At 43.7% G+C, this 144,179-nt stretch overlaps 2 protein-coding genes and 1 long non-coding RNA gene across 6 annotated transcripts; all 3 read right to left on the bottom strand.

Annotated features, from left to right (window-relative positions):
- Positions 1-26,588: 26,588 nt before the first annotated feature.
- LOC122405363 (proteoglycan 4) lies at positions 26,589-94,205 on the bottom strand. Of its 3 annotated transcripts, none has more exons than XM_043410045.1 (15): positions 93,949-94,205; positions 78,741-78,834; positions 62,391-62,434; positions 43,123-43,331; positions 38,345-38,848; positions 37,371-38,277; positions 36,010-36,948; positions 35,181-35,411; positions 32,418-32,602; positions 31,392-31,640; positions 30,690-30,851; positions 29,876-30,161; positions 29,307-29,544; positions 29,085-29,235; positions 26,589-27,975 (listed from the first exon to the last, which is right to left on the bottom strand). In XM_043410045.1, the coding sequence occupies exons 4-15, from the start codon at positions 43,282-43,284 to the stop codon at positions 27,715-27,717; spliced, it is 4,275 nt and encodes a 1,424-aa protein (XP_043265980.1). In that variant the 5' UTR covers positions 43,285-43,331; positions 62,391-62,434; positions 78,741-78,834; positions 93,949-94,205; the 3' UTR covers positions 26,589-27,714. The 3 variants fall into 3 exon arrangements, with proteins under 3 accessions (XP_043265980.1, XP_043265981.1, XP_043265983.1); XM_043410046.1 differs by having other exon boundaries at positions 32,418-32,584; XM_043410048.1 differs by lacking the exon at positions 36,010-36,948.
- Positions 94,206-94,267: 62 nt separating this feature from the next.
- Positions 94,268-97,177, bottom strand: LOC122405362. Its single transcript, XR_006259759.1, has 3 exons — positions 96,970-97,177; positions 95,745-95,898; positions 94,268-94,406 (listed from the first exon to the last, which is right to left on the bottom strand). It is a non-coding gene; the product is annotated as an uncharacterized LOC122405362 (long non-coding RNA).
- A 376-nt stretch (positions 97,178-97,553) lies between these two features.
- On the bottom strand, positions 97,554-100,055 carry LOC122405279. 2 transcript variants are annotated; one of them, XM_043409903.1, is made up of 7 exons: positions 99,854-100,055; positions 99,418-99,727; positions 98,864-99,350; positions 98,644-98,824; positions 98,127-98,347; positions 97,849-98,003; positions 97,554-97,778 (listed from the first exon to the last, which is right to left on the bottom strand). In XM_043409903.1, the coding sequence occupies exons 1-7, from the start codon at positions 99,892-99,894 to the stop codon at positions 97,590-97,592; spliced, it is 1,584 nt and encodes a 527-aa protein (XP_043265838.1). In that variant the 5' UTR covers positions 99,895-100,055; the 3' UTR covers positions 97,554-97,589. The 2 variants fall into 2 exon arrangements, with proteins under 2 accessions (XP_043265838.1, XP_043265837.1); XM_043409902.1 differs by having other exon boundaries at positions 98,644-99,350.
- Between the last annotated feature and the right edge of the window lie 44,124 nt (positions 100,056-144,179).

Below are 144,179 nucleotides of genomic sequence, written 5' to 3'. Positions count from 1 at the left end.
AAGAAATTTATGCTCCGTTATGCATATTTTTATGGGCATTCCGGGACAATGGAGGCAGTATGAAAAAAAAAAAAAGAAATGGAAGCGCACTTTGTCAGCCGCATTCGTTCCAATGATACACGGTGTCCGAAACCACGGTGCGAAATTCGCGACGAGAAGTATCGCGGCCATGCGTTTCGCCTTGTTAATGAAAACCACGTTCCTGGCATTAATATAAACAGGACTTCCGATCGTAAAGCAGCTATCGGGCGGCGCGATTGTTTCCCGATTACACGATCGCCCCTGTCGTAACGCCGTGTCCGATTCAGAACTGAAATTTATTAAACACGTCACCGTGAACGACGTATATTAAGCGCGGTTGTTTTGTTTTTTCTTCCGGGAACGCGAATACGCGAGATAAATTTACCATCGAATCTGCATACGGCTCGAAAACTGAAATTCATTTCGCTCGTTGGCGTGCTCGTCCCGAGGTGTAATCTTCCCTCTAATACGCCGACCAATTAATAAGAGAATCATAATTTCACGAAGAAATAATTTAAATTCTCTGGATACAATTTAATCATTCTTTTTTTTTTTATCATTACTTTTGTTCAATATTTAATATTGGCCCCGTAATAAAATGCACAGCGAAACATGGATTTTACAATTCATGCACGCGGACGATTATTTCGATTTTATTTTTCGAATGTAAAATACGGCGCGGCTGCGATTAAATATTTTTCATATTCAAAATCACGTTTTGCGAAATGATACAGATGTTCCTCGAATCACGGGATTGAAATTTTACCAAATATTGTACCTTTTATTGAAAAAATAATTCGACCGATAGTAGGATTTTGTAATTTCGTAAAACTGAAAAGTCTGTTGATGAATAGACTTCTATGGAAGCTGTCTAGCATTTATTTTGAATATTTTACGCTACTGTTTCTATATCTTTTCTACCTGAAGATAAAATTAATCTGTTCGAGGTCGCGGAGGGTTGTAGTTGCAACAGTTGATTGAGCTTCCGCTGAATTTTCCCGGCGCTTTCTGATTCACCCGCGTCTCGGTGCCTTCGTCTACAGCCTAATAACGATTTATGCGTTCGCCCGCGAACTCGAATAAACCGCGCATATATCAGACTGTTCTGCATGGGTGCAAGGAATTGGTGACGCTCCCGCGTTCTCTTAAGTCCACTTATAAACATTTCTGCGTATCTCAGACCCGCCCGTTCTGCATAAATTTTCCTAATACCGTGACAAGCCCAACAAAGCATTGTCTTCGCCGACTCCATTCCGCAAAAATACCCGTGAACGATACACCACCCTTTTACCTCATTTTTCTCCATTAAATTTTATAGGACCTTCGTTATTCACATTTAAAATTCAAATTTTATGGAGCACATATATTATTTATCACCCTTAATTTAAGTCTTGCTTCTTCTGATCTTTCATTAATTTAGAGGAATATTGTCGAGCCATCGTTTATTAATTTTACTCGAAACGCAACCGATCGCTGTATTCTGTGCGCGCCCCAGATCACGATAAGGTTGTAAGCAGCGGGTTAATTTTAACGAACGTGTAATCGCATCTTATAACAGGCCATTCGGCTGCATGGAAGATACGACACGAGCAGCTTAATTAACGGAACTCGTCTTATCGCTATATCTTTAAACACAACAGACAGGTGTCGCGTGTAATACGACGAGATTAAACAGAAATTTAACCCTTTGACGACGGGCGTGGAAAATAAGCACCGCGCGCCAGGTCGTCCCTTAAATTCGAATTTTGTTCTGGAATTTGCAATTTCATGAATAATATCAAAATCATCAAAATTGTATATTCGTTGGTGCAAGGGTCAATTAAGATCCGACAAAGCTTCATCGGCGATCGTATCAATTTGGCCACGGTTTGTTGTTTGAACGATTCGTTTATCACTGCAGTCGATGGAAAATCTCCGATCGCTTTTAAATCACTCGTCCTGGCGAGACGTCGGTCCAGAAATTACGGAAAATTATTCGTTATCCCGTGAAAATTTCTGATATTTCGTTTAATTGTCGTGCGCCCGGATTTGTATGGACACGAAAGAGCAGAAAAGCAATCTCGTATGTACCGTCGCGGAATACGGAATGGATTCGTTCGATCGTCGATACGATTTCGCGAAAATTGTTCGTAAAACGGTCTGAAATTTTTCCTCGTCCACGAGTGTTCGTTCGATGGAAAACTTTGTCGCGTAAGAATTCAATGGTGAGCTAAATGAGAAAATCAATCGTTAGATCGTCTATTATTTATGCAAAATGACCAACGGAATGTATCAAGAGTACGAAAGTCCAAACCCTGTTAAAGTGAATCAAACTAATATTATGCAAGTAGTCGAGTCGAAAATAATGTTTTCCATGCGTCAGACGTTGATAAAAAGGCCAAGTTACAATGGCAAAATGCACGACATTATCAGCGTGTAGCCCTATATTTCTTCGCCTTGCAATCGACATTAATTGCCAGATTGTTAATCAAAAAGTAACGATCAGAATCCCAGACGTGACAAAGCACGCGTGCCCCCGAAACTGTCAATAATAATCCCCCCACGCGATAAATTAACTCAAGACTTAACGTAAGTACAGGACGTCGAGGGTCGATGGATGTTCACCTTAAGTCAAACGACGTCTCAAGAGAGGTTTTTCGCTGTCGTTGACAAGTAGAACTCATAGACGAAGTTCTGTGCATCCTGTATCGGATTATCGATTCGGCTAGAGCTAGTATACACGCGATGTTTCCGCGTCGTCATTAGCAGTATCGACGTTACTAGTCATCTCCGATAATGTACAATACCGGTGATACGTACAGTGACAACCGGAGCTTAGGATTATCTTCGTGTCACGATTAAACCTGTCCCTCATTCCGGGCTCATCCTTTGATAGCCGCGACAGCCTCGCGCGGACATCGCGATAGATTCAGGATTTATCGTTCGCGACGCCCGAACTAATTACCAGTTGATTACGAATTCTGACTGACTTCGTATATAAAGTGGACGCGGTACAATGTCCGACAACGCGGAGGTCGATGGAGCGTTAATATCGACAATCTTTCGTTTCCTATAGAATCGAAAACGTCTTTTGTTTGTAACATATGGCGAATTAAACTTTTTAACATGTTTGGGTGCTCTGGAGTTTTAATTGTCTAAGTGATCAAGCGTCCAAGCGATGGACTAGATAAGTATATACAGGTTCAAGTGTTCAGATGTCTGGATACTTCAGAGCCTAGATGCCCAAGTGTTTGGGCCTATACTCAGATGTCTATACAGCTAAGTGTTCAATTGTCAAAACTAATAAGTGTCTAGCTATCTAAATATCCAAGTGATCAAGTGTCCAGATGTCTTAATTCTTCAGAACCAAAGCGTCCAAGTGTTGGTGCCTCTATATACCCAGCTATCTACACACCTAAGTATCCAATTATCAAAACTGTTAAGTATCCAGGTGTCTAAGAATCCAACTGACCAAGTGTCCATGTGTCTAAGTGTCCAAAAATCTAGTAAGCTAAGAACCCAAGTGCCTAGGCACCCACATACTGAGATATCTATCTATATCATTATCTAGGCTAACAATAAATATTGAAATGTAATTGTCCAAGCGACTAGGTCTAACAATAAGTCTCTATGTGTCTCCATACACGGTTGCTCGAATGAACAAAGAGGAGGTCAACCGAGCACGAACGCCGTATCCGCGTACTCGAGCAAAGTGATCCATGAAGTGCGATCGCCCGTATCCCGAATCGAAACGCATTACGGAGTTACATTTATTGCGCTTTATTCTTAATTTTATTGCCTCCCTCGGCGTTCCCTCGCGTCTCGAAACGTTCGGGCGATCAGGGAATGGCTTCCACCGGTCGCGGCTCATGAATCCAGAAGCCATAACAGCAAACCGCCCAGCGGTGAGCCCGACACCGAAAGCTGTTGCGAGCCGCGGACTCGGGTTCGACGGAGGCAGTTGACCGAAAACCGGGACAAGCAAAGCGAACGGGACGCTCGAGACTTCGATTCCTAAATCTTCTTAAGTTGTACGTAAGCGTCGCGACGCATCTGCGGCCCGTGGAACTTTCTTAAGACCTGATGCTTACACGACAAAGTTTTTCCATAAAGCGGACCTATCCAGTCGTCGGTTGGCAAACCGCTACACACGACGAAACACATCGATGAAATCGTACATTTTGTTCGATCATCGTCCAGTCTTGGCTAATAACACTATTGTTGGAGTAACAAATAAAGTAAAAGGATATTCATTTGTTCATATCTGTATAATGAGTTTAAATAATAGTTTTCTTTCCAGTACTACTAGAGTCATCAACGCGGTTCGTCGTTCCTCCGCAAGAGGCGCTACTAGTAGAGCGTACAACTACTTCTTGGTCCATTTTAGTATCAATCTTTCTATTTTTATATATATTTAATTACAAACATCTTCTGGAAATATTAGTAGAAGGGAGAGATCTAACAAATCTACCAGAGGCTTGCAAAGGGTCAAAACTAGTATAAATAACGGATACAATTGGAGTCACTGATCTACTAAATTGATTCAATAACGATAGTTGCTGGAATTTTGGGTTTCTGAAGGTCATCGGAGTCTCGAAGTCCACGGATATTTTGTTTCCCGATGCAGTCGAATTTATCGGTCCGTTCGCGCGCCTCCGCTGACCTCCGGCTCAATAATTTATTACGAAAAACGTCGAGCCGCGGATTCAACGATGATCGAGATACAAGGATTACGCGGCGTAATCTCGCGAAGGAGATAAACACTATCCATTATTTATAACAGGTAGCGTACCGATCGAATAATCGATTTTACATAATAATAAAGCTTCGCGGACAGTCGACGTATATCACAGAAGTTGTGAACCTGCGAGGCTACGGTATCTCCATAGATCACGTGTTCATCCGCGAACATAAATTACACGGAGAAACAACGGCGTCGATCAAAGTGTCAATATCGATAACGCGTAACGTTAGGTATTCCGCGCGGAAAACGTTATACCCCCCTCGCCCCAGCGTGGATTACGCGCGTCTTGAGGGTGGATACTGATTTACAGCGATTTACGAAGCTTCCCAGAATTTTGTTAGGCCCCGCGACAATGGATCGCGAAATGTCACGACTTTCTCTGCCGAAAACAGGTTGGAGTATTTACTCAAACGTTACCTCGTATAAAGTCACTTTTCCCGAGTTATTTATAAAATGAAATAACGAGGAATTTGGAATGAGTGATTGTTTCGCTGCGACGAGTTCCAAGCTTGATATCGCTGGAATAAATTCGCGAAAAATCGTGAATATTTTGCTCCTTCGGGCAGATATATTCCCTTAACGCGATTGCAAGCTCGGTATCATGACGTTCAACCAGTGACTGGTGATTACTAGGAGCTTGCAGCGTGTTAATTGGCCAAACCGCCGCGGGCACTGTTGAACAACGCGCGATGCTAACCTCCGCATGGACGAACCCGTTAATTTTGATAGAGAACGTGTCATTATTCGTTAGAGATCGTATTTATGCTGCGTCCGCCTCGACGCGAATCGAAAATCGAAGTTCGAGCATCTTTTCACTCGTAAATAAAAATCTGCGTCCAAATTGAAAGATGCAAAATTAACATCCAGCACATTTTACTCATTAATTTTTAAAATAACACAATAATATTCCCAGTAACGATCCTTACTTTATGTTCTTTGAACTGCCAAAGACGGAACAAATTAATTTTTAATAAGGAATTCTCACGAGGAAACAATTGTTATTGAAATTTTCCGTTCCACTTTTTCGAAGCTTCTTAATTTATTACAGGCCACCGTGAGCTCAAAATTAATTAATGCCCTGTACGTTGTAGGGGTGGCAATATTAATAGTCGTTAATATTGCTACACCCTTGCTACGTAATCGGATTACTTGCTACATGTCAATACATACACGCGTTTCCAGCCTGTGTTACAGGTGCTACGCGTGTATTAGGTAATTTGATTACATCGACTGAGTGTAAAGAGATTAACGACTATTAATATCGCCGCACCTGCAACGTTTAAGGCGTTAATTTATTTTGAGCTCGATGCTGCGCTCCAAAATGTAACCAGCGATATCGAGGAAAGAAGAAACATTAACCAGATACGGGGAGATAAATCTTCGAACGACTATGGGAACGAGGATATGTTTGAGGGTGTTTCTTATTGAACTCCGTTCGGTTATTGCATTCTGCGATCCAGCTATCGCGGAGCTTATGAAAGAATAACACAATAATACGGGAGTCCTCCTACCCCTCTGACATATTTTCATTTTACTCGGTAAGGGAACATATTTTTATAGAGCCAGGCTCGATTCCGGGGAAATTCCTTATCCGTGGTAGCTTCGATCCGGAACTGCAACCTTTTGGATAATCTAATTGTCAAATTTTGCACGAGCGTCGAAACAATACGAATACACCTCAAACATTGAACAAACACTTTGGATATTAGTTTTCGAATATTATTATTCGAAGCTCTTATAATGACTCGAGGAATCAAAAACACAGTTTCAACTCTTTTATCGTACGATAATGGGATGAGAAATTTTCCAAAGGGTATTTTCGAATCACTGATTAAAAACATTCAATATTGACCAAGTGAGAAATATTACATTTTAATCTTTACTCATAATTTGATAATTATTACGGTGTACTAAATTTTCAATTCCCCAAGATGGTTTCGAACGGTAGGATCGATAGTTAAACGGGCCCCCTCGTTTGCCAAATTTATCTCCCTTATTATAATCTACCCTGCCAATTAATCGTAAAGAACGGGCTCAGTTTTCGGTCGGAAATTAATTTTGAGACCAGCCCCGTAAGCAGATGTTCCGAAACTGTAAATTCGGCTCGCAGATGGTCGAAAATAATTCGCTGTGGGGACGGTACGGGGAGGACTTTTTCGTTGGAATCCGATTAGCGGTCGACGAAAGAAAAGGTCCAAGGGCGAGAGAACCGACTCCGAAACAAAACGAATTTAAGTTCGTCGGGCGAGTTCCGTCCGATGGACACGCGATATCCCCTGGATCCAGGGAAAGGGAGTCACGCCACGCGACGATTCCGGAAACGAACATCGCGGTAATCGGGTTCCGTATAACATCGTGCAACACGCTCGATTCTCGTTCCCGGTTGTATCGCGCGTCCCCTTACTCTCCGATTTCCGACAGCTGCCTTTCATCGATCCCACCCCGCCGGGAGAAGATGAAGTTGGCTGTAAACAGAACTTGTCGCGTGACCAAAATATTCAATGGTTCTCCGCACCCACGCGAAACATCACGGGACAATATAGTCAACTTCCCCCTTCACGCACCATTTAATTACACGTTGTTTCTCCCACGTATACTATTCAATTTTGGTTGAATTTTGGGTTTGAATTGACTTGGAAATATACTGAGATAGTAATATGCAAAGAGCCATGTATGATTGTTTCCTTTCTCGTTTAAAGATACCATGGATGATTTTGGAATTTTCGAAACGATAATACTTGAGAGAGACGATGCATAAAATGGCTTACTACGGACGTAACCGTGGATTTGTCAATGTGACTATTAACCCTTTCGTTTCGAAGATACTAGCCTTAGAGTTTACGATTGATAATAAATTCGAATGATGCACTCTGATGATAGCCATTAGTTCAAGAAACGCGTTCACGTTACCGAGAGGGGAATATACCAAAGTGTCGATCGTCACTTCGGTATGTAAATTCGCAGCCATTAGCTCGGTGGTACCCACGAAGAATAACTTTTCTATCGTGGGTAACACCGATTACCAGGTCTCACCACGAGGAGGTTGCTGCGACTGGAGACCCGAAGGGAGATAGATGGAATCCAAGTTCGATCGATCTCCCTTTTAGCTAAGCTTAGCTAGATTACTAAACTAGAGAGATAGAAGAAAGCAATGTTCCTTCGATCTTCTAGTTTAGTCCTGCCAAATAATTACTTTGTTTGAGAAGAGGAATGAAGCTAAATTTTGGGAGACGCGACGCGACGCGATGCTGAACCGTGCAGCGGATCTTCGGATCGAATCAACACTGCCCTTGGTAGATTGATTCCTATTTCTAGCAATCGATCTATCATGGGCAGGAGACTAGATTTTTCGGACGAACTGGACGGCCGATCACATGTTTCAATCGATGAAACAGCGGTGATCGAAGCGAGAAACGAAAGAACGAGTGAACGAGAAGCTACGTGTTTTATAATTACTTGGCAATATTGGGAGACGCTTACGATAGATAGTTAAAATTAACGTCGTAGCTCAAGTCTAGTCGAGTTAAAACTAAAATTCGGACGATAGAAGGAAACAAAGTTCCTTGGATGTTCTGATTTAGTTGTACCAAGCAATTATTTGATTAAAAAGAGGGACGAAGTTAATTTGAGGGACACGCGACGCGACACGACGCGACGCGAAGCTAAACCGTGCAGCGGATCCGAGGATCGAACCTACTGCCCTTGCTAACTAGATCTCTATGGGATAACGGACGGCTGCGACTCCGAATCTAAGGTCTCCATTGCTCCAACGCAACCCGCCGGGAGCCCGAAGGACCCGACTCAAGTTGTCTGACAAAGAGAGAGTACCTCTGTTTCAGTGTCGACTTCCGCTGGAAGGTATGCGTTTCCGCAGGATACGGATACTCCACACCTTCCAGCAGAGTACCATTTTCCCTGGATCGAGCTACCAAGGGAAGGCGATTAGATCTGTCGGGCCAGATACACGGCCGATCACATGTTTCAATCGATGAAACAGCGGCGATCGAAGCTAGGAACGAGGGAACGAGCGAGAAAGAAGCTACTTGTTCAATAATTGCTTGGTAGGACGCGGAGATACAATAGGGACATACGTACTTAAGACTTCTTAAGCTTCGACGTTAATTTTAACATTCGCGACGAAGCTTATATCTAATTGACTTAAAATTAAAAGTCCCTCGTCGGATGCGGCGTCTTCTACGATGTCCTCTGTAAACCTATACCTAAACTAATAAATTATCCGAAACACTATTATACAAAATATCACATTACAAGTCTAGCACATGTTGAAAATAGTATAAGACAACACATCATACTAGAAATTTCTTCATATTGTACATATTAAAAATGACACAAGACAAACAGATAAAAATTCACATAATAATGTGACATTAAACGATAATAGCAAACGATTACGAAAATGATCTGTAACCGAGCTAAAGGACCCCACAAATTTCAGAGAAACGGACAGAATAAAATAAGAATCTTATTCTGATTACCATCAACAGAATTCGTGAGATGGTATAGAAACCAATATGATTCATAAATCGACACAATGGATCATCACTTTCAATGGAACAACCATACCAATTCAAAAAACAACACAAGAGTAGAAATGGAGAAACTAAACATCCATAAAAATCAAATAAAACCGGAGAGACAAAACCGAATCAACTCCAAGCAATAAAATAAATAAGTACATTTATACTAATAATATAAATAAGTACATTTGTGCTAATCATATATATAAGTACATTTGTAATAATCATATATATAAGTACATTTCTAATAATCATATAAATAAGTACATTTGTACTAATAATATAATTAAATGGAATGGACTTACTACTTGCTGTCAGGACACAGGGTATTTACCAATGGGTCATCTGTAACACACGAAAATATCCATATTGTAGCAACAGCAGTTAGACAGGCAAGGCAAAATCAGTTAATTGAAGCAAAATTGGCATTAAACGATAGAATAGAAGAGGGGAGAGAATTTTTAAACAGTTCTTACCATTGGTCATCACGGTCCGGCACTGGTCAGTAGTGGTCAGCAGTGGTCAGTAGTGGTCAGTAGTCGCCCCAGCACTGGTCAGTAGTGGTCAGTTCTGGTCAGTTCTGGTCAGTCCTGGTCAGCCCTGGTCACCAGTGGTCAGCTCGGTTCACTAATGGCCAGTGGTAGGCCCCCGTATCGCGAGACCCGATTCCCCTGGATGCCCCAGGGGTACTGAAGCATTTGTCAGCAGTGGCTATGCTTATACCTCTTAGAGAGATGGTGGAAGGGTGGGGAGACAGTGTCAGAGATAACAGCAAGGACTGTTTCGTCTACGAAAGACCTATTTCGATTGGTCGTACCTCTTTACCATTTCTAAATCTTCACTAAACCACTGTTACTTTGATGTCAATCTCACTGTTGGCTATCGATGACCGTAAGCTGACCATTCAGAAATGTCATGTGAAAGATTAATAGCAATACGTACTAACAAAGTCCTTAAATATATCTGAGAACGTATGATACTGTTATACGACTAACCAATCGATATAAACCAAATTGCGAATTTAATAATTAAATACATAATACATTTGCACCCCCCGCCCCCATAAAAATGATATAAATACTAAAATGTAGGATTCAACTTCTTCGTCTGCTAATTGTTCGAATATGCGTGAATAAAATTTCACTGCCGGGTGCATTTGACCCCCAGCGTCTAAATATTGAAGTTCCACGAACGGAAGTATGGGAGGAAGCGTATTAATTTGCTGTGGGTGGCATAATGTGTGCGCACGTTTAAGAGTAAACGTTGCACAAGTACGTTTGTTCCCCTTGCGAAAGGACTTTGCCACGGTCGAAACAGTCCCGAATCCCGAAACTTCGCCGCGGAAACTCGAATCCTCCTCGGCGGACGTGGCTAATTAAATTCGCGACAATTATGTGTAAACACGCGAAGCCCGGCCGCAATTGCGGTTTCGCAATTCCTGCGTCATTTAGCTCGCACGTCTCGCTGCGGTGCACTCGTTGTGTCTCTCTCGTCATTACGAGTGGGTCGTTAACTATTATTAAAAATTCGTGTATTGTTCGTAACGACGGTAACGATCCAACGACATGCTCATTGACCTTGCTATAGTGCTCCTACATACTACTCGTAGCCATAAAGGTAGCATCTCCATGATGTTCACAGCATTAGAGTAATAGTGAAATAACTTTGCTTTCGATTCTAATCACAGAATCTAATTTCTAACCACGAGGAGTCTTATAAGCTTGTCAGAATATAAATTTTTGTGTTTCATTAATTACCTCAATGATTGCATAATTGATTCAATGTATTCAAAGAACGGAGTCTATTATTGTTAGTATATTATTGCGTGGAGAGAAGTGGACTCGCCCTAATCGTACCAGAGATGCGACTTTAGGTCATACAACAAGTTTAAGTAACTGCAGGATGTCCAAGTGAATTTATATAGTAACCATATTTAGTGCAGTTTATAACTTAATAGCACATAAAATGTCATTAGTATATGAATTTAATTACGAGACCCTCCAGTTACTCAAACTTGCTATGTGACCCAAAATTACGTACCCCAAGGATTAGGGTTAATATACTTACATGCTAAACTTCAAAATTTTCGCTTCACGTTGGAAAATATTAATCATATTTAAAAAGCATATCACACTATTTTTATAGAAAATTTCCTTATATTTATTTTTGAAGAGAATAGTACAGGACTTTTCTTTCCTCGTTCCTGCACTACATTAGCTCAAACCCGCCTACTATATAAACCCAATCAAAAAATTTCCATTCTACGCATAGTTCTATAAAGAATGAATACCCTCGTGCGTAAAAATCGCATAGTTCCAACGCTCGGTTCTCGAGAGAATAGTCCAGGGCTTTTCTTTCGAGGTCCGTGCACTGCATTAGCCCGAACTCGCGTCCCGTTGTACGCGAACGGGCCAAACACCATAAAACGCGTCCGTCGAAATCACGTCGACCGAACAAGGAAACGAAACACGGGATCATCGATATACGTTCAGAGTATATTACAATGTCACGAATTTCGCGTGTATCAGCGGTTGTTTTTCCGCTCCGCCGCCGTAAAGGGTGTCCCGATGGAAATGTTCCGTATCATGATACGGTCAAGCCGACCGCTTAATTAACCTTTCTCTGCCGCGGCATTAAAAGTTCGCCCCTGTTCGCATAATTGAAATCTCGCGAGCGAAATTCGACGTTGCTCGCGGCAATGTGACGCAGCCTCCCCCTCTCCAACCCCCCTACCCTTCTATACCGCCTCCTTCTCTGAAAACCGAGCCTGAAAATTTCGGCCAGCTTTCATTATACGTTGCTGGGCACTTGTTATATTAATGGCGGCGGATGGGGGCTGCAGCGGGGACGTAGGGGGTAACGTTTAATTGCTTGATGTGTTTTGCGGCCGGCGCTTAATTAACCTTTCGTCCCGCGACCGTCGAAACGCGCCCGTAAATTCGCGGATTTCTCCCAGCGGGTTCGCGCAACGGCGTTCAAGTTTACCGAACCAGCCCCGATCGACCGTTCGAATTTTTCATACGGCCAACAACCAAACCGTTGTAGTCGTTTACCAGCAATTTTCAACCATTTAAACGTTCTCAACCTCGAGTTTGGATGTTTCACATGAACTCATCGAAGGAATACTAGCAGAAAATTTGGAGTCTTGCGTGGGGGGCGTGGGACCTCGTTAAAACGCATCGAGTGGGCCCGAATTCGTACGCTTTAACGAGGTATGTCTAGAACTTTGTTGGAGAAAGATATTTACAAGGACGGTCAGTGGTATATATAAATAGATAACTAAATAGATAGACAGATGGATTATTTATTTATTAAATGTTTCTATTATTTAAAAAACCATAGTAAAAAGTTCTTATCGATTTATATTTATTTATGAACAAATATTCCAAATGGGAGAATAAGCGTGATTGCAACGAGACAACGGTAATCGACAAGATAATTACAGAATGCCCGTATTCAAAGAAGCCAATAATTATTTGGTAATAATTATGTGTTTTGTTCGCCGACCGTCGAAACAAGTAACCGTAAATTCGCGCAATTCTCCGGCAGGTTTGTCGCCGCGGCGTTAAGTTTCCCAGTGGCCGATCGACCGTTGGAATTTTTTATCCGACGAATGATGAAGCTGTTCGAATCGCCGGTATAGCGAAATTATCCGACAAGAAGCCGTTCCCGGTGGTCAATTAATTTTAATGAGTTCCGTCGCGCGGATCGTTATGCCTCAGCATGTTTTATCGGACAAACGAACCGTACACCGATAAAACGATCCACTCGCGACGCTGTTATCGCTTATCGAGGATCCTTTTACTCTTTGTCCTGCGACTTTTCGACGCGAACGACTGGTCCGGCGCACACTACGCCCGAAACTCTCGGAATAACATAGAATTTTTCTCATTATCGATGACAATTTTATATTCCACAGATTTCACTTTTCTTCGATCGTCGTAATATCAATCGACTGTCAAATTGTAAGAAATAGTATTGGCATGTGTGTATAGGGAGGGTGTGAACGTCTGATGGGCGGGAGAAGCAAGAGTCGAACGGGGAGAAGGTGAAATAAAGGTATCAGTGGAAGTTTCGTTACATTAATTGATGTATTTGTAATTAGTAACCATCCTGTTCCCAAAATTACAAAATTTAGTATCCAAATTTTTAAAATTTGGTTTCAAAGGATTTGTGTTGCATCTATGGGGTTGCATCGATGTCAACAAATACAATAACGATCCCAATTTGAGCCTAGCCTGTATTAGTTTTAGAGTATCTCAGCTGAGAACCGCCCTAAACGGTGCCCTGGCGTCAGTCGTTCCAGTAAATTCACCAGCGCGGAACGATCGCGCTGCTCTACCACGGTTTCTCGGTTCTCGATGAAATTCCGTCATTTCGCAAGACAAACGACTTACGTGGCAGTCGGGCGTCTCGCCCCCGCGATCTCCGCGGGATTGCTCGCCGGTTACGTGCTGGTTGAACACGTACGGCCTCGCAGTGGGAGGCCAGTCGATATCCAATCTTCTCGCGAAGATGGAGAAACGATCGCGGAACACTTTCGGGACAAAGGGTTAGGAGTCGAAGAGAAGAGGGCGGATGGAAAGAATCGAAGGTGGCGGGCGTGAGTAACGCGGCTCGTGAACCACGCGGTGTCACCTGGCGCGGGGGGGAGGGGGAGGAACGGACCAATCTCACGATCGGAATTTAAAATGCTTTCATGAATAAAAGCTGGTCCAGCTGCGGATGGTCAGCGAACTGGCTCAATTCGCGGGAACGCGGACTTTGTCCATATAGCAAATTCGAAAGCTATAACGTTGGCTTACAAGCACGAAGCTGGTACGTTTTATCGGTCACAGGTACTGGGGTACATTGTCTGCAACGGTTTTGGGAATTCTAAAGCTCTCCGTGTTACTGTCACTGCAGAAATCTGGGAGCTGTATACGATTTATAGGGGTGGACTTCGAGTGAGTTTGGATAAAAGATAGCGTTGAAAGAGGGTGGTTTTGCCTCTGGAATGATGGAATATAGATCGATATATTATAGAATTTAATTCTGGTTTAGTGTAGTGGTAAAATTTTAATCATGTACTGTGCAAAGCTGGAAAGAAGGCTAGTACTCTTCAGCCAATCCCCACAGTTTGAAATTTCTCTAACCACCACTATATGGCTCCTGTGATCACTGCAGTCATTAATAAACGACGAAAGTTTGTGAATAGAAGTGTACGTTCCTTTCAGTTGCCATGTTTTGGCCTCTGCACAGTTCCTACCATATCAATAGTCTTTTAACGCGTTAACAATTAGGAGATAGTGAGACTTTGATAGAGGTGGGTGAAGGATAGTGTTAAAAAAGCGCCATTTTTGACTCTCAAATGATAAAACACAGCTATACGAAATATTATATAATTTAACTCTGATTTAGTACGTATTGTGCTCATCTGGAAAGAAGGCTAGTACTCTCCAGCCAATCCCCACAATTTGAAATTTCTCTAACCCATCTATGGAGCTCCTGTGATTTCCACAATCATTAATAAACAACGAAAGCACGTGCATAGAAGTTTCCAGTTGCCACCTTTCTAACACTGCACAGTACCCATAAAATCACTGCTCTTTTGACTCGTTAACTACCATACACAGTAAGATTATCAATTTTCCATCAATATCGAAACCAGTATTCTTCCACGGCGTATCGAGCACATTCGTTGACAGATCGTAATTAGTCCTTTCGCGCTCGTAACTCGCCTAAACGCAGTCATCGACAATACAGGACGGCGGACCGCGAGCTACGCTCGTAATTAAGCCCGCAATCTAGCATCGCGATATCTTTCGCGAAGTTTACCGCCATCCGGCGTGACGCGCGCAGCTAATTGGAGGCCGCGATTAGGATCGTTCGCGAAATTTATTCGACGTCGATGGGTAACCCGTTTTCAAAGTCGTCCAAATTCGAACCGTAGACGAAACTTCCTCCCTCGAACGGGAGTCGGAGAGGGTTTCGAGCCAGCGACGGGGGTTGCACGTTTCGTCGAAGTCAGCGATCGTTAGGTCCCATGTGTTGATTATTTATCGCGCCTTTTCGCGCCCAATTCACGAAATAACGCGCCAAATATGAAATAACGATTTCAGGTAAATACTGGGCGCAGTTCGACGCACCTGCGCCGTTGCATTCGAGGGGCGGCATTAATGTCGTTTGTCTTCGGGCTGGCGCTGGTTTCGTGAGAAAACGAGAAACCGATTGGCTGCAGCATCGAGGAACCGGTGAATTTCTCTGTAACGCGATCGACTTGGCGCAATAAAATCGAGATGGAACGTTTATGCGAAATTTCGCTCCGGGGTTTTGATTCACAGCCGCGAAATTATTCACCAAAATCCGCTGTGCCAGTCTGCAAATAATAATAGCAATTTGTTCGTAAGAAGAGTTTACAAAATGTACGAAATAAGAAATGAAAAATTCTTTGCTGATCTGTTGCATTTAATAACCTGTTATTATGGGTTTTTTGGATTTACAGAAAAAAGCAACGGCGATTAAACGTGGCACGGTTAAGGTTGAACCGCTGAACGTTTGGGCAAAGTTTCATCAAAATCGTCGTTTGACATTTCGCCGGTGTTCCCTAGCGAGTAATAACAACGTAAGCGCCCCGTGAATATTATACGTTTCAGTTTGAACTCCGCTCGTCTAGCTCCCGAAACTTCACAATGTCGCAATTGGGACTAGGCGTATACTTTATTCAATCCAAAATAGTGTTTGGTCGAATCAATTTTCCAACATCGTCCAAAGAGCAGAGAACATCGATTTAATTAATAGTTTTCGACAAATCTTCTTAATTAAGAAAAATTATAGCCTCAGAGGTCACGTTGCCCCTTGATGAGCCAAAGGAATCCTCTAATCAGTTTAAAGGAAATGACGAGCTAAAAGAAACTAAACTCCATTAACTGGGAAGAAATCGAAGACGAAAATAATTATGCACTGTGGAGTGTAGACTATAATTTTCGCGACGACGCTTTGTTCGGGAATGAAGAAGATACCGCGAGCGCGCCATTTTGGCTTCGAGACACTCGTCGTAACTCACGCGACGTCTTTATGGGAAATTTATCTCCGCCATTTTATGGCGTATTATTGTCGCGATACGTACCTGCATATTATACTGCTATCACGATAAAATTTGTCTCCGCCATTAAGACGGGCTATAAAAGTTGAATAAGCGTTCTCCAGCCATCTTTGGTCCACGCTAATTAGTATGTGAGAGAATCGCTCGTGAACGAATCGTGCTGTGCATCGTATTATTTTAATTATTCAATTCTAAAGTAATTTCGATAAATAATATCTCTCCATAGTTTCAGAAAAAAAACAGAGGGTTGGAAATCTGCCTTTACCATCTACCTTTTCTATTTAACAAATTTAGAATTTTATTCCCCGGTGAAATAAGAGAAGTACGTATAAATCTATTTACATATAGTTTTGAATATTTAAGAGAACCATTGTAAATAATATAACCCTGGAAGCTGATATTTTAGTCCCTTGCACGAATACACGAATTAAAATTCTTGACTATGTATATCGCGCGCGGTCGTCGGCGCTAATAATTCCGGATTCACTCTGTACATTAAAATAGAATCACGCATGCATCGCGGGAATGAAAATATCTCACCTGGCGAGACCAGACATTCGTCGTCTTCTCACCCATTTCCCAAACTCGCCTAATATACTTAGCACGCCGCAGTGCCTACAGAACGTTGAAAACCGCTCGCAGAGAACCGACGCCTAGCAACTCGTACGACTTCCAGCGTACCGCTCGAGCGTCGAAAATTGAACAATATTCCGGTTCCACCGTGAACGCATGCATTATGCACGCGCTCGCCGCTGCACATAACAAATTCTAGTTCGTCGAGAATTGTAGGCGTGCGTTGGGATTGAGAATCCGCCACTTCCCGCCTCGAAGAGGCTTTTAGCCGGCGCGAGCGAACGTGCATGCTAGTGCACGGAGAAAGAAAGATCAGTTCTGATGGAAATTTCGAATTCCATTGGGTCACACATTTTTCTCAGCCCTCGTGAGGCCCAGGAAATAAAAAAGTGGTTGAATAATACTTGGAGGAAGAAAGAACAGCTTTGATAGGAATATTGGGCCCAGTTTTTGTAAGGCCCAAGAATATATTGCTTTATCACTGTATACTTTGTAATAGTTTATGGTCTAGATGGGAGAAAACTGGCGCTGATAAGATTTTTGGGACATATTGCGCCGGATATTTTAGATCGTGAGGCCCAAAATTTAGCAAACGCTACTCGATACTGTCCACGTTCACGATAGATGGGAAACGGGAAGATCCTAGTAGAAATTTCGAGTCATATCGTGTCAGATGTTTTAGTTAGCCCTTATGAGGCCCAAAATCAAGCTCGTCACTGTCTACCTTCTACTTACTTATGACAGATGTATGGAAAATGAGATAATACTGGTAGGAATTTCGATTTGCACATTGTCAAACACTTCAGTCAGCTCTTGTAGGACCCAAAATGAATCAAACACAGAAATAAGAACTATATAGGTGGAAATTTCGATTTCCAGCCCTCGTGAGGCCCGAAAAAGAGGCAAAAACTATTCGATACAAGCTTCATTCCACTTACTGATGGTACTCCGTTCCCTCAGACCGCGACTGATCTTTCTTTTTCCACGGAATACACGAGCTCGTAAAACAACATCGCGGACAGCATGCCCGCAACATGTAATCAATGTAATTCGAAGGATTACCGCGCGAAATGTAGGTCGTACGTGTCGTCGCCAGTTACTTGGAAGTAATATCGTTGCATCGACGGATATCGGCACTTCTCCCGGGCGACATCGATTGTACACATCGCCGAAGAGAAAAGGAAACATTGTGCATGCTTAGTCCAATCGATGCCAGCCGATCTTCGCCACGGCGACGCTTCGCGGAGCGTCGCGTCGTTTGCTCGTTTAATTGTTGGCCCGGGAATGCAGTTTCGTATAATGGCGGAGGAAAGAATAGAAATTGGGTGATAATGCATTCGGGGGCTTCCCCTTTCGCGGACCACTTCCTTTTCCACGTCTTTTTTTAACGCTCGCGCCGGCAGTTTGCGCCAGACAATCGTCCAAGTATAAATTCGCTGGAATATTTTTGTTCGACGAAATTGTTTAACTTTTAATAGTCACTTCTACGTGGGATTTACACCAGACGCGTTTTTATTCGCGAATCGATGAACCTTTCCGTAAGTAGAATAGAGACTGTATCGAACAGTGTTTAATTAATTTTGGGCCTTACAAGACCTGACTAAAGTGACCATCTGCGAATCGAAATCCCTATCAGTATTATTTTTCAATTATCTATCATAAGTAAATAGAACGTAGACGGTGACGAGCTTGATTTTGGGCCTTATAAGGCCTGACTGACCCAATGCAACACTAGTTTCCTACCAGCGCCATTCTTTTTCCAACCATTATATCATGTGAACAGAATATAAACAGCATCGGACAGATTTTGCTTAATTTTGGACCTTACAAGGCCTGACTAAAGTAACTGACCCAACGTAGCTCTATTTTCTTATCAGCACTATTCTTTTTCCAACTGTCATACATCATGTCATGTGAGCAGAATATAAATATCGTCAGGCAGATTCTGTTTAATTTTGGGCCCCACGATGACTGACCCCTTCGATTGAAATTCTTAACAAATCCGATGTCTCTATCCCTTCACTACATCATGAGTAATTAAAATATAGATAATGTCGAGCTGTGATTACAAGGGTTAACTGAAACTAATAAATCGAAAAGCAACTTCTGCGTTGTTTTGTGCACCTCCCCGAACGGTTTCGTTTTTATTTACAGTGTCACCCAGGGGGGAGGGGGGAGATAATTCCCGTAGATATTCGAGAGATAGGAAAAGAGGGCGAACGTGTGCTTTCGGACGATAACAAACGGAAACGCCCTAATAGCGCGACACGATTCGCGGCGTGCCAATACCGTCGAGATAAACGTGCCGCGAGAGCTTTCGACAGCTTTCAACGCGGAGCTTATATAAATAACACGACGGCCATCAAGAACGTTGTTGCGGTTGCGAATTTCCAGGTCATATGCCAGGCGCATGCACCGCGAGTGTACGTTACTGCCTCTTATTTGTCAATGATATCGAGCCACACCGCGATACACAACAATGATACAAACTACCCTGAACAGTTTCCGTGTGAGGGATGTGTACGCGTGTGTGTGTGCGGGAGGGGTTGCGCCGTAAAGTTGAATGACGTTCCGTAGTTACGGGCACGAATTGAAAACTTACACACCTGCTCCTCCGACGGGTTCCCGGTTTCGACGGCGGGCGTTTGTTATTGTTTTACAAAGAGCTGTTCGCACTCTGTCGATCCCCGGCTCACACGCCCCTGCGCGCTGTCGTTGGAAAGTTTCGAGCACCCTTCGATCTTCGTGGAAACCATTTTTATGCGCGTGTACGTGTTTCATTGAAAAATTCACCCTCTCGCGGCGGACACCTTCGAACGCAATTTATTCCAGGGAACGCGTTACGATCATGGAATCGTAAAGTGGAATTACCGACAATGCAAATATACTTTTTATTGTTTCACCCGATAAAAAATATTTATCTGTATTAAAATTTTCCTCTGAATAAAGAATTCCATTATCGTTCAAAACGTTTACTCCTTGTCTTTCTTATTTAAGAGAGAACCTAATTAATAAATTATATTTATGGCGATTAATTCGCTCGAAACATCGAAGAGTGAAGAGTGAAGATCTACACTGTGTCGTATATACCCGGTACGCGAATAATACAGCGTTCGTTGCGTTTAAGAGTCGACGATCTCCGGAGGCGCGCGTTTTGCACGAAAATAAAAGGAAAGTGTAGCATCGAGGGAAAACAAACCGGTCGCGTAAAACGAAGGGGAATAATAGCTAATCAATTCCCACGACAGGCAGGCAATTTATTTTCCATTCCAGTCGACCCGGCCAATTACGTAATTTACTCGTTTACGTCTTTGATACCTTTGGCCTCGTTCGTCGGTGAAACCATCTCTGTTAACGACGAGTCAAATTAACGAGAAGGAGATGCAGCCGGCAGATCGCGCAGGGGAAATAATCAAGCTTACGACGTTTAAACTGTTTAACAGCGTTTGCACTCTCTTCGCGTGTTTGCTAGCCAGGGCTGCGGCAAACAATTTCGCGCGTTTTCTGGGGGGAGCGCCGGGAGTCGGTGAAACTGCTCGAAGGGGAACGAGGACGATTCACAAATTTTACGGGGGCTACCTGGAATCGTTTACGCGAACGCCCTGGGAGAAACGAAACCTGGCACTCGAGTTGCTACCATCGTAACTAATTTGGTGTTTTTTTTACATCTCACGGTACCCTTTTTTCCTTATCGCTGCTTGTTCAATCCCTCTATAGAAGTTTGCATAGCTCTACCAAGAGATAAAACTAATTGTTGATCATTTACGATTTTTTATTTTTCAACGTTGACCCTTACTAGCCTTCTTTCGTTATTTTTTAATGGTAATTCCTGCAAGACTCTTCTTTATTTTTTTATTTTTCCATGCTCATTTTTGCTCGACTTTACTTCAAACTTGCCGCCCGTAAGTTTGATTTCGATCCCACAGTGGCGCCACCGGTCGTACTAGACTTTGTAAGTAGAAAGAACGAGGAATGGTCAGACATGTACACCGTCAATTTTCAATATTAATTTTCTCCGTAACGAAGGGATGTATGAAAAATTTTTATTCCACATTTTTCACTCATTTTGATACGAGGAATCGTCCTATCTCAGTTTCGATCTCCTATATTCGCCCATTGTGTATATAATCAATCACGCTTGTAATACCGAATTTGGTTGCTTTGTATATTATGTCTGCAGTATATTTACTTGTAATTTTATCTGGTTTCCGAAGATGAGGTGGCCGAAGGTGAGAATCAAGAACTGGTTCCTGGACGTAAAACGTAACGCTAGAATGGCTCGACTATCCGTCTAATTAGTCGACCTACTTTGGGGCGCGTGCTTTAGGGGTGAGAGACGGTTGAAGCAAATTTTTAGTACGTCGTCGACGAGCTGGCCTTCCCGAGGGCCAGGGATACGTACGAGAAGCTGATATTACGCGAGAAGAAGGGCAACGTTAGAAGATGGGAACGCGTAATTACCCTCGGTCTTCGGACCATTAAGTTGCCTTCTTTCCCCAGCTTTTTTTCAATCACACAGACAAGAATTGCGCAAAACTATGATGCAAACAATTAAATGTTGAAAAAAGGAAAGTTACAGGAAACCTGATGAGCTACCTTGGTCTACAATAATGAATATTTAACTTAGTATTGAAACGTACATTTAAAAAAAGTAATATTCTATAGGCTTCCTTTTGGGACAAATTGTCATTTTGTCTCGCTTTATCCCTTTGACCAATTTACAGAAATTAACATACCTTGCCCCTTTGACCAATCAACAAGTCAAAGAGAGAAGACGAATAGAAGAATTAATTCAAATAAAAAATGAAAGGTCGAAAGGTTCATTGAATAAATTAGCTTCTAATGTAATAATAGTAGTAGAATACTTACATATTATGACAAAATTAATTTATTAATCCTTTCAGGGGGTTAGATGTGTCTCGATGCTTCTGCCGATTTTAGTTTCTTTTTTTATCTATGTAAAAATAAAATGTAATTAGTATGTGCTTCAGAGATCATTTGCAGCTGAAAATGCTATTATAAAACGTAAACCAGCGTATTTCACACACTATTTAGCAAAGTGTAATCGCATCAGTGATTGACGAGCATGATCATCGCGTGATCAAGGCAATGATTAATTATTATGATTACTCAGTAATCAATAATAATGATTAATGGATAACGTAAATAATCACTGGGAATGTAATCAACAGACATGTTCAATTCGTTAATCATTAAACACGATACTACGCTGCCGACTATTATTATTTTAGGCAATTACAGAAAAGCTAAGGAAAAGCTGATGAAATCTAGAATAATATCTAATTAACAAATATTATTTCCAAATGTCGGTACCCACGTCTACGATGGAAATTAGGTATCTATTTTCAAAATATATTTCCAAATACTGCCTTAGTTTTTAGTTTCCCATGTAACCCATTAATTCACCGTCCCCCCGAGGGACTTTAAATTATCCTGAAAGAACAGATTCGAGCGAGAGGTCAATTTCGCTGGTCCATCCGTCGGTTAATTGGCTACCGAAAACTGGCACCAGCCACGTCTCCGCAGAACCGCGTGCTGGCTGGCGGCCCACCAAAAAAAAAACGGGCACAAAAGTGGAAAGTGGAAAGTGTTTTCGCGAGTGCACGTTAGAAACCATTAAACTCGTGTTTATGGGGCTGTACAGGCCTATTCAAAACTATAGGACAAGTAAACACACCGTGGATTTATTTTTAAAGAGGTTAAAAGTCCACCATTTTGCAACACGAAGCTTCATTTTTTAAATGTACGCGGTAAAATTTATTGGTTCAACCTACGAACCTTGTTGTTCAAATATTAGACGCTAGAGTGCAGCACACGTGTGTTCTGAAGATGCGCAAGGATGGTGCGCAATGGATACAACTACTAATATAATTTAATTTATTCATTTCGTCTGTATTGTAATATTGTAATAGTTATGTCTATTCTGTGTTTCGTAATGTATTTGATCTATCTAAATCTATATCCCGCCTGCTCTAAAGTCTGACAAATCAGTCCAAGAAATTTTAACAAACTGCGCGAAGTTCCCTGCGATCCGTCCCCATAAATCTGAAAAAATTATGCAAATCCTATCTATCCGAATAAAATATTCAAACGCTCGTCTATCCTAACAGCCTCGAACGTTATTATATATTCTACCAGTGTTCCATCATATCAGACTCGGAAAATACTCCGAGTTCCAACTATTCTCACGGGTTGATGCGAAAATAGATGGAACTTGGAATATCCAAGAGACGCGACAATAGATGGAACTTGGAATATCTCAGGGAGGTGCCAGAATAGATGGAACTGAGAATTTTCAAAGTTTCATCTACCGTATCACTCTTACTAGAATATTCCAAGTCCCATCTATTCTCAGACTTTACCTAATATCGTAGATTCCGAAAGGTGGGATGATCGAACATAAGTTTCGAGCCACATATCTCGTATCGCAGGGATCATTTTACTCGACATAAAAACATTGTTCTAACTTTTCATCCAAATCACGAAAGACCAAACGATAGTTTCTCGTAATGAAAATTTGAATTATTTCCCCGTAGATTTAATAAAAATTTGTTTGGCGCGATTGGCTTAATATTTGATTCGCGAAAGTCTGGGAGCGGATCAATGGATGAAAATAGACAATGAAACGAAGGCCTCCACGCATTCGAACTTTCCGTTAATGGTGGTGGATGGAACTCGTCTTGAATGTAATTTCGGCGACGAGCACTTTGCTTCGTCCTGGCTTCCTTCGTGTCCGTCTCGCTGCTAAAAGCACGCTAAAGTATACGCCATTGTTTTCGCTATTTCGTCTGTTAATACTGTCTGCTAAACGTCTTGGAGTTTCTGTTGCGTCTGAAAGCTTCGTCGCGTGAGCTTTTCATCGCGACGGCTACGAAACCTGACAAAAGACGAAGGTGCTATACATTTTCTTTTATTAATTTATCAATCACCGTCTGCAACGATATTCCCAAGAACGTAGCCAAGAACACAGTCGGCGTAATTGGTGCTCGCAGCGAACATTCTACATGAACTAACCGAAAAGGTGCTTCGTTGATCGGTTTTCGCCCTTTCTGGCCATTTCGAAACCGTTTAATTGCTGGAGTCGAAAAGGGGATTTTTACAATGATCCTGTAAACGAACGGGCGACCGGTACACGGCAATGCAATCTCCGAAACGACAGAAAAAAATCCTTTATTCGGCGCTTTTCTACCGGCAAAACAATGTACCATAAAAACGTATGGAATTGCTGCAGGTCGCAATTAAAGACAAATGGGGGCAATTTTTTCCTTCGACATTTTGCTAATGCTAGGACCGTGTTCCCTTTTCGGCGATCGAATGGGCAAGTAAACTAAATGTATTGTAGGTAGAAAGAAAGATTGGACCTGAAAAATTATAACAGTCATATTTAGTCAGACCAATACAGCTCACCTTCTTCCTATGAAGAAAATAAAATTATATGTCAGATGTATTGTAGGTAGAAGGAAAGATTAGACCTGAAAGAAACTGCCAATTCTATTAAGTCGAATTAATATAACATTACTCGTTCCTTCGAATCTGTTCAACTTGAACTAACTATTGAAAATAAAATTGTATGTTAGATGTATTGTAGGCGGAATGAAAGATTAGACCTGAGACCAATCTTTCATTCTCCGTGCTATACATATATTCTATTCATAGAATTCGACTTATGTGGAAAGTTTCAAGGAGTATTATCCCCCATAAATCTCGAACTATATTCAAAATTCGAGATCAGGAATCGTTCTATAATCGTATTGTACTCCGTTTCTTTCGTACTGATGCGATTCGCGCGTGATTGGAAGAGGGGCGCAATACCCCAGCGAGATTCGAAAGCCATGAGAACCTGATGACGTCGATTCCGCTGAATATTCCAGACCAGATCGCGCGAATGCTTCCATTTTCAATCCCCGAGTTTGCTCCCGGCTGAGTGCTCGATCCACGTCGAATTTCTCAAAAATTATCCGTCGATTATCGGATCTCGCGGACTTCGATCGAGAATGGTGACGATTCTACGCGGAAGAAAGAACGAATTGAAGATTAACGATTCAATTTCTCCGCGAGGAGAAAATTCCATTCTGCGCGATCAGTTTCTTCATTTTCTCCAACGAAGGAGACTGAGTGGACTGAGACTTAGACCGAGTACAAAGTGGACTTAATTTTTAACATCGTTTAGGCAGTTTGGCGGAGGAACATGGTCTCTGGGTCAGTAGTTACAGAGAATCGAAGCGGTGGAGCTTCACTGTGCGACATCTGTGCCGTTCGAACCGAACAAGGCCATGTCCGGTCAATAATTGGTGCGTACCACTGTCGAGAAACTTACCTCGAAAGGATTCCAAGTTTGTTTCGGGTCTTTTCTTTCGTTTCTACCTTCCCAAGTATCACTAACAGAATAACTACTATAGTTCCTCAACAAAAGTTGAAGATCGTCGTCGTCTACTTACTGATACCACGTACTAAAACACACTTGTATTCAGAACTAAAAGAAGTCCTCTATTAAAATTATTAACGTCCAATGCAATCGTCCACAAAAAAAGTATTGCCCCCAGAAGAACTTAACGCGATAATTCGTATCTGATGAAAATTTTCGAGAGTATAATAAAAAATTGAAATTGAAATAATCCTCGCGGGAAACATGGAAAACGGTGGCTTGGACAGAAACAATTTGCGACGAAAATTCCTGCGGATAACGAGTATGTCTGACGAATTTCTCCCGGACGACCTAGGCGAACGACTGAAATTGATATAAATTTAATTTCCATGTAAATTGAATTCGCCTTATAATTTAATATTCAATTATAAAAGCGTGTAGTTCTAACGTTTCAATATTCATCAGACGCTATATTCAAAAATTTCAGACAAAATTCTACGTCAATGTTACGGAGTAACACTGCTGTTCGTTTTATTTAGAAGTTGTTCTTCGAGATCTTCGAGCCAACGCAACGTCCGGAGGAGAGCTGGCTCGCGAGAAGTAATTTACGAACGAGCCTGAAATCTTTGTTGTTCGCGAATAAAATTTGCCCGACTCTGGTCGGGAACGGAGCCAGATTTTTAATTTTCCCGTGTTAGGGGAGATCGAGCACGCCATGCGTCGCACATTACAACGACGCGCGTCCTTCGCCAAAAACTACTCGTCGCCCCGATATTGATTTACAGAGGCCTGGCGCTGCGTCGTCGTTGCATTAGCGATAATACTTGTTCGATTTTGTGCGTGGCTATTATGGAATTTGTTGTATCGGGTACTTGGCGCCGATTCAAACCCGTGAAATTGACAAATGGCCGCCGTCGTCTCATCGAACGCGATTAAAACTGTTTTTAGGAAAAAGAAACCTTAAAATAATCAAAACCACGTCCAAAATTAGTTTTCCATATTTAATACGAAAAAGAGTATTGCCAGTGGCAGAGAAGCGAACAAATAAATCTTTAATGCACAGCTCCCCCGCGGAATATATTTTTTGTAGAATTTTTTCACGCGTTTAACCGTAATTACATATCCTTTGTCCGCAATAATATTTTCAATATCGACGATACCACTGGTCGTAATGGGCACTAATATAATTTCATGCGCTCGTTATCACATGCAAAGCTTTATCGGGAACAACTTATTCGCCAGAGGAATAACAAACACGGGGCGTCGTTATCGGGCATTTATTTATACAAATATTTGATACGATTACACGCTATCGTCGTTAACGACAATCGGAAATAATTACGTACAAAAAACATACACACCGGAGAATCTTCGAACGACGAACGATCAATCACTCCCGTTTTTATGCGCCCTCCCGCGCGATCGCACACTTTGATCGAACATTGGCACGTACTTAAATTTCTACGACTCGCGATAACAGTATCCGCGAGCATCATTCGCAGCGACCAATGAGCTCCCATTATCGTTCAATTTTAACTACATACGTCTCCGACGCGTCGCTTTATCGTTCGAAAAATATCATTCGCGACCGCGTTCGAGCGCCTCTCACATCGAATAAATAGACACAGAGTATAGGGGAAATATAGGCGAAGACTTAACTGGCCAATTGGACCCACAAAAATTAAGAAACATATCCCAGTGAATAATTCATGAGCGTGTGGAATAGTTTTTGAGATATTCAGACTAAATATTACACGATTTGGTCTTGAACTTTTCAGATCAATTAAAACATTTTGAGCAACAGTTCAAGTAAATTTCAATACTATAAAACAAAGATATTAATAAAATTTGTATAAAATTCTATCGAAAATGAGCCAATTTCTAGGGTGGCTCATAATTCTTTTTTTTAGGTTTTTCACAGATCAATTTCTTCCATCTTAGTCTGCTAAATTAATTCCACTTAATCCAGCCTGGGGGAAAATGATTTATAACCATGGACTACGTGCTTGGAATAATTATTGGAAACCAAACTGCGCACAACTGCAAATACTCGTCCATCATCTTTGACACTTGTTTTAATTTACAACAGCAGAACACCATCGTCCACAACTCCCATTATCTAAACACTTTCTCCAACCATACGCAACGTTCGTATTAATAACACCAACCGTACCTCGCCTTTAACGTACGCTAACTATAATTTTTTCTTTACTTACCCTACGTTGTTCTTTAAATTAATCTCATATATTACTACCGGACGAGAACCAAACTAATTTCTTTCCCCTCCGCTTCTGGGAGAACCGTTAGCTCGAGGCTCTACCCGCGCTTATAGTACACCCTGTAGATTGTTCGTAGGTTTGGCATCGGTTGTTCCAAGGCTTGGGAACGATTAGCGAGCACGGGCCAAGCGTGCTCGCTGCTCGTCCAAGAGCAGCGACGCTTCGCCCATAATTTTCGCGCTGGTTCGGACCAAGAATAGCAATTGGTATTCGTCGATGACGGTGAGGGGAGCCCGTGTCCTGACCAGGGCATGGAGAACGTTTGCCCTCTCCAAATCGAGCCATCTTTGAAGGGTGACCTCCCTCTCCCGTGGACCACCGAACGTCACGTCCGCGGGACCCCACAGAGAAAATTCCAGGACCGACTTCACCTACGCCAAGAATACGTGTTTCCGGTTCAGTTCTACCCCCTAACCACATCTCCATCATCAACGGACTACCAACTAGCCCATAAACAGAAAATTCTTTGGAATTTCTACAATATTAATTCTTCAACCCCATCTTTATCTTCGTTCTCTTTTCCTACACCGCGTTTACTTCAAAACCAAATTCCAAATTCAAATGTCATTAATAGACTGGGGATCTGTTTACAAATTCATTTTTTTATTAACAGAATTAATGAAATGGAAGCTTTGCAGAGGACCGTCTCAACCCCTAAATATAATAATTTGTATCTTACTTCAATAAATGCATAAACATCCACAATCTAGTTACTAATATTTAATAAAAAGGATACTCAACGTGAAATATGCAGACATGCCATTTTATTTAATTTTTCCAGAATGATTTGAAACTTTTTTTTTTCGTTATAAAAATTCGTTTTTGATTTTTAATAAATTTGTTCGATGCTGTACGAAAAAGTTGTTTAATATTGTTTTGTAGGTACCCATGAGCTCTACTTCAAAAAAAAGTTTCATTGAAATATATTCACTATTGTAGGAGTTATGGTCGTTTGAAAATTGGACCAGTCTTATGTGGTTTTCCTTATTTTACGGGGTCAAGAAACAACTTTTCGACTAATTTTGGAATTTCTACATATTCTCCATTAAAATACGCGTTGTTTGCCTCTTGAAACATTAAAATCCCCCAATCTGTTCAGAAGTTATGACATTTTAAAGATTCGCATGAAATTTCAGGGAAACATCCATACCATATGGTCAGACAATACATTTTTCGGTAATGAATTTTTTTCTCGAAAGTGCGTAGGATTTCGAGGGTATGTCTAATGACCAAAAATGATTATAATAGTCCTCTGCAACCAAAAATAATTTTTCCAGAACAATTTGAAATTTTTTAATTTTGCCGAAAAATTTCACACCTCGAATTTTTTTCTCGAAAGTAGGTAGGATTTCGAGGGTATGTCTAATGACCAAAAATTTTGAAGGGCACACGGGCGCCATTTAACTTCGACTACCCCATTATCCGATTGCTCAGAGCTAGTCGAACGCGCGTTGATTGCCTGCTTAATACCTATTCGTACCTGAGACAGAGTGACGGCCTTCTCCCTCATAAGTAATTCCTGAATCAATGGCAGCCTACTCGTCAGATTCAGCTGCTGAAGCGCCACTAACGCGCACTGGCACAACGACACCCTCTCCTCCTCCCGTTCCTCGTTCGTGTCTACGTTCAATCTGCGAAACGTAACCGAACAATGAGCAAACCAATTCCCAACCCGACGCGCCTCTTCGACTTGTTTACCGACCCCTGAAGAAGATAAAGCCTGTAATAGGCGTCCTTGTCCTCCCTGCACAGAACCAAGTTGTTCAGACTCCTCGCCGACTCCTCGATTCCGCGCGCCTGGAGGCTCTTCAGCGCGGTGACGAATTGAAGAAGCACGAAAGAGGCTTCTCTGACTGTTCCTTCGTCGTGCATACCCCTCGTCGCCACCCCGAACGATTGTATCGTGCTCACTTGCAGCCGGGGCAGAACGGAAATGGTCGCTGGAAACGGGGAACGCAACTTCCTTCAATGTTCGATCCTAATCCAGAGACTGACTCCCACTAAATCGTTTCTATCTCGACAAATTAACTCTCGAGCCACTATAGACTCTAAGCTCGAAGACCTTGTTCTCGACTCATGGCGAGTTACGCCCTCAACGTTAGAGTTTATGGCAATGTAAACAAAAATGTTTGACGATCGCGAGAGAAATTTTTAAAACGAGCATAGACCGTCCAGAGGCAATATCGAACAACTATTTACGGTTTCGGTACGTTGTATGAAAGGGTGTGGGTGGCGCGAAGGAAGAGGAAAATGGAAGTCGACGAAAAGTACCTTCCAGTTGCTTGTTCCCGGGCAGACACGTCTTGTCGGTAATTTCCTTCGGTACGCTGTCTATAAACTCGATTATAGGTGCCAAATAAAATTCCTTCCTTGACACGTGTGTGGCCAGATCGAAGGCGACGCAGAGGGTGATGTTCAGCTCGTTCCACGTCGCCGAGTAAAATATTCGTCTACCCGCGGCGATCGACGTATTGGTATCGATGCTGAAGTGGCTCAGACGGGGATTCGTATTTTTCAGGGCTCGCAGCCCCGCCGGCACTTGAGGAGTTTGGTTCAGCTGCAACAGATCCGTACCACGGAAATGTATGCATTTCTCATGCATAAAGTTTTCGACGCCTCGCGATTTAACGCGTTAAGTCGGACCATCCCTGCGCGGAACGAAAACGAAATTACCCCGTCGGAAAATATTAACTTCACCGTGCAATCCATTTACGATGCTTGATGTAAAGAAAAGTTGGAACAGAGTAAAATTAACTGGAAAATAGTTTGTTAGCCCCCTGTAACCGGAGACCCTATTACAGAATAAAGAAATAAATTTCCATTTCTAATAGTACCACTTTGTAATCTTCTACTATTTTAATGTTGGTTCGTTTTTGCGGATCACCTTGTACAGCACACGCTGAATAGAAGCGAAAAATCATGATGAGTATCGAGTTGGGCTCCGAGGGAACGTTTGAGAAATTGGTTTGGCACGCGATACGTTAACGAACATCGTTATATCCAGTCACGCGAAACTAGCGAACTATTGGCTCTCGAACGGAACTTCCCGTGGCAACAAATCGCGAAAGAGTCGAGGAATACATACCTGGTCGAGGAACTGCGCCAGCGCTTCGTGATTCGCAACCACCACGGCGCCGTAATTATCCTCGAGGCTCCGATGAACTATGCTGCGACCCCTGCGTTGCCTCAATCGGCTTATCCTCAGCTCGTCGTCCTTGCTCTTCCAGTCCTGATCCTCCTCGGGGCCCTGCGTTTTAAAGATTCCATAAAAAATTCCGCGCGGCCGATAAAGCTATCCCGAAGCGAAATTGTTTCCCGGCCACTTTATTAAATAAGAAAAGCACCGTCCGAGAACTTTCGCCGGATACCGTCGGAAATAATAAAATTAAATTTTCAAGACCACCGAGACGCAACAAGTTCTGTTGTGGGCGAACGACTGAGTGAAAGGAATTGGCCGCTGAAGGCCGTCGAGCGGGCTCTCCCCACTCCGCTCTCGACTAAGCGTGTTCTATGAGAGCTGTGGTGGGGACAATAGCCTCGAGAAACGAGATAATCTTTCGGAATTTTTTTTGAGAAAACTACCAAACCTATCGACTTCAAATTTTGTATGCACGTTTATCGATGTTTCAGTGAACCGTAGGAATTTTTTCAAGCGATTATTTGAAAGTTGTCGAGGGAAACACGGGCCGTGTATTTCCTCAGAATTGACCACGTATTTTCCACCGAACTCGAAAGAATTTTTCGTGGCGCCTTGGTATTTCATGCAACGCGACGACAGGAATCGTACCTCGTCGCCGGTGTAAAAACCGTACGGGGCGTAAAGTTCGCTCTCGGTCTCGCTACCGCAATACGGCAGCGACGTCGACCTGACGAACGTCTGATGATGGAATTTGAATTCCGCAGCCGGCTCCATCGCGTTGCTGTCCGATTTCCGCTTGCAGGTGAGATGAGACACGCCCCCGTGCCGTAGCTCGAGATTCGAATCGCATTCCGGCGAGCTGGAAAGGCACTCGTAAACATGACTGTCGTTAGACGTCTGGAAAAAGAAAAGAGATCGGGCAGAACCGGTTCGGATTAGCGATTTCCCCGTTAACGACGACTGACGCGCGACCCGATCGGGGACCAAGATCGCCGTTAGTTTTGAGATTGATTCTAAATTCGGATGCAGTTAAGATTTGCTCTACCCTGTGGTCGATATCTCTACCATCAGCAACGGCACCTTGATCCCGAAACCGTTTCGCAAGATATACAGATCGAGGCTAAGGTGTTCAAGAATTCAAGACCTGTTACGTGATCTGCATACGTTATCGCCTGGTCTATCTGGACCTGACGATTCTCGTGTACCTTGTGGCATCAGGCAAATGTGCTCTTTGGTTAGATGGATTCAGTCTAGATAGTCTTGATTTAACAGATCAGTACCAGGGGATTAGACTTGGAATGACTGGGTCCTCATTGTTAAGTCTAGGTGACTTGCTAGACCCTAGTCTTTGTATGTTTAATATAACACAACTCCCCCAGGATTAGAGTCAAGGAGTAAGGTCACCAAAAGGATCTTGAACCTGGAATAACTAGCCCAACTATTCTCATTACCATCTTTTAAGAAAATTGGCCTAACTCCTCTCGACATAAGATTCTGGGGGTCAGGAATCATTCTTGCTACTACAGCCCAATGAAACTCCACCTAGGAACCCCAGGTCTCCAAGTGTTAACTGTTAGAACACCATTGAGCATTTGAATTCTTGAACACCTTACCTCTCGAGCAGCTACCTGCACCTTTTCCAGGCCTCCATAAAAATCGTTAAAAGGCCATTACCAGAGAATCGGACGTGGGTGGCACGGTAACAGCTACGGCCTCGTAATCCTGATTGAGGGCCGAGTTGGAAGCGCCGTGTTTCTTGACGATCGGCTGCGAGGTAGCCTGGTCCCTCATGCTGGCGGTACGTTGAGGTTTCGAGGGTGCCAACGAGCTGCGCACCTCACCTGTAACATCCTCCGCTGCTGCAGGCACGTACGCCATCGTCAAGCGCCACGGGTTAGTACCACAAGACACAAGGCATGTCACGAAACAGGCTAGCTACCGTAACTAGCGTGCTAGGAGGACGAGATTCGTTCCAAGTATACTCTAGAGACCCGCCGGTGAGCAGGTTTTCATTGCTAGAGGGAGGACGCGCTCGCAGGTCGAGATACGCGCCCCCGTCGTCGCGATAATCGGAGACACTATCGACTAATTTTCGCCGTGAAATCGAGAATGGACGATCAAAGCGAGTATTTTTCTCTGCGTCTGCCAACGGGACGATCGGGTGGATGGGCATCGAGAGATCAAAGCGAAGTGTTTCCAGAGGAAAATGACACGATAAATCCCTTTAACTCGTGTTCCCAGATTCTGGATTCACGAACGAAACGCGAACTTTGCTCGAGATAGAAGGCACGCCGAGCATCCTCGACTCAAGTAATCACACGGCTAAAGGGTTCGATAGAGTTCTGTAAATTCCGAGCGAAACACGTCGAATTAAGTGCCGCTCGGAGTTCCTGCGCAATCATCGGGAATCCTGGAATTGGCAGGCATTCGTTATCGAGGCTCGACCAAAGGGGGGAAACACGATGCTAATATGCAATCAATACATGCGGCGTTAGTTGCACCCAGGGACGTTTAAGGAAACCTTCCGTAACACAATGGTACCGCGGTCGAACGTTAGACCAACGTGTTTACTATTTACAGAAAGCCGGAAACGAGAAGAGGCAACCGCCTCTGCCCACCCCGGCCGCGTCGACCGTCGAGCAAAGCGGAATCGATTTCTTGTTCCGTGTTGAGGGGCTGGGAAGGAACGAAGGGAGGACGAAGGTGTCCAAATGGTCGTTGATAAGTCTGCCTTTGCAAACAACGACGCGCCACCGACCCGATGGACGAAGAAATCGCGAAACGCGGGAACAGGGGAACGAAAGAAATGGCGGATGATCGAGAAAGAAGATGTCTCTGAACGCAGTCTCATCGGTGCATGCGGTTAACGATGAAGCAGACCCATATCGAACCGAGCGAACGTCAAACGACCGCGATCCAATAACAGTCATCAAAGGAATTGATCGTGCGTTTTCATTATTAATTTTTATTTTTCGCTTCGTCGTTTCGCATCGTCGAGGCTTCCGTTCGTTCGTCATGAGGAGGACAAAACACGATCGTGACCGGGTGCAACGAACAGATCGTATGCGTCGCGTGGCCAAGAAAACTCTCGTGGTATATTTTTTCAGGCAACAAACGTTTATTTCAGACACAGAAATTCGTGGTTACAGAATCATCGTTGCTTTCGTTCTATTTACAAAACGGTGCGCGTCGACTCGTAACAAGTAGTATCGCATTTCAAAGACACGTCGTTTTCTATCGTTGCAATTGCTATACTTTCTATCGTCCAGCCAGCCATTCTCAAACTTTCGATCGCACTCGTGCCTCGCGTGAGGCGTGTCTCGAAGCCAACGGTAAAAAAAACGAAAAATTTCTGTATCGAAAATATGCGAATTGGCAGAACGACCGCGACGTCGCGTTCGATTCCGTCGCCGTCGGTGCACAGTAACATGGTAAATAAGACGTATCACAGAAAAATCGTGAATATTCGTATAATAACTCTGAAAGTTAGTCGTGAAAAAAAAAAAAACAGGGTAATAGTCTCTCGAAAGATTAGTCGCATAGTATAAAAACGCGTATGGCATATTAGCATAGTTAGGAGATAGATAAAGAGTATCATAATGTTGACTGCATCGCGGCTCGAACGAGATTAGTTTTCTAATTATCTTGTCTCGTTATTCGAAGCGCTATCTCGCTCGTCGTCGAACGCGAGAAGATTAATGACAATACTTAAAAAAAAAGAAGTAACGTAAGTTATTAATAAATGCCAAACTTCACGACGATCGCACGTCGACTCGGCGAAACGAAGAACGAAAAAAAAATGAACGTATTATAGAGTGAATAGGTGAGAGTTAATCACCGTTTATCCAGTGTTACAGGATCGTTCCAGATCAGACGTACACGTTGTGACAAAAATTTATGCCAACTCGGGAGCATGCAACACGCTGGACACTACCCCCTCCTCTCCTCGGTCGTGGACGTTGCGCGACACAGATGCGCAGTGTCATTACATCGGTGACCGCGCGACGGAGCACTTCGAGTCCTCCAAAACTTAACATATATTTAAATTTTTATGATATAAGTCACTTTGAAATAGAACGCTGCGAGTGCAGTTCCAAAATTTAAATCAACAATGATAATAAAGATAATTTATCAAAGAAGACTTGTAACTGAAGTATGTTTCGAGAGATTGATGTTGTCCGTCGAGCGGTCAGCGGAGTAATGATACTGCGCAGCCGCTAACCACGTGACGCGAGAGGAGAAGGAGAAGGGGCAAAGATGGGGGCAGATTGGGCCTGGTGCCCTTGAATTGACGCGAATTTTTGTCACCAGACGTACATACACGCAAGAAATAATTCGCAAGGAAGCAGCTGGCGCGAGGATTCGTGTGAGTATGGCTGTTACAACATCGAGACTTGCCGTGGTTTCATTAGTTACATTGTATGGGCCTGAACTTACCCAGATTCGCGTAAATCGAGTCTGAGGTCGTCGAGGCTGTCGGCTGCCAGGACGACGACGACGACGACGACGAGGAGGACGACGAGGTGGACGACTTGTCGCTTCTCGGCGGCAGTTGCTTGGTCTCGACGCGCGGCGGCGGTGGTCTGACCGGTTTGCTCACTGGATCCAGTCGCGACCAATCCTCCAAGGACTGGTTCCTCGGCGGTGGGGGTGGTTTTCCGGGTCTCACTGCAACGTCACGTCGAATATTAAAGCTACGCTACGAGGCTTGTAATTTTATCACGAGGTTCGGGAGAATTAAAGACCCTGGCCGCTGGACACGATGGTGGTCCGTGTCCGCCTAATCGTCTCTGCAGGGAATATGGCCATGGACAATACACGGAAAAAATCATGGGTAGGTATATAAAACGTCTGGGACACGTACCACCCATCGAGGCGAACAAAAATGATTTGATAAAAATAGTCTCTACGTCTTTAATTTATTTTTACACGATCCTCCACCTAATTGTGTCATGAGTCTTCGCCACTCTGTTCTGGCCATTCTAAAATTCTTTATTTTGCTTAGCGTCCGCATTCGATGGACAAACTTAAATAAAATTAAAAGTATTCCACGCGATAAATATTCGTAAATTATTTGCAAATCAATACTTGTCCTTTACCAGCGCTCATTTCTGTCGATACCCTCAAGGCATCCCGTTAATTAGATACCAAAGGGGATATCAGTCCACGGGGAAATCGCGACTGCGTGAAACCCAAGACTCCAGATATTCTATTGTTCCAAGAATAAACCTCTGTGCGGCGATCGAGTATCAAAAAGGAGGCTCACCGGCCGCGTGGGCTCCCGTGGACAACGGCGATCGAGTTCCTCTAGCGGCGTCGTTTCTAGAACCGCAGGAATCAGGTTGATCTTCGCCTATCCTGCTGATCCGATCGTTCCCCACCACCTCGACGGCAGCGCCGTCCAGTTCCAGCGGATGAATGATCTCCAATCGCGGCTTCGGCTGCGGCGTGGTCGGGATCTCATCGATCCTCGAACTGGCCGAGTGCCCGACCATGTCCACGTCCTTCCTCGAGCCCATTCTGAGGAATCTCTTCAAAGAGAAACGCGATCTGCTTCTCTTCTTCTCCTCCCTGACCTCTTGACTGGTCGTCAGGCTGTCCTGCGACAGAGATATCGTCCTCCTCGACGCCGGATCCACCGTTTGAGCGGTCGTGGGGTCAGGCAACTCCGAGACGGCCTTCCTGAACTTTGGACTGCAAGACGACGCCCTCTCCCTCTTCTCCTTCTCGCGGACCACCGGCGAGTCCGACTTGAAGGTAGCCCCAGGATTCCTGGCGAACAACGAGGCGCTGGGTGTTAATTCTTCAACGATATCCGACGCCGGTGGTTTCGGGGCCATTCTTCTTTTGCTCGGCGAACGTATCGATTCCGTCGACGCGCACTGAACATCCTGGAGGTCCTCCTCGACCGCCAGGGTTTCGTTGTCCCCGCCGTCCGCGGTCTGACCCCTGGCCATATTCAAAGAACCCTTCCCCTTGGCTACTTGAGGTATCCTCGACTCCGACGGTTTCGTTAACAATTCGAATTCCTGGCACGCGAACTTGCCGACACTCCGCGGGATCTGGCTGACCCGATGGTCCTCCTTCGGAGCAATCTCGTCGCACGGCCCGCGACCCTGCTCGAGAGTTGGAGTTCGAGGCTCCTCGGTCTTGTCTTTGGCGGTTGGTCGGGTGGGACTTGTGTCTCGCGTAGGGAGACTCGTACCTGAGAATTAATAGCGAACGGTGATAATTGGAAGCTCCCCGTGGCTCGTTTCTATTAATTACTGAGGATGGCTTAGCTCTCGGTCGCGCGATCTCCTTTGTAGTATCGCGTGAAAATCTGAACGCGTAGCGTCGTGCGATCGGGATTAGAACGGTCCTCGACGTAATGGGGAGGTTTAAACTCTGGTTGAGAGAATAATTGCACGGGGTGGTTGTTTGTTAATTATGGGGGAAAATATTGCGATTATCCATGTAGGATACTTAAACTAATCCCACGAACTCAATTACAAACAAACGAACACATCATACGACTTAAATATTATGTCCATAATTCGAAAAGATTATCCTTTTACGACATCCTAGATAATCCACGTCAAACCTAACGAAACCCAAAGTTTCCTACGTAAAGAAAAATCTTCTCACCCGAAGTTTGAGCAGGTTTGCCAGCATTTTGAACCGAAGGCGGTGGCAGGACGTAGTCCTTCTTCGTCTGCACGTTTCCGTCCGACGGCCCACTACTTTTAGATGAGAAATTGACCGGCTTTTGGGGCACCGCTGGCTTGACCTTGGGCTCCTGATGGACTGCCCCATGCAGGAAAGACGGTCGTGGCTCCGTAGCTATAACTGACAGCTTGTTGTGGCTCTCTGTCTGAAAAGAAGGCCTAGTTTCGACGGGTGGCGGGCTTCTCGGAAGCGCGGGTGGTTCCGTCACTTCCTCCTCGTCCGCTCTCCCGTCGGGTTCGCCAGCCAGTTCGCGACTCTCCTCGAAACTGAATTTCTTCTCCGTCCTTGCACTCTCCGGTGTGCACGCTTTTGGAGAATCCTCGTTCTTGGCGGTCACCGTGATCTTATCCTGTTCGCGAATCATGGACCTGTCGCTCTCGGGCTTCTCGTTGTCGTGCTTCGACAGAGGCGTCAACGTCAACTCGATGCCCCTGTTCGATCCGCCGTGCTTCGACCCGAAGATCTCCGGGGACCTCTTGGTCGGTCCGGCTAGCTCGTAATCGACCTTGGTATAGTTCTGAGAACCCAGCACGGAGACTTTCAACTTGTCGGAATCTGGTTTCTTGATCGAACAGCGGGGCACGCTGATCCTCTTGTCCGGTTTGCCCAGCTCCAGGATCCTCTCGGGGTTTTCCACGCCAGCCTCGATCGTTTTCTCCTTCGCGTCGTCGAAGTCGCCGGAGTCCCTCTGGACGACAGAGACGAAATTGCTGGACGCGATCAGAGGCATGTCCGCGATCTTCTCCATGCCCATGGGACGCTTCTGCTCCTTCCTCTCGTCCCTCTTGGCCTCGACGTCCGTCTTCTTCACGCTCTTCAGCGTTATCTGCAAGAACGTCCGTTTAAGTTCACGGTCGAAGCGACGGGCACCGCTGCGAACAGGATCTACTGACCTCGGATTTATCGATGCTCTCGGCGGGCTTGTGCTTGGACGGACTGGAGAACCCGTTGACGAACCCGTTGATCTTCTTGTCGCTGGGCCTCTTCGCCGTGGGCACAGACTCGTCGCCGCCGAACGGCGTCACCGAGACCAGCAGCGTGGTCTTCTTGCCCTCCGAGTCCTTCTGTATCCTTCCCAGCATCAGGGAAGCGAAGGATCTCGACGCCGCCGACGACTTGCTCGTCTCTGGCGCCGGCACTACCTCCGTCAGGTTCGCGGTGATCGTGTTGAAGCTGGTGTTGGCCCGCGTCAGGTTCCCAAGGGCTCGTTCCTCCTCGCTGTCGGGCACCGCGTCGTCGTCGTTGAACGACTCCACGAAGTCCTGCTCGTCGTCCTCCTCGGTGTCGGAGGGCAGGTCATCGCCACCGTAGCCGATTATCACCGTCAGGCATTCCGGGAACGCGACGCTCTTCTTCTTCTGCTCTTTATGGCTGGACGTCCTGGCGCGGAGGATGCCCTGAAAACGACGGGAGTTGTTAGATATTAGTCATTTTTATTCAATTTTATAAAATTTATTGGAAATTTAATCGTCGAAATATTATCCTTCGATTTTTAATTTCGTCAAAAAATTTGTCCACCTTCCTGAATTTTTTTCTCGAAAGTCGATAGGATTTCGGGGGTATGTTTATTCACCAAAAATAATTGTAATTGATCCCTGCAACTGAAAATAATTTTTTCAAATCGATTTAGAATCTTTTTTTTCGTCGAAAAATTTAAGCCCCTACTCGAATTTTTTTCTCGAAAATGGATAGGATTTTGAGGGTATGTGTATTCACCAAAAATAATTGTAATTGATCCCTGCAACTGAAAATAATTTTTTCAAATCGATTTAGAATCTTTTTTTTCGTCGAAAAATTTAAGCCCCTACTCGAATTTTTTTCTCGAAAGTGGATAGGATTTCGGGGGTATGTGTATTCACCAAAAATGATTGTAATTGATCCCTGCAACTGAAAATAATTTTTTCAAAACGATTTAGAATCTTTTTCTTTTGTCGAAAAATATTGCACCTATTCGAATTTTTTTCTCGAAAGTGGGTAGGATTTCGAGGGTATGTGTATTCACCAAAAATAATTACAATTGATCCCTGCAACCGAAAATAATTTTTTCTAAACGATTTAGAATCTTTTTTTTCGTCGAAAAATTTAAGCGCCTACTCGAATTTTTTTCTCGAAAGTGGATAGGAATTCGAGGGTATGTTTATTCACCAAAAATAATTGTAATTGATCCCTGCAACTGAAAATAATTTTTTCAAAACGATTCAGAATCTTTTCTTTCGTCGAAAAATTTAAGCACCTACTCGAATTTTTTTCTCGAAAATGGATAGGATTTCGAGGGTATGTGTATTCACCAAAAATGATTGTAATTGATCCTTGTAACTGAAAATAATTTGTTTAGAACGATTTGAAATTTATCGAAAAATAGTGGGGTAAATATGCTGATTAATCGGACATTTCGATAAACCGGGTGCCAGATAATCGGAACTCTGCTGTATTATAGTTATTGAAAGCTTAGCGTCCTATTTTGGGAAACGTGGAGGAATTAAATATCGCTATTCGACGCCTATGGACAGAGAGACGGAACCTAGCGACGGCTTAGCCAAGTTATAATCGTCCGAGCCGCCTATATCCCCTGGTAATCCGGGTTGATAATTCATTCGGGCTCGGAAGAAATTCTATTCGGGTTCTGGTTAAGGGGTCCTTGTGCTCTGCGTTGACGGGCGACCGCCTTATCGCTGGCTGCCAGGAAATGAAAGTTCAGACCGAAGTTAAATGGACGCCAGCTGGCGAGAAAAGACTGTTTTTCCCCGTGAAAACTTTCGGGACGGTCAACTGGCATTAATGAAAGGCACCGTTGAATTATTCACCAGAGTATCGGGTCGGTCTTAATTTTGCCCCGGGCTTCAAAATTTCTTGACGTTCGGGGAAGCTCGATCAACGGGCACGAATTAGGATAGACCAGTGGCGTGGTATCTTGGACTTAAATAGAGTATTTTCATTCATCTTTCTAGTCGTCTTCAGGAATAATAATAAATTGTAATTACGAGTTCCTAGAAACCTCCTCTAAAATAAAGAAGATTTATAATTTATCAAAGGAAGCTTCTGGAAACGTAAATATCGTGGAAATAAAACGCTGATGCAAGCCAGCGACTGTCGAATTTCACGACGAGTCAGCGAATCGGGTCTAGGAATGTTCCCGTGGAAATGACTCCGCGAATTCTTTCGCGGCGAGTTTCCGCGTCGCTATTTCGTCCTCTGGTATCGTTCTGAGCATTATGCTGCTCGAATTTCTCGTCTCTATTTCGCTGTCGCGCCGTTATATCGGATAAAAGAGACAGTTGTTTTTATAATTCGCACGCTGAGGTCCCGAAAAGCATCGACGTACTCGAACTGCGTTCCCTCCAGCAGTTTTTCACACGACGAGAAAGACGTGGCGGCGTTTTAAAAATATTTCTCACGTGGGTGGAAGCTGGTTTCGTTCGAAACGCGACCACGTGCCCTCGTTGAATGACGCCCACCCTCCCGGAGAACGGACGATGGCGCGCGTCAGACGATTAAGCGTTCACCCTTGTCGCCGCGCGACGTGGACGCATGCACCATGTAAATTTAGAATTCCTTGACAATGAGTGCGTCTTGCTGCGATTCAACTTGAAAGCTGAATGGAATATTAACTCTGACGAGCCGGGACTAGACGTTTTTTCTTCTTCTTTCAGACACTACGGGGTGATTTATACAACTTTGTCCGTACAAAGATCTCACCCTCGGCTGTTCTTCGAGTTTAAATTATATTAAACAGCGTTGGAGGAGGAGATAAAACACTTACAGACCTCAGATATCAGATAGAAGCAATCTGGAATACTTGGTTCCATAATTCGAATTGGTATGAGCTATTTCAAATGTAATTTGGAAAGGCTGGAAAATAGAAACTACTTTGAGGTCAAAAAGTTGAAGTTCACCGTTGAGGAGACTCCCGCGACATTCCCAAGATGGTGGCTCCGATCGAATTACAGGAACGGCCAGGGAAATCGGATCAGTGATTGGTAATGATCTCCGGAACGCGTGGAAAAACCAGCTCTGTGACAAGTATAGTCGCGAAACGCGAAACTGGGTTAGCAGAGATACGCTCGCGAGCAAGATCAAGCGGCAGGGCGCGTTGATTAGCATTCCGGAGCCGGCGGTAGTCGCGGAAACCGGAAACGACAAAGTTAGGGTAACTATGCGTACCCGTTATCAACGGCGCGTGATAGAAAATTGACCAAGAACCGTTTGGAAACGCGAGAAAACCAGCACTGGGTTAAAGTCCTCTTCGATATTGTAACATCATTTGCCATCAACAGCATCAACATGTTGATAGAATGACAGAAATGTTCTCTGATATGGGCAGGATTAATATAATCGTACCTTAGAACATCGATGCTGTCCAAATTCTGTCGATAGAATGTATCAAATTGATACCATCGATATCTGTTGAGGAATCCTCTGACATTAATACTATCAACTTATTATTGGTAAGTTCTGTGATATTTATATCAATATCCTTTCGAATGGTAATTGAAGATCGATACCATCAACATACTGTCGGTACTTTGATAACTTTGATATCATCAACACCCTATCCATTTGTCCCGTAATATTGATCTTATAAACACGTTTTTGATACATCTTTGAACTTCAACACCATCAACCTGTTGAAGATATGTCTATGGTGACTCGATATCATCAAAACTCTGGCAGTACGCCCCTTCATATTGATCTTACAAACATGTTAGTACATCATTCAACATCGACACCATCAACACGTTGAAGGTACGTCTTCAGTGACTCGATATTTTCAACATATCGATCCCATCATCGGAATATACTTCGAGATCGACAATTTCTGTTCAGATCAACATCGACGCCCGGTTCCTAGGCGTTTCATCAACATCGGTAGGCCCGCGTAAAATTGTTAGGAACTTCTGTGCCACGAATCGCGCAGCATTATTGATCGCCGTATCAAGTTTGTAAAACTGGGTCGTCCGAGTAAAAGGTACTGGCGCTTAGAGACCCGGTGCATGCTTCCGCTCGTCGGGGATGCCCCTGGCTCGCGGTAAGAAGAGAATTTATGTGCAACTGCGCGAACTGTAATGCATGTTACACCGATGTCCAATAGACTTTTTACGCGCCACGGTAAAATTGCGACCGCGCTCCACCATTCCGCAATTTCTCGAAACTTTTGCCCCGTTACTTTCCCTTTCCCAAGTCGCATCTGGCAATTTCTTTCTTATTTCTCTGTCGCCCGAATAAACCGCGCGACACGGTTTCATTAGATTCTATGGGCTTGTACGTACTGGTTAAATTGTTTTTACGGCGGACGGTGAGCACCGTTACAAATAACTTCCAAACTTTTCTTTTTACGAAACAATTGTAATATTTCGCTCTTAACTGATTCAAAATCCATGGTACAAATCAACTTCTCTCTTTGCGTATTGCTTCTACTAAATCGACTATTTATAATTTAAAAAATTCCTCGTTAGTTCCCAAATTCGCGTACAAAATTTGAAACGGGCACGTCTGATAGTATTAGAGAAAAAATATTCCTAAACATCGTCCAACTTTCAAAGTTTCGAACTAACTTGGACCACTTAACGCGAACTGGCCATCATCCTAATACATGTAAAAGGTTCTGTGTATAAAGAAAGAGCCTCCTGCGGAATCCCCGCAACAGAGACTCTGTGCAAACGTCCCGACTTACCTGTATCTTAATATTATCAGTCTTGACGTGCGTCAAAGCCCTGCCGATGTTCAGCCTGAGCGTCTCTTCCGGCAGCGTGTGCTCCTCTCGCAGCTTGAAGCAGTTCGAACAGAGTTCCTTCTTCCAGGCGTTCTGCACGAAGCGGCTGCATTGCGTGGACATCGTTGCTTACACTGCAGCGACAGCGAAAGTCCCGTTACATCATCGCCCTGAAAGGAAAGAGGTGAAATAGTAATCGTCCGATTCTCAAAGCCGCCGGTGAACGGAGAGGTTCGTGCTGCACGTGTGCTGCGAGAAACCATTAGTCCCCGGGGGGAACACGTTACTCCGAGTGTACAGGGTGCACCCCGACGAGCAGCCCAACCGGACACTGATCGATTCTACGTGCGAAAACAAGTCGAAAATGTGAGATAGAATTGTTTCCACGGTGGTTGGTTTTCGAGAAAAATGACTTTTGAATTTTATGGGCCATTAGGCGGGTTTGTCTTCAAAAATGAATCGAAAATGTGAGACGGAATTTTTTTCTACGATGCTTTGTTTTCGAGAAAAATGGTTTTGAAAATTTATGGGGCACGTGTTCGGCGTAAATGGAAATAGCGATTAATAGTCGGACGGGCTAGCATTGTATTCGATTTTACGGGACAAATTGTCCAATTTGGCCAGAATGGACGGTACGACCGAGCATTAGGCGAATCTACATTTCGAAATAAATCGAAAACGTAGAATAAAATTTGTTCGTATAATGCTTTGTTTTCGAGAAAATCGGTTTTGAATATTCACGGGGAACGCCTGCAACGGAGCACCCACTCGGACATCACCAGGGGTAGGAACAGTGAGTAATGGACAGAAGCGGCAGCCAAATCGGACGCAATGTGCCCGATAAATTGTCCAATTTAGCCGGGATGGATGGTAGAACCGGCCACGAAGCGATTCCGCGTTCAAAACTAAGTCGAAAGTGTAGAATAAAATTTTTTCGTATAGCGATTCGTTTTCGGGCAAACTCGATATGAAAAATTTATGGCGCACGCGTGCAACGGGATCTTGTAAGTAGAAACAAGCGTACTCGACATATATCAAAATTTGGCATGGATGGGTGCTATAACCGAGTTGTAAGTGAAACTATATGCAAAAATGAGTAGAAAATGTAGAATGAAATTTATTTGTATTACGCTTTACGAGGAAATGGATTTCGGAATTTAATGGGAGACTCTTGCAATGGAGTGCGACTTAGACATAGACGCAAGTAGAAACAGTGAATAATGGACAGACGGGCCAGCCAAATCGGATGCGATTACACGCGTGCTCGATAAATTGTCCAATTTGGCCGAACATTAGGCGAATCTGGGTGCAAATGTAAGTCGAAAATGTAGAAGGAAATTTATTTGTACGATGCTTCGTTCGTAAGAGATTCCATTCTGAAAATTTATGGGGAACGCTCGCAATGGAGTGCGACTGAATATCGCCGCAAGTAGAAACAGGCAATAATGGTCGGACATGCCAACTAAATCGGATACAATTACAAATGCAATCACGAAATCTGAAATTTGGCATGGATGGGTGGTACGGTCAGACATTATGCGAAACTGTACGCAGAATTAATGTTGACAATATAAATGGTTCGAGTGGGGAACGACTTGAACATCGATGCAAGTAGAAATAGCACATATTGGTCAGACGCGTGCTCCGCTAGTTTTTAAATTCGATTATCTCGGAAACGAGACACGATACGAAAAAATCGTATTCTACGTTTTCGTCTCACTTTAGCACGTAGATTCGCCTAAGTGTCCGACCCATTCTATATAGGGTGTCGTTCTGCCGAAATTCCGGTTTCGTAAGGCTAATACGACGACGACGTTCGCGAATTTCAATTTTATCTTTCGAGAACAACGATATTGCAATTTTATTAAAAAAATGAAAGCGAGATAGGTATCTTGTTAAAACTTTACGATGCGTCGATGGAATTAAACGAAATCTGTTTCACCGTTTCTTCGCGATGCACGCTGGCCCAGTTTAGCGTTTTAATTCGGAAACAAGTTGTATCCACCGGAACGAGTGGATAGTAAATCTCAGAGAGCACAGTTGAAACGCAATCTCGCGATGCACCTCAAGGGCGAGATAAAAAGATAATTAAACATCTCGTTCTTTTTATCGTGTGCTCTCGGGAGAAGAGTGCGCTCGCGGAGCCCGACGAACTTTCACGAAGAATACGGCCATAAATTATTGCAACGCGTAACAACGTTTTGTTGTTAAACGTTGTTCTGCCCGACGAAGTTTGATCGAACAGGGGAGCATCAATTATCCAGCCGAAAGTTTCGAAATGTGTTTAATCTTTGATATTTTACGAGCGTCTCAGAGATAATCCATTCATTCCCGAAAGTCGTATTAAAATAAATTCTAAAAAAAATACGGAAATGCCAATAGGGGTATATGGAATCAGAAAGTATCGATAGAATCCGAATAAATCTACAAACTTCGTTAATACCGGGAATTTTATCGGTATCGCTGAACGCTTTCATCCTCGTCCGCGGAACGCGAAATTTCTCCGAAAAGTAGTTTACCGTTCCAGCGGGAAAAATACGACCGCTTGCAGGCGAGGGAACACGGTCGGTTAGTTTTTGAAAATCTCCTCCGCAACGATGGTCACGTTCCGGAACTTCTTTCGCCACTTTTAAAAAGGAAGACGCTTGAAATTCACGAAATCCTCACGCGTCGACCCGGAACTTTCCCGCGATTTTTATTTTCCCCGCGGGGAACTCCGAGCTGAAAACTTTCCCGACCGGAGGAAACTTCGTTCGCGATCCGGGACCATCGGGAAACGGGAGGGGGCTAATCCCTCGAACTAATGGCGGAGGACGTCTCATTTGCAACGCGTTCCATCGAGTCCAGAATTTAATTTATTACGGTATTTGTTAAGGGGGGAAATAAATGCGGAACAAACTTTGTATGGACGATTCTACGTGAAAAATTGAATCAGAAACGTGTAGTGAAATTTTTTCGTACGAGCGCTAGTTTCGAAGAGAATCAGGTTTGAGAAATGTTTGGGGCGCCGAGCACTCCAAACGCAGTTACCGATATTCGTGATCGATTTTCTCCGAAACGAAGCCTCGTAGAGGAAAATTGTATTCCACGTTTTCGATTCAGTTTGTTCCAAAGAATATTTCTTCGCATAGAAATTACAGTTGGAACAGCTACAACGCCGCGATGTACGATTTCATACCAACTAAAGAGTTAATGCGTCTGTGCATGCTTTCCTGTCGACGCAATCGGGACAATTGACCCGAGCCGACCGCTCGACTGAATAATTGCCGTCGCTTCCGGTCTCGCTTTTATCCGTCGGCGTATCGTTCGACCCTCGACATTAGCGAGCGATACTTCTCGCGGTCGGATCGTGTCCAGTTCACTCCGAGTTGAGCGAAGAAAACTTTCCGCGCGGAAGCAACGGCGACGAAAACGAACGTCGACGCGCGGGACGTAACGAATGGCCGGCCCGACGGAATATTAGCGGCGGAAAGTTCTGCCGAACGAACAAATGGATTTATTCGTCCGTTAAATGAAAGTTTCGCGGTTCCGCGTGTCCCGGTTACACGCCGGCCAAGACAAACGACGACGTCGCTCAGCGTAGAGCCGCGAGCAGCGTAAACATTGATTAAATTTTCCTCCTTTTTCCGCGTCTTTGTTTACTTTTTTACCCGCCCGGCTCTTGGAACGCGACAAACGGATCCAACGGGGCTGATTCATCGCCTCATTTCCGCCCTCGTCAACGCGGTTGCACGACGACGAGGAGATACGAGCACCCAACTTTAGAGCTTTCCAAGAAGAAACAGAATCGTTTCCCTTCCTCAACGCGAACCGGACAGTCGATATTTTGGCGTTAGAATTTTCTTGTAACCACCTCGTTTATCGCGAGAAAATTGGGACTGTCAAGATTAATGGGTATTTGAAAAAGTAATTTCTCGTTCGGTGGTCAAATTTGAGCAACCTTGCTCTATCTTAATACCAGTTTCACCGACCCCCAAGGCAGTCATATCGCTTTCCATGTCGTTCCAAGCGTCGATCGGTTCTGCGAGCAAGGCAGTTACCTCCGCTGACCGCTACTCTAATGGACCCAGCGTGCCAGAAACGACTTCGAAGCGAGAAAAGTGGCTTCAAGGTCGGCTTCTATGACACGCTCGTTACGTCAGTGGTTCCGTGGAAGCCCGTACGAGTTCCCGACGAACGGAATCCTCCGCGAATTCCGCAAACAGGTTATCAACATCGTCTAATCCAGCAGGACGAAAGGACGAGGCTGTCCGCGGCTCGTCAAGAACAGAGAACCGTAGCGACGTCGGGGGACTCATTAGCATGCACGAGAGCAGCCATCGCGCTGACCAAGAATAAAGTACCGTTTTCAATCTGGATGATCCGTTACATCCCCTGCGTTCCGTCCTCCGCGATGGAAACTCGTCTACGACGGTTCCGCGGCCCGCCGTGGTTCGAACGTCTTCATTAACTCCGAACTGCTCGGTCAGAGAGTAAATTGAGAGCGTGGACTACGGTGTTCTCTTCCGGGAATTAAATTAGCCTCGAAGGGAACTGGGTCTCGCGAATACTTGCGGACCGACTCTGATTGCGAAGCTGGGCCGCGAGTTAATCGAGATCGCAGAGGTCGGGGGCGATTTTCTTTCAGATGAAGCCTATTCCTCGTTAAAAAAGGAATAGAAAATGTGGGACAAAGTTTTTTGATGGGGGGCTTTGAATTCGAGAAAAATGACTTCGAAGTTCACGGACCGTTGTGTGGTACTCGAGGTCGGGGAAGTCAAAGTGATTTTTGTCGGAGACGATTCTACGTAAAAAAGTGAGTCGAAAGTGTGGAATAATGTTTTCTGACACGGGGCTCTGATTTCGAGAAAAATGATTTCGAAAGCAACTGATTACGCGGCGCTCGCAGACTATTATTAGTCGAGATCGCGAAGACCAAGGTGATTTTTGCGAGTAGGAGACGATTCTACGCAAAAAAGTGGAACCAAGTTTCTTAATACGAGGCTTTGATTTCGAATAAATCAACTTCAAAAGCGACCGATCGCGCACCGTGCACTTTTGAAGGTGATAATCTCGAAAACGAAGAGGTGTAAGGAAAAAGTTTATTCTTCGGTTTTTGCTCAGTTTTATACGTACAATCGTATGCAGTTGTTAAATTGAAGTAATCGATCACGTAAAGTTACAGATCTGTTTAAAATTTCAGGAATGTTGTACCGATAGAGCCTCGTAATCGAAACGAGGTTTCTTTCCATAATCTGAGCGGATGATCGCATCTGTCGTTGTTTCGAGAAGGTGTGTGTATGTTTTTCCATAACATTTCCGGTGGACGATCGGTAGCTAGATACCTGGCGCAACATCCGTGAACGGCGTTCGATCGTGAACGTGATCTTAAGAGGCGCACGCGAGCGGATAAGCGGCTGGTCGAACGGACGGCCGTGCACGCGTCATTAATTCGCGTGCAATTGACAGGTAGCGGCAAGGCCGCGGCACCGATCCGAACCGAGCCGTCCCAGACGGGCAGATTATCGTTCTCGCGAAAAGGAATGCGCAGCTTGTCATCGTCCTGGCCGACGTGTCGTGACAATTTTCCCTCGAGTGCCTCTTGGAAGCCCCGAAGGGCGGAAATAAATGGAGGAAAAATTTTATCGAAACTTATTAAACGGGGCTGTTACGGCTGTCCGGGATGGATCCATTACGATCGATCCTTCCGCGGATAAATTATCGCTGTCAGGTCGAAGATACAGCTGCAGCTGCTCGTCCAAGTTTTTTCTACTTAAATGATCGAGCGTTCATTCATATATCAAAGGAATATAGCTCGAATACTATTAGCCTCGTCGAAACTCCCTTTTTTTTCCTACCAAAGGGCTATCGAAGGGCTGCTGTTTATAAATATTAATGTTTCGAACAAAGTGCCTTTTAAAGGGGCTCAGGATGCAAAAAAATGTAAAAAAATTCATGATAACGCGCGTCGTTCGAAGCGGTTCGGTAAAATCTTGTGTACTTTCGTCACAGATCGAATGTCTCGGTCGGAATATGAAATTTTAATAAATCCCTGGAAGAGAGTGTCGGAGGATCGGGAGACACGAGATTGAATCTCGGGCGTTCGCTGATTTCTAGAGATCCTCGACTTTCCCTCGGAATTCGTAACACGAGCGATTCTGGTTTCTCTTTTTCAGCAAAACAGACGGCGACGATTGAAATTCAAATTCACGAATTCGATGAAAGCCGCGCATCCGGCGGTCGCGTCGTCGCGCGAACGGGTAAAACGTCGATGAATAAGAGAAAGTAGAAAAGTGGCTAGGTTCGACGGGATGAAAGAATCCTTAGGAACGTTTTTACGGTGCCGTATAACGAGGTCTACCCGACAAACGTGGCCCCGTAAACAGGTTCGTGAATCGATCTCCGGCCGCGGACTATCCTCGGCGCGCGGGTCGTCGACCCCCTCGAGCCAAAATCATTTCAAATTCTTGGCGCGCTACTTGCGCCCGGATGAAAGGACGGTCTCGTTCATTGCCACGGAGCCAAGTGCACGACGAGGAACGCGGTGACGCCGTGACGTATCGAATTTGCAAACAAAACGCGCCCCGTCATCGTTGCACTTTATCTATTATGCATGAAGGGAAGCAAATTTCTACGTACCGTACGCGATAGAGTCTTCTAAACAAAATGTCCGCGGTTTTCGCGAACGAACCAAGCGATACCGAAATGGTTTCTGTTGCGTTCCTGCCCGAAACCGGGTACGCCGCAAGTTTACCGATGAAATTTAGGAACCCGACGCCCCCTCCCCGAGAACAAACCAAGACGAAAAGGCATTCGAATTTGCATACAAAACGTGCATCATCATTCTCGATTCGCAACTTTATTTATTATGCATGAACGGGAACGAATTTCTCCAAAATGGCTACGAAGCTATCCGGTCCGTGACTCCTACGATATTGCGTACCGACGCCACTGGGTCTATTCTTAAACGGTTTATGTTTACTGTATATTTTGTTATCGTAACAGAGTACAGACCTCTATAATTGAAAAAATTGAAACAGGATATTTATTTATTTATTCTAAAAACAGGTATCGCCATTAGGGTACAAAGTGGTAAAATATGGTAAGCAGAATAAGGTTATGAAGGTAATAAACAAAAAAATTCTAGGTGGTACGATAAAAGTTCGCAATCGAAGACGATTGTCCTTGCGAGAGTATGAAAATTGATATTAAAATAAATTTCCACGATCCTCGAGACCCGAAAATCAACAGTTCCATCCAGCTCCAATAGAATCATTAGTTAACCCAACAATTCTTAGCACAAACAGTCTATAAACAAGCGAACAAAGACGAAATCAACTGCTGTCCAATCACAAACAAAGGGATCCGATATTTTCCAAGGGTAAACCCTTTCTATCTATTGGCCGTGCAAACAAGATAAACCAACATCTGTACGGGTGACACAAAGTTTAATTATCCGGGGGTGAAAGGGCGGGGGGAAAAATCCGATCAAATAGCGAGGGAATATAGCGGCGCTAGGAAAAGTTCGATTCCCGGTTTGATCTTTCCGGTTCCCCAGAAAGCAAATTGCGACATTGTGAGCACGCCGGAGGAGGCCACAGGCATAAACACGCGTCGATTGTCGAATGCACGCGACGACAGATAAACAGCTATCTCTCGTTTGTAAAACTTCACGCTTCCGTACTTTGACCGGGGCATGATTTACGGAGCAGTCTCTCTTTGATGTCGGGACTCGGAGGGTTCCCCTACGCTCGACTTGGCCGCGTCACACTCTTTTCTGCGTCGCGAGGCACAAAGTCAGAAAGGCAGACCTTGCCACGGCATTCCACAAAGGTGACGCTGGCCCCCAGAATCCAAGGAAACGGACTCGATCCGCGCGCAGCACCGCCTCCGGCCAGATGGACGCGAATTTCAACCCGAAACGATACACGCGATCGGGCAATTTCAATTTCGAAACGCTCGGGACTAATTTATTCAGACGATCCACCGATCTCGTGGACGAAGAAACGTTCTGAATAAATAGAAATTGGGTCGCTATTCGATGAGAGTAATCCTACAGGTATTTTAATATAAATAATTTTATTGAAAATATTATTCTTCATCAGTGACTGTCTCCAGAACTTTTAGAATTGGAATTTCAATTTAAAAGAGTCAAGAATATTTTTTTAAATATTTCTATTCGCTCGTAGCATTTGCATTATATTTATCGACTACTGAAAACACCAAAATGATCCAATTTTTGGAGCCCCAATATGAGATCGCTCTGGAGTCCATTAGCACAACCTGGAAATTCCCTTTAGCAAAACTCTTTTATATCGAACTTCCCAAGCCTGAAACAAGTATTAAATAATTTATCGAGGGCGCTGCTATTCTCCCGGAGTTCCGTAACACACTTTCTGGAGGCAAAGTCGTGTTCACCGAGTGACTCGTCGAAACGATTCCTTTTAATCTCGTGATTCATCCGTTGGAAGATGGCCTCCGACGTTTCGTTATTTTCTGAACTATTTGGAGGCTGTTATCGCGGGCCCGGAGGATAAAATTCGCCCAGGGGCTGCCACGCGAATCATCGTGTTTCGTCGCCGGCAATTGATATTAGTCTGCCGGTCAATTGTGGGCATTATGGCTGCTGGAGCCTAACGGCACAGCGTCTGGGAATTCGGAGCAGAGCAGAGGGAACAGGAAACGCAGAGACAGAGGGACTCGTTTCCTCGCAGGACACGATGCTGGGCTCCTGGCACGCCGATTCGAGCAACGCGATAGCTTCGAATTCATCAGCCATGTGCAATAGGAATTCTCAACAAAGGGAGAAAGAGAGAGAGAAAGATCAAGAGGGGAGGTCGAAACAATTATTACAAACCCTAGAAATTATATTTCAATGTGCATATTTGCTTTGCAACTTTAAAAAATGAAAGAATCGCACCAGAGACAAAAACAAAGATCGTCCAAAGACCTGAGGTTAAAAAGGAAATATTTATATCGCGAATTAAACCTTTCAGACGTTTAGGAACCACGATATCACGCAATTGGACGAAGCTTATAGCCAATCAATCGCTCTCCGTTGGAATTCGTTTTCCCGATAAAAATTAAAAACACAAACGAGCGAAATTGTCGCCGCGAGCCGATTGGATTGTTCGCGATTAATTGCCAATACGCGCGCGCGCGCCGGCGGAGCTTTTTCGTTAAAGGGCACACGCGACGGGAATGGAAAAGCAGATCGACGCACCCGGTAGAAAAAACGAGAATTATCTTTCATCGTGGCCAATTAACGAGCGGTTCCCTTTTCGAGCTGTCAAACGCGGCCGCTGCGTCGTGGGAACAAAGAGGCTCGTGAGTGGTTTAATTTGTATTCATCGCGTGGAGGGCGTGCAAAGATAAGGGGCCAGAATTTAGGGAACGTGGCCGTTTCAAAATTACAATCTAGAAACGAATCTTTTCTGTTTGTTTCCTTCGATACTTCGACTTAAAATATAAAGCGAGATCCCAAAATGCGATTCGAGATAGAAAAACAAACCTTGAAGCGAGAAGACAATTCCGAGATGTAATTCGAGGATAAGTGTGCAATCAAATCTGGTCTCAGCGCAGCGATTCGACATTCTGGTCGTCGAATTCGGGTTTGCAAAGGGAAGCAGGGCGACAACCGTTTCGGAGTACGCGAGCAGCATTCGTTGGCTTTTAGACTTTCAGCGAACCGAGCGGCGTAAACGAGCGTTCTGCAGCCGGCTCGTTCCAAGGAAAACGCTCCGCCGAAGAACCATTGCGATACACGATTCCGAAAGCAGATAAGTAGCCGCGGCAAACGCGTAAGAGGATTCGCCGCGTTGGAATTCGAAGCTCCGAGAGCCACCGTGCTCCATTCCGCCCGACGCGTTTGACTTTCGTTAGTTACCACCGGGAGCGTTCGACAAAACGATTCGCAGCACGAATAAAGGAACACTCAGCGCGTTTCAAACGAGAAACAAGGTTAGAGCTTCTCGAATGAGAAATTGATTCTGCTTCGGGGCAATGGAACTGCTTGAACGTCTTATGGGGCACTTGAACACTATAAATATATAGATGTAACATTCCTATTCGAATATCATTAGTCAAATACCATCATTCGAATATCATGATTCAATTACTTGAATTACAATCAGCGAATGGTATTCATTCAAGTACCTTCAATCAACTGGTTCTGTTATATAATCATTTCTAACCCTGTCTGATATGATATTAGTTTTGTGTATTTAGTTATACAATCATCTACTTTCACACCCAATTATAATCAATTAGTCGTAGTCACTCAAGTACATTCGATCTAGTCTTACAATCGTTTAGAATCAATTTGACACAGCCAATTAGTCTTTAATGTCAAATTACATAGTCGTGTACTTTTATAATCAGTTCTAGTCGATTATACATTCGATCAACTGGACATTCGATATCATTTCTAGACAACTTTATAGACATTCAGGCTTCGTTAATTGGTCGTGCAGTCACAGTGAATTCAGTCGTAGCCGCGCGAGTAGATTCGGTCAGTCATGGCCGGTCGTAATCGGTAAACCTTGTAGCATCGGTTATTGTACTGTAAATCCGATTTGTACGGCAAGAAACTCGGTCAGTTTCAACCGAACTTAATGTTTCGTTTCGTATTTAGCAACGCAAATAAACACGTTCAACCGAATTGGCACTCGAAGTTGTTATGCAATTCCCCGGCCGCTACACCTTTAATCTGAAAACGTCCTTTGTTCGAAAGTGTCGCAATTAGAAAGCAACGTCGTTAACCATCGACCAGGTGGTACGTGCTGCAGAGGCGAGAAACTGCGATTGCGATTCCGTTGAACCCGCGAGACGATTACACGGAGACCGAAAGTAACAATAATCACGAAAATATTTATGAAAAAGATCGTCGACTGGATTGCACGATCAATGAACGACGGAACCACGAATGAAAACATCAACGGTGGGTAATCGAGAAAACAATTACGAGAAGCGTGAGAAACGGCGACTCCATTTTTCAAGTAGGAAACTCGAACGAGCTTAATTACGTTATTGCTTTTTCCGGCGACACGTTTATACCAGGGCTGAGTCTACTGGTTGAATTTTTTGGTACTCGAACACATTGATGGCTCAATTTTACATCGTCAAACTTTGTTAATTATGATGCAACTGCGTCACAGTATTTAAAGCCAATCGAGGTTGCATTTTTTAGGGACCAGCAAAAGTTTGTTATTTATAAATGAAACAAAATCTTTACAGTGTTAATTTAAAATACTTTAGCGTTCGATTAACCTCGATATATACGTGATATTGCCAGCTTTTGTCAGGTGTCGAAAACCACGAAGACGACTGCATTGTCGTCGAATGCAGCTGCAGATGCACAATGTGCATCTCAGACGACCAACTGCGAGACACCGAGGGAAGCACGCTCAGAAAGACCGTGTTGCGGTTTACGACCAGCTAAATTCCTCCGTGACGCTTCAAGGTGACGCGTTTAGTATGCTGGTACGGTTACCGATCGTTTTATTCGAAGAACATTTAAGACGAATGAAAATATATTATAGAAATCGTTATTCGTAGTTATAGAACGCTATCAATAGTATTCCCTTTTATTTTTTTAAGTTCATCTCAATAACTAACATTTCTTTTGTTGTTAAAACAATTAATCGACTGCAAGAAACACTTTAATACATTTTTTCCTACCCATTTAATATAATTTAAAAAATCTCTTTGGACTATCTTCGAAGTTCAATATCATAATTATCACAAGTATTTTATTTTTGCCAGATTAACATCAGCGAATATTAAATCGTACGTTGGATCAGAAAATGGTTGCTCTGCCTGTCATTAACGCCACCAGCGGCGAAACGACGAAACACAATTATCGTATATACTATATTCCATCGTTTCTCAGTTTAAAAGTTCCCTACTTTATAATTCAGGTACGCTTTTGAAATTTCAAACTATAAAATCCCGAAGACGAACGTTCCCCGCTGAATTCTGCCATAAATTCGTAAACATCGGGAAAAACCAGCGTAACGAGAAAGTAAGGGTGTCGTAAAGCATAAAATGTTTGTTGCAATACGTGAAACGATACCTTCTGGCTCGGCTTTTTCGTACAGAGAAGGAATTACGAGTTCGGGGATAATTATTCGCCGCTGGTATTAGGTTGAAACTGAGCGTGACTGGATGGCGGGAGGGTTTTAAATAATCAAGGGAAACAAAGGATTTTTACCGCGCCGCGCTAATGTTGCTTAAAACGGTCGGTGTAACTCCTCGTTAAAATCAAATTACGTTCGAACGCGCCGCACCGAAAGCTCTATGGCCGTCGAAATTTTTCGCCGAGCGTGACTTTCGGTCAACGACATAAATTATTCGCGGTTGCCGTAAAATATTTATTGAAATCTGAAACAGGATACACATCGCGTATCGACGTAACTTTGCTTTACGGCCTGTAAAAACCGCGCGAAAAATTGCACGTGTTTATCACGAATAAAATTTTCTACATCGAGGGGGGAACCGTCCGAGCTCCGTAATAATTTCATTTATTTCTCTTGCAAGGCGGTTTGCGTCCGCTCGTGACAAACGAGTCGAGCCACCGATGATTCGCGCAATTTGGATTCCTCGGCGCTCGGGAAATTCGCGTAAAAAGCTGGGATCGTTTCGTTCTCGAAGACAGTTGGGATATTCCTTGTTGATTCGCCGTGACGGGAAGTTGTTCCCGCGTAATTGCCGGTATCATTGAATCCCACTGTTCCGACGATCACCGCCTAACAGTAATCCGCGCGTTAGAAACCGTTGTTAAAGCGTTTACTGTTTTTACTCCCTGCTAATTTCAGTCACGTATCTCCTGGTGCATCGTTTATCGTAAATCTCCGCGGCAACGAAATACCGATCGACCGAATGGCCGCTTTGATGGTGCCTCCATTTTGTTTCCCTCGCTTGATCTTTTTTACAAAATGTTACACAGATTGGAAGTGGAGATTGGATAGGATGAAATTTATTTGTATTGGAAGATTCGAGGTTGGGAATTTTTTGAAGTCGTTTGAGGTTCGAACATCTCTAACGATCATCAACGAGCTTGAAATCTGTAGGAAATTTAATAAATTGATTTTTGTATGGCTCTAAGCAGCGATTGGTAGAAATTTAACTTGATTAATTTACAAATTTATTTCGAATTGATTTCTGTCGTATATTTAGTGGTTATTATTGTAAAACGGGACGATATCGTCTGCCATAATCCGAATAAGGGTTAACGCGGCTGGAACCATTGTCTCCAAGTTCTCGAAGCTTAACGGTGGGTGGTTCCGCCGGAGAAACTTGAGCAACTGGTGCGATTTTTATTGTCGTGCGATTACGAGGCAGAGCCAGTGGAACGGTCACAACCACACCGCGAAATTATGTAACTATTCTCCGTGATCGAATCGCGGGGCAATCGAGCGTAGAGTCTGAATCCACCAGAAGCGCAGAAACCACTTTATATATTTGCTTCTACGAAAGAAATCAATAATACAATGGAATTAAATCTGTATTTACAAAGTAAAATCAGCCAGTAATATCTTATACCAATTACACCTGAAATAGCGAAAAGAAAGCGGTGGATTTAAATAGGTGTGTCAAAGGTGGCTCGTTTCTGGCGAACCACCCTTATATTTGAACCACCCTCGCGGTAAAGCGGTCCTTTCACGAGGCGAAGAGCGCGTAAACCCCCCCAATCCCGTCGGGTTCTTCGTGATTTCGATGTACCATCGCGCGATTCGATTCCTATCGACGAGCAAGACGATTCGCTTGTCCCGTCCCCACCGCCTTGTCAACCTTCGCGCGAGACCGCGTATTGTACCCAACGAATCCCTTCAGACAACAATGGCCGTTCGCGGAAGAAGCCAACGACAATCGAACGCTCGACACAAAAGGATCTACGGCCCCCGATGGATCCTCAGATCTGCTTACCACCGCGGCACACGTCGACGTCGGGGAAAACCTTTATCGATTGTTTGTTATGTTCGTTCAATTAGCAGGATGTGTTCACGAGCTCTCGATACTTGGTTACACACGACGACGCGGTTATGGTTGCCGATACTAGGTACAATGGTAACGGATGAAAACTTCATAATAGAGCCCGATTGTATTGGACGCTGCGACTGGCTGCCAGCCTATGCAAAATAGTTTATTATGCTAAGGCGAGGCTGGAAGCTGGGATCAGCTTCCGTGGATGTAAATATAATCAAATGGAAGGCGATAGTAATTTTCTGTAAGCATTTTTAGGTTGGTAAATTGGAAAATATCCCGGCGGAGAACGATTCATCACACGTGCTGAAAAATTCTAAGTATACTTTCACCTTTTCAAATTTAAGCAAACAGTTTAAGTACTGTCTATTCTGGTATCGTTTGTATACGGAAGAAGCCATCTTGGGGCAGAGATGTGCAACATTTTATTCAGATAATAGAACCATTCGATGGTTATAGTTTGAAAAATTTTTATCCAGATGAGAGATGAGAGGGTTAACTTTGGAAGCTGAGGGATCCGACTATTAATTTTCGGTCGGAGACACCTAAATGTATTCATTCCCCTAACCCAGACCACTCCCTCGGTTACCTAAGTCGTCGAGCTATACACATCCAAAAAAACCGGTTATGTCAAGAGCTCTAACGTGCACGCTCCCCGTGGCGCACAGAAAAAGGAACTCGTGAGATTATGCGTTTGTGATAACATTCGCTTACGTCAATTCGGATCAACGAACTTCCAACGAATTTACTCGGCGAATTCGCGTCTCTGAATAAGGATCTAATGCGAGAGTTTCAGTCTCGGAAGAGAACGTCAGACGATCGACGACGGGTCGAAGTTGGACACTTTCTTCGTGATAATCTCATCTCGTAACGACAGATTGAAAGTCGTTCGGAGCCATTGCTTCCCTGTCAATTTTCGTCTTCGTCGGCTGTCCAATTAAAATGGCGCGCACGCTCCACGGGAGACGCGTGATAATCAGCGTTGGATCTAGAGGGGGACCCAAGTTTGTGCAAAAATTCCGAGATTTCGCGAATCCAAGAATTACTGTATAAATTCTAACTGGAAATAGAGATATTAAAATTCGAGATTTCCAACCCCTATAAATTAAAGTGTTCGATGAATACAGAAGGGATTAACATTTGGATAATAAATCTTTCGGTCAATGATGGAACCTGAAGCCTGAGCCCTCATCCCTCTGGTGTCCGCCACTGATAATTTACGATCAATATTACATCATCTCATAAAAATTCCAAGCGAACTTGCCGAGGGAGCCGATAAAATGGAAAAGTACGGAGCGTTTGGTTTAACGATTCTCTTTAAAAATCATGCTTTTTTTTGATTCCGTGCCATCGGTGCGTCGTTTGCTTTTCCGTTCGACGCGCAGCTGTGAAATTCTGGCGCTCGAGACGCTTTTGTCGGGCTCGTATCCATGGTCGAATCTCGCACGGCATCGGCGGGATAAAATACACGTCCGCGGGAGTCTCTTGGCTCTAGTAAAAGGAGGTGTGGTTATGGTCGGAGCTGGTCGACCTCGTTTAGGACCGGTAAAGGCATAACACGAACACACTCTCGCCCGATCGGCCGGCGTACTGACGCAGGAACCAGTACAAATCGACCGTAGCTGTCCCGGCTGGTTCCAGCCTTACAGAATGCGTTTCATATACCGTTTCTCTCGTTTGTAATACCGGGAGGAACGCCCATCGTGAGAAATATCTTCGAAATGCTGGTCCATCCATCTCCGTGGCGCAGAAACGTTCCTCGGTTGGCTACAAGTTTTGCCTCTCGGGTTGCAAAAAATTTTCCTCCCCGAGTTGCTATTAATTATGACCTATCCGCGTCGTTCCGTGGAACTTGCGCCATCGACATAGAGGCACTGCCTGTCAAAGTCAGGTAAATGTTAAAACAAACTTCAGATTCATTTGTGAGCTAAGGTTTGGTTATATTTTATTTGCAAATTAGAACCGTTAATGAAAAATTTTTCTGGTTTCTGTCGACAACTGTTTTGCAGGAAGAAACATTGAGAATAAATTGCTATGGAATGGCTTTATCCGTCGTCTATCTTTTGCATGAAATTTTTCCTGTTTATGTGCAGTGATAAACCGAAGAAACAGATCGGAAAACATAACCTCCATTCGTGGCACGGTCTCGTGGAACGCGGCGACCTTCGACGCGTAATTGACTGACATTTCGCGCGATTCGATGAATTCATTTGCATAGCAGGAAACGCAAGAACTTCTCTCTCGGTTCCTTTGGCGTTCCCAGCATACAGTTTCTGCTGCTATGGAAATTCCAGATTTAATATTTCATTTTCCTATTTTTAAACTAGCTATATAAAATCAAAAATAACTACAGAGCACATTTAATGGCTGCTGTCAATTTTGATTTAGCTAATTTGAAAACGAGCAACCCTTGGTTAAATATTAAATCAACACTGAGAAAAGAAATTAAATTGTGTGTACGAGGGGGGTGGAAAATGTATCCAGCGTCGTTTGAATTTCTTTTACGATAAGTTGACCGACTTTCTTCCAGCTTCGGCTGAAAAGGAAATAACAGAGTCGCGTCCGTAGCCCGTAGGACTTCGAGACCGACCGATAGAGTTTTTAAATCAATCAAAGACACCTAAGGCGAAGCGATATCGAGTGAAATACGCGGAGCTATGCATTAAAACTACAGATAAAGTCGTATTCTCGTGGAGCGCGCGATGGTCCTGAAATTCCCCGGTTCTTATTACGAATTTTTCTTGTTACCCATCCCGGCCCAAGGTACGCCGGGCGTTTCTTCAACTTCCCTCGGGAATTAATGCGATAACTTGGGAACTTCTTTAAGAATGGAAACTGCGCCCCGCCGCGGAACTCGTTCTCCCCCGTTCAAATAAACTTAAAGCCGAGAGTACATTTCTCCGGTGCCGTTTGCATGGCAGATTTTCCTGTTGCTCGAACGAAACTTGAAACACGGAAACACCGACGAAAGATAATCCGTGGACGACGACCATAAATATTGCCCTCTCGATCCCCGACGACTTCGCGAACTCCGTTTTAGATTTTATGAGCGAATCGATACGACAAAGTGTGAAAAAGAGAAACTATGCATAATAACAGTTACAATTTTTATGTTTCGACTGACCGGTGAAACTACGAGATTATGCACAATATTTCAAAACGATGAAACAAACAGGAACATATGTATTTCTTGCGCAAAATTAAATCGAAAAGTCCTGTGCCATTTTTCGATCCAAGGCTCCGTTTCCGAGATACAAGCAGAATAGGAAGAGATTCGTGCGCATGCGCCGCGCGATCAGCTGACTGGAATACAAATGGCGCGTTCCTAGAATGTGTAAACTTTGACTGCTTGTATCTCGAGAACTAAGCCTCCGATCGCAAAGTGATAAAGGGCTTTTCGATTCGTCTTGACACGAAGAGTTTGTTTCGTTTGGTTTTCTTATCGTTTGAAACATTCTGTGTAATTTAAGTCGTTTCACGTGACTCGAGCCCATCACTGAGGGGAGAAAGAACGCGAAGAGGCAACGAACGCCCAATTCACGCGCCGTTTGTTCGTTGGCGTGGCGTTTTTAACGCCAGGCGTCTTTCACTTTGAGAGCTAGAATGCGCGAAGCCGACACACGTAGGTGATGCTAGCAACTTTCCCTCGTAACCCTACGATCTTACGTGTCTAGTCCCGTTCCACGCCTTGGCCACAGTTACGAGGCAATCAACGCCAGAAACCGAAGGAATTAACGCTTTTCCGCCCTGGACAAAAACTCGAGAGGAAGAAACATCGGAACGAGAAACGAAAGCAGATCTCCGGCGAAGATAAACAGGAAAACGATATTCATCTCCCCAACGAGCAACGGGTAATGAATTATTGATCGGGGGGCAATTAACCCTGGACGAGGAACGCGAGGAATTTGATTTTTTTCAGTAGTTTTGCATCAGATATCAGCTGACTTTTCTTAACTCTACAAACCTGCGTCATCTTTACGTTCTGTGCCTATTATCTACATTTTTGGTGGCTAATTTTATGATGAATTCTTTTTATATTTTTTTAAAGTGTGTATATCTGAGATGCAGCTTAAGTTTTATGAAGATGAAGCATTGGTAGAGACCCTCAACCTCTCCTGACCCTAGAGACATAACTGCTTATCAGCTCGTCAAGTTAAGAAAGGGTCGGGAGGGCTTGAAATCTTTTCAATGTGTCTTATTGTTGAACGCACATTAGGTAGGGGAAAGTTTGGTCATTGGGGAATTCTGTCGACCTCATAAACTCTGAACCAGTATTATCCAAAATGGGGAGCACGACCCCTAAAATGGAAGGGGGTATCTTAGAATTTACGAGGGGCGTAAACGAAAATGTTTAATGTAATAAAATGAGATAACTCAAACATTTCTTTTCATACTAATACATTTATCGAAGTTTCACAACCGTGGAAAAACATTTTCTTTTGTCGTCTTAAACATTTCACTTATTCAATTTAATAAATTCTCGTTTCCCTACTGAAAAGTTATACAGTAAACGTAGTAAACAATATCTCGCTCTAACGACCGTGTGCTTCGATTCGATTTCATTCGGATGTCTTTATTTCTAAATCGAGCGTCGTCTTATCGACACGTACAAAGTCCTCGTCGATGTTCGTACTCAAGAAAGATTGAATTACTCATCGTCAGTGACAACAACGTCTGCAGATTTCACTGACAGTGTCGAACAAAATTTTATCGGAATAATAGTCGACCGAATAAAGTAGAATTTCAGAAATTTCACAAATATTACAAATTCTGACTCTCAAAACACGAACTTTCGAGACCCGCTTTCGAAAATGGTAATTTTTCGCGACACACTTCCTCCTAATACATATTTTAGAAGACAGAGGGAGATTTACTACCTTCAAATGAAATTCGTATTTAGGAAAGTCGATATTAATATTTAAAACGACCCATAATTTGGAGATCTATGATCTAGATTTCGCTCATCCCTCCTCGCCGGATCCTCCTAAACGCGCGAGAGCTCGTTCGCCTATTCGGCGTATTTGGAAAGCGGTTCTTTCACCGACGAGCTTTTGAAGCATCACCTCGAGGAATACGGACCGTTGCGAATAAAGAAACTTTCGTGTAGAGAGTCGTAAAAATTGTGAAACGCGTGCCACATCGACACATTTATTTCCACCCGTGGATCTTGGAAACTTGGTCGCTGATGGCCTTTACAAACTATGGATATCTGAAAACGTGTCTCCAAAAACATTGTTTCGTCAAATCATTCTATCAAATTTACTCACAAGTTGTAATGGATTAGTGTTGTCCTCCTGGGGGTCAGCAAGCTCTAAACAGAAAAAAAAAATTGCCTTGAATTATAATAACCATATTGAACGCTTTAGCGTAAAACAATGTGATACAAATTTACTGTTATTTTATTATTCGTTGTATTATAAATTAATGATACGCTCGATGGGGAATCGAAGCAATAAAAAATGTCTGCAGCACGCTGGCAACCGTGCCTAACCGCAGAAAAAGTTGTTCTGGCCCCCCCTAAGCACGTCCCATTGGTGAAAAATAAAGATGAGAAGAGCACAGCCGCGAAACAAAGCGCAGACACGACGGTACAATGAGACGCTCGATGCGCACAATAGATTTTTATCCCCTTTCCCATGGCTTCGAAACAGCCGCGTGTCTGGGTCCAATCGCAGAAAGAAACGTTTCTCAGACCGTGTGCATCCCGGATGCCTCGAGTGTTCTTTAAACCTGGAACTCTTAAGTGGAACTCTAGCTATCTCTCCGTGCTCCTCCGTCCAGTTCCCTAACTGCAATAAAAATATCGGGGCTCCGTAGTACGGGGTGTGTCCTCCAAAATAAAAGCATTCGTTCAACTTTGTTCTTCGACGCTAATATTCCTTCGCGCGAAGAAAATTTTTCTCTTTCCGAAAGTTTCGCGTGGTTTGTTAGACACGTATTGCCAAAAGAAAGAACGAGACCTTCGTAATATTAATAAATTTAGTCTTCAACGCGCAGCATACATATATGCATTACGCACGACGACTATCTCGATAACTCTTTTATCGTAATTGGGAAAATTTCTACATCCTTTTGCTCTAGAAAGCATGCAGGGTAACCTCGATAAAGAATGCATTGTGTTTCAACAACGCGATTTTAATAAACTGTTTGATATCGTACTCGATCGAATCAGCTGAAAGTTCGACGGCCGCCATTATAAGTTTCGAGCGCGGTGGCGCTGTCGTCGGTCGACGCAGAGTCCAGGGGCAAAAATCGCGACCGATTGCGCGGAATTAATTATTGCTGCGCTCGATAATCGCACAATGCTTCTTCTATTTTCGTTTATCTCGCGCAAACAACGACCGCCAGCTATTCGATACCAGCAACGGTGCTCAGAACCGAAGCACAAGATACGTCGCCATTTATCTAGCTGCTACGGCTATTCTTCTTCTTGTATCTCGCAAGTGGGCTCTCGCTCGCCTACCACCGATGACGAAGAAACTATTTCCGTCGTTATTTGTTTCTCCAGAATTATTTGTTCTCCATTTGTTTCTTTTAGAAAATTTAATAAACGCAATTTTTCTGAATCGAATTATTCCGAGACTCTTGAAATAGGAACTCGAGAATATTAAAGCGATATCGTTCCGTAATTATAGCGAAGTTTCGCGACAACTTGCCCAACAATGTGTTCGCGAACGATGACGAGTCCAGGCCTTCCAGGTCGCGAAAATTTCGCCGTGACGCGATACGGAACGGCGTCGAAGTTTTCCGCGAATAGTTGGACAGGAAACGGACGATAGCCGCGATAGATCTCGCTAGCATTGCGCGACGAAACGTCATAAGAGCTGGGTTTCGAGTGAACTCGAACGAAACGAGTGCACTTTCCACGTATTATTGCCCCGCGATCCACGGATCCCCCGTTGCGTTTCCGAGTTATCGATCGCGCCGTGGATCGGAGCGATCGAGCAACCCGCTCGCGGAAGTGTCCATAAATAATGACAGGAATTTTTATTACTTTCCATCGACTCGTCTCCTCTCCGACTTTCTTTCGAACCTGACAGGTGAACGGACTATCTGTCATTAACGACCGTGGCCAGGAATCTACGGCCATTTCTGTAATTAACGTAAGTTTTCTGGGATATATTTTTCTCTAAAATTAATTCTCAATAGTTTTTGAAAGTTTGCACGTTTGAAAAAGAAGTTATGGAACGGGTCAGGTGATTCGTCCAACCGTGGTTAAAGAGATTTTGGGAAACGGCGCCGTCAAAGAAAGCGTCTCGCGAATCCGTGTGCTCGATTAAAAGAAAACAAATCCGAAACTCGGAACCGCTGTACGGGCTGGCGGTACATAAATTTCTAAATTCCGCGTTCAATAATTCATGAGTGGCGCGAGTCCGCGATTAAACGATGATTAAGAGTGTGCTTGAATGTTTTAAAACCCCGTTTATAATTTCGCCGCGGCAACCGGAGTAATTGGAACCAGCGGGTTGGCCTGGAGCTCGTTTAATCGTTGGTAAAAATAGCTGAATATCGCTCGGAAGGTTGGCAAAGCAATTTCTCTGTTGTTCGAGCGACTCGAAATTTCACCGCGAAGTTTATCGTTGATCAGATACGCTGGCGGCGCTGGAGTCGCAACAGCCATCTTTAAATCCGTCTTCGCGCTAACGCGGGGGATTTCTAATTGGTGGAAGATGATACGATAGATCGACAATGATTTATCCAAATAAGGTGATCCATAAGTGGTTTCGTCGGAATCGGTTCGGTAGATTTTGAATTAATCCGTATGCACAAACAGACAGACAGACAAAGATTCTGTTAGAATTATAATTTTATCAATATAGAGGCATATAGAACTGGTTATTTACAATATGTATGTACGAGTACTTTATTCCTCAAGTGGATATTCGAATGATAATGTATGGAAACACTCGACTATACGAGTAATCGTGGATTCAAGTACCCGAGTGTTCGAATGGCGAAGCGTTTGAATATTTGAATAGGGAAAAGTTCGAGAAGTCTTTGGTAGAGAGCGTCTCGTGGACTCTAGTTGCGTAGCCGGAACTCGACCGTCCGCGTATACGGCCATCCCGGAAACGATTGCGATTCTGAAAGAAGTTTGCGATTCGCAATGCCGGTTCCGCGACCTGCGATGAACGACCAGGTTTCACGAGAGTTGCGAAAAAACTGGATCCTGTTACTATGTCACCCGTTTCTAGAAGCATCTCCGGACCGCTTTCTGTCGCTCGTACGTATCTACCTTCTGGCGAACTCTTCTCGCTGATCTACTATTGTTGTCGGGAGAAAACAATCGGGACTACGAAAACTCAAACGCTCAAAGATGCATCAAAGATTATTAAAATTCGTTAAAATTTACAATATATATAGAACACCGATACCACATTTACAACACATGTTTATTAGAAGGTTAAAGATGAATCAGCGATCGAGAGGAAACTATGTCAGTCGACCAAAGTCACGCAACCAAATCCGACACCTCGAAGGTTGACGTTTTTACACAGCGTTCCGTATTCTACGTGTGAAATCAAATCGAAACCGTAGAGTAAGTTTTTCTTCTACGAGACTTCTTCTTCGAGAATTTCAGCTTCGAAACTTGGCGGGGCGCGTGCCCCAAAACGTCACACGCTCCGCGATCTTGATACTACTTTTTCTCTCGAACGAAGCTTTCCACGAGAAAACTTTGTCCCACATTTTCGATCCATTTTTCACGGAAGAATCGAAAACTTCCGCGAAACAATAATCGTAGACGCGCTCCATCGCGTTGGGCACTCTCGTCCGTCTATATAAAGCGATTCCTAGTTCCAGGCTCGATCCACTTTACCAGATTCCTCTTCAGGCGAGACGGGAGCAACGAAAGCCCGGTTTCGTTCGAAAAACTAGGCCCGAGCGACGCGCGTCTGCGTTTCTAGGATCATCGAAACTCTCTCTTGGCGGGTCCGCGGCGGCACGTGATGCTTGTGTTCCGGAGTCGATCCATCGCGTCCGCGGCAATGAGCACAAGGTCTCCGGACCCGGTTTCCTCCTTTTTTTTCTGTCCCCGCCGCTCCCTCCGGCGGATTATAGTCGTTGTTACCTGCCCTGAAACACCTCGACCCGTTCTGGGACGACCTAACGAGGCGCGATACAATTAATGCGAAGCCCTACTTCGCGACCGATGCACCCAGGCCGGAGGTTTTTCCTTTCCTTCGCGCGTTTAATTACCTGCTAGAAGAAACGGCCCCCTAATGAGGTCGTTCTCGATTCTACGTTGCGCGAACGGCCAACTAATTCCAATATCCGCGAAATAGTGCATCCACCCTCCCTCCACGCTCTTGATTCTGCTCCCAAGCTCCTAGGGATCGCGCCACGGCGGTAATTAGCGCCGGAACTTCGGACACCCGGCTCTTTTGTCTTTCCGGATGGTCGACGGAGGATCGTCCGGGTCGATCGATACCCGGCTTATAGAAACTTTCGTTCGAGAACGCTAGACGACGGGGAGAGAGTAAAAACCTGGCGCGAAGGATCTCTTCCGGTTGCATCCGCGCGAACATTAGTCAGATTTATCAAGATATCGCTGACCGGAGGAACGTGGGAAGGTGACTCTGGACGGGAGAAAGTCTAGGACCAGCGGTCACAAGCTGACCTAATCGAGTCGATAGAATCAAATTTTTTTCGATATTTATGGGACGATTGATGACTTTAACTTTAGTTCTGTCGTTCATTTTACGATGTTTTCGTACATTATTTAAGAGACGTTAATGTTAATTATTTGGAATAAATTTGTAGTTTGAGAGTGCAACGTTGGAATCACGATCAGAATTTTTACGTTTCGAGTTTTGTGACAAGCTGTAACGGCCGTCATTTCACGGATATCCAGGAATATTAATGCCGACAATTTACGTCTATTTACGAATATTAATGTCGTTAGTTTACGAGTATTACGTTTGATTTACGATCGGAGCAAATTTTGTCCGCGGACCGACGCGACTGGAAGTGATACATCGCCGGGATTTTAAAAAATGGCCGACTCTGAACGCGCCAAGCCGCTGTGGCTGGACACGGTCTCGCTTCACGTTAGCCCACTGGTTTACTCTATTTTTACGCAGACACATCGCTTCTTAATAAATGTATTATATTCGTGGATTTAAATATTCAAATATTCGAATACTTGAATACTCCAATATCGAAATATCGAAAGTTAATCGATAGGAAACAAATGCCTATAAAATATACGATTGGTCCCAACCCTGGTACTCAATGGCTTCTAGAGACTGTTTCGAATCACAAGATCCCAAACTTCGACTCAGGAAAAATTGGACGTTATTATAGATCGTAATTTATAGTGAACGGTCTCAGAGAGACGGTGAAAGAAACGAGCAGCGAATTCGAAAGGTTATCCCTGACCAACACTAACGGCGTCCCGATTCTTTCCGCGCATGAAACGTCCGCGTAACCTTTCCCGCTCGAACTTTCAAGGCGACTCAGCCGTGCATTGCACAAAGGCCCGATCACTCGTGATGCTGAAACTGCCAGATAGCGTTCTGCAGAAAGCAATCCACGTAAAATAAATTACTCAACAAACAAAAGAAATGCCTTTTACCAAACATTTTACCCCGTCTGACGCGACTGTGCCTCCAGAATTTTCACTCTGAAGGAAACAGTATTTTTTCAAATCCTCCTTCTTGGATCCAATCTTTTGTTTACATTTTGCCCGTCATAATGGCGATCGTTTTTTATCATCGAGGAGTTTCTTTCACGATTTTCGAACCAATCGCGAGGACGTTACGTTTATCGTTAGCGTGTGCCCTAGAATTCACAACTTCGACTTCACTCGCTTCAAGAACACGTTATCTTTGCAATTATCGATGATTACGCGACGTGTATTTGCGGCTGAGGTACCAGCTCCAAGTTCCACGCGTGAAATTTACTGAGCAGAGACTGCACTCGTCCTCAATGGCGTTAATTCCACCATCGTTGCGTGAATTGTAGATTCTGACTGTTTCAGTAAATACTCCAATATTAATTAAACCGGTAAAAAGGACCAATTACGCTATTATTTATTGAATTCAGTTTCGTGTAGTTATCAAGAGAAAAAACCGCTAAACGCATTGAACGCGTGCTCCTTGGAAAATTGAAGCAAAAAGCAAGGAAGTCATGTTTAATGAATATCGAATAATAATTAGAGGAACTGTGAACATAACATGAATAATTATGTAACTGAACCTTCTACACTTATGTATATCAGTTGCTACTCCTTGTAACGGTCGAACAAATCCGCGTGGATCTGTATGAATAATAAAATGGCGACGCGGGGATAAATTTAATATAGGGTGTACAGGAAACTTTGAGAAATAATGTTTCTGCGAATAATTTATTTATAGCGGAAGTATAGTTGCTGGTCGTTGCAGCGTTGGAACGATGGAACTTTAAGCCGTTTCGATGGAGTTTGGAAATCACTGACCTAGAGTTGCGTAGGATTCGAGGAATGCGCTCGCGCGAGCTGCGTGTTCGCACGCGTGCAGTGTCACTCGCGCGAGTCGCCAAAGAGGTCAATGCCTCTGTCGTTTCTCGTTCGTTCGCGTACACGCGCCGTCGGATCGCGAATCCAACGTTTCCTCTATGTATCGTGACGTTTCCGCACTCCGTCGCGCGCCATTGTTTCCCGTTGTCGATTCACCGGCCGGGATTGAACAAGACAAATTCCGCGACTGTGCAAGAAACGCGCGCAACAACTTGTCGGATTTATATTCAGATCGTAGTCGAGGCACATTCACCCATTCTCATTCCTGCGTGTGACGTTCGAGCGAACCAATATACCGTAAAGTCACCTGCACAGACCCACGGTGCCCCTCACACGCGCGCCATTTTGCGCGGTCCGTTGTGTGCATGCACACGGTCGCGGTCTACTGGGTGATCGTTTCGAATTGCGTTCATTCATACTACGAAAATCGTAACTCCGTGATTCCACAAATTTTATTACCTGACAGATCAATTTTCAATTTATTTTAAATTTTTTCTATTCCATCGAGTTAGAAGTGACTCGAAGCGTCTGTTAAAAGTTATCGAGAGAAAGAGGTCTAAGCATGTTTGCAATCATCGAAACTCGAGCGATTATCGAGGCATCTAACCCAGTACGTGGAAACCACGTGCGGACAATGTATCCTTTCGTTTCGAAGGAGGACTTCCATTTTCAATTTCACTTGTTGCTTAATGACTTCCTCCACTTGGCAATTCAATGCAGTGGACGAGGCTCGCGTACAAGCACCGAGGTTCTGCTCTATTTCATTATGGCGTACGCATTTACTGTATTTGGTAAAGGTGCAAGGTACCTGCTATTCGTACTAATGAAATTCTTATCGGAAAAATTGAAAACATTTATGTGTGACTGCATACAATGATTGATACATACCGATATCATTTATAATTGATATTTGTCAGTTTTAATAGAATTCTTTTAGTTTCTATTTTTTAGGAAACATTTAATTTCGCCGCCATTTCGAAACGAGCGCCCGGTAGAGCGCGACACTTGCGCGCGCACGCCAGATGGCGCGCGGGTCAGTGTCTAAAGACTCGGGGCAGGGATTCCGATTGTCGGGGACCACGTACGGGGCAAAGTTCCGCTACGTGCCAGCACGTTTGCCATCGGTTGCCGAAGAAACGCATAACTCTGAAAGGAACGTACATAAACCATGCGAAACGCTCCATTCGTTTCGATAAAACGTTCCTCCCGGCTGAGAGCTCGCCAGTGCCCATTCTAGGAGCAAACGAACACTTTTCAGATCGCTATAGCGGGAACTTTACAGCGAGCACAGGCCCAGATATTCGTTACGCCACCCTGCTTGCTCGGGACTCACCATTCCCGGATAAATAACCAATACAATTAACCCATTGCAATTTATTCGCGACGACAAACAGTTATTTATCTTGTATTGGAAACGCTGGGGGGTTTAATAACAATTCGAAAACTAACCAGACAATCTTATAGACCAGGTTATGAATCGTAAAAAATTGTAGAGATTATTGCGTTTGAACGAACAATGGAAAAAAAATGATAGTGCATGCGAAACGAAAAAATAGTACGTAATATTTTTAAAAGCGGTACACGTAAGCGAGGATTGTGTAATTTATATAATGGGTCTATTTGCAGCCTTTCGTAAGTTTCATCGCCTCACGGTCCACTGAACAAGATACCACAACACTCGTACGGGGCGTTCCATAAAGTACAAGCATAATTCTGAAGGCAAATCCGACGAACAGAGATTATAAAAAATGTTATTAATTAGCGGTATTTAATGGTAAAATTCTTTTAACGCGATTTTTTTAAACCAATACTGAGTCATACTAAACGCGAAAAACAGTTGCAAATTGGAATCCAAGTAAGATAAGGTGGAATACTTGTGTAATCTATTTTTGTTTCATTTGCATACTAAATTCGCCTCCGAAGTTATGCACGCAATTTATGGAACGCCAATTATAGAACGTCGCAATTGTTTTTTCCTCGCCTCGCTTTAAAATATCGTTTCATTATTCCGGCACGAGCGAAACGAGGTGTGAAACAGTATAATAATAAAAAGAAAGAGACCGACATCGGTTCGCGCACCGGCAGAGGAGAGTAAATGAGCCAGAAGAGGGGAAACGTAACAGGTTGCTACTCATTAATAAATCCGGTTCGCTTTACGATTCCACAAAGTGTACCCTAACGTGTGGGATCCGCTTTGGCGGTGGGTCTGGCTCGCAAAAACGATGAAAAAAGTACAAACATGCCCCATATTTACATTCTGCACAAAATTTTTGATATATCTTTAGTTTCTATAATGGGAAACAAACGTGTCGATCTTATTAAAAAAAAATGGTATCGAACAGAGTAAAAGAAGTTAAATAAATTGCACGACGCTTGTTTTGGCTATGCTGGAATCGTTCCATCGAAAGGAACACAATGCTGGAAATTAAATCGATCTGTCGGACTCGCACGGGCATCGAAATAAATATTAATGCCGCGACTGTTCGCCGCTAGATTCGCCAATAGAAGTTAACGAACACGAAGGGGAGTACCGTTCGTTGTCCGCCGTTCAGGAATCTGTGTCGAAGACTCCACGCTCTCCTAACTTCCGTTTCGTCGTTACGAACTTTCCTCGGAAACCGACGTTCCTGATTGTTCCTCCGTATCCTTCTTTCTCTTTCTCTCTTCTTAACCGGGCGAATCCCCTCGATCGGAGGTCGATTAGAGCCCTCGTTCTCGACGCCAGTTGCGTTCAATTACCGACCCTAGGAAAGTCGAGTCCAAATAAATCTTTACGAATCTAAATTGGACGTTGCATGGGACTTCGATTCCCCAGTGACGCACAGGTTAACGATACTTTCAGTCGATCAACAATTTTTAAAGGTTCAATATTATAGGCGAAAGATGGGCTTAAAGGTTCGACTCGAAGAATCTGTTGCAACTTTCAGAATCTCGTCTTTCAAGTAAGGATCCATTTTTAAAGTGGAGTAATGGCTTAAGGCCCAACCCACAACCGTCACACGACTTTTTCAATCCTATCATTTGCAACGTCTCAATGGACGTTAAAAAGCCGACAAGCGATAATTACTTCGATCGTATCATTAAGGTGGGAAAACGGTTTGAAACGAATCAATCTCGGTGCACCGAGCGTACTAAAAGTGTCGTGTCTGCTCGCCTGTTTTCCATCCACGCGAACCGAATCTAGGTCCCAGCGTCGATACCGTCGTCATCTTCCTTTCAAAGAGCTGCTCCGCGATAGAGAACCGATGCTAATCACCGGCAGTAATTCGAGCCGAGGCGCGTACGGCTTAATTACTGGGAAAAATGCACGGTCGCGTGAATTCGCTCGTAACAAGTGAAAGTCCCGTGGCTTCTTTTGTGATAGAGGCAAGGTCCCGCTTTAACGTGAGCGCCGGCATTGGCAGTGGCGGTCGGCCAATCAGACCACGGTCCCGCGAAACGGATTATTTGCTCGCGTGCCGTCCCTTATCTACCCTGAAATCATTTATGAAAAGGCTTATCGGAGGCTGCTGGGAAACAAACTGCTTTCACCGGCTCTCCCATCGTGTTTCCGCACAAAAGTCATCAACCACTGACAACGAGACGACTCCATTTTCTTGGAAACTATCGACAAAATCATCTTTCCAGCTGTGCACAGTACATAGAACATTTTCAATCATTGAAGACTTTATGACAGGAATTGTTTATGAAAAAATTTTCAATTTTAATAACGAATCCTTGGTTTGATAAAGAAATGTTCCAAGAGAATGTGAGCAATTAAGTCCTACTGATGAGGTGATTAACGCTTGTCCAAACATTTTGAAAATGAGTTGTCCGATTCAGGGCAACGTCTCGTCGGTGTCTTCGTGATCGACGACTTTCGCGCGATACTGTATTTCCTTTTGCGTCCGTCCCCACCCGTCGGAGTTTCCGCCCTCTGCTCCACATAGCTTTTCCCCGCTTTCCTCGGCGAGAACGTCGTTGGCACTTCGCACCCCACGCTCATGCTAATTCGCGGCGATGCACACCCACTTTCGTGGCATCGTCGTGCATGGAAAGTACGACGCCGGAGAATTTCGCGGATTCCAGTGGTCCTTTCACGCGTCCCGTTCGTCATCGTGCGTACCGTCTCCTCCGTGGACACTTTCTAACCGCGTCGATTTTCTCAAGGTTAAAGTCTACGTCAGTGCTCGTTCCCCGGCTTGTAGACCGTCCGGCAACCCGAGCCAAGACTAGAAATTCCAGCGACCGGTGTTCCAGATCGCGGGCGAGCTTCGAGGCACGACGATCCGTGGCGATTTGCATCGTGCTGGAAAAATTGTATCGCGTGCATACAGAGTGGTCGATCAACGTCGACGGCTGTTCGGAACGTGGAACGATTCCATACCCGATTAATGGACGATAAGGAAAAGCTGGCAATCGTTATTGCTGAACTTTCCCGGTATTGGATGGGTGGTATTGGCACTCTTCTTGCAATAAAACGAGGATCGTCGGATTTCTTGTTGAGAGGTCTGGACAAGGTTTTATTTCCGGAGCTGATTAAACTCGAATAGGTGAAGGGGTTCTACTTTCCTAGGTGTCATCGTTGATATGAAATTCAAAATCAGTGTGTTTGTGATTTCTCTGTAGCTTCTATTATTTTTGTCTTATTCAGATGAAATTTTGTTTGGTTGTTCTTTGTGCTCTGACAGACAGTATACGCTATTTAGTTTGTGTAAATGTTAGCTGTAATTATGTTAAATAATATGAAACGATGGTATAGAAATCTATATAAGGGGGCAACCTTCATTAATTCTGTTCGTGACTTAAAACAGTCTTTTTGTCAGTTAGACGTATGTAGATATGCCTCGGAGCATAATTTCACCTCCAACGAAGAGTGCAAAAAACTACGGTTTGAATATCATACGAGTGAAGTCATTAATGCAGTGAAAGGGAAGAAAATGGGTCTAAATAAATTTTCTCATCTCTCCTCGCATAGACGTGTAATAATAAAGAGTAAAAGTAATACTGCATTCACTATCGTACCCAATGGAAGAATTCATTTTCGAAAATGTAGATCAATATTTAAAAAAGAATTTAGAATACTACTTTCTTCGCTATTATGTAAATGTTATATTTAGATCACAGGTGGCTAGGATCGGTAATTTATTCATTTATACGACTTAATTAACGGGTTCTAGTAAGTGATTATTTAGAATTTATCGAACAATAGGAGCGTGTATTTTACAGACGGCGGGAGAAAATTTGCATCGCAATGGCCACAGCCGCGCTTCCGTCGCGTTGAGATTCTGATTAGCAGCGCGAGACAATGGCCGCCGGTGAATGTCGGTCGATCGACGTGACCTTTGAGCCGCTGACATTTTAACCCTAAGAAGAAGAGGGAGTCGTCGAGCAACTGCAACCGACGGCTCGTGACGTACGATCGGTGAAATCGAATCGAAGCGTACGTCGGCGAGCTTGCGGATTGATTGACCTTTCTACCGGGAGCTTCTGCCACGGAGGACCGTTTCATTGAAGTCGAGGTTACCCGAAAGGAAACAATATAGCTTCCAATCTTTTTAGAACCCGTGGGATCAACGTGGACTTCGATTTCGGTCGTAAGAGCACCACATTTGTTTCTCTCGCGGGGCCAATGATAAATTACGTCGCATAAAAGAGGGAGGCACAGTGTGAAGTGAAGTCGTCGAAGAAATTTCCAACATTAATATCTGAGAATTTCGGTCAGATTTTTCAATCTCTTTCGACGAGTTCCATCGACTGCAGTTCGTTACTTTATCCACGCTAATCAGCACTAATTAACGCTTCGAGACTAACTACACGGTCTGGATAATTGATTCGAAGCAGCTTTTCAGTGTCGGAACAGTGGGTACACTGTGAATCAGCCGCGTCAAACTGTGACCCTGAGAAAAGTCTTCGAACAAACCGCGAGAACGCGGCGGTGCTCTGTTCTCCATTGTTCGCCTCTTTATATTCCACTGTTTTTCACCTCTGGTTCTTTGAACTACTTGGCGGTACATTCTACTCGCGGTTAGAGCACGTGTAGGTCACAATTGACTCAACTCAGCTACAGTGCTGGAAAACTCAATCAACGACCATTTCAATTCCAAAATTTTAAGAGTTGATTCTACACATCAAAATAAGACGAAACTGAAGAATAACAAAATTGCGTTCGAGGCTTCGTGTTCGAGCAATTAATTGCTAAAGCGTGAGACTTGAACAGGGCGCACCACCCAACTTAAGCACCCCAAAATCTCGTTTATTTCCCACGATAGGAAAAAACGTTAAAGGAAAAAACTGCCTGGTTTTAAGGGACAAATACTCTGGCAAACAAAAGAATTTCCTCAAGCTCATATTTTTCGAGATTTCAAGGTCAACGACATTAGGAACGATAAAATTCCAAGGCAGAGACATCTTGGGTGGTCCCTTTTCAGTGGAAAGCAGAACCCCGTGTCCCACGATTAATCCAATCCCGTCTCCTGTGCGCCAAGTTCTCCGAAGTAGGCACGCGCCCCTCGATCCCGCGTTCCAGGGCAGAACCGATGCAAAGCTATCGCAGCCAGCCACCATTGGTCGTTAATCTCGTTCGTTGTGGAATCACGTCCGGGGGTTATTTCGAGCGGAAGTGCATCGGGGCTTAGTCTGCGCGCGCTAAGCCTCTCTGGAAGGGCGTCCGAGTGGTCCGAAAGTAGACGCGCCGCCTCTAAATTTAACCTCGGCGTCTGGTGCACGGCGCTCCGCGTCTCGGGAATGGTCCCGTTTAAAGTGCACCGCGCCGGGCATAAACAAAACAACCCGGAGCCCCGCGAACGTATAGGGGGATGTTAATGGAGACGCATCGCCAGCCCAACCGTCGAAGGACGCCATCGGCACGCACCCGATAAATTTAAACCCGACGCGAATTTTCGTTTACGTGGAGGTTTTCTGGCGCCCGTCATCGCCGTGATGCCCAAATTAAACGTACACGATGTTAACTCGAGTACTTGGAAATAATTCAGCGAAGTATAGACGCGGAGTTACTCGATAGGGGTGAACAATCTATAAGTGTCGAATGTGCAACAGTTATACCAATATGGTATTTCTCGAGTGTGGAATCAATATTAAAAATGTAGCAAAGTTCGACACATTGGTTTTACCAATTATTTATCACAACGGACCGAAAATTTTAGAGCAATGTTCGTTGGAGGTTGAAGTTGATTCTAATTTCGACATTTAACCATACCCCAGCCTTAATTGCAGTGAAAACAATTTTCTCGGGTGCACCGACATGTTACGTCCTCGATGTTTCCTCAACTATTAAATTCTGAGAATAATGAACGCGACGCTGGCGATACTCCTGTTCCAAATCATCGAGATATCGAATCCTGTAACGAACTGCTTTGCAATAAAACTGGCAGAATTTGTAAAAAGTTTTGTCGAACACCCCTGACCAGGTTCGAACATAAATCAAATGCAAGTTCCGAAATCTTCAATGTTGCAAAATTTATATAATCACGCGTTGCTGGCTTGTGAAATTTTCCGCGAGGCCAAACTTTTATTTTTTTTGGGGCAATTGGAAATTACACAACAAGATTTTCTCCTCCTTTTTGAAATATCGTACGAGCGATTTTCGTGTTCGATAGATACCAATTTTAAAGAATCCCGTTAATTACCATTGAATGGATCAACGCAATTTTTTCCTAGGTCAGATTCATTTGCTGAGCGTTCGTCCCAGTTTCTGGTATCGTCCCGTATAATTTCTCGAAACGGTAAGCGGGAAGTCGTTCACGCATGCACCTAAGACGCAAAAAGAGACGACTATTACTCACGGGACGACCCGATAAAGCAGCGACTTCCTGCCTTCCCGAAGCGCGACGAGCCACGGGAACGAATTAAAGCTGCACGCTATCTCGCGCGCCGTCCATAAATCATATTCCCGTTCGCCGCGAGAACAGATGCGTTGCTCCGTTGCGAAAGATCGGATATGCTCTACGCTTCGATGCATCGCGAACGACGCTCAAACGCCCCGCGGTTTCGTCACTCGAGAAACCGACGCGATCTACGGGATCGCTGTCACGGGTGAGCCAATCCACGGTCGCGGCGATCGCGAACGCGCCACTGATTGGCTCACTCCACGCGAAATTCGATACTAACCCAAAATTTACTGAAAAAAAATTTTTAATTTTACAGTAGTTCGAAGAATAGACTCCAATTTACATTAATTACGTCACAGATTGTAAAGATTGGACCTCCTTCGGGAATCAACGAAGCTTGTAATTAGTAATCTCCGGAAGATGGTTCTATATTTTTCTTAGCATTTCTGTCTATAAGTAGAAGTTCTGTACCGAGCACATTTTCTATTGATGTTAGCACACCAGCTGGAATATGTAAGAGGGTTCCAGAATTTTTTTCCCCCTTCGCGTGATGGATGAGTGGGATGTTGGATTTATTTTGAATGTAACCGATTCTGCTTAAGAAGGGGAACGCTTCTGTGAAAACGAAGCGTTATAACATCTTAGGCTTGGAAAGGAAGCAAGTACCTAATATTAGGCTGCTTTGTTTATTAGTCGAAGCCTAAGTACGCTAATATACGTTGGTCCATTCTAAAATGGAAGTATCTAGACATCTTCTGATAAACTCTTTTTAGAGTAATTTAGTATTGTTTATTTCAGAGTACTCGAAAATATTGAACAATGCAAGAGTTCTCAAATTTAGCAATGTTTCTCCCCTGTTACGTTTAGTAATAGCTAAGAAAATGAGAATGATATTTATCCAGTTCGACACGTTCGCATCTTTCGCGCTGTTAAACCGCCATAGGCGCGTTAATAGATTCTATACGACGATATTAACATTTCCTATCGGCTTCGCGAGATTCCCAGTCGCTGGAAAGGTGCATCGTCGGTATATAATCGTCGACTCCGAATCGAAGGCTGCGCGTCAAAGTGGTGCCAATTAAACGCGGCTTTCACAATTAATCCAAGAAACCGTGAAAGCCGACCAGCGCTTTCCACTTAACGATAGATTCATTTAAAAAGTTAATTGAGTCGAGAATCGGCCCAGCTTCGAGGTAACTCGCGCCTCGCCTGCGGAGCTTTCATAATATCACTCCGATAAATCTGCTCGGCGCACCAGGATACCGATCGACGTTCCGAGTGTTTATGCTCCGTTTCGCCTAATTGCGCCCGCGAAACCGGAATGCCGTTATCCCGTCAGTGGAACGCAAGAACGACCGGGTGAGAAAGGGAAAGAAAAAATAGAAACGATTTTGCCGCTCGCCAAGGACACTCAAGCGATTTTCCATTCTCCCCCGTCTCATTTTCTTTTTCTCCATTTTCCACTTGTAATCGTTACGACAGCCAAACAAAGTGAAACCTCGTTGCAATATAAGCTTAAATTTGTCATATATTAGATACCTCAACGATATTGTATCCAATTTCGAAAAATAGGCAACCCTGGTTAACCGTGCATTATTTTATTGCCGGCCAGCGATAAGGAATGCAATTATTTTTCGGTTGGCCCAACCCGCGATGGGTTAAATGTCGTAAACGAAGTGCGTCGATACGACCACGCTAATGGCGCCACGCGAAACACCGTTCTGCGTGCCGTTATCGCGCGCATTACTGGCGTCCGAGGCTCGCGCCGCGAACGGGACGCGGCCGAGCGTCCCGGCGGCGTTCCTCGCGGCCAAACGATTCCGCCTTAAGATGCTCGTAAAGTTTTACGAGGCCCCCGTTGGTCGTTGCGCCGCTGCACTTTTCGCGTACCGTGTGCACGCGGCGCGCTCTTTAAATAGCCCGCGCTCGCGCCTGCGCGCCAACGCGACCGGCGAACGAGCACGCGCACGCCAGACGGTCGCTTCCTTCCCCGCGATCCATTCTTCCGACCGGATGTCGTGCCGTGCCCATTCATTCGTATTGTACGGGGGAACCATTGCCCCCTCGCCCTCCTCCTCTCGATGACCCGCGGGCGTGCATGCACGCGCCAACGACGCCGTGACGCGTCGCGCATACGTACGAAACTCGATGTCTGGGGATGCGCAAGATTTTATAGTGTACAGAGTCGACGAGGAATCGCAAACTTTTGAACGAAAATGATCACTTTCAGGCTGAAATCAATTTTTTAATTTATAATTTGAAACAAAATGTGGTTATGGGTAGAGACTCACCTAAAATCCCGGAGCTTATGGACCTGTTCCCCGCTCTGCCACTGTTATTAGAGTTCAGGATACCTGGGCTTACGTCGCGTTAATCCTTTCAGACCTGAAATTTAAACATGATTTTTAGTACCTAGAAATATATTATATCCCTGTTATAATAGCTCTATCGTTAGAGTACAAATAAAGAGAAGGTGATTGCCACCAGGACCACCAGATTCACTTGAAAGCGGGGTGGATGCACCGAGAGGGAGTGACACCTAGCGAGTCTCGCGTTACAAGCCCTCGTGGCCCGAAAATTGTGTCCCACAATGTTACCAATGACGCTTCTGAATGGGACAATACGTTTCGAGCAGTATCGCTTTGTGTATGACAAAGAAGCAATAAGTTACAAGCGATACATCGCCCTTGAGACTTCAGCACGCGACTCATGCTAAATTACTGTAGCACTTACTTAACATGCTGACTCTAATTTCACGTTACACAATCGTTTTCATTCTAATTCTCGCATGTTATAACACTGACAATCTGACTCATTTCCGTGCAATCTTCGTCGTACTTTTGATATCTAATTATCACTGCTCGACAGCCGTACGTTCGGACTTTTTCGTTGAAGGAAAATTTTTGACAGACTTTTTAAATATTATTTAGAATCAGATTCTTGAAAAGAACGTATGGTTTAAAAATGTTTGCAAAATTTGTATTCTATTGAAAATATTGTCTCAGCCTTGTCACGGTTCTGGATCCACGGGCCCCAGTGTGAGATACGCTGCCCTAAAAGATTACCCACCTGTAGTTAAACACTATGTTTAATATGCTGTCCAAGTTCCATTCAAGGTACCACGATACAAATTAAAAAAATAAACGATAATTTAAATAGCAAACATTTCCAAGCAGGACAAAGAATACTTCGTTGAAAGGAAATTTTGAACGCAAAGGGTTTGAAATTCTCTCGACCATCCATGTTTTCTGGAGCTTCTCGAGTCGTGGAACAACAAAATGAAGGTAAGGAAATAAAACGTGCTCCGGAGAAATTTGAAGACCGGTCCCGTTCCACTTCCGCCGCGGGGTTGCTACGCGTGGCGTTTCGAGCGTTCTCGCGGAACGAGGGAGTTTTACGGTTCGCGCGGGGCGGTAACGGCTTAATAATACGTTGACAAAATAAAAATATCCCCGTCCGTTGCGGAATGCGAAATTTATCCATGGGAAAGCCGCGGCCGCCGACCAAGTTTTACGCGCCTTTTGATCGAGTTTTATCGTCGGCGGGATTTTTATTTTTCGCGGCCCGCGCCGGGGAAACAGAGGGCTGAAAACCGCTCGCCGACCTTTTTTCACTGTTCCCATCCGCGGGTTAACGGGTGACCAGCAGAGAAAATTACTTTCTGAATCTCGTTTCGTCTCGCCACCCCGAGCCGTCCGCGGATCTAATCAAAATAATTAAGCGGTAGCAAACTGCTCGCGTAACTGGTCTTGGAATAAAAACAGTCGCCATTTTAATTCTCTGTACACCGCGCGACGCCACCAGTCGCGTGGTAAACTTTGCAAGAACGGTCAATGCTACCAGACAATTCTAATTTTATACAACGTAAACGAAGGAACGATCGAGCAAATTTTATTTATAACATACGATGGATCTTCATTTACGAACGAATCTAAAATTTTCATTCGTTGGTCACGGATACAAAACCTTACGCATTTACTCTCGCAATTATCTGTCCCAATCCCGCTTTCAATTTATTCTTATCGGTGGTACGATCGAACAATTAAATTTTTAGAACGAACTTGCGCGTCGTTGGATCGCAGGAAACTCGCGTTGAGACGGAAAACGGTACTTCCGGCGGAGACTCTGATTCTGAATCGCCGCCTCTCTTCCCGTTCGCGAGCTTTTCACTTCTTAATTGCCAGATCTCGCGGATTAAATAATATTCCGTCAGGCTGGCCGCGCGCAAGAATTAGAGAGCCGGCGATTCATTCACGTCGGCCAGGAAAAAGCGAACGAGAGATCGTTGGAACGTTCCTGCCGAGTGACACGGGATCTTCCGCTCTCGTGGCGCGAATTTCTTCGACCGATTGTTCTTATCTGCGGGCGTAAATCTTCTCGGACGCGATGTATTTATCGCCGAGGAGAGCACCAACCCAACGGCCTCGATTCCTTCGACGATACACGACCGTTTCGCGTTCAATTTAAGTGCAAAAAAGAGGCCGTCCGCACGTGGCGAGCAACGTTCGTTGGGCTGTGGTCCACGGACGTTGCCAACGCGTTCGAATACCGAAGAAATGCGTATGTTAAGGTCGATGAACTCCTAAACAATAAATACTATTTGAAAAATATTCCTAATCAAACGGTATTGTTTCAAATTATCCAAAAGTTGATACCTCGATAGAAAACAGGCAGATGAGAAGATCTTAAAAATTGGGTCATTCTCCCAAAAAAACAGAAGCTAGGGCACCATGTGGTCGCGAGAACGTCGCACAGTCGAACATACTACTCTGTATAACCATGTTTTTATTTTCAGAAAATTAATCCACTTTCTCGGACTTCTCTGGATCCGTCATTTTAACGAGTTTGGTTTCTCTCACTGTTAATGGCGCCAGCATGTAATTATGATGAACGACTCCGTCAATACGCGGATCAACGATAAGCGGCGAGAATAAGACACTGAAAAGCTTTTATCAGACATTCGAAACGCTACCAAGGAACGATTGAGTCCGTGATATACTAATGCGCGATCGTAAACTGGCATTACCGCTCCCGCCATTATATGGTTAAGTAGGTAACGTCGCGAAACGACTAGGCTGACGTGTAACCTCGCGGTTTTAAGAGTAGGTAACGTCCTCGTAACACGATCCAGCATCGGTTGAAATCGACGTTCGATGGCTGCTGGACGTCGATACTTTCTCCAAATGCGTTCTCTATCTACCGATAAAATGAAGGAACGAGTCACTCGTTACGCGTCGAACGAAGAGTATCGCATCGAGCGTTCCTGTCCTATCGAGATACGGACGGTTGAATTATTTCGAACGTTCGAACGTTCGATCGCGATGGAACCTTCTTCGAACTGGTAGGAAAACATGGATGTTTGCTTAAGGAAGCTTTCGAATAATGGAATCCTTAATTTTAGATAGAAAGGGAATTGTTCTGTGTAACGATTCGCTGAACTGTAGAACAATCGTGTTGGTCACGAAGACGCGTCGCGATCTAAAATTGAACTACATGATATTTTTAACCCTTAATTTGAGGCATTTCTGGTCTCAAATCGTATGAAGACCGTCCCAGCACTAGCATTTGCTACAATTTCTATTCGTATTATCCGCAGTATATAAAAGCGTATCAAAACAGTTGACACTTTCACAAAGGATGACAGGACGACAAACTGACAAGTGAAATTGATGAAATACTACTAAGTCACTGTTTCAACCTCGAAGATGGTGATTTGTGTTTTCGAAATTTATTTATTTAATCCCGATGAGCTTTCTAGGGAATGTGAACACGCTCTGAATACTAATAATAATCTCTCTGAATAATAATTAAAGTCAATAACTGATTCGATCGAGAAATAACTGATAAAATCGAAGCGTTTATGATAATTTAATGGCATTTCCAGATGAAACCAAGATTTCGTGGAAATTCTCTTAAGAGCCTCGCCCTGTATAAGCTGGTACCGACATAAGATTCCTGTCGTCCCTTTCCGCGGTTACAGATATAGGTCACTTCCGGCGATTATGCATCGTAGTATAAAGAAACACGCGCGCGCGCGGAAAAGCAGCGGTCGCGGGATCTCGTGCAGTCGGTTTAGAAATTCCTCTTCCTGTTGGTAACCAGATAAATCGGAAAGATATCCTTCGAGAACATAACGTAAATACGTACGCGTCTAGATAAAGACGTCATTGTGATGGCTTTCATCGCGAGTGGTGTTCCCTCCATTAACAACGGATTCACCGAACTTCGTCGCCATTCAATTTATTACTTTCCAGCAACTTTCGCGGACGTCTCGCCGGATAGAAACGCGCCAATAGGATACAAATTTCAGATAATCTCGACCTTACATACTTGAGATTTTTCAGCAAGAAAAAAATGGTTTCTTCGGAAATTCTACCATTTCCTTATTTTAGAAAATAATTAAAATATTACAGGCTACGTTTTAAGTGTTGAATTTACAGTTCGTCACTCGAGCCACGCGCTCAGAAGTCGCAATGCAAGGTGACTCGCGGGGCGCATGCGCTCACGGAGGAATTCGAAATGGCGCGCAGTACGTTTTCCGCGAAGCAAACGCGGAACTGCAACCTGACAAGCTCCCTTATAAGACAACAGACGGAAGCCACGGTGGAAAAGCATTGCAGACGATCGAGTCGAGCAAAATTAATGACACTCTTTAGCATATGTTCTAATCTTCAACGATATTTAAGCGTATCAGAAAAATTCTTCGAAAGTAGTTGCCTTTACAATTATAAATATTCCGTTTCGAATACAGTCCTAACTTTATTCCAATAAATTCTAAATATCGAACCAGAAAATTTATTCAACAATTTCTATTCCTTGGTATACCAGCTTCACTGAGGACTATTCAAAAATCGAGATGGTAAATTAAATCAGAAGACCCGTTTAATCATGTCTGGTCTTCCCATGACGATATCGGAGAAGACTTCTAACCTTTGATAATCGAACGCTGGGGAAAGTTACCGTCCCCCGACCGTTGCATTAACTATGGATAGAACGTTTGCTGGATCGTTGCTCTCCGAACAGTGTATAAGTACGTAAATAATATGCTTTAGTCCACGACCGCGTTACGAGCGTTTCCTTTTACGGGGCAGCCGCCTATGGCCGAGGATCGTGACTTCGCGTTATCGTTCGACTCCAAGAACGTGTCCCTCCGATTTTTATTAACCATGATACAGGGAAACTGCACGGACTCGGAACAATAGACCTCTCTTCTAGCATGACTGTTCCACGCGAACAAAAACATCGAACGACCGATGCTGCATTCGCGTTACGCGATTATTCGTTAACCCTCGCGTTTTCAACATATTCAAAAAATCAGAGGAGAAAGTGTCCGTGTATTTATTCGTATTAAATAACAGATAAACATTAAAAACCAACGCAACGTCGCTTTGTTTGGGTTGATACCTATTCACGAGCAAATAAACCAAATCATTTTTCATGAATAGGTATTGTTGCTGTAAATGCTTATTCTTTATGAGAATGAAAGGGTTAAGAGCGACTATTAGCTGTGTTCTCGGCTCGCGAGCATTGTCCACCGAAGTCGTTCCGTTGACGGTGCTATTATGCCACGTTCACGGCTGTGCAAACATCAGGCGGTAATTATAAGATACAGGGTGGTCCGTGTAGCACGATCATGCAAAATTTTCAATAATTACTATCTCGCGTTAACGCTTCTCGATTTCGAATTTTGAATTAATTATCATGGAAAAGTATTATATTACGGTAAGAGATACTCTATCATATTCTGTTTGGATAATAAAATAATTGGATCGACATTCGGATAACGGAGGTTCGTATAATTCTGCTATAGCAAGTGATTCGCCGTCGATGTACATTTTGAAATACGTTTGCCCATCCTTGGACGTATCCCCGTTGTTGTCGTTCGCGATGTTAATGTCATGTCGAGATCATCGTCGACATGCTAGCTATCCGTCGATCCAAGTTTGTTTAGTTATCGTTTACGCCCAATTCACAGCTACGCAAATATTGCTCGTTGATTGTTCAATAACATCGCGCGTCGGTGATTCTAGAACGTTGCTCGTCAACGGCGCTGTCAATAACGTTGACAACGTTGCAGTCGAGTTCACTGGCTGCGCAAATATTGTCCCCGACCACCGATGACGGTGCCATCAGGTGAAAATCGGTCATTAATATGTATCGTTCCACGCGCCATGTGTAGTTCGAAGCTAGTGTTTTATGGAAATGCTAATAAAGAGTATTTGAATGTAAAAAGTGTCAGATTATCGAGTACAGTGATTTAAACCCGCACAGAGATACAAAGAGGAGCAACCGAGCATTAAAATTCACTTTTCTGACGTAAACTGCTACACTCGCGGTAATCTGGTTATCATTATAATCTGTTTTATGTCAATGCGAAAAATACCGCCTCGCGAAACAAGAAGTTAATGGAAAATGTTAATGGTGACTTTTAGAACCGGTGCACCATCTTTCAAGAAGAGCTTATAAGTCCTTTTATGGAATCATGTTTTACGATTTTGGTGGTTAAAATTTTATACGAATGAATTTTATATTGTGGCTATAAAATTCCAAGTCTTGTATATAATACTGTTAGATGGGTCAGTGCTTAAACCTGTGAGAAGCAAATTTCACTGAACGAGTAACCTCGAGTAGGTATTAATCTAGATACTACATATATCGAAGCAAATAAATTTGTGTAATATTCGTATACTGAATCGAATGTTGTTATACACACGTAATAATGATATCAAAAAAGAATGAAATGAATTAAAACAATAAGAAACTATTTAATTTTGATAGAATCAGCGCGTAGAAAGCACGTATTCGCGTTCGAAACAGTGTCGTTACATCGCGAGTTTCGCGTGTTGACGTTTCAGACGTTGTCGTTCAAGGTGAATCTTATTAATCACAGCATCGAGAATCACCGTGATACAAAGGTGAGGCTCGACGTCGGTCGTGGTATCGGATTTCGTGCACAGAAATTCAAGATTTTCTTTGAAGCCGCGTAACAGGAGATTCCGCATCCTGCTTTCGTCGGCTTGTTCGCGTTCGCGTTCTGCGACACAATATACCCCGGCTCGTGATCGAGAAATAAAAGCAAAAATACTTGCTCATGAAATTCCTTCCACGAAAAATGTTTACACGCAGGGCAATCTGCATATAAACGCACGAGCTCGTTCCTTTGAAACCACTCGCGATACCCTATCTTTGATTTCTTTGGTTTTGCATTTAATATAGTAATAAGAATGGCTAATTTTTCTGAAGATTAAGTAACTTATACTTTCCAGAAGAATCAGATTGAAATAATAGGAGTTATAGAGAAATCACAAACACACATTTAGAATTTAATAATTAAATAGGGGTAGATAATTACAGAATCTAAAATTAAAGTATTTAAATATGGAAAGTGATTTAATATCAATTCTCAAGAAGAGACTATTATTCGTAAAAATTTTCATTTCACAAATAATGGATGAATCGCGTAACAGGAGTTGATTTAACTTTGTTTACTTTCGGGGGCGCCGGTCAACGACCTCGTAACATGGCGCCAAAGAACACGTGTCCTTTCTTTTCTCTCACGACCATACATGTGGGTTACTCTAGAACGACGCGTCCCTCATTTTTAACCCTCTGTGACCCCAGCGTGACACCGAGGTCATGGAGGTCATACACCATTGTATCAGTATTCTCGTTACTCGATTTCACTTTTACTTTGCGTGACACGAAAACAAATCGAACAAAGAAAACTGTTTCTTTTGGACGATCGCCGGAAATGATCCTTCTCGAGGTACGGTAAAAAAGGACACGGACTCCTCGAAATCCCCTAATTGTTTCGTGCGTAACCACGTCGACGCGATCGCGATTATCTCTCCCGTTCCTCGTTAACGTTCGTTTAACGACGCTGGAAAAACGCCACGGGGCTAATGGACAGGGCCGAAAAATAAGAACAGCGTGAACGATTCGCTCTACGAGAAAGAATTTCACACGCGATCGATCCTGCGCGCTTGCGCGCTGAATCGAAATCCTCATTACTAACGGTGAAGGGGGGAGGGGGAGGGCCTAATTGGTAGCGTAACAGAGGATATCGAGCCGGAAACTGGAACGAAACCGACTCCACGGATCGCATCGCGAAAGAATAAACCGAGGGACCGGTTTTTTCACGGCCTCGTGACTGCCGCGAGAGAACCAACGTGCGTACGTTGGTAGGCGTGTAAAACAGAGATTAAACCGTGTGTGCCTGTTACGTTCCAATTGAGCCCCGGCAATTGGCTTCGACGTTAGGCTCTTTTCACGGTCCTTTCGTCCGGGATAAAAACGGTAAACCATGGTCCACGAGCCACGTGAAAATTATTTCAATATCGTTTCTAATCAATCTCTCGCAGCTTCAAAGGGTAGACACGTTTGCCAGGATTATTTAAAAAAATACATGAGAGTACTTATAGAACTGATTCTACGTACTACAGTAACTAAAAAATATCCTACACGCCTTGTTTCTCAAGTTATTAACGAAATAAAAAAATTAGTTTACAAAAGTCCCTCAGTTACATAGCACAGAGCTATTTTCTGTGAAAAACTAAAGAGAAAATGTGAAGTCTGATTTTTTGATACGAGACGTTGTCTTTGAGAAATTCGATCCCAAAGACGATGAGCGCAGCGCTCGTACGCGTGCCCCAAGAATCTTCGAGGGCGATTTTCTCAAAAACGAATCTACCTACACGAAAAGTCTATTCCACGTTTTTGATTCATTTTTATATACAGAATCCTATTCCAGCGTGTGAGATATCGCAGACCACTTTAATTAGAAATGATAAGCTTCTAGAACCATAAAGTTGCTCAGGGGCTTTCTTCTTAGCGTCGAGATGTAAGATACGACTGCATATTTAACGAGACCTCTTCAGACTCATATTACACCGAGATATGCAAACTCCTACGAGTATCTCTCGGAGATCAAGAATGTTTGAAGAAAGGACGTTCTCATATTCGCTGTTGCGTGTCGAATAAGGTTTATAACTTAATTTTAGAAGATAATGAACGATCGTGCGCGGTTTATCGATGATCCGGTGTAAAAATAGAAGACCGTCGGATGTTTAACAAGCGTAGACCCGATATTATTCGTCATAACTAAACGAACGGATAGGGTTTGATGGCCGACGTCACGACATGCATTCCGCGTCGCGTGGCCAGATCGATGTTAATGAAAACGTCAAATAATTAGAAGCAATTAACGCGCGTTCGGTTTGTTTTGGCAGCCCGCCACTGAACGAACGAAACGGTATTCCGTTACCGTTAGAATTAGATTATATCCTCTCCCTCGATTTCGCAAGCGTACTTTCACGTGTCAGCTTTTTCTCCTTTAAATCGCGGCTCGCGTGTTCGCCCGCGTTAAACGCCTTCTGGTGAAACGTTGCCTGCACGTTACGTGCACTACGATAAAGACTGGTTGAAATCGCTGTTTTGATGAATAAGAGGAAAGTGACTAAGTTGCCTTGTGCGCGTGGAACACATACTTAGCGGTGACATCAGAAATAACCGTTGAAATTCTGCGACGATGCACCTTGTTGTCCGAGAATTAGAAAATCTATTCTCTTCGAAAACGTCGATGGTTGAAAGAAAAGTGGGACCATTGGTGCAAGTGCCACGATTTACGCAATTGTTAACCGGTCTTGTAAAATTGAAACCAATGACGGTAGAAACTCGACTTTTGCCAGAAAAACCGGACAGAACGTGCAATTATCGAGGGAACCTATCCAATACGAAGTCTCACGCACGCAGTGCGTAATCTCGTTGCTATGAATGGCCATTAATTATATATTCCTTTCATCTTCAACTTCACTCGAGGTTTAGTAACCATCCCTTCCACTTGTCAACACAGTGGAACGAGGTTTGCGTGCGATCATCGAGATTAGATTAAACTACTACTGCATTTTTCATTAGCAAATGTTTTCGCGTTTCTTTAATCTACGCCATCATCGACTGCTATCGAGCCTACCGTTAACATATTATCCGTTCAAACGATCTGCTACGAGTGTGCCAAAATGGAGGTTGCAGCGATCGAAAATACTGTATTTTACGGCGGGATAAGAACCATATACATAAAATATTAGCTGCAAGTATAATTGATACGCGGTGATAATAGGATTAAATGAGACTTGAAAAGATTATGAATATCGAATACGCAGGGGGAAATCCAATAGTTACATTCGTTGGACGTATCTTTCGAACGCCTGTGGGCGTTCGCTGCACGGGCCGCGCCGACTGATCACTTTATAAGCGTTTCAAAGGCCTCAAAGGATTACAATTCTATTTATAAATCCCTATACGCGCTCTGCCGAATTCTATTTTTCTTTTCAAATTTTTGTACCGTAAATTCGATAACCACCGTCCACGAAATTCCAGCGAAACTAGTTTAAAACCCGCCAATCGTTCAAATCCCTCGTCCTCGTGTCAAAAGCGTCACGCTGGTGAAATCGGCCAACCGGGACGAAAGTTTAGGTGCCCGACACGCGGGGAACATTTCCCAGAAAATTATTCCTATCGAGCAGGATACTTGTCACACCGAAATGGCGTATCTCGAGTCCTCGTTTCTTCAGACTTTCCGCTTAAATCGCTTTTATTTTGTATATACTTCCAACTTTAGCATTTTAACACCCTTAAGATAAGTCTGTTTCGGCACGATAACAAGTCGAAAATAGTTCCAGTTGCCCTGGATTACAGGAGTACTAAATTCTTCTTGAAGGAGGGGGCAATAAATATCTGTCTGCTTAAACAGAGAGTTGTTTTGCCATGAAAAACCGATATATGGTTAGTTGGGCCCAAAACTAACATAAAACTATGATAGTCTCTTGTTACTCTATACAAATTCTGCTTTGCGTAATAATTAATACTTTCGATACCGTTGGACGTCCAAAGCCTTGTTCCAGCCTTAATCACTATATTTGCTCGACCGATAAGTTAGTTCGAGCAGTTGTGTCCTAGAATCATTACGCATTACTGTTCCTACTTTCTATTCCAAAGTATACATTCGCACAAAGTTCTGTCTTACTTTTCCACAGAAGCAAAGACTAACGTAGTTATCCCTCCACTAAATACTCTAATATGCATATCAGATGATTATATAATAACTCTGGGAAAACTGTACGAACAGAACCTTCCAGTCTCGAACTCCCTGGCCGTCGAGTTGCCACAAGCCACTACTCGGTATTTAGCGTCTATTACTGTCAGCATTTATCTTTGTTGTAATTCCACGTCTTGCAAAGAAACAGTTACCGAAATACGCTATCTAGTTACGTTATAATTCGGTCTACTTTCCTCCTACCCGGATTTCAACGGTACAAATAGCAATATTACCGTGTCTCATCCTGGATTTGCACGTTGAACCGCTTACCTAATCGGGCCTCAGATACAACGCCATTAATCGTTCGTTAAACAATCCTCGATTGCTTAACGGCTCGTTAATACGTAATAATATCTCTAATAGAGCCGAACTCGCGTCGCGATAAATTATTTTCTGGGTCATCAGTGTCGCTGATGCCCACGTTTGCAATCACGACGCATGAAACAGAGAACAGCGTCGTCATTATTGATTCATTATTAAATTGTGGATGAGTCCGACTAGCAGATTCCAGGATGGCAGGCAGTAACAACGTTCGTTGCACTTAGAAATATGAACGATTGATTCTAAAATTACCAGCCAAGGACCAACTGCTCTTCATCCTCGACAACCTTCGACTGCAACGACATTATGTCGCTTTTCTCCGAATCGTTTGACGAGTCCGTCCCACAACTCCATTCTCTAACAATGCTACTAATTCGAATAATAAGAAACGGTTGTTAAGAGCAGGACGTCGTGGTTCGAAGAATGAAGGGAGTTCCCTGCGCAGCCCGGAGAGCACAAAAGTCTCAACTACTATTTAGCTGTGGATTTTAGGGCCCCGCGAGCGATTCGAGCTCGATCATCTACGACGATGGCGACACGACGTCGGACGTTCGGATAAAAATAACTATTCCATCGAGTCACCGATGATCACGGTTGTCGCCGCGCGTTCCAGCGACACGCCTCCGTATTCGGTGTTTATCGCGCTGATTATGCATCTCTAGGCCAGACAGATGCCAGCGGCGCGATCAGAAAAACGAATGGACGAAACGTCGTCGGGCCTCACGACCGATAACGCGACGGATCCTGTCCCGTACGGTGTTCCGTTTGTACCGTTAATTGCATCGATTCCGTTGAAACGACCGGAGAAACCGATCGTATCTGAACGTACACAAAGGAGTGTACGCGGACGCCCACTTTAGGACAAAGTGCCGCGATCGGCGTCGCGAATCCTTGAGAATTTCGTCGTTTGTGAATAGGGTCATCGATCGATAAAAAAATTGCCTTTGGAACGCTAGACCCTCGGTTGCATTTTCAATTAACGCTTTCGTCGCGGAGGCGTTAGGTGACTTTTGCGTTTCGACCGCACCCACGCTTTTACCGGTAATCTTTGAAACCTGTTCCTCTTCGAAGCCCAACTGTGTCAAATTTGAATTTAGAAAATGTTTCTTCGTCGTCTTAGCTCTGGTTTCTTAGATTCTATCTGAGTCCGTTTAGGTTAAGTTCAAATCGAGGGACTAAGATCGGGGATGAAGGTGATGGCAATGAAGTTTTCCAAAAAAAAATACCAGATAAATTTAAGCTTCATCCAGGGACATTCTCTCCGGGTCTCCGGTATAGCGAATTTATCACTGTGGGGTTAAGAAGAAGTTGGGGCGGACTGTGATGCCTCTGGAGAGTTAAAGCCACCTGCTACATCTAATTTTGTAATCAGTTTGTTGGCAATTTCAGTGGGATGTTTGTAGTGAACTTTTACACTCTGTTTGTGTAGGGCTCAACTGGAAACTGTTGAAATTCCCAAACTCCCCAACTTTTACGGCTCCTGAGGATTCTTGCATTGCGCATTATTCGAGAATCCCTGCTACAGGGTACACGACGTTCGAAAGACTGTTCCAAGTAGTCTTACCGAACTTAATAGGTTTCTCTCGTTCGAGCCTGACGATTCCAATGCTATGTATACGTAAAAACACGGAGTATCATGCTCCAGATAAGATTCTGAAACGTTGCTTTAGATCTGTCCTCGCGGAATGCACAGAAATACTTTCTTCCTGTCGATGAATTTTCTTTTGATTGGTTTGAATTTGTACTTGTTAAGATTACAAGATTCTCTTTCACTACTGTTCGCGTGTGGAGAGCATGAATAGCAATGGCGAGTCTGTGCAGGTCAGAAGAGTGTTAATCGAGGAGCTAATAGCTGTATCAAGGGCCTTGCCAATGGCTACGCTTTCAGCTGTAAATACTGATGCACGATTATTTATGCTCACGTTTCTTGCTTCAATTGCTGGACACGGACGGTCGAGACACTATCTACGATTTTAGAGCCGTCTGCGCGTAATATATACGGAGACCTTGGCAACTTTGTTTTCAACATTTTCCTGAACGCATCATTAATATTGTTGCAACTCCAAAGACCGGTGTCCCATTTCCATATTTCAGTTATCTGCATACAAAGCAACAAGAAGTAGACTTGAACTGTGAAGTCATCATCCGCAGCTAGTACTTTCCTAATATTTGGAAATCGTTGCTCCAGACGTGGGAAGTACACATTAATATACTATCTCACGCGTACTTTGAATCATTAAGAAGATCGTACGCATTACCGAAGATCTAGAAGTGACACACCCTATTTCCACATGATAGTCATCTCCGTTCCAAACAAGAATTACTCGGTGACGCAATACAACGATCATCCGAAGCAATCATAGTTCACTGCTTCCATCGTGAACCCTCGTTATATCTAGGAGAAGCGCTTCCCAAATATGTATTTGGAAACCATTGTACAAACTCTGCGAAGTACCAATATATCCTCTATGTACGTTGAGTCACTAAGATTGACAAATCGAACGCGTTATCGAGAATTTATCAGTACCCTTGAACCAACGACGCCTGAAAATCGAAGGGACCCGAAACGAAGGCCGGGACCGTCCAAGTGAATTCCTGAAGCGATTACGCGAACAAAATAAACAAACCAGCCGATTCGAACGAGACAACGCGATCGTCGTCGGTGGAAAATCGTTGGTTTTTGTCCGACCAGGTTGCGGTTTCGCGAATTATCGCGAATCCCGTCCAACGAGGGGTGAGAAAAAAGTAAACTTTCCCGTTTCGCTTGTGAAGTCACCGGGCGGCTGTCGACGGATTTGCAGAGAGGATTTGTCCCGGTCGACCTCCGCGAATTTTACGAGCATCGATCTCCGTCGATCGTTGACGCCTAACGGGACATCGAAATAATTCAACCCGTCGGCCACGAGCTCGAGAGCAACGCTGCGTCGATTCTCTTTCGCAGGAACGGTTCTTCTCCTTTCGTTCTCGCGTCCCGCTGTCACGTGACCTCTGGCGCTCGGTTTCTCGCGCGGAATGCCAGAGAATCCCTCGCACTAGAGGGCGCTCCTGTCTGGTTAAAAAAATGGACTCCATCTCGCATATGCAAATCTCGAAATCTTTGGTCCAGTGACTCCCAAACTGTTTTTTTGGGTCGAAATTTACATCTTCCGATTATTTTTGTGACGTACGAAGAGAAGAATAAAATTCTAATTAGATTACACCTGCCACTGTCTAATTGCGGTAGAATCATAATAAAGCATGTACGAAGGAATAGTCTGATTCATACTTCACGGAAGAATGATCGATTCTTCTAGCAAAGACTACCAATATCGTGTAAAACATCTGCTCTGGAATCGTTAATTGGTATGAATCGTAGTGATTAGAGTCGATTCGAGGGACCATTTTTCTTTTCGTAGCAATCCTACGTCACTAATGCAATATGAAATGATTATACGTATCTTCATGAGAATTTTATCTAATTGGTGAGGTAAATCAAGATAACTGACGGTCCTAACTTGAAACTAAGTAATAAACAAATCACTTTATCAGGCATTTCACGATGGAAATAATCTAACTGGATAATAATCAGAAGCAATTATCAATCATAATACTGCTTGTTTCGTATAATAACCGTTCTCCTAGAACGAATATTCCCACAATATTGACAGGTACTGTTTGGCAACAATCGCATGTATCCTTTCAATAATTCGTTGGAAATATCAAATAGAAATAATGATGTCCATGTCTAATAATAATAGAATTTCGTGAGAATTAGTACCAGAATCGAACGTGCAAAAATCGGAGCAGGGAAGGTCGATCCAAAATCGAACGTCCCTGCTCCAAACGAGCGTTTCAAGGCCAGAGACGGGCAAAGCTTTACTCAAATATTAAACATCCGATAATCAGCATAGAAATTGATATAATATACCAAAAATTGTAATTTGCAAGGACACGAATAAACATATCTATATGATTTCTATAGTTCAGACTCCAATTTTGATTCGGGCAACGAACGAACGTTGTGTCCTTAGTTCGTTATTGGGCAGTTTATTTGGGAAAGAATGGTCCCCATCTCTGGTCGAAACCGGAACGAAGGTATTTCTTACCTGGCAAACGGTCGGCGACGTTGAATCCAGCGCAGTAAATTTCGGGGAACCCGGTAATCCGGACGAGGCACACCGAGAGACGCGGGTCGCGCAAGTCGGCGTTCGTGGCGAGGAAAAAAATCGGGCACGCTGGAAAAACTGGGCCGACGAACAACAGGTAGACGAGGGTAGCGCGCGAACGTGCGACGGAACCGACGTACGTCGAGGCGTGTAACGTGCCACGGAGCCAAGAAAAATCCACGCGATCGTGCGTCGCGGCCGGTGCCGAGCCGACTGACTGACTGACTGACTGACTCCGCCAGTCAGCACCGTACAGTCACCGCACTTGCATCAACACACGCGGCCTGGCATCCACTTCCCCCGCAGCCTCTCGCTGCCCGGCTCCGTTCCCAGCCGCGGCCTCTCCGTGCATCTCTCTCCGCCGGGGCCCTGCATGGGCTGCTCGACTCTTCCCCGGCCTACAGCCGATGGACAAAATTTCAGTAAAAACACCACCACCGTCTTTAAAAATTTTCAACATTATTAACCCTCGGATTAGCGAACTTTTCGTGACATCGCGTTATCGTTACTACCAAAAACTCTGCAGTGTATAACTTGCGTTTGGTACGAAATATTCTGCATTTATATAAAAAAAATAAATACAGAATTGCGTACAAAACATTGAAGAGAAATTGAAATATCCTTCACCATTTTCCAATCCGAGGTCTAGTTTTCGAGATACGAGCATTCGAAGTTTTTGTGCTTGAGATCGCGCATGTGGCGCCACGCAGTCAGCTAATTGGGATATTAACGCATGCGCGGTGAATTGTATTGCTCGAATCTCGGAAACGGGACCTCGGATTGTAAATCGGCGAAGGACTTATCGATTTCATTTAATCGACATCTTTCAGATGCTTTATTTAAAATTAAACATATCCCGTAAGCGATATAATTTCAAAAATAGTTTATATAACTAACGAGCTCGGTTGGTCGAGTATAAACAAATAATATTCCTCCATAATTCTAAGCGCGTATGGTTAATATTAACATGCCGCGGGACACATGCTGCAGTTAACAAGGGAAAAAGGATTTTCATCGCAGCAGAACGTAGCTTCTCTAATTGGATATTATAAAGAGAATTTTTGAATATCTGCGAGTTTTATTGGCGTAATGGAGGACTCATTTCCAGGAAAGTATTTATTAACTCTACGTTTCAGCTATATGCCGGCCCTCTTCAGGAGTTATAAAGTGAATTAATTAACCATACGTATCCTAGCATTACTGGATGAAACTCTGCGAACACAAGCGCTCGGATAATAAAATACATTTGTTTAATTCCTCGAGCATGTGTATTATTATGATTGCGTTTCCCGTACGAGTCTGTAGCAGACACAAAGTTCCAAAGTTATAATGTTCGAAGCGGTACACATAGTCATTGCTCGATCATTGATTTATTATCCCCAGATTTAAGTAAGAATTATCATCCGAAGCACTGATTAAACGGATATTGTCAAAATAATAACGATAATTACCGCGGTATTATTGGGAAGATTGCTCCTAAGATTTTATTCAATGGGACATAAATCGAAACAATATAGGCATAATTATTGGTCCCAATTACGTCGATGTTCGATATATCGACGAGAAACGTACTTCCATTGTGGAGATTCCAATGAAAAATATTGCAAAAAAGACTATAGTAACTAAACAATAGGAAGATATTAAGGAATGAATCTTCTACTGCTACGGAGGACGAGTATTATAACGCCAAAGTGGCTGATTAAAGTTACTATACAAGTTTTCAATATTTCACTTACGAAATCAATCGAATGTGTCCATCTTGCATCAGCCTTCGGTATCTTGCCCGGTGGAATTCGACGGGGAACCCTGAGCATCGCATTCTTGAAGCAGTTTCGGTAATATAGGTCTCCGTGTTTGGTTTAAATTGGAGTCCGTACGGTACAGGATCTCCTGCTAACAAAAGAATGGCACGGCGTGAGTAAAAGGCGATTTAACCTGAAAAAAAAATAAGTCGAAAACGCGGAACGAAATTCTTTCCTGCGAGGTGAAAAATTCTACTCCGCATTTTTTACTTATAACAGTTTATTGTTAGCTAAAAAGATTAAGTACGTCGAACGTGTCAAACCGATAGAAGGAAAAGAAGTGCAAGAAACTGAATGCTAACGAGTTCTGAGATCGGTGCAACCGGGGCGATAAAGCGTTTACACTTCGAATCGATTAACATCTTTCATTAAAATTAATGGATAATCGATACTAATCCTCCTACGATCGCGAGTGTATGCTCCACGCGCACCGATGCGCTAATTAAGCCAAGTATCTGCGTCTGACCGAGATACATCGGTGCGTTGGTTTTGATTTTGGGGGCAGCCAAGCATCGCGCGCCGCTCGTGACTAATGCTGAGACTATTCGAATAATTTATTACTCGAATATTTTACAAGAACTCCAACACAACGGATAAACATTAATTATTCGTGTATTCGAATATCATTATCGAATTCTAGTAGTATATTTAAATATTATATCTTATCGCGAATTGTTTCGAATCACAAATTCTTTGAAACTAATCTAAAGTGATGTACAGTCTGCATATAAACATGTACAAACAGAGCTACTTTACAACTTACATTAGTGTATGGTAAGTCACATGTGATCATTTGAGGTTAATTACGAGTGACATCATCGTCCTGTAGGTAATACTACTTTTTATCTACAAAATATAAATATTATATGCAATATCGTTGATAATATATCACGAATGAAGCTAAATCTTAAACAAATCCTATAGACTCGGAGAATTTGATTTATAATCCACTTTTACCCTACTTAAATTTTTAATTGTACTACAGATATCTGTAAAGTTTATCAGTTCACAAAATACTCGTATATTAAAGATGTTATATTAATTCGAATAGACAGGATGTCCCAGCCTTACTCGCGATTCGATGTTTTCGATTCAATGTTTTATCGACGAGTAAGAGGCTGAGTACACCTGGTGCATAGCCATGACACTAACCACTCACCAGTTTCGTTCACTGGCAACATCATGGACCTGTCTCGTGTTTACATTTGATTAGGATAAATGGCAGCATGCGCGTGTACATCGTTAACGAACGAGTAGCTTGAAATTTCTCGTTCGGCGTCGACGCACAGACTCGGCAAATCGAACATCCTCTTCTCCACACTTCAGTAGAATTGGAACGCGGCCCACATGTTCACTGCCCACGGTTAAACACGTGTATCCGATCAATCTGCTTTACCTGGTGAGTTCTGGTTCGCTGGTGAGGTCGATACGATTATCGGAGGTTGTGTTCCATTGTGCTTCAACAATGATCGGCGGTTATTTCGACATTATCTCAACTAAACGTTATCAATTTATTACCTTTGCAGTCCCAATCGGGGCAATACAGTCAAAAGAATACGAGGAGAACGTTTCATGTTTTATTTAAACCTAACCAAAACGTATAAAACGTACAAAATTTGTATCACAACTGAATATCGTATTCGCAGTCCCACCTACAGGAAGCCTATTGTCGATTCGATTACATATCGATCCGTGATTGGTCGTTCACCACTCCGACAAATGGCGCGAAATGAATATTAATAAATACATTTTTAAACTACACTTCTAAATACATTTTCTTTAGGAATGCACGTTGCAATGTATATAATTAGGCGATAAAACGTTTATAAGAGTGGTAATATTTTCCGAGAGCAGATAATCGTCCGAAATTAATTTCGATAGATCGATGATGGCGTTCGTCGCGCCACTCAGTTGTTTGAATGTGTTCCGGGCGTGCATCAGTTCTCTTAAAACGTTTTTGAAAAGTTCCTGCAAAGATAGATGTGAGTGGTCAAAATATTCATTTTATGCGTGTTATTTAAAAAGTGAGGAACCCTACTTCGGCACCGCTGTAATTTGCGACACCGATACAGCCTACGAGTCCTTTTCCGTGAGAATAATATCCTAATTTCCGTCTACCCAGAGCGAAACAGTAAATCACGTTCTGTATCTTGCATGCTTCGAGCAATTTGTCAACTTGATCGTCCAATCCACCTGCGATCAGGTAATGTAATGTTATAAATTGTTTAAATATTATATGCAAATTTGGACGTACGGTATAACATGCGAAAGTCCTGCAGTCGAATATTTAATTTTAAAATACACAGTTGCATTTACCTTCGAGTTCAACTTTTTCAAGGTCAGGTGCGATAATCACAAATTTAATTTTCTTTAATTCAACGTGCTTCCGGACTTCCTTCAAACCGGCATAGTAACGCCGTTTATATCTGGATTTGTTCGGATTTTTCTCGTGCAGCCTTTTTTGAAGTCTTTTAATTTCTCGTAGAAGTATCTCTAGGCTATTCGTCAAGCTTGGTGTTAACATGTTCGTGCAGTATCTGCAAGATGTGCCAACTCGCAAAATAAATACTGCAGCGTCGTTATCGGATATATGAATCTTAATTTTACGAGGTTATAATTGCAGAAAGGGAATAGGAAAGATTACAAAATACAACTTCGATAAACGTTTTAATAACACAAAATATAATATTTATTGCATAAATAAAAATTAAGGAGTCAAGCATACAAATTAATGTTATAATATTGTACGACGGTATGTAGAGATATTTAAGTACTGTATGCACATGATACAGAATATTCTGCTATTCGTGTGCATACAAACTGAAATACTTACTCTCTAAAATTTCGAGAATGTATTACAAAATTTCTAATGTCTGATTTAGTGTTACTCATAGGTTCGTCTTTAATTTCTTGTTTAATATCTTCTTTTATGTCAAGGGAAAATGTACGTTTTATAACATTTTCAACTATATCGTCGCATATTTCATAAGTAGTTTGAACATTACTATTTTCAACTATATCGTCGCATATTTCATAAGTAGTTTGATCATTACTATTTTCAACTGACATACATTTTCCTTGAATGCAAAGATTATTTAGCTTCTTGATAACATCTGGTCTGTGATATACAGAACTTTCAGGAATATGTTCCACATTTCTAGATCCATAATCTTTACCGTACAGTGTCATCGTACACATACGTTTAACATAATTTAGGTCTATCTCAGGATCAGCAGTAATTTTTAAAGCGTTGAAATTAATATTATCGACATCTTGGCAAATAGCCTGCATTTTCTCACGTTCGAAAGCCTCTCGTTTTTGCGTATTTATATGTGCTCTGATATCACGATTTAATAAAATAATTCTTTTCAATTTTGAGGGTTTCTTATCTCTGGAAATACATATCCTAACTTTTTTCAAATTGGAAATTTTGTTTCTGTCGACAATATTTGACGATATTATACCGGGAGTCCCCTTATAAATATTAATTCTGAATTTTGGTAATGCTCTGTTATTAATTTTATTTGTGCATCTGGTGTCCTGTACAGAAATTTTATTTTATAGCAATTCAATAAGTTCTCAAATAATTCTGTATGTTAATATTTACCTGCAAAGCTTCTTGAAGGTTAATGCAGATTTTGTCTGTTCTCTTGAACCTTTTTGGCCTCTTTGGTTCCATGTTTAATTGTGTTGGTGTAAAAATTTCAATAATAGGCTGTGACAAATCTTGTTTTCTCATTGTTAGACAATTCTTATTACCGATCATTGAACTGCTTAATTCAGGATATTCAGAATCATCCAAGTTTGTTATTCTTTCTTCTGTATCTGTTGGTTCTTTTTTGCGTACAGAACATTTGACCTGATTCATTTGACAAAGCTCTGGCCATAAATTATTAGAATTACCACTGTCACTTGTGCTGAAAAAGCGTTTTAAAATGAAAATAAGAACATATTAGAAAGTATGTTCTTGTTAGGTGTCAATTTCGTACTTTAGGGATAATATTTCTGTCAAGGATTTATCGTAGATTACACAAATTACTTACTGAAATGACCACGTCTGGTTAGCAGTCTGCGATTTTTGCATTGTGTTACACTTAAAGAGTTCAATTGTCTTAATTTCCTTCGTTGGTGATTATCGATCGCTATGTCGTCAGCAGCGTTGCCATTTGTACAGGAATACTATTCTTAATTGCTATGTATGCCCTTCACTATCGTCAAGTACGCAAAATGTACGTCGCATTCTAGATCACGTAAACAAAGCTGTATTCGCGACTGTAGGAAACGTTATGATCTGCCATCTACCGAAGAGAATATCAACCATTTCGTTCGATGTTCACCTTTATTTTATCATAGCAATGCCACAGACGAGGTATACGAGTAGACCTTTGTGCTATTAGTCCATTTACCATATATTTTTTGCGGTACATCTCTTTATTAGCAGATGCTAAAACAGCTTTACTAATTCCTTACTTCATTTAATTATAGTTTTAAATACCTCTTCGGTACATTAAGTTTATTGGATAAGTTTCTGACCTTTCGAAACGGCCAAATCGAGAAATAATAACTGTAATCATAGCGAGACACGATTACGTTTAATGATTGGATTGGTAAACATAGGATGTATAACGATTACAAAATATAATCTGGAATTGAGATTAGCGATTGGAATCCTAGTTGCAATCGTGGAATGCCGATCGGTTGACATTTTGTTCAGCTTCCTTGGAAGGTTCTTGCCATACCAATCAGTAAATGCAGGCTCCCCCATAATTTACTTACAGTACCAAGTAAATACAGTACTAAGCTTTTCTACAAAACTGAGCTTTCTAAAAAATTACATCGAGGTATAATGATCGTAATCCTGATTGTATCAGATAATATTTTGCTCAACTCTTCCGAAAAGTTAATTCCCCATACCACCCCCATACGGAGGCCTACACCATATGATTTATTTACTCTCTACGGTGGTAGGCTCCAACGAAATTCCTTCCAAAATATCGTTACGTCGTCCAGCGATAAAGACACAGGCAATTGACTCTCCGGTGAAACTTTCTCAGTTTCTGACCTTTCGAAACGATCGCGCAGGGGAAGGCCCTTTCCATCAGAAGTTATTTATTTCGCCTGGCCCGACGTGGTATGCTCGTGCGCCACGGGGAAGGACCTGCGCACGTGCATCGGCCTGGCCAACCGTAGGAAATCAATAATTTCCAGGGTATAAAAGATCCTGTTTCCGTAACGTGGCCACCTCTTGAGTTCCGGTGATCGGTGTGTCGCGCACATCGGGCTCTAACGTGTTTTTAGTGGCATCTTCGTTTTTCCATTTCGAATTTCGGTTCCATCGAAGAGGTATACGGAACAGGTAGTCGGTTAAGTGATTAACAGTAAGGCACACGCGCCAGCTGTATCCGCTGGCGTTTAGCGATAAGTTTCTCTGAGCACTCACGGACGATCTCGGTGTCGTAGAGACGTCGTTCTTCGTAGACGACAGTATCGACGGAGCCAACCGTTTCACGGGCAGTTGTTTCATTCCTCCAACGCGAGATGCATCGTTTTACATTCTCCCCCGTAACTTTCGATCCGCCATTCATAGACAGGGTGCACTGCGATCGAGCGGGTACCGATAATCGATCTATCGGGATCGACGGTGTTTTTCGAGACCGATTTCGATTCTTTTGCCGCGTATTACATTACGGATTCCCGCGATGGATCGTAGAAAGTGCAGCTGCACGTGGCACGTAATCGAAAATAACGCGACGAACGGTCGTCGTGTGCACGCCTAAATACTTTCGCCGCGTAAATGGAGGTTGATTATCGGTATTCGACGATCGTATGCCGCGCGTTCCACCCCCGACGTCGTCCGTGGGTACTGATTAAACGTTAAGACTTCGTATCAGAAAGATGAACTTCTTACGAGATTTGCATACATCCACGAGACTGATGGCTTAAGGATTTATACACTTCTCTTTCCACCCTTTTCTGTTCTCATTTCCCCATTTTTGTGTTCTCCACACGGGACGAACCGTGTGGCATGGTGTAGGCCTCCTGGGGATCCCCGCCATGTAAAATAACGGGAACGCGTCCCGGCACAGTACCCCTTGGGTGGCGAGGAAAGCTGTGCCATTTTGCGTTCTGTTTTTTTTTACCATATTTACCAAAATCCAGCTTTCCTTGTTCCCCGAACCAACATCTCCATTCTGTTCAATGACACTTTTATTTTAGCATTAACGCACCGTCTTTCTACAAGATGAGTGTAATTTTATTGCAAGGATATATATTCTTTAAGCAGACTTGGCCGAGATGTACAGGGTAAGTCGCTTGATATGATACTCTTCAGTATTTGTTAAACCGTGCCTTGGATGAAATGGAGTCCAAACAAATTACATTGATCACCACGTGCGTTTTAAAATTTAGTTTATTTTTATTTTATGTGTAGATAATTCTCGTTATCGAATTAATCCAATTTCTGAAGAATTGTTTTTACGCAATTTTTTAGTAATTCCAGAATAAAAATGTTAAGTAACTGACACGGTACTATAGGCGCAAAATTGAAAAATTCGAGGCCTGTCGTCGCTCTTATCTCGAGGGAGCGAAATTACTTTCATACCGCGCCATCACGCTTTAAAAACACTTCCCAGAGCTACCCTTTCATCTTTCCGTGCTCCGCTTTCAACCCTTTATGACTCTACGTTTAAACTAAACACCGTTTAAGCTGGAGACAGGATAGGGATACAAAAATATTTCGTGTGCAACACTAAACACTAATTTTTGTCTTAACGATAATTCATAATATTCAATGTGGTTTAGAGCTTCCCTTGTCTTTCTTTTCATTTCTTTGGCGAACATTTGGGAATTCCACCTCTAGAAGCTCCATATAGCCAACGAATAAAGTAATTAAAATTCAAATTGGAGGTTTTGGTCTTATCTTGAGCTTTGACGTCTTAAGCTTTCCCTTTATATTCGCCTATTGGTTTAAATATACATTGTGTACTAAATTTGTAGTACCAAGCTGTACGATACGGTCCAAATATACAAACAATTCTCTACGATGCAACTTAATAAATGTAGTAATCAGAACTCGTGCGTGCCACATATGGCACGCCGCGCGTCAAGAGATTAATGGCGTCAGATTCTTCCTGAATTTCTGGTTAGCGTAGTTGCGAATAGCTTTCGAGCCGTTGATTATCTCATTCTATTCATTCACTAATTACCTCCAGCGGTATATCTAGCCAAGTAAACAATTTTACGATTTCATTCGCACCTCGTTCCACAACGAAGGCCAAATGTTTCTGGTTCGTTCGCGGTCGTCCAGGAACCCGCAGGGGCGGATCCCTCCCGCGAAAGTTATAAAATCTTTAAAAAATATATTCCATTCCGTGAACATTATCGAACATACATTCGTATAAATAAGTAATTAATGCGTTCAATCCTGCAACCACTGATATATATTTTTTCCAAGTTCATGGAATGCATTCAAGCTTATCTGGCCCACTATGCAATATTAGCTTGGGAAATAGTGTTCGTAAAAACAATGCCTGCCATTAACTAGCTGGTTTTCTAACTAGCAACTTTTCTGTACTTTATGAACGATTGTCTAGCTTGCACACTTTCGAATGTAAATATTTGAAAAAGTGGCTCCCAAGAAAGTACAGTTTAACCATAAAGCTACGTAAAGTAATATTTCATTTCTGTTGTCGAAGGATCAAACGACTGAAAGTTTAAAAGTATACTGTTAGATATTTTTCGTGCCCCTCCCCTTAAATAAGTGTACCGGACCCGCCCCTGGGAACGCGCGCGCACATAACAGAGGGAGGCGTACATATTGCTGGCTGATTAAAACAAGAATGCGTATCGATTGTGTTGCCGCGTTGCGCGGGAATTTCACTTTAATGGGAGAAATTTGTACCTGTTAACCATTAAACCGTTCTCGCCCCATTTCTTGGCCGGAGCACGCTGACGCGGCGAGTACAGCGATAACGATCGTTGCTCGCTGGAAAGTTTGATTAAAGCCCCAGCCGCAGGAAGTACAGAATGATTCATCGTTCTCGGAAACGGACGGCGAGCGTCACAGGTCGCCTCGAACAGGTGATACCGGGAAAAGCTGACCCCACGACGCGGGCCAGAAAACAAGGTGAAACGTTTCGTTATCCACGAGCGGTTTCGTTGATCGCGCCAGGTGAATGGAATCCAGCGTACGTTTAGGCTAGGCCAAGGTTAACCCCCCCTGAAAAGTCAAAGTACCGTCCACGCGGTCTTTTCTTGTGTTAATTCTAACCCAGATCATTTTTATACACTTCGCTTTAAGTACACAGTTGTTAACGCGTTAAGTGCCAATTTTGTTTCACTTTCCACTTGTTAGACACCGTGAAAATACAGGCTACGCGCCTGTTTCTAACGAAATATATCGAACAGGAAATCTCAATTTTTTTTATGTGAATTGTAAAGTTATTTTTTTCGAAATTAAAACTACAAGGAAAAGTAATATCCTAATATTTCCTGAATGCATTCTAAACACTTAATTTCACGCGGATTACAATATATTCCAATTTTGTCAAAATCCTTGACCTTTTTGTTTAGTAATTTGAAGCACGATACAAGAGAAGATCCAAAATATTACAAGAAACATTTTCAGGGAATTGTTTTAGATTACGCCTACATATGTTAATCGTAAAGATACTTTCTATGTATTGTATTGTATCAGATCAGAATTAATTAACGTTTTAAACGTTATGGGAGTGGCAATATTAATAGTCGTACGTGGATATACATTCAGTACATTCACAAGCTCCACCATGTGCTACACGTGCTCTGCATGTATCGAGTAATCTGATTACATTGCAAGAGTGTAGCAATATTCACGACTATTAATAGTGCCGCTCCTAGAATGTTCAAAACATTAATTAATTTTGATCTCGCGGAGTACAATAGTTTAAATGGAACGTGTTCTTATAATTAACACGTGGTGGCCTAATTAAAAATAGCATCCGAAGGAATTTCTAAAAAAAAAATTACTTTCAACGTAATGTTGAACTCGAAATAACTTCGGACACGCGAAGAATATATTTTCTTGGGTGTAATTGTTACGACGATACACGTTCGCGAATAAAATTAAGCTGAGGATTCTGTTTGGTAACGACGCAAACGGGAGTCCAATATCTAGAGTGCATCCGTGGGGATTAGGGGGATGGGGGTACAATTCAATGTTCAAGGAAGAATCGATCAACCCACGAGGGAACGGAAAGAGAAACACTCTCCACGCGATATTGCAGAGAGAAAATCCGTTCGAGTAGTTTCTTTCGCGAACAAAAGCGACTCCTTCCTCTCCCCCCCGTAAATCGATAAGTTTACGTTTGAAATTGATACTCCTGTACCCTGAACTACCCTGAGCTGATAGTCAATAAATACAATTTAAATCACTAGGTACCACATAGTTCGAATAAAATAATAGGACATTTAATATAAATTAAAATAGATCGTTGTTCCATCAGACTATCGCCTTTTCCGAGGAATGGCGCACTTTTTGAGCACGAGATGATTCGACGATGATGACGCCACTAAATGTGGATAAAGTTTTTCTGCGTCAGAAAAACCGAGCATGATATGGCAAAGGAATGCAATTGCTTCCAAAGCAATGGCAGAAGACTGTACGATCATCGTAGTTGAAATTATGTTTTGTTATAATCATAAATACGGTTACACTGTTGCACTGTTATAAACCATCTCCGATTCAATTCACTTCCACTTTTTCTCCCCTTCTATAATTTAAACTCTCAAGGCACACTAGATGATTGTCTCCGACATTTTTAGTGATCAACAAACTGAGCGACTCTCAGGTCTATTCTTTCATTCTCCGTGCTATACATTCGGTATACGATCTTTGCTACAAAAGTGAATCAAAGCAAAACAAATCAATGGGTTTCGAAATGGGTTTGAGTAAAGCGAAGATTATTCCGTGTGACTAAATTTATGCTACTTTTCGATACGATTTATCGTACGAGGCGACCGTCGGGATCCATCGTACGATAAATCGTGCAACGTGTGGCCCCTGTCAGACGGTTTTTCGTGCAGCCTCGAAATCCACAGCGGCGGACAGAACGATAAGTAGGTAAGTAGGCAGCGTAGAGATATTACCTGGTCGTTTTATAATAATCAATAGACTGCGTTCTTTTCGCGGGGATAATGCGCCTCGCTCTGCGGTTTCGCCTTCTCACGCCTCGCGAACGTTACGAATTGGATACGCGAAGCTGGAGTTTTGCTGCGCGGCTGGCAAATTGAATTGCGCGGAAGATTTAGAAGTCCTCGATCGAACCGTGCAATCGCATGACCCAATGTCTTCCTTAATCCTCTCGATTCTAGATCATTAAGTTCAGGAAATAAAACTGCCTGATCGTTGACGGTTTCTCCGCGATGACTTGTCCCGTAATATTAACGTTCCAGAAAGATACTGCTCCTCTCAGAACCTTAACTTGTCAAGTCGTAACTACATATACCCCTTATTATAGTATAAACTTTTTATTCGACTGTTCTTTTCATATATGAGTAGGTTTAAATCTCTCTAACGTGAATTCACTTTTGCAACGAGCATTGGATAGCGAATGTAGTGCAGGGACCAAGAAAGAATAGCCCTGAGAAAAAGTACCAGTACCGTGGATATTTTAGTTAGGCCTCGAAAGATGTACGAAGATGTTCACGTTGCTCTTAACGATGATATATTGATCTTGACCCGGGGCTCATCTTTTCCAATTCCTACTATACATTTTCTTTTCGTAAAACTTCTATTCACTGTTGTAACGGGGATTGTATACTAAATGTACTGTAAGGTGAAAGAAAGAATATCCCTGGGAGGAACTGCCTCACGCTCGAGGCCCATTTGTCTACGTAATTGTTACTTAAAATATTCAATGTATCCTGGTGGGGTATCCCGTACGCGCGATAAACAAATAAATAAATTTGAAACGCGACAGGTTTTACGACAACGCGATAACGTTTACCGTACGTTAAATTACTATGTATATGGCTCCTTTAACACCCTTTTACGCTCGCGCGGTTTTGCGTGCCCCGAACGCGCTCTCCAACGTTACTGTCCCATTATCTTAGCGGCTTCTCGCCCTTTCACCTTGCTTTCTCCACCACTGTATGTCACTTTTTAATGCACTCGAGACATTATTTTGTAAATTTTTTTTCCTCTCATTCTCTTTCTCGCCGCGGCGGGCAAAGCCACGAGCAAGAGGAACGAAGTAAAACGAAAAATGGGAAAGTGGGATGATGTTCGAGTCTAGTTCTTAGTGATTCGGTATCGAAGTGGGTTATCTGCGAGAACAGACTTTAATAATAATAGCGCGTCTTTAGTGCGCCATAATTGTGCGCAAAAAGAGAAGGAAATGGAAATTATTATATCGAGGCAAAAATAAGTATACGTTACGCTACAAAGGCGGGGTATTACACGGCGGCGCGCTGCTATTAATTTAACATCGAGGACAATATATTAAGGATGCAATATCAATTCGCGTATTTTTTCCATTACGGTACCCGTAAATTCTTTGCTAATTACCGAACGCAGTGAAATTCGTATCAGCGGATAAAGACCGCGGAGAGAAAGGTGGAAATCGTAGGATCGACCTGACCCAATATGTACGAGCATCCAACACATGTCAGCGAATCAGAGGTTTATTGCAGGGGCACTTCGCGTCCAATTAGCCCCGTGCACGTTGTAAACTAATTCATGTAATCACCTTGATTCGACCGAGTCGCGGAAAAGGTCCGGCTTAATCCTCGACAACTGCGAGCGAATCTTTCTACTTTCGTCGAGCAATAAACCGCGTTCCGCTACAAGCTCTTCGAACGTAAAGATCCCCGAGCCCGTACGTCCATCGGCTGTCATTGCCCAGGACGCATTGTCTCGTTTAATCGGGCTTTGAAACGCTAATGGAACTCGCATACGGCCACGATAATCGAATCCCGTCCCTTATTCGACGTAAACGGAGAAGACGACGCCTGCTACCATTCTCGTCTCGGGTCTCGTCGCGCGAACGCATAACAGTAATTGATTGTTCGTCGAGGGTAGCCGGCGTCGTCACGCGATGCATCGACTCGATATCGGGGCAGACGAGGCACCGTCGAGTGGATTGGATATGCTAATTTCGCGAACCGTCTGTCCGTCGTCGAGCACTATGGCCTCCGCGAACGAGGTCGACCCGGCGCTTTTGCGAGGGAGGTCGAGTGGGCTGCCCGAAGAGAGGCGATGGTGGTTTTTAAGAGACAGGAAAATTGAACGAGTGGGCGGTAATCGGTTGAGAATTAGGTTCCGGGAAGAGCAGTCTGCCGATAACCTGGATAGGTTGGCGATCCGTTGCTGGAAATGGTCCATCGTTACCGTTTAGAGTGGCTACGACCGATCGGGTCAAGACTTGCTTGTAAACGGGGAAGGTATCGATTTTTGTATCGACTGGAACACAATCGCTGCGCTATACAGGGTGTTCCGGCCATCCCTGTGAGATTCTAGAGGCCTAAATAAGACGGAAATCAAGAATATCAATTTCTTGAAATGAAGTGAAATTTATTATAGATCCAGAATATTATTCCTTGTAGAAGTAAATGTACTACAAAGATCGTTGGTCCCAACATTTACCCCGAAATACAGAGACCACAGCGTTGCAAGGACCAGACCCAGTCCTCCATTGGAAGCGTTGGTCGCGAAAGGCGAGTCTCTGAATAACGACACAGATTCCACTGCGTGGTGTTCATAACTCAAAGACATCGATTTTATGGAAATGCGCCTGTTAGCGTATCCCATTGTTTGCGTTCGCTAATTTCCGCGCCGTGTTCGACCGGTGTTTCGCCGTTTCGCGCTCGCGGTGATATTAACACCAGTCTGCATCGACCGTCCTCGTTTCCGCGGCTGTTTCGCGTCGTACGAAATGTTAAGCGTCCTCTCCCGTTCTCTACCTCCACGGTTCTCCCGTCGCGTCTCCGTGCACGCGGGTAGCAACATATTTTAAGCCTGCCAAAGGGAAATAATGCGTTCCGCGCGACTTGCCACGCCGCGCTTGCCTTCGAAGACCGTTTGTTTCGCGAACCCCACGAAAAATGGCGGACGATCCGGTGGTAAATTTTGGCGAAGACCATTTATCTGACCCTCCAGGGATCGCTCGAAATCCGCTGGGGAATTCTTCTTCAAGGTCGTTTTAAAGTCAATCTTGGCGTCTCTTTCTTTGGATATAAAATTCTGTGGCATTCCGAGAGGCAACACTTTACAGCATCGAGTTAGTTTCTCGTTACGAGGTCAGGTACGACCTCGCGTTGCACTCTCTTCATCTGCTTAACGATTATAGAAACTATTGGGTCAGGAAACCGTGCAAGATTTTTTAGTCTGCAGTTTCTCACGTCAGTTTTCATAATTTCATCGCACGTTCTCTGCCCGAGACCGGGTCCCGATCGTCGAACGAGACGTTTCAATTCGCCCGCGATACGAGACGAACGGGCAATCACGTTACGAGGCACGCGATGCGAATGAGACGTTGTCGCGGCGCAAATAAAAATGACAAAAGACGTGAAAAAATAACCGTATCGTTGTTACGAGCGTTTACGCTCTCGAGGGAACCTAATTTCGCGGGCAGCTTCCACGCCGCGGGACGCGCTCGGTTGTAAAACTTTCTCAACGGGAGTCGCGCAATGTCAATTCGACGACAGTTAAGTAAATTTGGGTTTCTTGGACGGCCCCGGAGCGACCAAGTAATTCGTGTCAAGCGATATGACCGTGCACCTTGATACCTGTCATTTGCGTGAAATCCCGCGGTTTTCGAACGAATCCGCGAAACGCGTTTCATCCTTTGTACACCGTGGACGTCGACGTTACGAAAGTGCACTTGGACGGACGACATACTTTGGAAAATTCAGAAATTCATTATGGGGGGTGGCGATACGTTCAAATTGAAGTTTCCAGGGGTTTCTGGATGTTCCCACGAACCCTGCGCCAATTCTTCGATCTCTTGAACCCCACATCCTAAACTTTGCCCTGTTCTACTCTCCCCTCTCCCGGTTTCTAAATTTTTAAACCCATTCCGCTTCTTGGCCTTATTCGGTATCCAGTTTGTTTTCTAAGTCGACGTGCAACCGTTCGATGACCATTCATGATGCAGCGCGCGATAAGGGACCAGGCATTTCGAGTGACAATTTTTACACCGGTTTCGAGTAACGGAATCAGCCCCTCCGCTATTTGCGTTTACGTAGTACGAACAACCCACCGACCAGGTATTAAAAATAGTTCATTTCCACCATTGTCGACAATATTAACGACGAGGTTGTGAAATTGAAAATTCCATTATGATTATATAAATCTGTACTATTATTAGAATTCTTTAATAAAAATCAGAGCCCTGTATGAGCGAGGGTCGAGAGAAGAGCGAATTTAGATAAAGAAAGATTCGACAATTAGTTCGAAGCCCAGAAGGGGGTCCCCCCTCGAAGCAATTTTATTCCCCCCCATGTTGTTCACCAACGTTCTCGTCAAAGCGTTCCGGGCGGCTAAAGGGATTAATCTCCGCGTTTCAATACCTCTATCGGATTTACGAGGACGAGGGTCGCGCGTAATCCGAAAAGCCGGCCGTTAATTAACCGCAAACCAGAGTATCGACTCAGAGGCCGGCGATAACGAGCCCCGCGGTAACCGAACAATGTCCACGTGTACAGCCTGTACCGTTATTTTTTTATATTTACAGCGCGACGTTCACGGGGGCCCTCCTGTTACGCAACTTTCGTAACTGTATATCCCCGCGAGCGTGTCACGGGATCAACGAAGAAATATATCTCGACTTCGAGGCGAGCTTTCGGCGAGAACGTACGAGCCTCCACCGTCGGCCGCGCGCTCTGCCCACGGGGAGTGATCCTCACCGGCCGATAAATCCGTGGTCCCGATGCCGGACGATTGTGAAATATGCCCGCGATGGGTTTTAGACGGGCGTAACGTGAATCCACGACGAATAGCGGCCATTACGACTGCTTCAGCTCGGTGGTCTCCCGAGTATTTTCACCCTCCGACTGATAAACAGAAAATTTTTGGATCTAAGGTAAGAAATATATGCTGTCAAACTCGGTGAGACTCGATGATGATGAATGAATTAATCTTTGGATCACTCTGGGTCATTATTGATCCGTCGTTTAACATTGTTTCTACCGAAGGTGAAGGACACCTTTCAAAATTTTAGCTTGAAAGAGCAAGGGAAAAAGTGGATTGATAGTGCACCGACTTTCATGGCTGAATTTTAGGGCTCGACGATATTCGATATCGATGGACCAAAATTCGAGATTCAAAGCGTAATGTACTCTTCCTAACCTATTTTAGTCGAACAAAGTTAGCTCCCCCATTTTGTTGCTCCCACGCATGCGCAGCGATGTTTTCTGTCTCTAATTTTGGGTTTAGCAGCCTTTCAAACGAAAAGAGCTAAAATTCTCCATTTAATAAATAAAAAATTTTGTGTTTAATAAACAATGAATGAAAAAACATATTCCTGATTGATTTATCGCATATTTGACACAGTTTTTGCCTGTAAAGGGTTTCGATGCTCCCAGAGTGATTCATCTCGCTTCTTCGAGACGAACGCCCCTTCATTTTGCATGCGTGCAAACTTTCACCATTAACCATTGTCTCTATCATTATACTAACTCACAAGCTGTGACAAATCGTTGGATTTTATTCAAAATAAACTTTCCACGCAGCTTCGTTCGCGTGGGTTTTATTACAAAAAATTCGACATTCAGTTTCAACAAACGTGATACTTTTATCTCTTATTATCCGAAGCTATTTTTTAAAAAATTGATTAATTAAAAGTAAAATTCCGATTCGAAAGGGTTAATATTCATCCGCAAATATTGATCATCCCTGTCGTTTTAAAACCTCGACGTTTTATTATAGAACCCAGACGCGTTTAGGCTCGACTTCCCAGGCGGTTTAGGAATGGGTTTCGAGCCGAAGCATTCGAAGGTGGAAAAAGACTCGCACGTAAGTGGACACCGATTTGCGAGAGAATGGCTAACTGCTCGGCCTCGAGGCCAGAAAATTTCGTTCAACGAGCAGCAGTTATCGCTGTCATCCCCGAAATTGCATCGTTGCACGCGAGGAGGGACACCTGGGCTCGTCTCTCCTTTCGCTCGTTTAAACAGCGCAATTATGGCCGCAACGTGACCGTTTCGCAGAATGGAATGCCGTTTCAATGTTAACGCTACACAGTCCGTTGGTGTCGTGGGTGTTTTCTAGAAATAGAAAGTGCCCACTACGATCGAGAATTTTTCCATCGCGACCGCCGCGACACGTCCAGAAGCCAGATGTCACGTTTTAAAAATATCTTTTGCAATATTTATGTCGACCTTTCTGCAAATCCGTTTGGTGCATCGATCCGACGTCGAGCGGCCTTCTCGCGCGAATATCTTAGAATCGATGTTCTAAAAAGAGGTTTAAAACTAAAGTCACACATAGTAACGTTATCGTCATCGTTGTGTCTCAAAGACATAATGGCTGCACCGCTTTGGTAACGAACGACACGATTGCAAATCCTCGTAGAAGCAATAAACCTCGATTCGACGCCAAAACGAAAAACTCGAATATCGCGGCGCGAGGCGTTTATGGCCGATAAATCATCGAGAGAAAACATTATTTTGTCATCGGGGAAGGCCCACTTGCGTCTTCGACAATGCGGCGGAGGCCCGATTATTCGAGACGCGTTGTCGGACGAATTGAAATCGCGGGCTCGATTCGTGACCTTAGGCCCCGTTTCCAGCGGGACCACAAAGACCGTGCCCGGCGATTAAATTTTATAGAGATCGTAATTGCACCGCGAAAACGCCATTCAGGGATCGTTGATTGCAAACTGCGCGTAGGAATAACGACGACTCGATCTCGCGGTACTTTCCTGCGGTCGTTCCGGTGAAAGGGCGGCTTAAAGCCACGATTATCCGCCATTGAGGGCGGACTGCCTCCAGCGAGACCGTTTTACCAAAGGACAAAGTGAAACTCCGAGCAAGCCTCAAATTGAAGAGCTTATATAGGGTGTTCGGCCACCCCTGGGAAAAATTTTATTAAAATTATTAAATTAAATTAAAAAATTTCAAATCATTCTGAAAAAATTATTTTCGGTTGCGGGGGTTAATTACAATCATTTTTGGTGAATAGACATACCCCAGAAATCCTGCGTATTTTCGAGAAAAAAATTCAGTACAAGGACTGGAGCAGTTAGGGGACAGATCAAAATTAAAATACACGAACAAATAGATTGCCACACGTTGGTATTGTTGGCTATTGTTTAAATTCGATTTCGTAACACGAATATTCGGGTTTCTTCGACCTTCTCCCTGAAGGACACAATTATTCGTAGTGGTCGTCGCCATTGTTTCGTATGTTCTGCAAAGTGAGTACGCACGTGCGTATGGCGTACATCGAGAGCTCCGTTCACAAACGAACAATGCTCGTTTCAGTCGCGGCTTCTTTCTTCTCCACGGCGTTTCCACTCCTAGTTCGACGCTATTACGAAACTACGTGTCCCGACGAGAAGCACTTTCATCTTTTTTCGCGCCACCGAGTCCGTCATTCGTGAAATTGCCTCTGCGCCGAGGAAGCGACGATTATGTAAAATAGTAACGACTACGAATTATTCTCTTTGGTAGTGCAACCTTTAGACGCTCTGCAGAATCGCGGAAAAAGTAGAATTAGTCTCCAGTCGCGAATCCAACGTTACAGTCACCTATCTGGAACATTTTCGACCACGTACGAGTGGTGGAAATTAAACTCACAGCGAATTATTCTCCAATCCTCGCTGACATTTAAGCTCCGAATACGAAAGAACTATAGGAATTTGTGCATATTACGACAGTAAATATTAAACAAAACCGTCCAGTTACGTGGACAGCTCGCTCCAAGATTAATCGTTTCAAAGAATAGTCCCCAAGGAAGCTATCGAGTATTGTTTAACAGTTCGAGGAAACGAATTTCAGTCGATTTATTGGAAAGTGTCTTGGATCGCGTCCAATTCTCGGAAGCTTTCAGGGGAGTATTTTAACAGAAAATCGAATCCTAATGTCTGGAGTATGCCGGCGGGTTTCGAGGCTCGCTCATTCGTTCCAGAGGCTTGCCACGGTGAACTCGACTCGCTGAAAGCCGCGATAAATCCGAGGATTCGAGTGCGTGTTGCAAGAGAGACAGTGGATGGAACGGATGGTGATTTTACAGCCGAATGTTGCACGGAGATCCTTACTGGGCCAATGCGGCTTTACAGAACGGAACGGAAATGTTTTCTCGTTTCCCACTTTTTAATTGGCCGCGCGATGATAAATCCCAGAGCGGCTTTAATTGCTCCGACAGGTCCTTCTTAATCGCGGATTTAACTCGTTCGATCCATCAAACGATTCGCCTGTATAAACTCTCATGATCGATACCTATAAAAAATTAGAATATTCTTCGTGAATTTTTTGTTGGTTTCCCATCGAGACAGCGTCGTCTTCGATGCATCGCGCGGCCATTGCAAAAAAGACGGCGAACTTGGGTTTAATATCGCGTCCTCCGCGAATCCCCTTTTTGTTTCATCGTCGAGTCAGCACCGGTGGACAAATTAGTATCCCCGCTGGGAAATGTTGCTCGTCGTATTTATTATCATTCCATTCCCCCCTACCCCGCCCACGGTACTCGCGAAGCGAGGCCAGAAAATGCCGCTAGAAAATGTGTATTGTGACCTAGTGACACGACGAAGATCCCAGCAACCGTTATCGCGTGCTGCCGCGACTTTTTCTCCGCGTTTCTGCGACACGTTTCAGGAATGCGAGGACGTTATCGATGCTGGATAGTGGTTCTTGATCCCGACTCCCTAACATATGGCTACTCGGCATGCTAGCCCCCGGGAAACGGCCGCGAAAGTCCCCGCGAGCCGGAACAACGACTTTATCCCGTCGAATCTGTTTGGAGGTTATATGTGCTCGGGCTGGAAAAGCTAATTGCAATGTAATCTTCCTTAAAAATTAATTCCAGCGAAACTACCGCTAATAGATAAATATAGGCTTATAGAATGGAGAAATATTTTTATTTCTCCGGTTAGTTGCCTCTCGTTCAAGATGGCAGCCGTTGCAAGTGTGATATTTTACCGAAGTACCAAAATGGCGAGTTTAAATTTCTTTGAAATGAGGACTGCTTAAAAAAAAATGTGTGCTCGAATAGATGAATAACGTGGTTGGCAATATCTCTGTCAAATTTGATCTAGATTCGATTAAATACGGGCGAGTTAACCGGCGGCGTTTCGAAAAATGTGGTTTCGAGAAAAGGCTGCACCGTCAGTGGTTAACTGTAATTTAATTGTATCAAAAGACGCCAGGCGAAGGCGGTCATCGTTCCCCGGTAGTTAATTGAAATTTATAGCCGCATCGGGCACGCGTACGTGTTTGTTAAGTTTAATGGAAATCCCAGGCGGGCGGAGGAGAGGGTGGCGTATCGAGCACGCGCGCGGTAATTACAGGAAAATAAACCGGGCCTCTAAATTACAATTTAAGACAATTAAAAAATTCATAAACGAGGTTTGGGATTCCATTTTTCGCCTTGCGTCGAATTTCGTGAAATCTCCGACCCTGCCTCCGAAGGAAACGAAACGCTTGATGCCGAAAGCAACTTCTTTCGAACCGATTTTCATTTTTTTTTGTCGAAGGTACTCCGTCGAAAATAAGTCAACGAACATTTATAAATGTTCGAAAAAAAGGAGAGAACGCACGATCCCGAGATCGATCGACGGATCGATTGGTACCGCGGCATCTCTCGTTTCTCTGTCCTTGAAAAGCAATTAAACGCAAGTGCGCGCCCGTGAAGGGACCCGAGACACAACCAGGAGACGCTCGCGGCGACGTGGCCGATAATTAAGAAGAGAGAGTCCGGGTTGCGGTTCGTCGACTATCTCGAGGCATTATGCCCATTCCACACCGACGAGAACCTTGCTTTTACCTAATATCGAATCTAGTATGACTTAACTTAACACGTCGCCAACCGACCAAGAAGGTCTCCCCCTTTCCACCACGCATTCTGCGCTCGTAAACATTCATTGCTGTCTCTTTCTAGAAAAATGAAAAGAAATTTTATTACCCCCTTCCATTGCACCCTCACATTGTAGAAATCGCTCAACACATTCTTCTGGTAAATGTTTCGCTAGCGACATCTATTAGTACAGCATTGAAAGTATGAATTTTAGATTTGGGGTAGGTTTTACGAAGAGGGTGCGAAGAAAGATATTTCACCCCAAAACATAAACTTTATGAATAATATAAGAAAATTTTGGACGGTCAATAGCGTCGAAATAATCATCCCCATTCGATAGTAAAACGTCATGGACTGCGATAGACTTATCGTGCCTTATTTTTGACAAAATTATTTCTCTATTACCGAAACGAGCCCTTTTCCGTGCGGAACGAGCGACCCACTTGCTAATATCGAAAGAGAGACACGCAAAATCGCTGATAATCGTGCCTTTTCTTTGTTTAAAAATTCAACGAGCGGAAGGTGGACCGATGCTCGCAAAGGGAACGGAATAAATTATCAGCTCGTACCGCTCTTCCAGCGTATTAACATTCTTCTTCGTTGGAAGTCAAAAGGGAACGCCAAACGAAAGACAGAGGACGAGGGGTGGCGAAGGGGAAGGCCTGATCGATATCGAACTCAATTACCCGCGATGCATCCACCGTTGCGAATAAATTCAATTCAGAGGCGAGGCGTTGTCTCTGCGCTCGGCCGTGGTCCAAGTGACCCACTTCTATCGGCGAAGAGGAAGAAGAGGAACGGCCACGGGGTAGACGAAAACGGCGCCGCCGAGGTGGTTTGCTTTCAGAAGGAAAGGGAAGAAAGGCATCGTCGAACCGGAGATCGGAATCGTTCGCGGCGAGGTTCCGTACGGCGAACGATTTAACTGCTCCTCGTCCATAAACCTCGACGCAACAGTGTTCGTTACGCGGTGGAAATACCCTTTAAACGGCCATAAAGCTGCCACAGCCGCCGCGTCAATTAGGGGCTCGCATGTCTCGACGAAAATTCGGCACGCCGGGAGCAGCGAAACGATGCCTCGTGCCAGTTTCTTCGTGGGCTGCGCGTCCGTAGCCACGATCGCGAAGGTCGTTGTGCTCCTCGGACGTGAAAATTAAAGGATCTAAGCAATTTTAGCTGTTTTGGGAAGCCTCGAGTCACTCGAAAAACACGGTCGTTGCTTTAACCCTTTCTGGTAACCATAATCTGGTGTTCCTTATACTTTGACGTACGTTCGATTATTCAAATACAATATCGTTTATACAATAATACGAATGTTTACTTTGAGATCGTCAATAATTTGTGGTTCGTTGAAATAAACAAGAGGCTCGACATGGCCCCGCAAGAAGAAGTCTAATGGCGTCAAGTCGTAGGATCTTAGCGGCCATCTTGCAATCCTATCATCGAACTTCGATCCCGATAAAGCGACACGTGGCGGCACCTTGTCGAAACCACGCAATTCGCGCCAAAGATGAAATCGAGGAACTCGAAATTCGAAACCTAACAGGAGCAGTTTCTTCGTCGAGCGCGATCTGCGGGGCGAATTAACCGCGACGGTTGGGGCTGACGCTGGATTCTGTACATTCTGGGAACATTTTTTGGTAGAACGGGTATCGAGCCACTTGCCCCTGCGACGGAACGAATCCGTGTCACCGTGTGTGCATCGCGCTCGTTCCCGCGCTACTTCCTTTTTCATTCCCCGCGCGATCGTTCTTATAACGAGCCGCAATTAACGAGGCCAGGCCGGCCAGCAATTTCGAGTATTCGTGTAACGCATGGCGCGACGGGGGCGACCGGAACGGGAGTGGGGGCAAGGTGGAAAGGGTCGTCTAAGTCATCCCGATCGGCGCGGTAAATTCCGGTTCGCCTAATCGGCCGCGCGCATCCGAAATGAGGCTCCGTGGGTCCCCCGCAGAGGGTTCGTCATGTATTTTAAACGTATGCAAAGCCCCCCGAACCGAGATTGCCTTTCGCGATTTATGCTCTAATGTAAGGCACGATTCCGCGCGGTACAATTACTCCAGCTAATGGCGACGCTCGTCTCTCGTTCGACGGCCCGAGAGTGAAAATTATGCTCGCAGATTCGATGGTAGTTTATTCCCCCCTCGGAGCGATTGTTTGCATTGTCGTCGAGCCGCTCTGAAATTGAATCTGAAGGCGATGGAGATCGCTAGGGGCTTTGGCATCCTTGAGGCTTTCTGGGGATTCGACCATCAAAACAGGGACACTACAGGGGGGAAATTTAAAAATTTATATGATTATATAATGATTCTCAATCTTGAAAATTGCCTAAAATGAGCCACCAGAAGCGAAGAAAACATTCTGATTAGATTCTAGTTCCCAGAACCTCCCCAAACACTAGCTACGCGAGAAAATATACTTCCCCCATATTTCTCCTACTAGGTGTGTTCCATCGTTTCCAAAGCCACCCAAACCTGAATCCTCCAAAGCTAAATTAGTCCCCGCGAGAAATTGATCGCGTTCTTGCGTCAGAGCCCCGACCGATTTGTCAGCAGAGCACGCCGAGGAATCCGATAGACCGGCCCATTCTTTCCGTACCGAGGATACAAATTGGCTTGCATAAGAAATTCGCGCGAGGATCCGCGCTGTCGGATCGGGGAGAAAAATGAACCGACCATCGAGCAAGTGTGATTCCTCTTGCACCGGGAGCCGTGACACGTAATCCTTCCACGACGTCTTCGATCGAGGAACCCTCCTCTAATCCGACCTGTTACGCGAAACCGTTCGACAAACACCCGGCTCGATAACTTAATGACAAAATACTGCGACGTCACGCGCGTGTACGCGATGCGCGGTGCATGCAACGGGCCCCCGGCCGGGGCCCCATCTCCTCCATCGATCGCGTGAGCCGCGGCGTCGAACGGAACGGGCCCCGGTAAAAAGAAAGCGATTGTCGACGCCGAGGAGAAATTCCATTTTCAACGAGTCCCGTCCGTGGCAAGTCCGAGAACAATGGAATCAACGACGGGCGCGATGCAAGTGTACCGTGAAAAGAAAATCCACCTCTAACGCGCGCTTCGATCCCTTTGATCCTCGGTGCGGTCTTTTGTTCGTCCCGTGTCGGACCCCAAGTTATTTCGAAAGGGTCTCGATCGGTTGTATTCGGTCATTCGCGCACGGCGATTAAATTTTTATTCGTTACTTTTCATTCGTTCCTCGAATTATTCGTTATTCACGAACGGGGAATAAACTCCAGCGCTTTGTTATTATTCTTAATATCAACGATGAATCTTTGTAGATTCTTCCAAAGAAACGATGAAACAACACATGTTTGGAAATATAGGGTGATAGAAAAGAATGTAGTTTATTCGACGTCGCAACGAATAACGAATGAATTTTTGTTGTCAAGCTAAAGATGACTCGAATAAGGGTAGAAACATTAATATTTTTAACTTACACAAGTTTCATATGGAAATTTTATGCAACAATTATAGAGTACGCGATACGTTTCTGCGACCGGGAGATGATAACAGGAGATTACAAGTGAAATTTCATTGGTGCGCGAAAGAGAGACGGTCGATGGAAGTCGTCCGCGCGTCATGGAAGAGAGAAGGACGGAAAGGGGGTTAATTAATCGTGTCAATTACCCGTTCACCACCCGGAGAAAAAAAATCTCGGTTTCATTAGGCGTTTACGCGCATTTCCAGTCTGAATCGCCGGACTTTTATACACGGCGGGACGCCATGCGAGCCTCCTATAACGCTTCTCTCTGTATCTAGCTCATCGCCATATATCTTGGCTCACGCGTTCGCAATTAGTGGACGCGTTTAATACAAAGGAGCTCCTTAATTAACGCCGGGCGATTTTCATCGCGCGGCGAGCAGTATCGGTAAACAAAAGTACGATATTTTCGAACGGCGGAAAAAGACGTCGAAAACCGCGCCGCGATTTAAACGAACGAAGAAACGTACGATGGTACGAACGTGCACCGGCGGTAAAAATGAAACGATAACGAGCAACGGTACTAACGAATTGTTGGGACGCTGTTTATTAATTTAGTGGGCGGGCCGACGGCCAATCGCGGGATTCGTTAACCTTCGGACAGGATAATTATTTTCGGTGAAAGGTGCGATATTCGGCGCGCGATGATGAAATTCAATACTCTCCCTGCTCCAAGTAGGCTGGAACGTGTTTTAACCCCTTAACGCTCACGCCCGTGTCGTCCACGGGCGCGTCGAACCGTCCAATTTGATCATGCCCGTGACAGTCACGGGCAGAACTGATACGCTCGCCACTTATTCTTAGTGGTTTGTTTAGTCTAACAACTGATATTCAATCAGTGTTGTTTTAAATATTTCTCCATCAGAATCGATTCTACTCCAAAAAATACATCCCAAATGTGAAATAAAGTTTCCCCGTACGAGTGCTCGTTTTCCAGAAAAACGTCATCGAAAGCTGCTCGCGCCACACGTTCGATCGCGGCGCGCCACGCGTTTTCAATGCTGATTTTCTCGAAAACGAAGGCTCGAGGAGGAAATGTTCATTCCACATTTTCGATGTACTTTTTTAAGAAGAACAGATTCCGATAGTCCGTATTTTACCCCATCGATCGTTGGTCGAACACCTCCTGTGCGCCGTAATGTAATTGTTTACATATCGACCGAAGCAAATGATGCCAGTCTCGAGCGAGACCGTAGGCTATTGAAACTAAAAAATTTCTCCTGTGCCAGATAGCCAACCGAGGAGGCTTCCAGTAACAATGTGGAGAACGCGTATGCAGAATCGGCCGTTATTTCCGTGGCGTACGCACCAGTTACGAGCCGAGAAAGGAAGTGCATTTCGCGGGGAGAGCGTCCGGCTGCGCTCGATACACACGATGCATTAACGCCTCGTGCCTGATGTCCGCCACGCCGCATTTGTCACTTTATCGCGGAATCAATCCTCCGTGTTGTCTAATTTCTCCGGGATATCAACAATCACCCGATCCTCTTTCACCGCTAACTATCCTCGGTCCACTTTCCTCCGACACTCCGTTCCCTTCTACAAATTCGCTGCAAATTGTCTCCTTAGCCACTGTACTTCTTCTAGCTTTGTCTCGAATAACAGTAGACGCGATCTTCTGTGAGAAAAGAGAATTCGATCGTGATCTGTTCCTTATACATTGAAGATGTTAGTTTATTGTTTTTTAGGAACCTAGAAACCAGGAACCATCTCTATAGTCATCTAGTCCCAAGCGACCTACTCGAGGAAGTTGGATGTTTCGTAAATCCAATTCAAGGACGATTTCGCCTAGCTTCCTGCTCCATCCGAGATTGAAAGTCCGAGGAAAGAGGATTAGATCGAGGCCCGTCCCTTCCTGCTGGAGTTGGGGATTGTACGTACGACCCAGCGAGTCGGTATTCGTGAATACGTTGAAAGCAAGGTTACAACCGGCGTCGTGGAGTGCGTTGCCAAGCGTAATTGTCTCGCATCGGCAATCTTTATTGCCACGAAATACGAATGACAGCGCCGGTTAAGTGGCGGGCACTTAAGTACTGTTACTTCCACGCTAGCTAGGAAGAATAGTTGCTCCTCCGACTTTAGAACGAGACTAGAAACTCCGGAGGTATCCGATCGACGGCTTCCTAGATCGAGTGATCGAGTTATGTCAACGTGGAGACAATTTCGTCCGGCTTTCTGACCCACCTGAAATTAAAATTAGGTCTTTGCGATCCATTGACCCTTCTTGTAACTTTGATTCACCTTCCAGGTGTTTACAATACAATATATCAAGCAAGAAACCCAGAAACTCTCAGATGCCTAGTCTACGGTCACCTGGTGTAAATCAAATTCAGAGACGATTTCGTCCAGTTTCCTGTTTCTAATGTTAAAATTAAGGCTTCGTATTACTACAGAGAATCTAGAAACTAGTATCTGGAGCACAGTTCTCTAGTCCAAGTGTGCCAAATTTAGCTAATTATATTTTACAAGTTCTACTTTGTCAGAGATTAAAGTTAGGTTTTCCATCCTGAGCTACTGTTTTCTTCGTACTATCTTTTGAGAACAGATGATAGTTTCGAACAACACGACGTTCAAAGACACTTTTCGCCCTTCTTTTCAGCGATGTTTGCGAAACGATTTATAGAACGAGATCGTTCGAAGTACGATTAAACGGGGACGTACTTGTGCAGGGCGTAGCAAATTTTTCTTGCCGCTTGGCGGATGACGGTACTCGTTAGACCGGTGAACTAGAGCGAAAACTTCAAAAACTGGTGAGAGTGGCGTTAGAAGCCCCGGCCTTTCGGTTTGTCCGTCGTTCCGACGATATCTCGTCCCGAAACTGATCCCGGTTCGATCCAAACGTCGGATAACAGTCGACGAACGATTATTAACGATCTTGATAGAGGTTTCGTTTTCCTTTCGGGCTTTTCGTTGCTTTCCTTTCCATCCTCGTCCCCGGGACTTCGTCGGATCGCCGTCCTCGCGTTCGCCTATGTACTTCACGCTCTTTTTGGCTCATTCGATTTCACGATTGCACCCGAAAATCTCTCAAATATGTATTATTCGTCGACAAAAAATGGAAAGAATCTTTCACCAAAGATATTTAGAACAGTCAGATCCGAGATCTAATCGGTGAATTTCTAATCCACGAACCGAGTACAATAGGACAAATTTCCTAACACGCGAAGTCACAAAGTTCGTGAGCCCTGCCTACAGTCCCACTTACCCACCCAACAGAGCCCATTTCACAAGCCTCCATGTTTCACGTAACAAAAGTCCCCTTGTTTCCTCATCAGCCTGGAGGAAAGTTTCCCGATACTTTCCGCTTTCGTGCTGAACTTTCGGATCCTATTCTAACGATGGAAGAGACATCGAAAACGAAAGAACAGTGCGCTATACAGATGTCTATTAAGGAGTCAACGAATCTTCACGAAACGTTTCCTGGAAAGAAGAAATCCTCCGGTTCAATATGAAGTCCAGGTCGACGTTGAAGTGGTTAATTAAGAAAAGTCCGAAACATTGTCTGGATTCCTGATTTTTTAATATTATATCTTGCCTTTGTCCACGCGGGTGATTCAAATCTTTGCGCTCGGAGGCGTTGAGAAAGCGCCAATTAGTAAATTCGTGGCTGGGAATAATATAATGCATAGAGTACTGTTTAGAAAGAATATTTATACGTGTGCATAATATTATTATGAATTATTTTCAATACAACGATAGGTAATCTTTCATCGGCAGCAAATGTTCGATGCCCATGCCGTCGATGCGGATAAAAATGCTTTATACACTTCTGTTTACAGTTATGGACTTAGCATGTTGTACTACGATCAATTCGATAGCACTGTGACGCGTGTATGCCTGTTAGTATGCTCACACTGCCGGTGGTTACCGACTTAGCTCGCTTGATTTCAGATAAATGTGCCGCGTTAGACGTTATTCTCTTATTGGCTACCAGTCGAACAATGCTTTATCGATTTAAGGGTAACTTCCGGTCAGATTCAGTGAGAAACACATGATTATTCGATCGATTCGCTCAATTTTTATTAGCCACGGTGCTGGGGGCGCCTATTCCCAATCATTTCTAGAAAATATTGTGCAAAATATTGGATAACTAACTAACTACCTGGAAAAATTCTTCAAAGCGTAGTTACCAATTATGCATATACTTCCAGGTCACTAAACTCGGCGCTGAGTCCCCTATACTTGCTAATTACCAGAGAAAGTTGTTGAAAATATTCCACTTGATAACCGACTCCAATGTCATAGAAATCGGCACTGGGGGCCTTATTCCCAATAATTTCCGGAAAAAGTTGTTCCAAATAAAATCCCAGACAACATATTCCAAAATCATTAGAACTGATTTTGAGGATCTGAGTCCCGTGATTATCAGAAAAGATTGTTCGAAATATGGGCCCCGATAACATATTTTGATGTCATTGTAATCGGCACTGAGGCTCTGGAAAAATTATTCAAAATGTTCGATCTTGATAAAACATGTTAATGTTTCTAAAATGGGTCCTAAGGCCCCGACTTCCAATTCCCAAGAAAAATCGTTCCAAATTGTAAGGGGATGGCCGAGATTTGTCTTGGTGGTCTTTAACATACTGCAATGTGCGTATGGCGGCTGGTAGGCCAACGTTTTACAAAATATTGTACGGGACACCGTATTTCAAGGACATCGAAATCCGCGTTGGGGCCCCCGGGTCCCGATAATCGCCGAAGGACCACCTAAGTCCCAATCCCCCTCCCAAGCCGGCCGTCATCGGCCAATTTCCTGCGAGACAAGATCCCAGAAGCGTCGGTTTCTATTAGAATCGCGCTTAGCGAGGTCCGGCGCAGAGGGAGGAGACGCAGGACTAGACGTCGGACGAGGCAGGCAGAGCGAGAGGAGGCCGTCGGCCTCGACTGTTCTCCAAGAGGTCGACCCACTTCGCCCAAAGGCGAGAGGGACCGTACTGGCTGGCAGTTACGTACATACACGTACACCGTATATACGTAAATATATCTACGATCTTCTCTTTGCGTCGTATAACGGCCCCCCTCTCTCCCCCCCCTACCCCCGACCGTCCTTTCTCTGCCTCTCTCTTCCACTCTCCTTTTCCCCTTGCTCTTTCTCTGTTCGTCCCCCGATACAGTCGAAAGGCATTTCGTACCGCGTATCGGTCAGAACGATGCCGTAACGCTACCTTGATAAAGCGTTTCCTTATCGTCACGGTCGATCGACTCGCGGAAAACACGCGTCGATTTTCCGCCCGACAAACGTAATCGCCCGACGGAGAATTTTCCTTTCTACCGTGATCGACGTGAATTTTTTGTACACGGCTCCCTCTTTTCAACCGTGGCCCTCTTATCGGAAACGCGAATCCCAGGAGTCGTGCCTCGCTATTTCATTGCGGCTAAGTTTTATCGACAGTGTCTCCCAACCTTGTCTGAGATCGTGCTCCGACTGGGACGTTTCAATGATTTTGATCGTGGTCTCAGAAGCAACCGAGGTGCAAAGCAATTGACAGAACTTCATTGCAATCTAGACAATTTTCTAATGGTGTTAGCATGTTCTGGTAGATATCAACATAACTGTAAACGGGGTATCTAAAAGACCTTTGAGCAATCATCCCAATTCGACATCCTAGACTACGTTCCTTCAGAAATTTCACAGGATGATCCAAACCATACTCAAGCTTCATCTTCAGAATCATACCCGCTCAAACTTTCCTGTCACCTCTGCATCATTACTAGTTATTTCTCACGAGGCAGATGATACATTCCAAGCTCGTGTGATTCACCAATTTGCTTAGTGTCTCTAAACCACAACTATTTCTCACCCAGAATGAAAGTTAGCAAACAGAACCTAGTTCAATGATCTTCAAAAGACTAGTTTTCAGACAAGATTCACCAATTTGTCTAGTACCTCCAAACCACAACTATTCCTCACCCAGAATGAAAGTTAACAAACAGAACTTGGTTGATTGTTGATCCCCAAGAGACTCGTGTTCAGACAATTACAGTCTCCACAACTGAATCAATCGTTCCCGAACAACATTTTACACCAGTTTGGTTTGCTTTAGTTTCAGCAATGAACGCGACAGATGCAAGTCCGGTGGAAGATGCAACCGTTCGAATCTCGAAGGTAGGTTTCATCGAGCGTCTCGTTTAATTCCGTAATACGCGTATCGTCTCGTTCGCCGCTAGATCCCTGTGAATCCCGTTGAAATCCTTGACCGCGGGGCGCGTAGACGCGAGCGATATCGGCCCGCGTGAAATTACTCCGGTATTCCTGGCGGGAGACGACACGTGGTTTGTGCAGTAGCGGCTGGCAGCACGCGGCTCCCTACTCTCCGGCTGCTTCCCCGGGTTCCTCGTCCACGCTGGACGCAATCAGCCGATCCTCAAAGCGCGACCGGTAGTCGAACCGCGTGCACGTGGAGCCCGACGTGGCCTCTGCCTCCGTGGATCTCCGTGGATCGCGATCGACCGATCGACCGCTGAATGATATCGTTGATCGATCGAGCTCCCATTCACCCCGAGGATCTAGCCGGTACGTGACCGCGATCGCTGGATGATCGAACGTCGGGACTCGGACGTGCGCTGTAAGGAAGGCTCGTGATCGCTATCGATCGAACACCCAAGACCTAATTGAACGTCGTCGTCTGAACGGGAGTTAGAGGTTGTACACGTCACGTGGGTCGATCGTGGACATCTTTCGTGGAAAAGGCGACCGGTGAATCACGGGATACTCATCGCGACAGTCATCGTTCCAGACTGGATTTCGGCCGGATTTTCAGCTTACGGGGGACGAGGACTGCGGCACAGGGTGGATCGTCGGAGTTCAGTGGCACATGTGATCTACAGTCGTGATCAGGAGCTGGCTCGAGTGTCTTGGTTCTCGCGGGGACGATCGGTTTTTATCCTGTGCCGGTGAGGATCCTGGGGTATGAGTGGTCAAGAATGAAGAAAGGGTGAACGTTCGGCTGCCAGGAACGAGCTGCTTCAAATCGGTGAGTCGATTTTTATGTTTAGTGGCCTTGTTCGCTACTGTGCGCACGCGCGCGAGCTGTGTTCGCCACCGCTTACCCGATGTTTGAACGTCCAACGAGATGTTCCAACAGGTTCTCAGGCTTTCCGTCGTTTTTGTTCTTCGAATCGGTCATTTTGCTCGGGTTTGTTTCGAGGGTACGTGGAAATCGTGTGCAAACTCGAAGTAATATTGTGAATTGAATTAGAGACGTGTATCGAAATTCATTGCAACGTCTGTCCGAGCTCATGCTTTCAGAATTTCTGACTCTAACTTGCTTTGGTTTACTATTTCAGTACGCGTGAGTTTTGCTCGATTAGCTATTTCGCGAAGAGGCTTTGAGATTTTGAGAATTTTGGTCTCTCTATATCGATCGTTCAGGGTTTTGAATCCTCGAGTCATTTTGGGTCTTTGGGGCCTTAGTATCTTCGGAGTGTAAAACCTTGGGAATTTTGGATTTTGGAATCGTGGGAACTTTGGACTCCGACACTTTAGGATTTTCAGTTTTTGACACTTCCAGAACTTAGTATTTTGGGACTCATGGAACATTAAACTTTGTATATTTAGAATTTACAATTTTTAAACCTCGGGGACCCGAAACATTGAGACTTCGAGATACGAAAACGTTGAAACTTTGAATTTCGTGTACTCGGGGAATTTTTATTTCTGGGACCGTGTGACCTAGAAATTTCGGGGCCTCTGGAACGTTCCATTTTCAGGCTTCAGGGATTAAAGACGTTCGAGATATCTTCAGAATTAAAAGTTCCATATTCCCGAAAATTTGAAATTTTGGGACCTAAGTAGGACTTGGGAAATTATGGGACCACGAGAATTTGGGACTTCTAGATCTCTGAAACTTGAAGCTATAAATCTTTGAACCCCAAAAATTTTAAATATAAAGCATTTATAAACATTGAAATTTTGGGACTTACAAAACTTTGTGACTTTGAAATCTTTGAAACATGAGAACTTGAGGACTTGAAACTTTAACCGCGGATCAAAATTGACGCCTACGTTCGAGATTTGTAATTGTTCGAAATTATAAGTATCATTTGAGATTTATTCGAAGTGAGATTCAATTTCAGATGAGAGATCTGGCTCGCGCAATTAGAGTGTTTATTAGCACCGTTCTTCGAGGATGCTTTTAAAAGCAGACGTTCGACCTACTTGACTTCCGAATCGACGACTCGCCGTCTCATTTAGAAACTAGAATATCTCGCGGGGTTCGCGAACTCCGTAATTTTCTCGTCGTTTGACACGAATGGAAATGACTGTTATAAAACAAATTACACATCCGATGCGTCACGCGGGACGACGGGATCATTAGTATTCCGCTCGCCTCGCCGAAACGAAAGTGACTTAATTTCTGTGAATCGGTACACGCGCGTCCCCCGAACAACAAAAATGAGATGTCGGCGGCAAATAATGGGAATCAGAGCCGAGAGACGCGAGTCGTGACAGTGATCGTGCATAATTACTCGCCTCTTCGCGTTTCTCGAACGCTCAGTTCAAATTAAGGGGCATTCTATAATTGGATGCCCTAAAATAAGAGATTCGCGATTTTATGCGGGAAAAATTATCGGACCGACCGTTCTAAAATTTATCACACACGTTGAACCACTATTGAAGAATACCTGTAAATTTTTATACGTTGATAAAATTTCTAGTTCTCTTGGTATCATCTTAAAGTAAACAGAAGCTTAATAGGTTATTAGAAATCAAACTTTCTTGTTTAAATTACAAAAAAAAGGAATAAGTATCTTAAAAAGAAATTTAAAAATCGAGTTTTTAATCTGAAGAGAATACTTATTCCAGTATCCGATCGAGGGCAACACTTTCCAAAATGTTGTCAACAACAACAGTAATTGCAACTTTATTCGAGCGAGGTTGTATAGAAACTGAATTGACGGATTAGATAAAATATGATGCGTAGATGTAGAGATAAATATACAGTTACCGTGCAAAAGCGAGGTACAGTTATATGCTCTTTATTAACCTAACCCAGAATAGTGTGCAATAAAAATGCAACAACTAACGAAACAAAACTTGAGAATGCGGGTTACGGAAAACGACCATTAGGAGAACAAGAATGTATCGTTAATTTTCTCGACATTCCATTAGGTCATTTTCGTAGTTATAAGATCGACGACATCCAGCGATAAAGCGGCAGGCCGACGCACAAAATAGAAGGCAGAAATCGTGTTTCATTGACTCGTCGGCAACGCGAGCACGTAATCACGCAATCTAAACAGTTTCCTAAACTGGCTACCCACTATAACATTATTTTTACGCCACGAAATGGACGCGCCGCTAATATGGGGCCAGGAGTTATCGGGCAGACCTCCAACCAGCCGCTGAAAGATCTTTCTTAACTGTACCCAGTCCTCTCTAAACAATCTTCCTAATCTCGTTCTACATCCTAGACCACCTTGCTCCAGTTTTCACGTAAACGTGATACATCGCAAGGACGTCCACGTCGTAAACCCAGCTATAAATCACGCATCTTTATCAGTTTTCCAACTACCTTTGGGTCGTCGCTAATCGTCGCCAATTAGAAGACAGAAACAAGTTTTATTGATTCTTCCGCGTCGCGAAACCGAACTGACTGCCTAAGACGTTTTCGTGTCATAAAAAAATATGCTTTTAATCGACATTTTATGACATTTTTTTTCTCGGTTCGATCTCAATAAATTTATGATGCTTCTCAAGATCAGGCTAGTTGGAATACCAATGAAGCGTGGCTAGTCCCCGCCAAAAAGTGGCTGAAATGCAAATTGGGACGCTGAAACGAGTTTTATTGGCACGTCCAAGATACGAGCACGCGATCGATCTTAGTAACTTTATAATTGACTGCCTATTGTAAGATGCTTTTTACGGTGTGAAGTAGATATGGAAATTATATGGACTAGTGGACGTCAACAGACTCATAAGCAGTGTTTAATGGGTCTTTTTTAATCGTTGATCGATCTTTCTAATCTCGTTCTACAATTTAGGCCAAATTTATATAAATCGTACCAAAACATTGCATCATACGTTCACCAGTTTGTCTACAATCTTTGTGTCAACCTCCACGAAACTGTTTTAAAAAGACCTTTCCCATTTGTACTAGTTCTTAGTTTGCCTCTTACCTCAGTTCCTAATATGATGAATCCCAAGTTCTACTAATTGTAAATGGTACCCAAGTTTTTAGTATCTTAAGTAACTTTTCTATTATTAACTGGCTACCTACTTTCAGACGATTCTACGTTATAAAATAGATATTCAACATACATGGACTGCTTATATGGATATTTTCAATCGTCCGTCGGCAATCTTCCTAATCGACATTCTAGATTATCTCGTCTTGATTCAGATTCCATAAAGGTACGATGTGCCTTGCAAGACCATCCAAATCGTTCCACAACACATTCACCAGTTTGTTTGCCATGTCTGTATCATCAGTTCTCATGAATAAACATCTGGGATGCAAATTACAACTGTGTTTTACTGACCAGAATATGAAGTGATCAAGTCATTTTAGCAGTTTTATATACATTTATTGGGTCCACCTCACCTCGAACTTAGACAATTCTTAATTCTGGGACCTACAAAAGTTAGAATCTTGATACCTTGACAAATTTCGACTTTGCAAACTTTGAACTTTAATTTCTCGCAAATTTAGAATTCTGGGACCCAGGATTTTCAGATTTCAGGAATCCGAGACATCGAAAGTCCCAGATACCGTTATCTAGAAAATTCGAAACATTCGTGTTCCTGGAAGTATTTAAAACTAGAAATTTAATTCCTCAATTTGCACGTGACAAGATCGAATATGAAATCTAATCTCCCCGAATGTTGCTCGACGTTCCAGACTTTCTTGCCTCGCTTCAGCTCCCTGGAGAACACGATACGCATTAAATCGTACCACAGCGTCGAATCCTATCTTCGCCAGTTCGGCCGCTGCCTCCGTATTATCGCCAGTCCACTCCGTTAAGTAGCTGAAATGCAAATTAAAAGCCGAGAACCGCGTTTCATTGACTCGTCCGTGATCCTTGACGCGTAATCGGGTAATTTTCCCGTTTTCTAAACTGGCTGCCTACGCTTCGCGAGGCTCGGGGCTCCGAGCGTTACGCATTGTCGGGCGAACCGGTTACCGGGGCAGATCGGAAACGCAAATAAATTTATCACGATAAAATCGAGCCGCGTAATCGACGTGCGTGGCGGCTGATCGCCCCGAGAATGTATCACCGGAAATAATCAGGAGTCCATAAACCGGTGTCTTTGAGAGACTTACGGTGCCAATAAACTACATTGATAGCGACTCGACGGTGATTCAAGGAACGATAAAGTTTGATGTCCACCGCGAACGAAAGAAACGTCGCCATTGTTGCTCTCTCTTTCCATAATCGTGGGTCACGTTGTCATTTCGTTCGATTTAAAGGCAAAATTTATTCGCGATATGAATCTAAGAAAGTTTCAATGTTGATGGTATTTTTCGAATGCTAAATGATCGAGTCCAATTTTGAAGAGGTTCGTATCGCGTTGGAAAGAGAAGCAAAGAAAGTAACGACGGAGCGGAAAAGTGTCGGGATCGTCGTGTACACGCGAGCGTGGCAATAAATCGTAGGAGATCGGTGTCCCCTTATAACACGTACGATGAATATCTATTGTCTATTTTACTTTCTCCTGACGGCGACAGAACATCGTGTCTGGGCCCCTCGTGAACAGAAGCGGCGTGCACGTACACCTGAACACCTGTTCGATCGTGGAAATCGATCGGCCGTGAACGATCCGAAATGAAACTGTTATTATCATTTTTGTGGAACGTCTTTATCACGCATTCGTGTACACTGGCATCGGTAAAGCGTGTACTAACGAGATACTAAAATAGATACTAGTCAAACGAGTCTGGAAAATATTGTTCTGACAAAGATGGAAGACAGATCGAGGTTAGGTTTCGTAACGGCATCTTTTTGGTGCACCTCGCCAGTTACGCATTTTTTTATTCTGGGTTCACATTATCGTTGCACGATACAATGTGGATGGAAATTATTTACGAAACGGAGATATTATTATTCTATAAAATTTATAGATTTGTTATTCCAGTTAGGAGAAAATTTTTAGGTTACGTAAGCATTCGATGAATCAAAATGGCGTTCCGCTGTATGGAACCAATAAATTGCTTTCGTTCGAATAAAATTGCGACCACTGGTGCTTGAATTCTCTCTTCGAAAGCGTTCTCCAGGGTTTTAAGGGCTCTTGGAGCCGTACTTGGAGCGATGGGACGGAGCAGGGAACGAGGGTAATTGAGAAAATGGAAGGAAAATTCAGTTCCGAGTCGCGAACAGTATTGTTACAGTACAGATGATAGTGCTTTTGTGCGTTACGTTGTACAAGAGAGTTTCTCGAGAAACAGACTTCGGAAGTTGTTCCAGCGACGCCTCGAAGGCATTGTTGCAAAGTCAACTCGTGACTTGAAGTGAAACTTCTTGAATTACAGGATAAAGGTAATCGAAATGTTCTTGCTATAATTTAATTGAACATCTTCCAAGCATACGTTGCGTCTTTATCAGGGACAATCTGTTAAATTAAAATTCTGCACCAGTTTTGGCAAACTTTTCCAATGTATTTGCAAGAATTAGTTCAGTGCACGATCCCACGAGACCCAGTGACTTCAGGGGCTGGGTAGGAAGCGTTTTCACTTCGGTCTCGCGCCAATAACCGATACTCCGATTGCCTCCGCCGGAAGAGTCGACGTCCCATTGTCCATAAACTCGACAATGACCAATCTCGTTGATTGCATTCTCGAATATCTTCCCTGAGAAAGTGGCGTGTTGCCGCAATTAACTGTAAAATCATCGTCTCGCTAGCCAGATGGCAGGAACGACGAGTCCGAACAGCAAACGCGGCTGATCAGTGAAAGTGCCACACGGCCAGGCGGTTGCCGCGCTCGTTTTGAAAATCGAATCGACCCAATTCGATCCACTCACGACGCGCCGTTACGTCGATGCTCGACTAATATGATCGAGCATCGTCTTAACCTTTACTCTGCCTAATTAATTTCTCCGGCCATCAATAACACGAGCCACGTCGCGCTTTAAATAAAACAAACCAAAAACGAGTCGTTCTAGGAGGCAATATTTGCATGGCTCGTTGGCCATCTTGTTTTTCTAAATACGAGTTTTGAGCGTCAGGAGTGGCTTAAAGTATTTAAATCTTCTGACTTTTGAGTGTGGGTGAATTGGTTGGTTGTAACAAGAATTGTCTTATTACTTTTTTTATTTTCTGGAGACGTGTAAGTGGTAAGTGGTTTTTTTACAAGTAACTCTTTGAATGATACCTTTACGTTTCTTAGTCACTTTTTAAACTCTCAGAGGGTCTCTAGAGTGGACTCCAAATGGCAAACAATGTATCAAGTATGTGGGAGAATATTCTCGTGCTTGGAACTGAATGAGAATGAATTTCCTAAAATCAAATATCCCATAGTGAATATGTATGCAGCAATTATAATCGAATATGCCAGCCTAAAGGTTAACGGAGGCACCTAATTGTGCATTAACCCTGAAATACTATAGTGGGATGCTATATTCCCCACTCGTCCTGTCATAAAATCTATTTATGCCTTAATTGTCAGTAGATTCTAATAGTTTATCAGATATTTGATGTTACAGGTCCATGTAATTTCACATTTCTTTATATTCTTTAAACACGAAACGTAATTAAAATAGTTTCATCACAAAAAACTACCAGGGGCCCAATGAGACCCAAAACATCTTCTGAGCTGGATTCTCTTTTATCCTCAATTCCAATTAACCTACTTGAGGAGTGTGGACGTGTCCTGAACGCGACAGGGAAAGATGTGTTGGGCCTCATGGGTCCTAAATCCAAATCTGTCTCGCTAGGAAGCATAAATGCCTCCTATAAATAACTGTGTAGTTAAGACAAATGGGTTTCATCGCAAAAAACTCATGTATGGGTCGTTAGGCTCGAAACGGGCCCAAAACTAGTATGGAAAATAACTCAAATATTTCTGCTAAATATGAATTTGCAATACAAAATAGGGATTTCCATCAGAAAAAATTGATCTCGAGTCAGGTAAGGCCCACAGTGGGCCCAAAATCTGATTTTGGTTACTTTTCTTGATTGAAATTGTTAATATGTTCAGCAATTTTTGGACGATTTGATAAATGTTTATGTTTGCTCATCGTGAAAGTTGATTTCTATAGGGTTAACGAGATTATGTATTGCAATATCGCGGGGTTAAAAACTGGTTGATCCACAGCCAGTTTGCAGCTGATTTAGCGCACAATGCCACGGCGCGTAGAAACGTTTTTGTCCGTTTATTTCCTTCGTCACGGTTTCCTTAAGTGGGTTACGCGTCCTTTTTCTCGTTCCAGTCGCCTACTTGTCTGTCGTCCGATTGATCATTCCGCGATCGCTAGCCGCGTTGTTACGATGAAACCGATTATTCGCGGCCGGGACGAGCGTTTACGATGCAATTAACGTCGGAAGACAATAATCACGACCTTGGGTGCATCTTGTCGCGAGTTTCTTCCCATTCCCGATCGAAGTAGGTTTTCTCATGAGTGGTTCTACCGCAAAGAGAACGTCTCCAACGAGGATCTCTTCCATTTTCTATTTAATCAATACAATTTAAAAAATTTTGTTTAAAATAATCGAAACTTTAACTTCCAAGTGCCTTGCAGGTTGCTATAACACTTTCTAACAAAGACACTTCTCTCTTTTTTTAGATTGAATATAGAAGTCTAATTCTTTTCAGAAAACTAAACTTATCGGTTACTTTCGTCCGTCCCACGATCGACGAAACCGATAAACCCGAGAGTCCGATGGTCTCGAGTTTCCTGGTCGTCAGATAGGGATCGATTTTCTAAATTTCACCGGGCAGCCGCCGAGAAATCCTTTTGTTCCGCGAAAGAGAAAGACCCGAAGCCGCGGGAGCGAAAACAAACAAGGAGATCGAGATGTTATCCCTAGTGTCCCGATTAAATCGCGCCGTTGGCCGCGGTTATCGCGCATGAGCGATCCGAGTTCGCTCTCATCGAAAGTCGCAGGTGTTAATTTCATCCAGAACCAGGCCCGGCGACCGCGGCGGTGGATTCCCGGGGCCTGGTGACTCGGTTTCCTTCCTCCAGAGCGACGCAGCGACCGCCTGACCGTCGCCATTCCGCTCCAGTTTCGTGCCACGGCCAGATGTGCCGATTCGGAACAAATTAGAGCTGCTTTTGCTCGCGATGAATTTCTGATTCTCTCTTTCTCCTGGCCGTTAGACCGTTTCAGCCGTCACGGTCCCTGGACCACAAAAGATTTGTCCTCCATAACCGGGGTGAGGCACTTAAGACAGATCGCCTCGAATAATTCATTTACTTTTGGCGAACGCTGGCATGCTTCGATGGAACCTCCTTGCTACATGGATCGTCTTCTACTCTCTTAAATAGAGTTATCTTGAACAAATCATCAATCTGGAAATCTGATTGGTTTATATCGGATTCTATGGATTTTTTTATTATAGTAGATTTTTGTTGGTGCTAAGTAAATTGTTGTTTTAATCGAAGAATTATCATTCTACTGTGTTCTTTTTAAGTGGAATTTGTATTGCTTACGGGCAGAAAATGATTCGAATAAATCTTACTTGACCTTGATTAGCCGCGAGTGACCTTGAACGGTAGGTCGTTGAACTCATTCTTCGTACAGAACGTTTTCTAAGCTATACGACTTCTGTACCAATGTTAAGTGAATGTCTGTCGACTCTTAGGTTCATTATTGCCGGAGGTATTTTGGTAGCTGAATATCTTGAAAATTGTTAACATCAGAATAGATTTTCATCATCAAAATCAATTTGGCTTTTTTAAACGAATTCATATGTATACTACTGTTCAAATAACTCATGAATATTTTAAATAACATCTGGTCGACTGAAATAATATATTATTGTAATGATTATTTATCTGCTTGCTATTTTGCAAATTATTTTTATATAAATCATGAGTATACTGTGTTTTTCATAATATAGGCGTTTGATAGCAATAGCAAATGGCGATATTATTCTATTTGAATAAATTCCATTATTAAAGGATATCGTATTTGAGGATCCTTAGGGATCCATGAACTTGAAAAGAAACCGAGAATTAAGTGATAGAAAATTATGTAAATTATAGGTTTTTCGCGGTCAGATAGCTGTTTTAAAACAATGCTCGTCGGGCCGATTCGCAAGCGCGCTCTTTCTCGCGTCTAGATTAGCGCGATTCGAGGGAAGAGGCAACGGCGCGTGAAGGATGCCTGGAATTGTATCGACACCGATGACCATGCGTTTTCTGCGGATGTGAAACGCGTGAAACGCTTCCGCGAGAAGCTAACACATTGTTGTCTAGCAATTCCTCGTCCAAACCGGAGAAATTTGTCTCGGAATCTTCGTATTAAAAAATAAACACCCGGCATATTGACATTTTCATAGAACATTTAAATAGTTCAACTTTTAAAAGTCTTCTTCGAATAAACCTACAAAAATTCAGGAATAATCAAATATCAAAAATAAATCTTCATTTTTAAACAAATGCACAGCAAACTGATCAAACTACGACCAAGGAATAAGAAATGACATAAAGTGCTTTGTTTCGTTGAGAATATAAGTTTGTGATTATTTGAAAAGGGGGTTACTGTTCTAAATTGTTGGGGAAAAATTGGGGAAGGAGTACGAGGGGTTAAAGTGCCGAAAAAATCGCGAAACGCGAGGACGATGTTCGCTGTTGTGTGATTATTTGTCCTATTATTAAGGTAAACAAGGTTTGGTCGTGGTAAATGGGGGGTTGCACCACGAATCTGGTTCGCGATGCATCGCTGGAATTCTTGCGGCATATACGTTATACATAGTAGCATCGTCAATTACGGCAAACGGTGAAACCATGGGGAATCGGGCGAAATTATAGGCAACGGTGATTCGATACCTCGATCGGAAATGATGGGGATAGGGGTTCTCACGGAAACATCCGGCGAGAGATTGAGATCAGTATTGCGAGCTGCGACGAAAGCTCGAATTCCAACGTTTCCATTTTACTCTTTCCAGGGATTACCAAGTATTTAAAAAGAATGTGAATAAAAATATTTATTGAATAATTTACTCGTTCGATATAAAAGATAATTTGAAAAAAGTCTCGTGGTCAGATTAAAATCTTGCAAAACTTTTGTACCAGTGAATAATATTTTGTACTGTGTATAGAGTTTAAATAGATACAGTTGAATATAAAATACTCCTCAGGGCAAATGTCTTACTGTATTCTAATCATTCATACGATGGCACTTTCTAATTCCTGATTGGATCTGATGTTTAATTATGAATTTTACGGTCTTCGGTTCCGACTGTCTCAAAGATTTATTCTTCTCGCAGACTGGACAATGTCTCTCGATTTATCGTCTCTATTAGCATTTTCTCATTAATTTGTGAACTTCTATTAGGTACACGGGGCGTCATTGATTGCCACATTAGTATCATCGTTCCGCGATAAATCAGCTTTCGAATTTTTGGGTGGTCGAATATCTTCGCAGAAATAATCGGTTTGTATTTTAATATTGGTTCCGCGATACAAAATTACAAACATCCAGCATGAAATTTCACCGCGAATTAACGAACCAGAGGCGTAACGAGCGTTAATGAAACGCGTTAATTAGACCGCTTGGTCGAGCCCTCCCCGTCTCGAGCTAACAGCTCTGCCCTTAAGGGGTTCAGTACGCGACAAAAAAAAAGAAACAAAAAATTAAAAATGAGAATTTGCAACCTTAAAAAATTATTAAATATACCCACGAGCTAGGTAGCGTTGAGAAGTCACGAATACCCAGATTTTTAATTTTACATCGATAAAAAAGACTCGAATTAAACGAGGATGTTTTAATTCGTTTCTGGGACCGAAATCGCGCGGTTTTTAAACGATATGCTCACCACGAGTCCGCGAGGTGAATTTATTGCTACAACGTTTTTAACGGGCTACAACCATTGACCCTTTGCGGTCCCTTGCCGGGCCCCTGTTCGGTTCCACTGTAAATAAATGCCAGTCCCAGTGGCAATGCCGGCGTGTACCGTAAAACAGGGTTACTAAAGTCGGATGGTTACTTTGGTATACGCGTGTCTTCGTTTCCATCGCTCCGCTGGCTCTTTTAAAGGTTTCATTTAGCACGATGGCGAACGTGTACCGTTTCGAAGGTGAAATCGTGCCGTGTATTCTCCGTGTACGTCCTCCAATTAGACTCATTTGCAACGTCGCGATTATTTAATCGGGGGTTTGAGGACGCAAGCCAGGAGAAACAAAAGTACATTGAAATTTCTTTGATACGACATTCCTAATGGAACAGAGCAAATGACGGATCGCTGGAAACGCTGGAAAGTTATGCAAAAAGTTTTATTGTGAATTAAATTAAGTAAATTTGTTTTTGGTCCGTCAATGATAGAAATTTCGAAAATAGTTTCTCGATCGATGTCGAAGACAGAAGAGGAATAGTATGTTTTATAAATATTTTTGTTTATTCATGGATGAATCGTCGTAGTGGAAAAAATAATTTAAAAATGTCTGTGGTCGTTCAGGTGTGGATCGAAGGGGTTCCAGGGCCTGTTTGCAACGGACGTGCCGTGGGCCCCGGGCCTTAGGGCCTGTCGAGCTCTAAGGCTAATAACGCATGCATCATCGTGTACAATTAACATCTCGACTGGCCGAGCTGCCACGGAGTTGCTGGTCGTGCCAAGTGAAACGGGAGACATCGCGCCCGTGGGAAGGCACGGCCGAACGAGCCTCGCATTTTCACCTGCTCTCCACTTCGGTCCCGTCGCCGCGATCGTGGATCGAACGCGAGCGCGATCGTTGATCGTTGGTTGATTGACGCTTGACGTGTACGAGCTGGCAAGTAGCTCGCCGTAGCTAGAAATCTTTTTATCGAACGCTGGAAGTCGGCTGTTTCTACGCGCAGGAATCGTTGTTAACACTTTGATGGCCGCGCGTTTCACGCGAACGCTCATCCTCTGTTTCCATTACCGCCATAGATCGCCATCTTGGACATTCGATGCAACTCCGACAAAAGAGAGCTCGAAAGTGTCATTGCTTAATCGTACGGTTCTGAGTTCAAGGTCATTTGGAGGTCATTACACGTATGTATATAATGACCTTGGAATTTTGAACAATTAAACCCCCATTTTGTGAGTGAGATAAATAGAATAAATTCTGAAAGTTTAATAACTCACACCAGTGGCTATATTATTTGATATCGTCAGTTATGTTACACATATAGGAAAATGACCTTGGAATTTTGGGCAATTAAACCCCCACTTTGTGAGTAAGATAATTAGAATAAATTCTGAAAGTTTAATAACTCACACCAGAGGCTATCATAAAGAAGTATCGTTTAAAAATCAGTAAAATTGGATATCAGTGTTTAAGATCTATTTGCGGTCTTTCGATAAAGCTTGCTCGACATTTTTAAAAATTGCCCGTATTAACTCGAGGGAAATAACCGACTGCCTGATCATAATTATTCCCCACCTCGCGCGATCGTCGTAATATTTCAATATGTCTAACAGTACCGAATAAGCGCACGGGGCAAGGCAAGGAAAAAAAAAAAAATGTAAAACACTGGCGCCGGTTAATTAGACTAAGCTGGTGATCATGCGTACAAACAGGAAAAAATTGATCCTCTCGAACCGGTTGAATCTTCCACGGGCGGCGTCTGGACGTACTGTAAAGAGAAAGGAAGATTTGTCTCGGTAAGAATCGCCATTACTATTGGGTCAGACGTTTTGGTGCTAACCCTTTATTTCCTGGTTATTATAATAGATGCTCATGGGCTCTATAAATAATATTAGACACTATGTACTGTACAGAGAAAAAGAAATCAGACCCGGAGTCTTGATGTGCTCAAATCTTGTTTTGATAATGGCTTTTAAATCTAGAAGTTTTAATTAAAAATTGTCCATAATGTACAAATTTAGGAACGTCCAAGAAAAAAAATTCCTCCAAATTTGATAATATTCAGAGAGTTCGATGCTCGCCAACAATGGCGGTTTCCTGGCGGCCCGTCGAAAATGGCGACGATAAACCACGTTATCGCGCGATCGGGAGAAACGGTGTCCGGAATGGTCGTTAATTTCGCGGATCGCGCATAAAAATATCGAAAATTATAGTTAACGGCGCCAGGAATTTTTCGTGAACGGTTCTTTCCGCGATGCGCCGCGGAGAGATCGTCGTACGGAGATAAGATTTTCGGGGCGAATGGGAATCGACCGATTAAGCTCGTCGGAGTTTACGGATGCTCGCGGCCGCGAATCCTGGCGGCGTATAAATTTCACGGCAGGACGGTTCGCGGTAAACAATTAGCGAGCGCCGGCGGATCCTTGGGCGAGCGGGGACGCGTGTGCGAGCGCGGCAAATGTGTGTCAATCGAAAGCCGGTTTCTAGGTGGCGTCCAGCATCAACGACCGACGATTTTCAGCCGTGGAATTAACGGAGGATCGTTAACATCGCGGTGTAATTACCTGTTTTACGCAGCCAGGTTAATGCTCGTCGTTAATACGGCCGCGTGGTAACCGACGAAAACGAAGGCCATCGATTCGTCGAATCGGCGCCAACTCCAGTCTCCTCAATTATTTATTTCGGTGGTATTCCGTGTGGGGTCGTACCTATATAATTGATAGGTTCGAATAGAAGATTGAAAATCAGAACTGTAAAGCTCGTGCAGGTATCGAAACTCGTGCAACAATAGGGGTATAGGATCTGATTTATTTCGATGTTACTCTATGTGGGTGTGTAACCTATCCACAAATATCGTGCAGGGATTGATATAATTGATAGCTTCGAATAGAAGAGTGGAAATCAGAACTGTAAAGCTCGTGCAGGTATCGAAACTCGTGCAACAATGGGCTTTGTGGATCTAATTTATTTTGGTGGTATTGCAGGGATTGGTATAGTTGGTAGGTTCGAACAGAGAAGTGGAAAGCAGAACTGTAAAGTTCGTGCAGTTATCGAAATTCATGCAACAATAGGGGTATAGGATCTGATTTATTTCGATGTTATTCCATATGGGTGTGTAACCTATCCACAACCATCGTGCAGGGATTGATATAATTGATAGCTTCGAATAGAAGATTGAAAATCAGAACTGTAAAGTTCGTGCAGGTATCGAAACTCGTGCAACAATGGGGGTAGTGGATCTAATTTATTTTTATGACATTGCAGTGATTGGTATAGTTGGTAGGTTCGAACAGAGAAGTGGAAAGCAGAACTGTAAAGTTCGTGCAGGTATCGAAACTCATGCAACAATAGGGGTATAGGATCTGATTTATTTCGATGTTATTCCATATGGGTGTGTAACCTATCTACAAACATCGTGCAGAGATTGGTATAATTTGTGGGTTCGAACAGAGAAGTGGAAAGCAGAACTGTAAAGTTCGTGCAGGTATCGAAACTCGTGCAACAATAGAGGTATCAGATCTACTAAGGAGACAAACGCGATTTATTTCGATCGAATATTGTCCACGACTTACAAAACTGGTAAAACTTGCCATCGAGCAGAAGAAAATCCAAGTAGTCTCGGCTCGAGTCGCCAACAATTAAACGTAAATATATGATCTGGAATAATTGGCGATAATCTAATGGGGCTTGTTTTGCTCGATGGAAGACTAACACAGGTCGATCTTACGTCAATTTCTTGCGTAATCAATTCCACGAGTTATTGAAACAAGTTCCATGGTGCACGTCGCGCGTAGTTTATGTTTGACGTTGCATTGTTGCGTTTCAGTCCAGTAGTTGGACGGTTGAACGAACGTTTTTCTAACAGATACACAACATTCCCTAATATGCATAAAAAATGACACGGTTGTTTTCTTAAACCGCAATAAATATCGTCGCGTTGCATACTTTTACTTTAGGTACACGGACAAGATGGAGATCGTATCTGAACCGAGGATAGAATCCTCGTTTCATAATACTTTTACTGTTTGATATTTCGGGGCGCAGTCTGATGCAGCTTCGTCGCTATCCATTAGTATTTACATTTATGCGTTCTGTAACTGGTTTTTCTACATCTGCATTTGCCACGTCCGGTTTGCCAATGCCTCTTATATATCTGCTTCTTCTACATCTTCATCTCCTGTGTCTGGTTTCGCTGTATTTATGCATCTTCTATGCCTAGATCTTCTTTATCTACATATTTCGCGTCTAGTTTTATTATATTCGTATCTTTTATAAACAAGTTCCTCCATATTACCACCTCGCCGTCTAGTATATCCAGTTTTGTTATATTTATACCTTTCTGGCGTCCACGTCGTTAGAACCCAGTTACGCTAAAAACTGTTTCGCTTCTCCGTCTAGTTCTTGCATATTCATAAAAGAACCGAAACCACTAAATCTCGCGATAGAACGTGTCTCTTCCTCTTTAATAATCGCGTGATTAGAGCCGGGACGATCGACCACTACGGAAAAGAAACCTTCGATCTACGATCGTCAACCCTGCGAGCGGTACGAACCGAGCTTAATCGGTTCGGTGGATTTATTACTGCGTTTCCTGTTCCCTCGTTGTCACCCTTCAGTCCAACGAGAGACGGTGCACTCGCAGTAACTTCGACCGACGACTCTCAAACTCTCATAAACAATGCACGTCGCCGCGCACAAGGCCCCAGAGCAAGAATTCCCATTCCGACAAGCGATCTTTCACCTCCGAGGCACGATCAGTTCGAATACGAACAAAGAAAAACAGATACGGATTTATGCAACTTTCGAGCGTACACGGTCGCGTCCCATGGATACCAGGGCTGCAGACTCATCGAAATATTTAATATTCGATCCTTTTTACGAGTATTTCAATACCAGCAATGCACATTCAGATTTTAAATATTATATTCTATTGATTTTGAGCCACTCGAAACTTTCAATAGTTCCTATTCTTTTACTAAAATTTAAGAGAATGTAATAATAATTGGTTTTGGGGCCATTTTTGCACTCAAAGGAATCAACCCTTTCATTCGAGCCACCTTCTTCGAAAAATTTCGATCGTTCGAAACTTTCCACGATCGAACAGTCGTTTCTACCTAGTGTAATAGTTTGGATAATTCTGCTGTTTATCTTGAACGAAAATAAAAAGTAAGATGTAGAATAATATTGTGTAATAAAAAATAAATTGTAGAAGGTAGGGGACGCCTCGTAAAAATGAATGTTATGAGCCGCATGCAGGCACGCTGTTCTCGTGCAGGTACCACGGTCGAAGTGGGTCACTTTTACCCCCTGTAGCAAGCTCGATCGCTAGATCGCGATCGAAGATCGAGATCGGCCCCGTCCGTGATGCGAGCGATCGCGATGTTGCGTGGCGTTGACTTAAACCGCACCGCCACGCGCGTCTACTGGACGTTTCAGGAACGTTTCTAGGCGGTTTCCCACGTTACAATTTCCAGTTACTCGACGCGAGCAACTTCTAATCTTATCCCATTGACAGCTTAAACACTAACGCGTTTCCACGTAATTTTTCAAATTTCCAGCCGGTATCCACTGACGTCACCTCGTATGTATTTATAGGAAGGCGAATCAGTTTATAATTAGCATTTATTATCGAACCATCTTACGATAAATTAATTTTATATTCAAAATTGCATTTTTACCATTATGACTCTTTTTTATGGAATAATACGTGCGAATTTTCCAAATCGCGACGCGCCATTTGAGTCTGCCAGTAAGTTTCTATCAAATATTCTCAGCTCGAGATTCGAGCTAAACAGAAAATCATCGGATCGAGCGGATCGATTCGTATCCCGAAGTGTACCGCGGCTCCCCAAAGATTTATAGCGATACGTCGAACTGATCGAGATAACACCAATTATTATCACCGCGATATGTCATAAATTCACGATCCCGCGAGCATTTGTCGCGATCGATCGGAGATCGGCCGTGCAGATTTCCCATGTATCACTTACATCGTCGCCGGGGCTCGATCGGGCGATCAAGATATCAAGAGATCCAGAATCTCCGAAAAATCGTAATTCGTGTCTGGTTTATCAGCACCAGGATGGCGCAAATTCGAAAATAAAAGTAAACATCGAAGTGTGTCGTTCGATTAGAAAATAATAAAGCGTCGATCCTTCGAGATGAATTAAAAGAATATAAACAATTTAGATTTATATAACTGGTTAAGAAAATTTAATAGGAAAAATGGTCCAACCCCTCCAAAATTAAATGGTATTGGTGTCTCCCAAAAACTATCAAATATTCTACCGAGTTTAAGGGGTCGAGGATCGAGAGTTCCGAGCCACCCGGTAGGTTTCATCGAGGAGTTACTGGGAGCATCGTCTTCCGCGACAGCAATTTCTATCCGAGAAACGCTAGAAACTTAACGCGTCGTCCGATAAAAAGAAAGAAGAGGGGGGGTAAAAAAATCAGGAGAAATTAATTCTACCGAATAGAAAGACCCCACGGTGACGAATCAGTCCAGCAGAAGCGTCGGGAAAAGCCGCGACCATAACTCTCGTGTCGTAACAGCGTAGCTCTGACCGGCCTGTCGCCATTAAAATGCATGGCCCGTCGCGGAAACACCCTTTCTAGCAGTCATAGGCCGCCCGCCATAAATTTTACCTGTACGAGCAGCCTGCTCTAAATGGCGACGCGAGATTTCTACCGGGACAAAACGGTCGCCACTTAGGGATCCAGCCTTGCCAATCATCGATTCAAATACCAATATCTCCGACCGTCGGCGTCGTACGCGCTCCCATTTCCTCCTGTTTCGTCGCGGAAACCACCTACGAAGCGATACCCTCCGGGCGTCGATCTTCTCTCCTGCAGCGGATCGATTCACCGGTCTTCTTTCACGCTTCTCTTTCCCTCCACGCTTCCATCGGGCTTTGTTTCCTTTTTCACTACGTCGCCGCGATCAT

The sequence above is a fragment of the Colletes gigas genome, unplaced genomic scaffold (assembly GCF_013123115.1).
Source record: "Colletes gigas isolate AHSC1104 unplaced genomic scaffold, ASM1312311v1 Colletes_gigas_Sc00004, whole genome shotgun sequence".
Lineage (NCBI taxonomy): Eukaryota > Metazoa > Arthropoda > Insecta > Hymenoptera > Colletidae > Colletes > Colletes gigas.
Note: the sequence above shows the minus strand (reverse complement) of the source record. Positions and strands in the feature narration are given on the sequence as shown.

Excerpts from the sequence above, each read along its gene's own strand:
- LOC122405279 (XM_043409902.1), bottom strand. The coding sequence starts at position 99,894 with ATGCAAAAATCGCAGACTGCTAACCAGACGTGGTCATTTCA. Across the intron at positions 98,348-98,643 it reads CATTCTCGAAATTTTAGAGA|ATACTGCACGAACATGTTAA; the intron begins GTAAGTATTTCA and ends CACATCTTGCAG. Across the intron at positions 98,004-98,126 it reads TGAAAAAGTTGAACTCGAAG|GTGGATTGGACGATCAAGTT; the intron begins GTAAATGCAACT and ends ACCTGATCGCAG.
- LOC122405363 (XM_043410045.1), bottom strand. The coding sequence starts at position 43,284 with ATGTCCACGCAATGCAGCCGCTTCGTGCAGAACGCCTGGAAGAAGGAA. Across the intron at positions 38,849-43,122 it reads CTGATAATATTAAGATACAG|GGCATCCTCCGCGCCAGGAC; the intron begins GTAAGTCGGGAC and ends CGTCGTTTTCAG. Across the intron at positions 27,976-29,084 it reads AGGCCGTCACTCTGTCTCAG|GTGAAGTCGGTCCTGGAATT; the intron begins GTACGAATAGGT and ends TTCTTGGCGTAG.